The 123,766-nt window shown below is 41.3% G+C and overlaps 2 protein-coding genes and 1 long non-coding RNA gene across 3 annotated transcripts; 2 read left to right on the forward strand and 1 right to left on the reverse strand.

Annotated features, from left to right (window-relative positions):
• Positions 1 to 12,249: 12,249 nt before the first annotated feature.
• Positions 12,250 to 23,903, forward strand: plagl2 (pleiomorphic adenoma gene-like 2). Its single transcript, XM_034172106.1, has 2 exons — positions 12,250 to 12,530; positions 19,678 to 23,903. Exon 2 carries the CDS (start codon positions 19,682 to 19,684, stop codon positions 21,149 to 21,151), a length of 1,470 nt encoding a protein of 489 aa, XP_034027997.1. The 5' UTR covers positions 12,250 to 12,530; positions 19,678 to 19,681; the 3' UTR covers positions 21,152 to 23,903.
• An 8,244-nt stretch (positions 23,904 to 32,147) lies between these two features.
• Positions 32,148 to 120,946, reverse strand: tm9sf4 (transmembrane 9 superfamily protein member 4). The gene is given in 20 exon segments (XM_034172107.1): positions 32,148 to 34,897; positions 40,778 to 40,819; positions 40,822 to 40,861; positions 41,231 to 41,353; positions 41,544 to 41,572; positions 41,575 to 41,606; positions 41,734 to 41,909; positions 45,715 to 45,798; positions 47,448 to 47,523; positions 47,632 to 47,713; positions 49,692 to 49,824; positions 50,007 to 50,077; positions 50,371 to 50,482; positions 60,709 to 60,830; positions 66,195 to 66,318; positions 81,041 to 81,185; positions 81,405 to 81,561; positions 82,119 to 82,218; positions 99,424 to 99,534; positions 120,904 to 120,946. Coding segments are annotated over 20 exon segments (1,947 nt in total). The 5' UTR covers positions 120,940 to 120,946; the 3' UTR covers positions 32,148 to 34,745.
• LOC117512131 lies at positions 51,167 to 73,876 on the forward strand. Its single transcript, XR_004561218.1, has 3 exons — positions 51,167 to 51,245; positions 67,928 to 67,931; positions 73,864 to 73,876. It is a non-coding gene; the product is annotated as an uncharacterized LOC117512131 (long non-coding RNA).
• Positions 120,947 to 123,766: the final 2,820 nt, after the last annotated feature.

Below are 123,766 nucleotides of genomic sequence, written 5' to 3' on the forward strand. Positions count from 1 at the left end.
TTTCAAGCTGAAAACCTCCACATTTCAGGCTCTATTGATCCAGGACGTCGTGAGAGAACAGAGAAGTTTCAGAAGAAGTCGGTTTCAGCATTTTATCCGAATATTCCACTGTTAAAGGAGATTTTTTAATGAAAGACGTGCGGGCGGATTGCAGCGTCGGCTCGCAGCCGCCGCGACGCTCCGCCACAGGAAAAACACCTCCGTTGGAAGCCTTAAGGACAAGTTGGAACATGTCCAGCTGTTAAACAATTTCTCATATGCTCACTCCACTGAAAGCCATCAAAAGCCGCCTGGATTTTACAAATGGTTATGAACACGGAGGTGTTTTTCCTGTGCCGCCGCACCGCGCCGGCTGCGTCCCGACGCGCGGACCCGTCCGCACGGACCCGTCCGCTCGTCTTTCATTAAAAAAATCTCCTTTAACAGTGGAATATCCGGATAAAATGCTGAAACCGACTTCTTCTGAAACTTCTCTGTTCTCTCACGACGTCCTGGATCAATAGAGCCTGAAATGTGGAGGTTTTCAGCTTGAAACAGGCTGACGACAGCGCCTGAGAGCGCTGCGTGACGTCTCGCACCGTGGGAAGTCCTTAAAGCAACAGTATCACCTCAAAATCTCTCATCAGCCGTTAAAATTTTCACCGAAAACCAGCTTAATTTTTCGAACCGTGTCCACTTCGATGTGCCTTACAGGTTTAGAAAAAATTTTGATCAAACAAAACGCCAGTCTCTCAGCAACTTCTCAGACAAAGGAATTCCGACGAGGGGCTGGACGACTCCTCCCACAATGAGTGCTCACAGGCGAATGACGTCACTGACAGGCGTGGAAAAACTCACGCATGCGCACGAGGGTTCAAGCATGTCTGACGTAAAAACATATGAATGAAATCCATATAGTTTTTGAAAAAAATGAAAAGGACCTATACTTTATGGACAGCCCTCGTATATATGTAGAAGCAGAAAAATAATGAAATGACCAGAACAGGCTTGATAGCCATCACACTTAAAATTATTGAATTTGTTGTTAATTTTGGCAGTTGTTCTCTTGATATTAAATGTTCTTATGCTGAGATAATGTCTGGAACTCTTTGTATTAGTTACTTGTAGCTGCTGACTGTTGTTGATGGATTTTATTGTCCAGATGACAGTGTGGTAGAGCAGTGAGCCGGGTGGTTTTGTACATGTGGAGTAAAACCATATGAGAGAAACTTCAGCCAGAGTTTGATTGGATGATTGATAGATATAAAATGTCATCAGCAGGATGTGAAATGCTCGATATAGACACACGAGGAAGGCCCACATGCTTTGACAAGGTCTGTACACCTAGTTGAGCAGTCAAAAGAAGGTTTTTCTTGTAGTGGCACATAGAAAACAAATAAGAGATGGTGCCTTTCAGGTGGTTTATACACCAGGGCAATCGGGAGACATGAGTAATGTGTTACTTTGTGGTATGTGAATGCTGTCTGATTACTCCCCTGGCTGCTGGCTCCATGCGTAAAAGCGCAGCATTGCGCATTATCCCAGACCGATCGACAGTGACACTTGTCTGATTATCAAAGCCAGATCTACAGTAACACTTGTCCCATTATCCCAGACAGATAGACAGTAACACTTGTCCGATTATCTCAGACCGATTGACAGTAACACTTGTCCGATTATCAAAGACAGATCGACAGTAACACTTGTCTGATTATCTCAGACAGACAGTAACACTTGTCTGATTATCCCAGACAGATCAACAGTAACACTTGTCTGATTATCCGAGACAGATCGACAGTAACACTTGTCTGATTATCGAAGACAGATAGACAGTAACACTTGTTTGATTATCCCAGACAGATAGACAGTAACACTTGTTTGATTATCCCAGACAGATAGACATTGACACTTGTCTGATTATCCAAGACAGATCGACAGTAACATTTGTCTGATTATCCAAGGCAGATCAACAGTAACACTTGTCCGATTATCCCAGACAGATAGACAGTAACACTTGTCCAATTATCCCAGACAGATCGACAGTAACTCTTTTCCGATTATCCCAGACCGATCGACAGTAACACTTGTCAGATTATCCCAGACAGATCGACAGTATCACTTGTCTGATTATCCCAGACAGATTGACATTAACACTTGCCTGATTATCCAAGACAGATCGACGGTAACACTTGTCTGATTATCCAAGACAGATAGACAGTAACACTTGTAATTATGACCGATGATGGCTGTAATTACTACGTGTCAAAAATTTCATCCTGGTTCACCAGATCTGCATCATTATGCGGGCACTTGTGGGTGTTCATAGTCCTTAACAGCTTCAGTCATATTCAGATATCCTTAAACGGGGTATTCTTACTGAGTGTGCTCCATCGGGGTAAAAAGTTGAAGCAAAAGCAACATTTGCATCGGTTCTGAGAACACAGCCAGGTGCAGCATTACTTTAGTTTTTGAGCGAGTTGCCAGGTCAGCACTTTATAAGCCAGCCTGATAGGAGGCATGCCGAGTAAGCTGATTCATCCTGTTTCTGCACTTTTTCTGGATCATGGGGTATCGTAATAGAATGGTGTCAGTGGAATAGGGGTGTAAGGGTAGCATACAGAGAGATTCTCTGTGATGGAGTTTGCTTTGCACCCATGTCAGTGCATGAAGACTGGACACTTCCAGGATGGACTGTTGACCAAACAAAACAATGACTTCAACATTTTACCCCCCCTCCCAAAAAAAAATTCTAATTTAAATTTCCTGTGGTATAAATGAAGTATTTATACCAAATTCAGTGCTTGTATCATCAGCTGAGCGATTCTTAAAATGCCTTGATACTTGTACGAATTTGATAACGGCACTGCCACATAATTCATCGTGCCAATGCGACCCGCTTTGTCCCGCTTGACACCACGTTATATAAAATAATCATTTCATAGCCGATGATGCATTTGGCTGATGAAACCATTCTCTCATTGCTCCCAGAATCAGAGAAATTAGCTGCAAGTTGACTCGTGCATCAGTCTTGACTCAGAGGTAATTAGTTACAATATTTTAATTGTAATTGAGTGGTAAAACAGTTGCATTTTCATTCCTTCTTATGAGTTAGATAATGTATCTGTAAAATGATGTTTATTATAGATGTAACATCTCGTCATAATCGTTCAGATGCCCTCTGCGAAATGAAACGCATTGATACGCAGTGTTTTCGAACAGGTTGCGTAACGTTCACGATTAGTTCATGTGAAATTAATGCGTGCCAAAAGTTTTGAACATTTCAAAATTTTTATTGTGCACTGGCACGCGTACAGTTCACACGCAGACTTCATGCTCAGTTTACAATGAGTTTACTCACTGGCACGCAAGATTGCATGCAAGTGCGGGGATCAAATTCATGCACGTGTCAAGGCACCTTATTTGCTGCAATATGTGACAAAGGTGAGCACCTTACAGTAATGATTCATAATGGATTTAATTGTTCACAATGTGTTCTTTTGCATAGCAATGCTAGCGGTTAACATTAGCATGTCTGAATGGGTCCTCTGTGAGCATTTTTTTACAATTATCTGTATATGGCTTGTTGTGTGGTTAATTGACCTAACAGATCGTCTCTAAGAAGCATGTACTGCAATTTTTCCATCAAGTGAGGTGGCGGCTTTAACGTGAACCGCTATGGACACACACAGAGTTAAATAACCACACATTACTTTGTATATAGAACGCATGTGCTTCACACTGAATATAAGCCTCATTTATATTCATTGTGAAGTACATGCACATAAATGTGCAATCTCACACATGCACATGATATGGTATTCATCAATATCACTTCATTTGGCCTTTGCCATGTATTGCAAAGCATTGATTGGTTTTCAGGAACTTCTGCTGATAATCGTGACTTGCAGTCTCATAATGATGATAACATTTTAATTCTTCCCCAACCCTCTTGCATAGATAATCACAAAACATCTTGAAAATAAGCACATAATTTGAGATAAAAGCTTGTTGCTTGCAGAGACCATCTTTGATATAATCAATTAAATATGTTTGTGCACATTCCACATTAGTGGCTCATTTAAAGCTGACGTGGACACTAAACTACATTCCTTGATAATATTTGGACAGCTTCATTAAAAGAATTGGACAGGTAACTCACCAATGCTAGTCTTCCATGTGCCTTCTGTCAAATTCCTCTGTTCCACTCGGCTATGAAGCTGTACAACTGGAGAAATGTAGACATTTATATGGTAAAATGATGATATTTTAAATGTGTGTTCATTTCACTTTTGGTGTGCATGGACCCCAAATTCTCCGCAATTCCTTTGTGTTAGACATCTGTTTCTATAACTTTGTGGTGTGGGTCGGCTTCATTGCGTTGTATCTGCCTCTCTGTGCAGTCACCTTTGTGAGTGTGTTTGAGCCGTCGGCTTTGGGGGAGGGTATGTACACGATGGGCTCTGTGCCTCGTATGCGCTGTTGTGCTGGGAGGAGAGAGGCAGGACGACACGGCATGGTTCAGGCCAGGAATGTGCGATGTGGGTAGGCTGTACAAAAGAGCTGGGCTCCCTGAGGGTGGTCAATGGGACGGGTGTCACCCCCCGGCACCCTCCCCGCTGGGTGATGACCACCATATGACGCCGCAGCTGTCAGGTCTTCTTAACCGCCACTGTAAACACACATACATTATGAGAACAAGCACACGTGTAGGTACTGACACGTACCCGAGCACACAGGCATGCATGTGCTGAAGCATATCTTATGGATGGACAGTCAATCAACAGCGCGCACACACAAGCATGCATTGGCTGCACTCACAAACATACTCGTGTCTGCACGTACACGCTGCAAAAACACTCACGCCAGATTTTTCTCGACCTGCTGACCTGTCCCACCGAAACACTGCATACTATTATTTGGAATTAGTGGTGTGCATGTATGTGCATATCGCTGTGTGTTCATTCTGTCATACATATGTTTACAGAACATCCATGCACTCTTCTTTCACGTGACTTGACACTCGGGGAGCACTGTAGTCAGCATTGTACGTCCTTGGACGTAGCTGCTGTGCTAGCTTGTTGGGGTCACAGAGGTCAGCGATGGTAAATAAAGGAATACAGAGATGAAAGGGAGAGTTCAGTCAGTTTCTCTAGAACACAGATTCATGTGGTTTGTTTTCATGAAGAACGGTAAAAACCTGCACATCAGTGTATTGATTGTTTATCGCTGTTGTTTTGGGCGCTAAAGTCAGGGGATCAATTAATCATCAACATAAAGATAGTCAACATAAAGATAGGCATTAACTGCCGTGATAATAAATAAAACATTTCAAGCTTTTATCAAAAACAGTCAATCAATACAGATGCACACATTTTGACACAATTTCAGCTTCTAAAATGGGAGAATCTGGTATTTTCCTCATTTATTTGATATAAATTAGTTTGAGATATTTTTAAATATTACATGTTTTAACATGCTCCAAACCAGATATGTGCTCAGTTTAAACCTCTAAACAATGATAAAATCTTGTTATTGGGGTTCTATTGACCTAACAGAAGTTATATGGTTAACTGATTCCTAAACAACCCCCAGACCGGAATATTGCTCATGGCCCTTGTTGCAAGGTCCTTATCCCAGAGTTGCTCCCGGTGGGTAGTGAGCTCCTTGCATGGCAACACGCTGATATCGGTGTGTGAATGTGTCTGTGTGAATGGGTGAATGGTGGAGGTATAAGTTATAAGCCCTTTGAGCTTCTGATGCAGAGGAAAAGCGCTATGTAAGTGCAGTCCATTTACCATTTTAACTAATTGTAAACTGGGTCTATGCCAACAACATATTGGGTTAAAGTACTTTATATACCCGTTTACGGTGCATTCCGAGAAAGTATTCACAGCACATCAGTTTTTCCCGCATTTTCTTATGTTACAGCCTTTTTCCAAAATGGATGAAATTTGTTCAAGTTTTCTGGTCTGATGAGACAAAGATTGAACTCTTTGGCATGATGCCAGACTTCATGTTTGTAGAATCCAGGGCAACCATCCCGACAGTGAAGCATGATGGGGGCAGCACATGCTGTGGGGATTATTTTTCAGCAGCAGGAACTGGGAGACTAGTCAGGATTGAGGGAAAGGTGAATGCAGCAATGTACAGAGACATCCTGGATGAAAACCTGCTCCAGAGCACTCTTGACCTCAGACTGGTGCGATGGTTCATCTTTCAGCAGGGCGTGACCCGCGCAGCCAGATATCAAAGAAGTGACTTCAGGACAACTCTGTGAATGTCCTTGAATGGCCCAGCCAGACCCCAGACCTTATCAGAATGAACATCTCTGGAACACTTGGGCTCTAATTGCTGCCAAGTGCATCAACAAAGTATTGAACAAAGGGTGTGAATACTTTCTTCTTAGTGTTTTTTTTTTTTTATTTTATTTTATTAATTTGCAAAACTTTCAAAAAAAGTAGGAATTTTTTTAGGGAAAATGAGTTTACACCATTTTGAAATAAGGCTGTAACATAAATGTGGAAAAAGTGAAGCGCTGTGTATACTTGTGGATACACTGTATATTATCTTTATTTTTCACTGGCTTTAAATTAAGTAAAAATCTTTTCAAATGGTTAATAAGGTTAAAGATCTAATTTGTTACTAGTTTAAACAGTTCTACAACAATGATGTACAACTCTTTTAACTGACTTCAAGCCATTCATACGGATTTAAATACAGTAAATTTGACTGCATTTCTTTCGCATTTGGGATTATGTTTGGTCATACAATAATTTGAGACAACTTATGTATTCTGTGAAACTGTCCATATCTCATTTACTACTATTAGTATTATTATTATATTAGCATTTTAATTGTGTGAACAGTTTTGATGACCCATGAAAATAATTACAGATTAATGGGTCCAGTGCAGTCTTTACCTGTAGTTTCCATGAAGTTGTCTTTTTGTCTCTTAACCTTTAAGGCTAAGTCATTATTTGATTAACTGCACAAGTTGACACAGTTGACAAAAATTTAGCATAATCATCAACATAATCAGTGTTTTGTTCAATTCAGGGCAATGGGTTTATTCTAGCAAAACATTGTGGCGTAAACACTGCACATCCACTCCCCCACCACCCTTCCCTCTACCCCAAAGGTTGTGGGTATTTCTGTGTTTTCCTAAGGATTACATGAGTTTCATAACAAGTTTATACATGTAGGTACACACATACACACACACACAACACACACACACACCTGACGTGCACCATATTGTCACCTGAAACATAACACAAGATGAAGATGAAAAGAATCAATAATCACTGTCATTTGTTAAAACCCCTGGTTTTGTGGACTGCACACAATGACAAAGAAACATTTTTTGTAAATTCTGTGCAGGTCCAGTCCTACTGGTCAACCTGTTGTTTAACACCCCCAGTGGGCCCAAGAGAAACATGCTTCTGCAACAGAAATTGTAAACAACATATTTATACACGGCTGTATGGTGTCTTAGTGGTTAGCACTGTTGTCTCACAGTGAGAATTTCCAGGTTCACTTTGGACCTGGTCCTTTCTGTGTGGAGTTATCCATGTTCCTCCTGTGTTTGTGTGGGTTCCTCCACAGCAGATTATGGTGAATTGGTGACTCTGTTGACGATTGGTGTAAGTGAGAGTGTTATAGTTTTGTCTCTATATGCGACGGACGGGCAACCTGTCCAGGATGTACCCTGCCTCTCACCATGACCCTCTGCAGCCGCCCCCCCCCCCCCCCCCCCCCCCGCCATTCCCCATGACCCCGACCTGTAATAAGTGGGTTTAGAAATGGATAGATGGATATTCACAGAGGTGGGGCGACGTCACTGTGAAGTCATTCTCAAGTCATGTATTGGCAAGTCTCAAATCAAGTCTCAAGCCAGCTTGCGAAAAATTGGTAGTCATTATGACTTAAGACTTGACTTTGGACTTGACTTGAGACTTGCCGATTCATGGACTTGAGAGTGACTTTGCTGGTGACTTTGTCCCACCTCTGGATATTCATGCACTGAAGACCGTCACTTAATTAGGGGAAAACAAAAGTTTCCCAATAAAGCGCCAGTGGCTGGATCTTATGGGCTGTTAATAAAAGACATGGGTCATCCTCACAGCCCTGCGGTTATCTCTTTTCTATCACTTTGAACCAGTCCTGGTATTTACCCTCCACCACAAAAGTTGAAGGAGGTTATCTTTTCATCCCTGTTTTGTTTGTTTTTCATCTGTTTTTTTTTTTTTTTTTGTGAACAGCCTTGAGGCCAGATTTTCATATATCGTTATGAAATTTTTAATGAAGATTCCTGATATCCTGATAGGCAAGAACTGATTACATTTCAAGGTCAAAGTCAAGAAAAATATTGGCAAATTGGGAAAATCCCTGTCTTTAACAATGATGAATTTTCAAAAATTCATCACTCTCCCAAGAAAGGTCAAATTTATTTCATATTTGGAAGCATTAGATAGGATGGCATGTTTTATCAACTGACAAAGTTTGATCCAGATCTGATCGAGATTACAGATTTTGTGGCCATTTAAATTTAACATTGAAAACCCATTTAATGTATATTTTATATTATATCTTGCACAAATGTGCCCCAGTCATCTCATAATTGAAAGTGAGGTGCAGACTGACACTCACTATCGCCTGACAAAGTTTGATTTGCATCTGAGCCAGATTGTGGAGTTTGTGGACATTTGAACTTAATATTGCAAAAGCCAGTGACGTGCATCGCAATCAAAAATGGCCTCATTCACTCTCAGTTTTCTGTTATGGATTGACCTACACTACCAAAATTGGATGGGATTCCAATTTTACACCTGTTTGTGTATCCTTCCAGTTATCGGTCAGAAACCAGTGCCAAAACCATGACATATTGTGCACAGCAGAGATAACCAATGTTCTGTGAAAATTTTCTGAAAAGAATTCAAAAATGGAATATCTTGAAAAAAAAAAAACCCTGACAACACCACAAAATAATCTTTGATTCAAGTGCATGAACTATTACATACTCCTGACATTTGATCACATTTATTTAGCTTATGAACAGCCCTTCTAACAGGACTTTGACCTGAAATTTTTTTCCAGTGTAAAAATTTGTGGAATTGGAAACTAGTGTTGGTGAGCGCGGTGCTCTTGTTTTCTTTCTGCATTTATCTTATTAATATTAAATGTAAGGCTCTCCTGAAATGAGATGATCATCCCTCTAAAACTTATATTACAGGTTTTTTAATGCAATGCCACTTCTGGGTAGTTGCTCTGTTCCCATTTCAGAAGGTATGGAAATCATCAGTTTATTTTTTTCTTATATACGAGGTCTATTAGATAATAAACCGACCCTTTTATTTATTTTTTTAACTATATGGATTTGAATGACATGCGATTACACCAATCATGCTTGAACCCTCGTGCGCATGCGTGAGTTTTTTCACGCGTGTCGGTGACGTCATTTCCCTGTGGGCAGGCCTTGAGTGAGATGTGGTCCCGCCCTCCTCGGCTGAATTCCTTTGTTTCACACGCTGCTCGAGACGGCGCGCGTTGCTTTATCAAAATTTTTTCTGGACCTGTGAGGAATATCCGAGTGGACACTATTCGAGAAATGAAGCTGGTTTTCGGTGAAAAGTTTTGACGGCTGATGAGAGATTATGGGGTGTTTCTGTTGCTGTAAGGACTTCCCACAGAGCGGGAACGTCGTGCAGCGCTTCCAGGCGCCGTCGTCGCCTGTTTCGACCTGAACACTCCTAATTTAAGGCTTAATTCACCCGGACGTCGTGAGAGAACAGAGAAGATTCAGAAGAGGCCGCATGAGGACTTTATGCGGACATTCCACTGTTTAAGGACATTTTTAATGAAGACTTGCATGCAATTCACCGAGGTCGTTTCCGTGACGACTCTGCAAATCTGTGTGCGCCGTGACAGGAAAAACAACACATGTTGAAAACCATTGTAAAATTCATTCGGCTTTTGATGGCTTTCAACAAGGTGAGTAACTGAGAAATTGGTTTAACAGCTTGGGCATGTTCTAACTTGCCCGTTAAGGTTTCCAACGGAGGTGTTTTTCCTGTCGCGACCCCCCCGCGGTCGGTCCGGCCCGACATGCGACTCTTCCCGCACGTTCTTTTCATTACAAAATGTCCGTTAACAATGGAATGTCCGAATAAACTCCTCATGCCGACTTCTTCTGAAAGTTCTCTGACTACTTACTGGGGTCAACAGAGCCTGAAATGTGAAGTTTTCAACTTGAAATGGCGAGACGCTGCCGCCTCGAAGTGCAGATCGCCGTCAGCACCGTGGGGCCGTCCTTACGGCGACACGACCAGACCAAAATCTCTCATCAGCCGTTAAAATTTTTACCGAAAAGCTGAATTTATCGAATGGTGTCTACTCAGTTGTGCCTTACAGTTTTGAAAAATTTTGATCAAAACAAAGCAGCAGTCTCTGAGCCATTCCTACACATGAAAAAAGATCAACGGAGGGTTGGCGACTCCTCACTCAAAAACTGCCCACAGGTGAATGACGTAAACGACAGAGCATGAAAAAACTCTCGCAGTACCCACAGGGTTCAAGCATGTCTGATGTAATCACACGTGATTCAAATCCATATGGTTTTTGAAAAAAATAATAAGTCGGATACTTTCTAATAGACCTCGTAAGCCACGAAAGAGAGATATCCATATGTATGTGTGATATACCTGCGCCCGTATCCGCAAAGCAACTCAAAGCCCTCTCAAAGAGCTCCTAACTTAGCCTAAGATTTCCTGGCAAGGCAAGAGCGATCCAGCAGGTTCTGAGAGCAGACTCTGAGCAAGGGAGGGAACAGAAAACGCCTATCTTTGTGAGGAGGCGGGGTTGACCCCATCGCTAGGCATGGCACAGCCTCTTTGAGCAGTGAGTGGTTGTCACGGAAAAGGGGAGGACAAATAAAAAAATAAATGCGCTCCGCCCACCTGGTCCATGAATGTACCGTGAAATCAACTGTCATATAACCTGAACTGCATTAAGAACGTGTAATCATGAGGATAGACTTAATGTCATGATGATGAAACCCGCAAAAATTAAATGAATTGTTACACAGCTTGATTAGCTATATATAAAAGTGGTGCGTGTGTGCATACATTCATGGATGTGTGAGTTTATTTAGTACATTCATTGTGAATAGATATAATTGGTAAATATGGAAAAAAAAAAATCCATGCATGACACAAGAAAGTGAAAACACTTATTTCCATTGTGGTCCATTTAAAATCAAATGACAAAATAGATGTAAAATAAAAGAAAATAACAATAATAGCAATAATAATAATAATAATAATAATATAATAATTCCTTCTGGAGACTAGGACGAGGAGTATCACTTGAAATGTGATGGAGTGTCAGCTATGACGTTTTTTGCCATGAGGCACATTTCTCTGGTAATGATCTAGCAGCAGGTGCTTCAGTATTCAAGACCCCAGTGACTGGTGAAGACCATGGGAACAACCATATTTCACTTGGCTTAGGCAGGTAGGTGCTTACTTTCAGAGATAGGGTCTGAATGACAACCATCCAGGACTCAAGGAGATTCCATGCTTGGTGAGTGCGGCACCAGCACATGCTCCCAGACCTGACCTGGCTTGATACGTGGGTTTGTGCACGTGTCAAAGGGGCTGTCAGAAAAGATTGGGGCTGACCAAGGATTGATACCCCTCAGTGCTCTCGACATTGTCTCACAGTAGACTGACACATTTTTGGTATTTTGGATCCCTTAATCATATTTACTCTCTCCTTACAGGACAGTAACCATGCAGAGCAGTATTTCCCACTCACCACCAACCATAGCTGTTGGCACTGGGTGGGGAGGAGAGACGACGGCAGCAAAGGACGGGAGCCACTGAGCAGAGTGACAAGAGTGCCGCACATGAAAAAACAAACAAATAACAAAAAAAAACAGAAACAAGGGACAACAGGTAATGTGGCAGAGAGGTAAGAAACAGGATTTATAAGAAACAGTTTTAACTTTCAAGAAAATCACAGGTTGAAAGCACTTAAATTGTTTCCCAACAGATTTTGACCATTGTCGTATCTCGATGGTTCAGCTGGGTCGCTGTCCCTCCCTGTGAGCCTGTCAGCCGCCTTGTTTTTCATCAAACTTTCCCTCAACTTCACCACGTTGAGCCTGCAAGGCAGGGAGCCAGTCGCGGCTTTCATGGCAGCGGTCCTCTAGGGCTGCCATGGCAGCTGCTGCCACTGATGCCTCACACCATATTACCACACTGACGCCGGGGGAAGAGGGACGACAGACCACCGCTAAGCTGTTTGGGAGCACCGCCACGTGCCACGGACAGAAAGGGAAAGAGAGTGGGGACAGGGGGGAAAGAGAGAGAAAGGGAGAGGGGAGAAGAGGAGGAGGTAGGCAGAGCTCACGAGTGCTTGGTGTGCAGGGCCCTGTTCCCTTCGCAGGAGAAGCTCCGGTTCCACGCTTTAAGCCACACAGGAGAAAAACCTTTTTACTGCTCACAACCACACTGTCCCAAGGCCTTCAGCTCCAAATATAAACTCTTCAGGTACTACGCATTAACCACAATGACCCTTTTACTTATTTTACATCCAATATATGACATGGTTTTCTCTCAGATGTTTTCCAGTAATCAAACCATTTTTAGAACCCAAATTTACAGGACTTGACAGTGTAGCCATTTGAACACCAAAAGCAATATGGCAAGCCATTTTAACATTTACTGGGTAGCCAAGGTTCATGTTATAAATTGCTAGAATTAATTTATCACTTGTTATTAGTCTAAAGCTTATATCTAGTAGCTCGGTGACTGGACCAGTCTGGCTTCACATCCAAAAAGCCTGAGTGCCGAGTCTTCCATCAATTATGGAATTTCCATAAAATAAGTTTCTGCCTTGTGGAATTTCCACTAAAAAAACAAATAGGGATTTACGGTGCCCTTCCAAAAGCACCCGCATTATCTTAAGACTAGGGATGTCCCGATCCGATCATGTGTTCGGAAATCAGGCCCGATCACGTGGTCTCAGACTTGATCGAAATCGGACATTGCATCCCGATCAGGAATCCGATATAGATTTTATCCTCATTATTTTGATCAGCGCTATTTCAAGCTCATTGTTGCAGCTTAATGGGCCTTTCACGCATCAGAAGCATCAGAGGCGTCAAGAATCGGTCTAAAAAGCATTATTTTCAATGAGACGCGTTGATTTTTTAGAGGCTTTAGCTCTGTTTTTGACGCGACGCTTCTGACGGGAGCGCACATTGCCGCTTGTCGGCAGGCTGACGTGGTCAAAGTTCAACCAAATCTTTCTTTTTTTTTATTGAACAAAAGAAAAAACATAAGTTCAACCCAATCCAACGTTCGACGCTCTGAGCTGTGACGTAGCTTCACACTGTCCAATAGGAACGATGCGTCGGGCCAAAACACAGAAGACTAGTGGGAGAAACCACTGAGCTGTACAAAACAGAAACGTGTCACAGGACTGCTCATTTGTAGAGCAGTTTTCTGAAGAAAAATCCTTGGAAACGTTTTTTGTTGTTGTTGTTTGTTACCTCGAAATTTCTGATTACTGTTTAAACTAGTAATTAAATTAGCTAAATCAATAAATGGTTCTTTAGAAACCTTTCATCTGTAAATGGAAACCACTTGTTATTTCAGATTAGATAATTTCTTGTTTAACATAAGGAACCTTGGAGATTTATTTTTAGACAAATAAAACAACATGGAAATTTTGTACATTTTTTCAAGTCTGGTAGATTATTACTTGATTGTTCAAGCTACCTCAAGGAGAAGTGCACTGTTTAAGTGAGAAATAATAAAATAAGGTGATTAAAATGAAAATATTATATATTTAGCATTTGTTCATTGTTCATTCAGTTTTTTAAAGTATCGGATCGGGACTCGGTATCGGCAGATACTCAAAATCAATGACTCTGAATTGGATCAGGGCCAAAAAAACCTGATCGGGACATCCCTACTTAAGACCGTGCAGGATCAAAGCATCTATTGGCATATTTGAGTGGAGCAGAAGGATTTTGGCCAAATGGTATAAAAGCATGTTTGAAATAAACTGGAGCATTATCTCTTGCTCCATCTTGCTGTACTTTCACATACCAAAGCGAAGCTGATGACACCGTGTTTCTGACAGTGTAATGGCTCATTTGCCCTATTGAGATATCCCATAATTCCTTGCATGCCAGAAAGTCGCTGCAGTCTAATCAACATAGAGAATCCACATGACAACAACCCAGATAATATATTCACCAGAGTTTTAGGCACAATATACAAAGAGCTTTATGTTTCAGTGTTAATGATGTTGTCCGTGTGCAGCGGTTCAAGTGCAGCTTTAACAAACCCACTCAATGCAGTTTCAGTGTTAATCCATCTCGCAGAGCGGAGAACTGTCTGAAATTTTGCGGGATTTGAAACCTCAATAGGGCAAATAGCATATGCATACAGACTGCCCCTACAGTTTGGCCCAAATGTGAACCACAGGTTAATTGCAAAGTTTACCTAAGTGTGATTTCATTGTTTTTAAACATGATATCTGCTTTAATTTTGATGTAGTTGCAGTGAGATTTCAGTGAGTTGAGGGAATGCAGCTGCACATTCACAAATTGTGAACACATCCTATTAAAAGGGTTAAAAACAGCCTTGTGCTCTTCTAGAGACAACTTGCTACAGGCTCAGCATACTTCTGGATCTAAAGACTGAAAGAATCTCTGAACCTTCAGAGGTTTATGACGAAGTATCCGCCATTTCTTCCCGGTGTAGCCCTGAACCCACTGCTGAACCGAGTGCTGACCGTGAAGCGCGGGTGCAGCCAGCAGTGCTACACACAGCTGATGGTTCCCAGGCCAAAACATTCAAAAACCACTTCAGCAGATTACAGCAGCCTGAGTGGCTAAGTTTTGTATGTGGACTGTTATGAGTTCATACACTCTGGTTTTGTTTCATCCTAGCTTTAAAATGTATTTCAAAAATGCAAACTGATCCCACACCAGCTCTTACTTTGCTCACTGCAAAATAAAATTCAAAGCCATCGAATTGGGCATGAAACCACTTAATGTGGTAACACTGGTTGAGCTGGCTGAAACGCCACACTTCTGAAAAAATAACAAGTGTTCCCTACTTTTTCTGAGCTACTGCTTGGTAGTGGGTAAGACTCATGCTTTGTAAAACATTGGACACCTTGTTTTCTTTCAGGAACACAGGCAGAAGTTTCTTGTTTTCATTGCTCATTAAGTTAAAAATGGAAAGTGAAGGGATGTTGAAAGAGAAGGGGGAGGCAGTGTGTGGCATTTTATCAAGAGTTGAGCAAGGGAATGGAGAAAAATAATGAAAGCTTAGTTTTGCAAATATTAGATTTGATTAGATAGAACTTTATTAATCACTTGGGAAGACTCCCTCAGGGAAACTGAGGTTCCGGCAGCATTGGACAGTAGCACACAGGGTAAGAAGCACACAGAGTATCAAAAGTAGAAGTAAGAAACAATTTGCAAAAAATACAAATATAAATACCAGAACTAATGTCTTACTGGCTACAACTGCTCCTCTCCTTCCCATCCTCTGTCTTCCTGTTACTGTACTGTTGTACAGTTTCATGGCTTGAGGGACAAAGGAGCTTTTCAGTCTGTTGCTCCTGCACTTGGGAAGGAGCAGTCTGTGGCTGAACAGTTTCCTCTGGTTGCTGATGATGGTGTGCAGTGGGTGACTGGCATCGTCCATAATGTCCAGCAGTTTGTCCAGTGTTCTCTTCTCTGCCACCGTCACCAGAGAGTTCAGCTTCATGCCAACCACAGAGCCAGTCCACCTGATCAGTTTAGCCAGCCTGGATGTGTCCTTCTTGGATGTGCTGCCCCCCCAGCACACCACGTTGTAAAAGAGGATGCTGGCTACTGCGGACAGGAGTTTCCTGCAGATGTTAAACGACCGCAGCCTCCACAGGAAGTTCAGCCTGCTCTGTCCCTTCCTGTACAGGTGGTTGGTGTGGGTTGTCCAGTCCAGTTTGCTGTCCAGGTACTTGTAGGAATCCACAGACTCCACCGCAACTCACTTGTCACCTGAACTAAAAACAAAGGAAATTATTCCTGCTTTGACCTGATTGAAAATACACCAAAATTCACCAAATGAACCAAAACGTAATAGAAATTCTGGGGGAGCATTTCTCCAGACACCCCCCCCCCCGAGCCTGATAGTGCCATGAAAAATTTAAGCCTACAAAATTTTGAATATTTTCCGTTATAAATGTTCGGTAAAAAAATGAAAATAAAATTCTAATGAGCATCCATGAAGATGTCAGCCATCAACCACATGCTATCACTGCGAGTACTTAATTGAATGCTAGCACCAATATTGGCAATGGTTTTTTGTAGGTGATGTTATTACAACCCCTGGCAAAAATTATGGAATCACCGGCCTCGGAGGATGTTTATTCAGTTGTTTAATTTTGTACGAAAAAAGCAGATCACAGACATGACACAAAACTAAAGTCATTTCAAATGGCAACTTTCTGGCTTTAAGAAACACTATAAGAAATCAGGAAAAAAAATTGTGGCAGTCAGTAACGGTTACTTTTTAGACCAAGCAGAGGGAAAAAAATATGGAATCACTCAATTCTGAGGAAAAAATTATGGAATCATGAAAAACAAAAGAACGCTCCAACACATCACTAGTATTTTGTTGCACCACCTCTGGCTTTTATAACAGCTTGCAGTCTCTGAGGCATGGACTTAATGAGTGACAAACAGTACTCTTCATCAGTCTGGCTCCAACTTTCTCTGATTGCTGTTGCCAGATCAGGTTTGCAGGTTGGAGCCTTGTCATGGACCATTTTCTTCAACTTCCACCAAAGATTTTCAATTGGATTAAGATCCGGACTATTTGCAGGCCATGACATTGACCCTATGTGTCTTTTTGCAAGGAATGCTTTCAGTTTTTGCTCTATGGCAAGATGCATTATCATCTTGAAAAATGATTTCATCATCCCCAAACATCCTTTCAATTGATGGGATAAGAAAAGTGTCCAAAATATCAACGTAAACTTGTGCATTTATTGATGATGTAATGACAGCCATCTCCCCAGTGCCTTTTACCTGACATGCAGCCCCATATCATCAATGACTGTGGAAATTTACATGTTCTCTTCAGGCAGTCATCTTTATAAATCTCATTGGAACGGCACCAAACAAAAGTTCCAGCATCATCACCTTGCCCAATGCAGATTCGAGATTCATCACTGAATATGACTTTCATCCAGTCATCCACGGTCCATGATTGCTTTTCCTTAGCCCATTGTAACCTTGTTTTTTTCTGTTTAGGTGTTAATGATGGCTTTCGTTTAGCTTTTCTGTATGTAAATCCCATTTCCTTTAGGCAGTTTCTTACAGTTCGGTCACAGACGTTGACTCCAGTTTCCTCCCATTTGTTCCTCATTTGTTTTGTTGTGCATTTTCGATTTTTGAGACATATTGCTTTAGTTTTCTGTCTTGACGCTTTGATGTCTTCCTTGGTCTACCAGTATATTTGCCTTTAACAACCTTCCCATGTTGTTTGTATTTGGTCCAGAGTTTAGACACAGCTGACTGTGAACAACCAACATCTTTTGCAACATTGCGTGATGATTTACCCTCTTTTAAGAGTTTGATAATCCTCTCCTTTGTTTCAGTTGACATCTCGTGTTGGAGCCATGATTCATGTCAGTCCACTTGGTGCAACAGCTCTCCAAGGTGTGATCACTCCTTTTTAGATGCAGACTAACGAGCAGATCTGATTTGATGTAGGTGTTAGTTTGGGGATGAAAATTTACAGGGTGATTCCATAATTTATTCCTCAGAATTGAGTGAGTCCATATTTTTTTCCCTCTGCTTGGTCTAAAAAAGTAACTGTTACTGACTGCCACAATTTTTTTTCCTGATTTCTTATAGTGTTTCTTAAAGCCAGAAAGTTGCCATTTGAAATGACTTTAGTTTTGTGTCATGTCTGTGATCTGCTTTTTTTCTACAAAATTAAACAACTGAATGAATATCCTCCGAGGCCGGTGATTCCATAATTATTGCCAGGGGTTGTATTTGCACAGGATTTGACTCTGTTGACTAGCCTGTTTAAAAAAAAAATGTTTTTCTTTTAATAAGTTGCTGGATATCATAGCCATCTTATACACAATTACTGAGACTGCTGTCACTGGGGGAAGAATCTGCTGACACTTTCCTGACCTTGTTCTTACTTTGTGAAACATAGGGGATCTATTAGTGTGTCCCTGGTCAACAAAGATATTCTGCCATGGTCTTGCTTTAACCACAGCTAAGTTTTCAAGATGTTGGAAAAATAATTTTTTCCATGACCACCTTTGACATATGGTGATGACCTGGCCAAGAAAGGCAGCGACACACATCATAATGGACAGGTTAACATCGACATGAGAATGTTGGTGATAAATAGCATGTCTTTTTCCTGGTTCTCTCCCTCAGCCCCAACCAGTCCCAGCAGAAGACTGCCCCTCCCTGAGCCTGGTTCTGCTGGAGGTTTCTTCCTGTTAAAAGGGAGTTTTTCCTTCCCACTGTCGCCAAGTGCTTGCTCACAGGGGGTCGTTTTGACCGTTGGGGTTTTTACGTAATTATTGTATGGCCTTGCCTTACAATATAAAGTGCCTTTGGGCAACTGTTTATTGTGATTTGGGGCTATATAAATAAAATTGATTGATTGATTGATTGAAATAAAATACAATCACCTTGGTCATAATGACATTGCACATGATGGCAAGGCTCAAGCAGATTTAGATTTAGAAACACAGGCATTACGCAAAAGAATCCCATTCGCAATCTCATAAAATAGACCGGAACATGTTCAAGGAAGTCACTCTGGGCGGTTTCAGTTGGGATTGGAGAATGTTCCAATCAGAGGGAGCTGAAAAACTAAAGACATTCTTTCCCGCTTCAGTGCAAACACAAGGTACACAAAAACATAACATGTCATTTGAGCGCAGAGCATAACGGCTTTTGGATCTCCGAAGTAAACTGGATAAATAGGTCGGACCAATAAAAGTTGTGTAAACCAGAATCATCCAATGTGTGTAACGCCTGACAGGCAAAGAGGGCATGCCCACTTTGGCAACTCACAGTGGTGGGTGAGGCGGCAACAACCAGTGATGAATCTCAGCGTGCAGTGGTACAGCGGGGTCAAGGACTGTAGACAACTGGATGAAGCACACCTATACATAACATCGCCATAGTCCAATAAGGGCAGGAAGATGTTGCAAGTAACATCATCGAGAGGTAATTCGGAAGAACCACAGCTTTGCTAAATTTATACTATGGGCTTGTTGCAGTGTCTGTGGTTGTGCTACAATTGTTTTTGCACACATCGTATGGCACAAGTCTGACACATTATCATATCATCATACCATGTCAACTTTGAACTTCACAGACATGCTGCTTTGTCATGGTTAGAGACCGTGTCCTTCTGGGATGCAGATCCATAAAATTAAAAATTCCAGTGACAAAACCATTCATTATAATAATAGAAATGTAAATCTTGATGAAATAGCTTGTCATAAAAAAATAAAATAACTGAAACATTTGTGTCTCAAAGTCAATATGACATCAGGAAAGTCACAGGGAAGCATCTCCAATCTCCAGTGTAAACTGCTGACTCATGGAATGTGTAGCTATTCTTTTTTTTTTTTGTCTAATTGCAGGCATATGGCCACACACTCTCCACAGAAGACCCATCAGTGCTCGTTCTGTGAGAAAATGTTCCACCGCAAGGATCATCTGAAGAATCACCTGCAGACTCATGATCCCAACAAGGAGGCCTTCAAGTGTGAAGAGTGTGGGAAGCACTACAATACCAAGCTGGGATATAAGCGCCATGTGGCCATGCACTCAGCCACAGCAGGAGATCTCACCTGCAAAGTGTGTATGCAGAGCTATGAGAGCACACCAGTGCTCCTAGAGCACCTGAAGAGCCACTCGGGGAAATCCTCAGGTGGTGCCAAGGAGAAAAAACACCCGTGTGATCACTGTGATCGCCGTTTTTACACACGAAAGGATGTGAGACGACACATGGTGGTGCATACGGGCCGGAAGGACTTCCTGTGCCAGTACTGTGCTCAGCGCTTTGGAAGGAAGGACCATCTGACACGTCACGTAAAAAAAAGTCACTCGCAAGAGCTGCTGAAGATCAAGACAGAGCCACCTGATATGTTAGGTCTTTTAGCTTCTGGCTCACCACCTTGCTCAGTGAAAGAGGAGCTTAGCCCCATGATGTGCGGCATGGGTGCCAACAAAGACCCCATGATGGGCAAACCATTCCCCAGCGGTGCACCTTTTCCCATGAGCATGTACAACCCTCATCATCTCCAGGCCATGTCTAATTCTGGGGTTGGTCATCCACATCCCTCTTTGATGCCCAGTTCGCTGTCTGCAGCTATTGGCATAGGCTGTCACATAGATTCGCCTGGACCTATTCACCCACACTCCCATCATCACCACCATCACCACCACCACCACCACCATTCCCCTCCACTGCCCCCACATCACCAGCCTCCGGCTCCCCAGCAGCAGCACCAACCCCAGCCGGCACCCAAATACCAGCTGGGATCTACCTCATACCTGCTGGACAAGCCCTTGAAAGTGGAGATGGAGAGTTTCCTCATGGATCTGCAGAGTGGCTTGCCAGGCCCAGTGCCCTCTACAGAGCCCCATGCTGCTGCCTCGCCCCCAAAGGATGGTCTGGAGCCCACTTCCAGCCTGGCGGATGAGCTCTGCGGGGATCCCCTCCTGTCCAAGAGCCCTGCAGTGATCGCCGAGTCTCTGTGTGCTGCTAATATGGACTTCTCCCACCTGCTGGGTTTCTTACCCCTCAACTTGCCTCCCTACAGTGCCCCTGTGAGCACAGGAGGGCTGGTGATGGGTTACACCTCATCTGCAACCTCCTCCACTTCCTCCTCTTCCACCTCCTCGTCTCTGCATGCTGCTGAGCCCCATGCTGCAGCAGTGGCTGCAGCAGCCGTTGCCACAGCACCTCTTACCTCTTTGCAACCGCAACCTCAGGAGCAGCAGAGCTCCGGTGGGGGTCTAGGACTTGGATCTCTGCACCCCCTCCCACCAGTGTTCAGCTCCAGCCTTAGTACTACAACACTGCCTCGCTTCCACCAGGCCTTCCAATGAGAGAGTCCGCTTTCAGCCCAGCCCCGCCCAGCCAAGATGGCCTCCACTGCAGCCTCTCTCCCCAGCATAATTATAAAAGACGGAGGAATGGAATCGATACACAGTTGAACACTTGGAAGCCTTGAGTGAATGCACAAAAGCTTTGAATGCCTTACAGGAAGTTAGACCCCTTTGATCAAAAAGGTAAAGGCGAGCAAAGAAGCAGCTTTTATTTGGGCTTTCTTTTTCTTATAGTTATAACAACGTATTAACCCATCTTAAAAAAACAATAAAAAATGAAAAAAAAAATCAGTTTTCCACCCCTTTAAACCTCTATTTAGTCATATAGAGGCCAGGCTCAGTAGGCCAAAAGTGTGGTACTGCATACCTTCAAAAGTAATAATATGAAAAAAAGGAGACAGTTTTTAGTGAAGATTATCTGTCTTGTTGTGACCCATACCAATATAGTTTGAAGTGGATAGCTTGTTTACTTTTTTTCTTTTCCAAATGTAAGAATGTGTCGCATCTTGAGTTTTGAGCCACCCTTTCATGAATAGTATAGAGAGATCAGTGAAGGAATAAAGAGATATTTCACTTTAAAGTCTAGACGGCTAGTCTAGAGCTGCAAAAACAAAAACAACAACAAAAAAAGAGATTAAAAAGAAGCTACCCCTACTTGCCAGAAAGTGCTTTTCGAACAAATCAGACAGTTGTCATTATTTTAACTGTAACTGTTGTGCAGCGACTCCTAGAGCCGCGCCAGTTTGAATGAAAGTTGCTCACGAAATGAGTCAACCTGTTTGCCAAACACAAAGAGCAGTCGCACACATGGCTACACGCTGGCAAAGCGAAAAAGAAAGAAATACGAGAGTGTGCCAGCTGGTGGAAAGTTTGATAATGTTGTGCTGCATGTTACATTTCCTCAATAGAAGCACTTTTTGTTTTTTAATATATTTTAGCAGAAGGCACTTCAAGTTTAGGGAAACCCTAAAGACTGACTCCTTCCTCGTGACCTCTTTCACTGCAGGCCACTTCTTGTCATTTTTAATTCTAATCATTTTTATTTTTTCAGCCCAATATTAGAAGTGATCTGCCTCAGAACCAGATTCCAACTGGTTTCCTTCCTTCAACTGTCTTCCTTCTAACAGTATCCTGTACTGATGATATACGCTGCAGCTTTTTCCTGGCTGCCTTATACATATAATGCATTGGCAGTGTATAAAATCTATTTTTGAATACAATACAAACAGATCTTTTAGGCATTTTTTAAAGCATCATCATGCTAACAATGAACCCTGACATATGTGAATGGCAAAAACAAGAATTACAGTGACAGATGAGGAAAATGTGCTAAAGAATGTTATTGCAGTGTACGAATATCTCAAAAATGAATATTATAATTGCTTTTATCTCAGTAAAGGTGTATTTTAGGTAGACTTATTGAAACCAAGTGCTGAAGTTTTTAATGTCTGGGAGGTTTACATTTGTGTGTATCTTGCATTTTGACCGAAACAACAGATGAAGTATTAGCTTTCCTTTTCCTGTCATAGCTGATCTTTACTTGTATTTCAGTTACCAGAATCAGGACTGTGGATGGAAAGTGTCTGTAAATGGCATCATGATCAATAAGGATCTACTGCGTTTGGGTTGTCAGGATGCCAACATGGTTGACCTATGAATTGGTGTGCACATGGCCTTAATCCAGTTGACCATTTCACCTCTGTGGAATGAAGTCCTGAGGGATTTTCAGTCCTTTTGTATCAATTCACCAACAGCCTTTTGAAACCCAAAGTTACTCCCAGCCTCTAGAAAAAAATGGGTTCTGTTATCTGTGCCATTTCAGTGATCCAACCTCTTTACTGTGGCATGACATATGGAAAATCACAACTCCTATTCCACACATTAGCCTTTATTTACTTAATTATTAGCATCATTATTCAAATATGTACTCATCAGCATTTATGAAATGTTATGGGGATATCATCTGTCATTAGAGGAAGATGTCATCAATTTTGTTGATGAGCTTTAAGCACATCACTGGTGTTCTGTTTCATAGAAGGGTGATTAAATTTGTCGCAAATATGCATTCAAGTCTCAGTATGTGTACTACATACAGTACACATCTGTTAATTCATGCATATAATATACACTCCTCACGCTTACCAATAGTAAATGTTTAAAAATATAATTGCATTTCAGACAGGGGTCAAGTGCAAATGGGGAAGGTTTCACAGGCCGAAAACCTCTATTACAAACAAGTAGCACTGTACTATGTAATTAAGCAACATTTAAAGATAGCTTTTAACAAATAGGGTGTTCCTATAGTAGCCACTGGATCACAGCTTTTAGGGTGGTCATTTTGGGAGACACACAGGCAACAAGAAAATTATTCACATACCAGGACTGTTTTCATCTGTAAATTGATGTAGATGAAATTCTGTATCATTTAAAAAAAGTGTGGCAATAGATGATCTTAATGCCTATTTGACAGGAGGCACAATTAAGCTCAAGCAAGGAGAAATTGCCTGATATTAGGGGTAGCTGATATTAGCAGTTAGCTAGCTAGCAGGCTTGGTAGCCGGTGTCAAGCAGCAGTATTATAGGAATGTGTGTCATTGTCTCTGAACGCTACAATAACAAAAACTACAACAACGGGTACTAACTGGTTTTGATTATTGTTTGCTGTGTGTTGTGTTGGTCTCCCAAATGATAGCCATTTAAGAACACACTATTATGAGACAGCCTGATAAAAACAGGCTATTTTTAAGTAAAAAATAAAATATAAAACAAAAAGAGCCCTCTGAGTATTGACTAGTACAGTTTACTGCAGATGGTTAGCAAATGACTTTGCTAACCATCTAAGCTAACAGTGCTTGTCAATCATAGCTGTGCGAGGTCTGTAAGTATTAGCAAATGTTTCCAAAGCACATGCCTGCAACTATCACCTGACTAATTTTTGTTTTGAATCTCATTGATTTTCATAGGGAAGGTGGAGTTAAGGACTTCAGCTACCAGTGGCCAGTAGGGGGCGATAGACACATTTTGATGTTACTTTTGAGTAGCTAGCCTCCCAACCATTTATTTTAAAATCTGTATGGCCCCGGCTTTAGAATAATCTGCAACAACCAAATGATTTTATATCTGTTGTAGTTCCAGTCATTAGATGGGACCCATTCTGCCTTTAAATGTTGTCATGCCACAGTCAAGCCCTGCCAACAATACAAATTAAATCTCTCTCTCTCTCTTACACACACACACACACACACACACCACATGTACCTTAAAAATAAATAAATAAATAAAAGCAAAAAATAAATTAACATAGCTGCTTTTCGCTACGGTTGCTGATGGACGACAACTGTAGACCACTAGAACATTTCACGTTCATTTGACAGGATGTACAGTGAGTTTGAAAGCAACAGTGTTGATCCCATCTGTTCTCTCTCAGCTGCTCATTTTGGAAAAGGGTCTGAAAAGAAGGCAATGTCTCGAAAAACAGTCCCCTTCCTGCGCTTTGACATTCAAAGCACAGGTGACACACGACTGACTGCGGTTTTGCTTATAGTCATATATTTGTTTTGTTTATTGTCATATGATATATTATTTTCTGTTTGTATAAAACAGGACCTCGAAACAACACAACACATCACCTCAATTTTATTTTATTTTTTTTGTTGTTTTTCTTACCAAAACCCAGGGAGAAGAAACTACAGGTTTGCACAATTGCTTGTTAGAAAATGCTATGCTACACATTCTTATTTTTAATATTGCAGGATATTAAAGCAGATAATATTAAACGCAATGCTCATGAGTCATGTTGGAGCAGCTGATTATTCACAATCAGTACACACTGATGTAGAAGAACCGCTCCACAGTGGGACTGTTTAATTTTACCTTTTTTCTTCGTTCTGAACTAAATGGACACTTGTTTTATTCATCTTAACTTCATCTATAAGTCATTTTCCGAAAGGACTCATAAATCGATAACTATTAACTGATCAAAATTTCAATTGATCCTAAACAAATTTGCTGTTGTCACCTTCAGGAGTATTCACATTTAATTTTGGAATAAGAGTCAGCATTATTGTGAATTTTAAAAAGGTAGTTTTTGACAAAAACCCTTTTGGCTTCAGCCAAATTTATAGCGACTTTTTTCTTTTTCTAACCAATGAGCACACTCATTGAGTCATAAAAGCTTTTGGCATGTTTTAAGTTTGTCCTCCCTGGGTTTCTGTGAGCTAATCTGAATTCTAGCACTTTCAACCTTTTAAAAAAAAAAAAAAAAGAGTATTTTGTTTTTCTTTTAAAATTTCAGCTTATATGTTCATATGTTTTTAATTTTGTATTGATCCTGAATATGTATGTGCCTTTAGTTTGATGTGTAGACTTTATCAGCTTTGGTGTATTTCTCTCTTCCAAAAGAATAACAGTATTTTTGATAGCTGTTTCACTAATATCCTTCAAAATAAGAGTTCCCCTGCTCTCAACCTTTAACTCATGTACTTTTGGGGGGGTAACCAGCTTTGTCCTTTTCTTAAAAAAATAAGATTTATTCAATTAAATCCTATTGCCAGACTGTCACAGGGAACTGCAACAAGTTGCTCAGAGGCGGCGACACACAAAACCAGCGTCACATGAAATTGTCAGAATTTTCTTGCAGTTGCACCTTTTTTTTAACTTCGTGGATTGTTTTCTTTAACAGATGATTACTGAAAAACTGATTTTCATTCAAGTTAAAGGACAATTGGACTTTTTTCAACAAATTTTAAGTCATAGACAGCAATCAAGCCTCTGAGTCTCTAAATTACCTCTGACAACAGCGTCATTTGAAAAAAATCTTCAGGGCGCAAATCAATACAAGACTCCACAAAATACTCAAAATAGTAATGAAAGGAGATAAAGTTTTTTATTTTATGGTTAGTGTGGTAGTGCTATAAAACATGTAAGACATATGGTCAGCTTGGTGCACTTCTTTTCTGATATAATGGTTTATATCAAGGATGGACCACGTTAGAAGATTGTTCCCATTAATTTGCTTTGTGTGTTTGTAGTCCACACTCAATAGTTATATTAATTTAATGTTGCCAAAAATATATACTATATTGTAATAGTAGAGAAGCTTGAATCTTCGACTGGACTGTGTTGCTTGTATATATTGTAAGTAATAATAAATTGCAGACACTCATAACGACACTATAAAATTTTTAGACTCAAAATGTGAATCTTTTTGGGTTAACTTCAGGTTCTACTACTGTGTCCATTTGAAATTAATTCATTTCTTTTCAGCAGTTTTTTTTCCTTCAAAAATGTGATTTCTCTCATGTAATGTAATTGTCACATGCGAGTAGAGCACTCAACTTGTTTGCTAACAATTTTTTAATATGACAGAGGTCGTAAAACATTTTTGTCCTTTGAGAAAAAACTAGGTTGAGTGTAGACTAGAATGGCTAACATTAAAGTGCGGTGTGGATTCTGATAAAGCAGCAGAGCCAGGAAATATTAAAATACATATTTAAAGATATGACAGGTGGACGTTGTTGCCTGAGGGCCTGACAACATTGATCACATGAAGCAGAATGTACTGCTTCATGTGATGTACAGTACTGCAAAAAACAGAACAACAAAACAAACAAACAAAAAAAAAACTGGCATTGCTTCACAAAAAGAGTAAATCAATGTAAAGCTTTCTGAATGGTAACTTTAAAAAAAAGACGTGCACAACACAGCACGTGTCATTCTAGTTTCCAAGTAATGTGTGTGTGAAAATGTTTTTCTCAATGCTTTTCATTTTCACACTTTAAATTACAATTAGAATTTAACTATTCTGGGTAGCTGTAATGTTTTCCCTCGTCTGTATTTGTGTGTATAAAATAACAGAATCAGATGAGCAGATTTTGTCCAAACTTGGTATAAATATTCCATGTTTAACTTTGTCAGAAGATCAGATTTTTAGTGATGAGATGGTTAGCACTATTGTCTCACAGTAAGAAGGTCGTGGGATCGATTCCCACCTGTGGCCTTTCTGTGTGGAGTTTGCATGTTCTCCCCATGTTTGCGTGGGTTCTCTCCAAGTGCTCCAGCTTCCTCCCACCTCCAAAGACATGCAGGTTAGGTGAATTGAAAACCTTAAATTGTCCATAGGTGCGCTTGCAGGAGTGAATGTGTTTATTTGTGTATATGTGGCCCTGTGACAGACTGGCACCCTGTCCAGGGTGTACACCGCCTCACACCCTATGACTGCTGGGATAGGCTCCAGCCCCCCGTGACCCTTAATTGGAGTAAGTGTGTATAGAAAATGCATACAAAGACACCGAAAATGTCATCAGAAAAATGTATTTTCCAGGATATCTCTGCAACCAATAATAATAATAATAATTATAATAATCAGCTAATTATTTGTAATCAAAAGGTGTGAGTGATATTGTAGTAACATCACAAAGATTCAGGAAAATAATTCACAACTGTCCTAGGAACACATTTCTGGGTGATTCTTAGACTACGGGCAGTTATGTCCTTTGATCATATTGTATGAAAAACAGAAAAAAGGGGAAATTTCACACTTTTATAGTTATCTTTACAATGAAAGTGTGTTAAGAAATTTGTTCTAGTAGTCTATGATGACTTTTTCACCTTTTTTTCAGCATCAATATATGCAAATATTGCCGTTTTGTGCTTGTCCCACACCCAGACTTTTGATCTTCAATGATAAAAATGAATGGTAAAGAAACATTTTTTCTAATGTTTTAAAATATCTCTGAATAAAATATCAGTAAAATAATCAAAACATAATTGGGGTATTCAATGTCATACAACTGTTGTGATTTTTTTTAAACAAAATGTAGTTGTCCCACACTATTGCTGTAATTTCCACCACAACACTGTAATGTCCCTAAACAGTTTGTATGAAAGATTGTTTGGGTAGTTTCTATGGAGATAAACAGTGACATCAGAGCACCTGTATATAGTGCCAAATCACAACAAACAGTTGCCCCAAGGCGCTTTATATTGTAAGGCAATGCTGTGGTGGAAATTACATTTACAAGGCCAATAGTGCCCGTAGTTAAAGAATCACCCTTCTCAGCATATCTCAACAACCAATCGGGTTAAAGAGGTCAACGTTTACATTGGTCAGCTAATCATCATTTGTTATGTTGTACAAGTGATGTCATGATGATGCCACTATACAGAAGTCTGATAAGCATATGCACATGCAGGGTATACATCCCTCAGATGCCTCCATTCATCTTTTAAGCAATACTTTTAGGTGAACTATTCGCTGCTGAAATGTTTGTAATGACCCCTTTAATGTAAACTCACATTTTAGGATCATTGGAGTTGCGCCAACCTCTGACCTTGTTGCTGTTCTATTTTTGTCTTGGCTCAAACCGTGACCTCTACTGCACCTACTAGGGATGCACTTATCCTTAATTTTTCCTTTTTACTAGTAGGTGCAGAATACACATTTTCAGGAATTTGTTCGCCAATTTAAGCCTGAGATTTTTTTAAAGCTCTTCTTTTTTTCTTTTTTTTTTGCTTTTAGTAAGAAACTGGGTACTGTCTGTTCAGACAACATCCACACATAGTTTTGTTTCTAGCTTATTGCAAGTTGTGCATTCCAACCTCTTTGTGTATCTTATTTAGAGACATAGCCCAGTTTATTTTTATCACTTCCTATTACAGCACCTCTGGATAAAAGAAGGTGAAAAAAAGATACGTAGAACATTTGCGTTCACTTAGACTATTTTATATAGTGCGGAGTTTATCAACTACAGGGAGAAAAATGTAAATGTGTGCTTCAGAGAAAGGAAATGACAAGTCGTACTTTTTGTTACATATCTCACATGCAAAATGTAGAAGTGACAGATTTGTATATTGGTTGATCCAAAGAGATGATGAACACAACAAGAAGAACTATTGACTTATTGTACAGTGTATCTTTGAGCTGTCATGTGTTATGTTGAAATGATTAAAAGACAAACCAGTGGTTTCATACCTTCTTTGCATTTTTATTTTTCAAGTTGAATTTCTTCCAGTTTTTCACCAACATTTTGTAGGTCAAAGGTCACCAGCAACAGTGAAAGAAAAAGAAAAAAAATTTTTTTCTTGATAATCTGTTTCTCCATCTATAGCCGTATTAGCACACTGGAGCTCAAGGTGATATTTACCTTCTTTGATACTTTACTGTAAATGACAGTAACTGTAACACATGAACAACATTAAAAAATACTTTGTTCACAATGAGAAAACGTTAACAATGTGGTAATATGGCAGTGTGGTATTTTAATGTGGGCTAAATAAAGATCAAATGATAAAAAGGGAACAAAGGCTCACACACCCGTTGGTATTCGCTTTGAGTAACAGCCAACTAAACCAATAGGAGAGACCAGAATTAACCAAGTCTCGTTTGTCTGGTCTGGACAACGGTAGCTCAAAGGCTACATCTCCATAGTGACTTAATATGGCTAAATTTACCCTGCTTTCATGCAGCTGAGTCGACTAAATTCAGCCTAGATAACTAGAAAATCCCGGCTGAATCCCTTGGTTTTGTGCAATACCCCTCAGGGGCTGTGTTCAAACTAGAGTTGCTTCGCAAAGGGCGTCCTCCTTTAAAAAACAAAAACTATTTTGCTGCAGACATGATGAACATAAAGCCCCCCCCCCAATAATAAGCCATGAATAATGAGTCACGCATGGGTGTGTCAGCAGTTATTTGAAGAATGACCCGTTTTCATCTATCACGTATCCGCTATGAAGGTGCTTCTATGTACCTCTCTGTATCCCGCATGTGCCACATAGCAGCCTCTAGTGAGCCACGACTGAATGGCTCGTGGCGCTACATATGATCCATGTAGCACCATGTAACATGGATGTTGGTGCACGTTTAGGTATGGGTTTGGTCCAAACCTCCAGCCCTCCCACACTTGGTCCCTTTTAAGTGTAGGTTTTCAATTCACAGCATCCATTCAAGATGTCACATTTTTAAACGCAGCACCCACCCCCCCAAAAAAACCCTCCTGCACAGTCTGGCCGGTGTGCGCCAGGCTGCTGTTCACCTGTTTTGCAGAGTCATTAAATGCACCAGACCAGCTAGAACCGAACCACAGCTTCCTGGATAGTTGCCTCATTTTGACACCATGATCCAACTTTTAACTTAGTGTTCCTCTGTTGTCTGCAAAATCACTCTCTTGCGCACGGCATTCTGCATTCCTGGACAGCAGCCTCTGGGCTCCTTGCTGGCTTCCTTTCCATCCACGGCTTCGCTGGCTTTATTTCTTCCGTGGCTTTAAATAGTCATTTCGACACTGTGATCCAACGTAAATTATTGACTGCAAAATAACTCTTTTGCGAGCTGCCGTTCTGCCTAAATGCTTGTTTGGAGTCGTTGCGTCAGTGTACACACAGCGGAGGTCATCTGATCCATTATAACAAGATGTTAAATCTATCATAAACATACTTTTACAGCTGATTATATATAAAGAATGAACATGCAACTGTTTTGCCGAGCTATTACAATAAAAACATTAAAATAAAGGAACAAAGCTCTAAACGTCCTCTACGATTCCAGAAGCGTTTAGAGGTGTTTTCAACATTCAAGCTGACAGAAAATGATTAATCGGCTACAAAATAATTATTTTATATACAGCATCCAGCACACAAAGCAGGTGGGATTGTAGTGTGCAAGAGGGCTGAGCCTGTCAAAAATAGCCTCTCTGGTCCTTCTGCCAGGTGCTCAGATAATGGGCTTTTAACAGCCTCGTCCTTACCACACACATGCCTCTAAAATCCTTGTTTGTCATCGTAGTACCTCGTACACAAACTGCCCCACACTGTTGTTGCTAAAATTTGAACTTCTTGAAATTAACGCCACGCCCAGAGAGGAGCCTTGTTAGCCGAATAAGAGCCTCTCAGAGGCACTGTAAGTCCCTTCGGCTGCTCCCTTGTTTGCACTCAGGGTCGCCACAGCAAATCCAAGTTGGATCTGCATGTTGAATTGGCACAGGTTTTACGCCGGATGCCCTTCCTGACGCAACTCCACATTACATGGAGAAATGTGGCAGGGGTGGGATTTGAACCCGGAGCCTTCTGAACTGAAACCAAGCGCATTAACCACTTGGCCACCACCCCTTCTCCCACAATTGTTGAATACTTCCTCTTGCACCAAAAAAAAAAAAAAAACCAACACGCTGCGCGTCACTGTTCATTATTTGGTGGGACCAGGGCTTAACACATTTCATTTTTGGTGTGGTCAACCTCATCTGCATTTCAGGCCAAAAACACATTCCAAAAAGTTGGGATAGGGCCATTTAGGGCTAGTTGTTTTCTTTCAGCTCCCCCTGTCCATTCAGGGTCACCACAGCAGATACAGCACAGATCATTCATTCAGTCAACAGCCATTCATCAATAGCTGATATAATCGCTTGGGCAAGGAATTACAATGTTCCCAATGCATTTGCTTGTATGGGAAAAAAGTATTAAGGATTTTGAGCTTTAGTCACCGTTTTAAAACTACTGCTATTATTTTGAACTTAACTGTAAGGCCATGGTGCGTTTCACATAATTTTCATACTCAAACCATTCAGTGACCCCTCATGCCCTTGGGTCGTCCTTTTTTATGTACTATATTACTGGCATTATTTCTATTTTCTTTTGAATGACACAAAAACTGAAGTGTTCCAGTGCTGAGTCCATACAATCAGGACCGTATCCACCTCACAGTGGACCTCAAATCTGGATTACATCTTAACTGCTGTATGTGGGGCTAATTATAGCATCATGGAGCTATCCTATACTTAAAACTGAGCTCACTCACACATACACTTAACTGGTCGGCAACTGAACCATAACTCCAGAATAGAAACTCTTCTGGTTTTGTAGAGATTTCTTAGAAGGAAGCTGATCTTGTCAGAAGGATTTAAGGACTGTTGAACATAATCTTTGTGATGTGACTAACAACACAAAGCACAAGTTGACACCTTCACAGCCACAGATCTTAAAAGACAACAAAAACTGTTTCTAATTCACCTGGTCATCACTTTGTTTTATTGTACATTTTTTTTAAGTGGACATTCTGTAAAAGAAAAAAAAGGAATAGAAAGGAGTTACCAAAGTCATGGTGAGCGTCATGCTTCTGGCGAAAACAACGATAGGATCGTTACAGGGAGTGCCACGAACAGCAGAACGCAACACAAAGCTGTCGTATTATATTTACACAGCTGACCCCACATTCATACACACACAGTCGCATGACTTGGGCCTTTTAAAAGTCGGTCTATTAAGAAATTAAAAAAAAAAAAAAAATCTCCCCTGGCACGTGCACTTCAACAGCCGGAGAGGAAATCTGTCTTTACATAAGGCAGCAGCCAGGTTTCAGAGCTCAGAGTCTAATTCCAGACAATCATAAAGCGCGCCTGATGGAATGGGAAAATAAACATGGTTGGTATCATTAAGTCCCGCCAAATGCAAGCACATCTGTACAGTAGACAGTGACAGAAGCGGTTTATATATTTTGACTTTAACATCACAAAAACTTAAAGGGACACATTCAAAAAATTTCAAACAAATCGTGCTTTTACACCCCAACGGCATCAACATCCATTGCGCTCCTGAACATAATCATGTGGATGATATATTAGAACCATTTGCATGCCAGTCCATCTGGAGCTAGATCTCAGTGAATAATTCACAGATAGCCTTCATATCGAGTATTTAAACCTGCTGCTATAAGCTACACAGTAGAAACTTTTTCAAAGTAGACACTGCTAGGTTGTCTACAAAATGTTACAAGTTGTAAATTTTGATAACACTTACTGCCACCTAGTGGTTGAACAAATACACTAACATTTAGCAGGTGACAGTAATCAGGGTAGGTGGGACACAAAACCAAGTTTCCTTCAAAACCAAGTTTGCTGGTTTTGAAACTATGAACGAGAGGCCCTTAAATTATGAGAAAAGTCACAGTAAAGTGAGAAGTTCAAGCCCTGTAAAATCATGGTCCACAGAGGAATCCATAACCCTAGTCTGTGCAGTGCTGTCCTGACAAATCCCCTATTGAGATGTGCAAAAAGGCCTACTGCTAAAAACGGATCAAGCTGATCATGAAAAAATAAAACTTGACGACATTATGAAATGCATACAGGACTGTGCATTTTCCTGCAGCCTTCTTTGGAGCCAAAGAGTCACCTTATGTGTGATTTGGCACAATTTGTTGTTTTATTATTGATAGAACTTGCACAAATATTCATTGTACTGTGTTGTACATTTCAAACGAGTTGAAGTTCTCTTGTCAGTGTTCACATTGAGTGATGTGATATACTGCTAGTTTTTGTGGGGATGAGCTTTTGGCTCCCATCTGCATCCTCAACCCGAGATGTTTCTCCAGCCAACATTCTAATCAGCATCCAGAAACACATTCTAAAATTGCTGGTCTTGTACAGTCTCTGCTGTACAGCTGTACTGAGTTCACACCTACATTTGCTGCATTCTGGACAACCCAAACACAATCAAACTGACGTCTGCTGCAACTGCTGCTCCTGCAGTCATTCAAAAAATTTTTTTACACAGACATAAAATTTAAATAGGATTCAAACTTAAATTTCTCTCTGAAATGAGGCATCAGCCGGTAGTGCAACTCTTTCCATAACTGCATAGTTCTGCAGCTGGCAGCACTGCTAAGACTACACTGACGGCACGGTGAGAGAATAAAAAAAAAAAAAAACATTTACACTTTCAAAAGTGACTCCTGGAAACGCTCCGTCCATGTGCGCGTGGCAGCAGCAGAGCAAAATCACCACCGTCTTGATTGTGTTGTGCACTCTTCTCCCCTCAACCAGGTGGCAGACGGGCTCCGGTCTACACATTTACATTTTAATTACATCTCTGTGCTGCTCTCTGTGGACCAATATTTTGCATTAAGTGAGACAATGTTTGTGGAAGGAAGTTTATATTTTGTTTGGAACCATGGCTACTATGGGCAAATGGGAGGGAGGGGGGCAGTTGTCTTTAGTGCAGAATTTCTCTGAGTCATTTTCATACAGGGGTCTAACTTTCACATGACACACACACACACACACACACACACACACACACACACACACACACACACACACACAGTATAACCATCTGAATCAGACAACCCCGAGCTCTCCACACCTATAAATTCCCAAACAGCAAATGATAAATCCTGCGATGACAAAAACCCGGATAAATTAGCCTAGCTCTTCTCAGAACATAAATGTAAAGACAAAAGGAAAAAAAAGTGCAGATCCCATCATTTGACAAGCTTTGGCCCACCGTGCTGTGAAGAGAAACACCAGGAACACATAAAATGTCCCATCAGACAAGATTCATTCTGTGTCTCAGTCCTGTAAAAAGAACGGGAGAGAGAAAAATCCAACAGCAAAAGGCATCACGGCACCTTGCTGCTCTTCCCCATGAGGCCTGTAGGTGGTGCTGGTGCACCATTAAAAAAAGCCCACCTCTCTTCTACACAAAAGTCAGTGCTTGCTGGACATAAAGAATCAATATATATATTTTAAAAAAAAAAGGAAGCAAAAACAAAACAAGGATGTGGCCCAAAAACAACAACAACAAAAAAACCCAGCAGCATCAGCGGGGCTCAGTCAATCTTGACTGCAGCATAGATTTTCCTGATGAACATGTATGCTGCATAGAATCCAATCGTGCCGGTTAGCAGCCAAAAGGACAGGACCATCAGCATCGTGTAGCCAAAGTACAAGAGAGAAGGAATGAACTCCACTATGTCCAACTGAGGAGAAATCAGGAGAACAGATATTAGTTTCAAACACTCTGACGAAGACGATTGTTTGCTGGTTTGTTTGTGAACATTACGAGGTCTATTAGAAAAGTATCCGACCATATTATTTTTTTCAAAAACCATATGGATTTGAATCACGTGTGATTACATCAGACATGCTCGAACCCTCGTGGGCATGCGAGAGTTTTTTCACGCCTGTCGGTTACGTCATTCGCCTGTGGGCAGTCTTTGAGTGAGGAGTCGCCCACCCTCTCGTCGATTTTTTCATTGTTTAGGAATGGCTCAGAAACTGCTGCTTTGTTTGATAAAAATTTTTTCAAAACTGTAAGGCACAACTGAGTGGACACCATTCGATAAACTCAGCTGGTTTTCGGTAAAAAGTTAACGGCTGATGAGAGATTTTGGTCTGGTAGTGTCGCCGTAAGGACGGCCCACGGCGCCTGACGGCAATCTGCGCTTCGAGGCGGTAGCGTCTCGCCGTTTCAAGTTGAAAACTTCCACATTTCAGGCTCTGTTGACCCAGTAAGTCATCAGAGAACAGAGAACTTTCGGAAGAAGTCGGCATGAGGAGTTTATTCGGACATTCCATTGTTAACGGACATTTTGTAATGAAAGAACGTGCGGGCAGAGTCGCATGTCGGCCCGGACCCGACCGCGGGGGTCGTGACAGGAAAAACACCTCCGTGTTGGAAACCTTAACAGGCAAGTTGGAACATGCCCAAGCTGTTAAACAATTTCTCAGTTACTCACTTGTTGAAAGCCATCAAAAGCCGTCTGAATTTTACAAATGGTTTTCAACACGGAGGTGTTTTTCCTGTCGCGACCCCCCGCGGTGGGTCGCCGAGTCGTCACGGAAACGACTTGGCGAATTTGCACGCACGTCTTTCATTAAAAAACGTCCTTAAACAGTGGAATGTCCGCATAAAGTCCTCATGCCGGCCTCTTCTGAATCTTCTCTGTTCTCTCACGACGTCCTGGGTGAATTAAGCCTTAAATTAGGATGTTTTCAGCTCGAAACAGGCCGACGACGGTGCCTGGAAGTGCTGCATGACATCCTGCTCCGTGGGAAGTCCTTACACCGACAGAAACACCCCATAATCTCTCATCAGCCGTTAAACTTTTCACCGAAAACCAGCTTAATTTCTCAAATAGTGTCCACTCGGATATTCCTCACAGGTCCAGAAAAAATTTTGATAAAGCAACACGCGCCGTCTCGAGCAGCATGTGAAACAAAGGAATTCAGCCGAGAGGGCGGGACCACATCTCACTCAAGGCCTGCCCACAGGGAAATGACGTCACCGACACGCGTGAAAAAAACTCATGCATGCGCACGAGGGTTCAAGCATGATTGGTGTAATCGCACGCCATTCAAATCCATATAGTTAAAAAAAAAAAGTGTCGGTTTTTTATCTAATAGACCTCGTATTTATCAAAGTCTCATCAATTAGGAGTGAAGAAAAGAAAGGTTGGTACTATCATCCAGCAGACAGGCCTTGGACTAAAATCCTGAAAGTGGGTGTGTCACCACCACCTAGGGTGGCAAAGCATATCCATAATTTATTAAGTATATATCGCAAGTTAAAATTTATGTATAATGGCCATCCTAGCGTAGTCACTACAGCCAGGTAGAGGTCAATAAAGGTTAACATAGGGCTCAATATTTAAAAATGCTACAATCATCTTTTAGAAAGATTCCAAAAAGGTATAGCTTGGACTATCTATGAATGAACATTATGGAGTTACAGGCTAAGAACAGTAAAAAACAGTGAGAGTGGTCAATTTCCATTTGTCCAGCGGTCAAAAGTTATAGCTTGTGGCAAATATAAGGACATAAAGCTGAGGAATTTACTTTTATAATACAAAGAAAACAAATGGTCGAGGCTAAAAGTCACAATTCATTTAATGCCACTGCAGTTGAATGCACTCTTAGAAGTGCCTCTCCAGTTTTTAAGAAGCTGCTGTAATGGACCCTGGAGCCAGGCCTGGGGTTGAGGCTCGGGCGCGAGCGCCTGGTGGTCGGGCCTTAGCCCACGGGGCCCGGCTGGGCTCAGCTCGAAAGAGCGACATGGGCCCGCCCTGCTGTGGGTTCACCACCTGCAGAGGGGGCCATGAGAGTTGGGTGCAGAGAGGATTGGGTGGCAGTCGAGGGTGGGTGGCCCGGCTCGCGCTCACAGCCCCTGGCTGTTGGGACGTGGAATGTCACCTCGCTGGGGGGAAGGAGCCTGAATTTGTGTGGGAGGTTGAGAGATAAAGGCTAGAGATAGTCGGGCTCACCTCCACGCACAGTTTGGGCTCTGGTACGCAACTCCTGGAGAGGGGCTGGACGCTCCACTTTTCCGGTGTTGCACATGGGGAGAGGCGGAGAGCTGGGGTAGCATTGTTTATTGCTCCCCAGCTCAGTCGCCATGTGTTGGAGTTCACTCCGTTGAACGAGAGGGTCGCGTCCCTATGCCTTCGGGTCGGGGACAGGTCTCTCACTGTTGTCTCGGCCTACGGGCCGAGCGGCAGTGCAGAGTACCCCTCCCAGGGACTCCATTGTTCTCCTGGGGGATTTCAACGCCCACGTGGGCAGCGACAGTGAGACCTGGAGGAGGGTGATTGGAAAGATCGGCCTCCCAGATCTGAACCCGAGTGGTGTTCAGTTGTTGGACTTTTGTGCTAGTCACAGTTTGTCCATCACGAACACCATGTCCGAGCACAAGGGTGTCCATAAGTGCATGTGGCACCAGGACACCCTGAGCCGGAGGTCGATAATCGACTTTGTAGTCATATCATCTGACCTTCGGCCACGTGTCTCGGACACTCAGGTGAAGAGAGGGGCTGAGCTGTTGACCGATCACCACCTGGTGGTGAGTTGGCTCCGCTGGGAGGGGAGGAAGCCAGTCAGACCTGGCAGGCCCAAACGTATTGTGAGGGTCTGCTGGGAACGACTGGTGGAACCCTGTGTCAGCGAGGTCTTCAACTCCTACCTTTGGGAGAGCTTCTCCCAGATCCTGGGGGAGGGTGGAGACATGGAGTCCGAGTGGCCCATGTTCTCCATCTCCACTGTCGATGCGGCCACTCGTAGCTGTGGTCACAAGGTCTCTGGTGCCTGTCGCGGCGGCAATCTCCGAACCCGTTGGTGGACGCTGGAAGTAAGGGATGCTGTCAAGCTGAAGGAGTCCTACTTGTCTTTGTTGGTAAGTGGGACCCTGGACGCAGCTGACAGGTACCGGGAGGCCAAGTGTGCTGCAGCCTGTGCGGTTGCAGAGGCAAAAACTCGGGTCTGGGAGGAGTTCCGGGAGGCCATGAAGGAGGACTATCGGTCGGCCTCGAAGAAATTCTGGCAAACCGTACGACGCCTCAGGAGGCAGAAGCACCTGTCCACTGGCACTGTCTACGGTGCGGTGGGGAGCTGTTGACCCTGACTGGGGATGCTGTCGGGCGGGTGAAGTTATACTTCAAGGATCTCCTCAATCCCATCGTCAAGTCTTCTGAAGAGGAAGCAGAGACTGGGGACTCAGAGGCGGACTCATCCATTACCCAGGCCGAAGTCACCAAGGTGGTTAGAAAGCTCCTTGGCAGCAAGGCTCCTGGGGTGGATGAAATCCGTCCTGAGTACCTTAAGTCTCTGGATGATGTGGGACTGTCTTGGTTGACATGCCTCTGCAACATTGCATGGCGGTGGGGCCAGTGCCTCTGGATTGGCAGACCGGGATGGTGGTCCCTCTGTTTAAGAAGGGGACCGGGGGGTGTGTTTGCAACTACAGGGGGATCACACTCCTCAGCCTTCTCCGGTAAGGTCTATTCCAGAGTACTGGAGAGGAGAATTCAACCGATAGTTGAACCTCGGATTCAGGAGGAGCAGTGTGGTTTTCGTCCTGGTCGCAGCACACTGGAACAGCTCTACACACTCCATCGGGTGCTCGAGGGTTCATGGGAGTTCGCCCAACCTGTCCACATGTGCTTTGTGGATCTGGAGAAGGCGTTCGACCGTGTCCCTCAGGGCACCCTGTGGGGGGTGCGCCGGGAGTACGGGGTCCGGGGTCCTTTGCTAAGGGCTGTCCAGACCCTGTACGACCGCAGCAGGAGCTTGGTTTGCATTGCAGGTAGTAAGTCAAACCTGTTTCCAGTGCACGTTGGCCTCCGCCAGGGCTGCCCTTTGTCACTGGTTCTGTTAATTATCTTTATGGACAGAATTTCTAGGCACAGCCAGGGTGTAGAGGGGGTCCGGTCTGGGAACCACAGAATCTTATCTCTGCTGTTTGCGGATGATGTGGTTCTGTTGTTTTTGTCAATCAGGACCTTCAGGTTGCACTGGAGCGGTTTGCAGCGAGTGTGAAGTCTCCGGGATGAAAATCAGCACCTCCAATCCGAGGCCATGGTTCTCGACTGGAAAAAGGTGCCTTGCACTCTTCAGGTCGGCTGGAGTGTCCTTGCCTCAAGTGAAGGAGTTTAAGTATCTCAGGGTCTTGTTCACGAATGAGGGACAGATGGAGTGTGAGATCTACAGACGGATTGATGCAGCGGTTTGCAGTGATGCGGTCGCTGTATCGGACCGTCGTGGTGAAGAGAGAGCTGAGTAGGGGGGCAAAGCTCTTGATTTACCGATTGATCTACGTTCCGAACCTCTCCTATGGTCATGAGATTTGGCTCATGACCGAAAGAACGAAGATCGCGAGTACAAGCGGCCGAGATGAGTTTCCTCCGCAGGGTGGCTGGGCGCTCCCTTAGAGATAGGGTGAGGAGCTCAGTCACTCGGGAGGAGCTCGGAGTTGAGCCGCTGCTCCTCCACGTTGAAAGGAGGCCCAGTTGAGGTGGCTCGGGCATCTTTTCTGGATGCCCTGGACGCCTCGCTGGAGAGGTGGTCCGGGCAAGTCCCATCGGGAGGAGGCCCGGGAAAGACCCAGGGCACGCTGGAGGGACTACAATCTCTTGGCTGGCTTGGGACGCCCGGGGTTCCCGGAGGAGCTGGGGGAGGTGTGTGTGGATCGGGAGGTTCTGAGCGGCTTTGCTTGAGCTGCTGCCCCCGCAACCCGACTCTGGATAAGCAGAAGGAAATGGATGGATGGATGGATGGCTGTAATGTAAAATATCTATATTATCATAGCCAAGTGGACTCTGTGTGCGTGTCTGTGTATGGATTCAATCACAGAGAAACTGGTGGACAGCTAACATTTGCTGTTTGGTATACGTGTGTATTTTGGGTCAAAGCATGAACGCTGCAAAAATGGAAAGTTGATAGAACTAATATTTTAGGAGAAATTAGTGATATTAGCTAACACAAGTGAACAATGTAGGTTGTGCTGCAATGCACCATGGAAGTTTGGGGTTTTAAATATTATTGTGGTTCATGTTAGTTAACAGTGTTGTTAGTGTTATTGACTTATTGTGTTTCTGTAGTCCAATTGGTTTGTCAGTTTTAGTTAAGTGTCATGTTTGCCATTACAGTGACAACTGTAGTGCATTTGATGTCTTCCGCCAAGCCTCCATTTGTTGGTATGTAAAGATAAAAGTACCTACTTGCGGCAGAATGCAGAAAAGACAAATACGGGTGCGTATGGTGCAACTTCAATTACGGACATATTGGGGGAGAGCTGACATTTGCTGTTGGTATGCTTATGTATTTTAGGTCAAGGGTTGAACGCCACCAAACGGAACGTTGATAAGACTAATATTTTTGGAGAAACTACGAATAACAACACTGAACGATGGACGTTGATATATTCTGGACTCACACGCCATTCCAACTCATTATAGAAACTTTGCATAAATTATTACCACCCTTGAAAAATGTCAACAGCTGCCACTAGTGACTATGTTGAAAAATGAAAAGCCTTCACAGTGCAAGTGTTTCCTGAGCATATGTGAACTGACGAGCTTCCGTGCTCACCTGTTGACAAAGTAGAAGACGGCATAAACAAGAACATAGAAGCTGAGCCTCCAGACACCAGGAAGGTTCTCCACCACCACCGGTAGTCCCTGTGAGTAAGGACACACACACATGATGTGGCAATTATTAGACGATGAGACGTTATTGCGCAGGGCATGGGCAACTTGTTCCAGAAAGGGCCAAGAGGGTGCAGGTTTTCTTTGCAGCTACTGACCTCCATCAGGTGATTTCACTGATTAACATCACTTTGAGCAGATGGAATCATTTAATCAGTGAGAATCACCTAGTGGAGTCAGTGGCTGCAAAGACAACCTGCACCCTCTTGGCCCTTTCTGGAACAAGCTGCCCACCCCTGTATTACAGCATTAACAAAACAGCTGTGTGCCTGTTTTAAAATCAAAGTCAAACCTGGTGGTATAATTCTGCTGATGTGTCATATCTGCAGTACTGTTATACCTTCTGCACAGAGCTGGAAATACACCATGACAATACTGATCTGCGAGCAGGAGACCACCAAAATGATAAAAACCAGAAACAGGAACCCAAAGAGGTAATAAAATTGATTCTCCCAGATGGCCTGTAAGAAGGAAGACATGTGGGTAGTGGTATACTGTATGTGTGAAGGCTGTACCTAATCATGGTTCTACCTACAGACAATTTATGTTAAAATTTAAATACACACCAGAATAAAGAAATGTTTGCTGTAACAAGATGTGACCCGATTTGAAATCCATCACTGGAGAGCATAGCAGGTAAGTTGTACTCACACTAAAAATGAAGAACAGCTCTATGAACAGGCACCAAACGGCAGATCTCCGGCCATTAGGATTCTGTTAGAAAGAGACATGAACCCACGAATACTTGATTACAGCAGTCCAGCATCCTGTAATAGCCCTCGGGTCTCCAAGAATGTACTTGAAAATAAAAAGCAGCTTGGAATTTAACTTTGATACTCACCCAACAAACTTATTCATGTACCACCGCTGCTCTGGGACCTGCCGAGGGATCTGATTGGTGCGTACTGGGTTGTCATATGGCTGTTTTCGGAACCCAAAGTAATAGCCCAGATAGACCAAGGGCATAGAGATACCGAACCACATACACAACAGGGCCAGCATTGTGGTGAAAGGAACCTAAAGTGGTCATAGTATAAAACAAAAAAGATGAGCTCATTGCAAGATGTTTTACACTCCGTGTGGTTGCACTGATGGCGCTGGACAATGAAGAATGTGGGTCCTGAACACTGCAGGGTGTAGCTTTGCTGATTTTAGAAAATCGCCATTTTGGGAGAGAGAAGTAATTTGTGTGATTCCCTGTCATATTAGTTCTGCCAGTATACTGCCTACAAACAATGGTTTTGGTCATTTCAAGCATGCACTCTGTGTTGTGCGAAGCAATTGTTGATTTAAGCTAGCCATGCGCTATATGATAATATGACATGCAGTGTGGGTTTATACCAAGATCACAGAGGAACAGTGTTTCAACCTGTATGGCGTCATTGCATTATGATGAGGCCTTTTGGTGATATCGGGCTGCAAAACAGCAGTTTTAGCACATCCAAAAATCCCGTGATGCTTAGACTTAGACAACTTTATTCATCCCACCAGGGGCAATTAATTTCAGCAGCCTGCATACCGGCACATCACAAAAAAAAAAAAAAAAACATACTACATCCACATAAAATGTACAACATACTACATCCACATACCCATACATCCACACCTTACAAGGAATTTAAAAGACGGATAGCAGAAGGAATAAAAGTTTTAACAACCGATTCGTCCTGCAGACAGGTGAAACATAACGACGGCCCGAAGGCAACAAAGAAATTCACCTGCCAGCACATGTCCGGGAGAAGACAAAAATACAATTTGCCTTCCTCACCATTTGCTGTTCACAAAACTAGCTAGGTCTCTGGTTTCCACTCCAATGACTCTTTGAACATGTCTTTGTGCATACTATGCAAGCTACTTTTATCTTTCAGTGCCAGGCTAGGAAACCAGCAGATGAAAGAAAAACATAAAAGACTTTCAATCAAGGACTGATAAAAACGACCCATAATAACAGAACTGACAGAGAAGGACTTCAATTTGCGAAGGAGGTACACTCTCTGTTGCCCTCGCTTCACAATGTCTGCCGTGATGCAACCGTTGCTGTATTATAGCTGTGTCCAAAATAATAGCAATGTGTTTAAAAAAGTAAGTAAAACTCAAAATCCTTAAAATAGCTTTTATTTCCTTACACATCAATGCATTAGGAACACTGCACCTTCTATTCCATATCAAAACATGAAGAAAATCTTATCAAATTTGTTTATTACTTACAGAAAGTGAGAAAACGGGAATATTACACTGTTCAAAAAAGCAGTGGAAAATTTGTAGGGTGACACCAAGAAATGGCCGAGGAATTGTGGAATGTAGTCCAATCGTCCAGAATACCTGTTCATAGGTGCCAGATGTGGTCAACTCCATGCAACACAGATGTGAAGCAGTTCTCAAGAAACAGCGATCTATACAACTAATATTAGTCCAGTGATTCACCAGAAAGATAAATCTTCAAGCATTTTTCAGTTTATTAAAGAAAAATGCAGACACTGCTATTTTTTTTTTAAACAGCCATAATATTTTTTTCTTCACTTTCTGTAAAGTAATGACAAATATGATCAATTTTTCTTCAAGTTTTATTTGGAATAGAGTGCGTTCCCAAGGCATCTGCATGCATGGACTAAAAACCAGCATAAGGATTTTGAGCTGCACTCACGTTTTTTTTATATATACACTGATATTATTTTTGAACACAACTGTATCTACATTGATATATCTCCCCAAGCAAACAAAATCTAGTCTGTACTTAAATATATTTAGGTGTTTACAGTCATCTGCATTGTGGAACAGGTAGCTCAGTGGATTTGGAGCTGTCCTGCCAAATTGTTGATGTGGTTTTGAATCCTGCTCATACTACCTGCATGTCCTTGGAAAGACACTTCATCTGCATTGTCTCAGTCCACCCAGCTGTAAATGGTTACCAGCTTTGTCTGAAGAAGTGACCTGCGCTGGACTGGTGTCCCATCTAGGGGGAGTCGCAGACTCTAATCCTCTTCATGTTATGGAATCCGGACTTAAGTACCAACAAGAACAAGCATCAGAGCCTATACAGGACTTACTGTTATCAACATCAACACCCAATCACAACACCTTTCACCCAGGGTGTTATTTTCTATCTGTTCTGTGTCTGTGGTCACCTTGGTAGAGTGCACACTATGTTCTACTGACCTAATCAAACTAATTATACCTCAGTGCCCGCAGTACTTTTTTGAGTGGTCAATGACACATGGCTCTACATCCTGCACAGACAGGACAACCTCTGCAGTGTTTTGGACACACCCATCTCAACCTTTGTCCTCTAACACCTGTTAATGATGACACGGCATGCATACATACATGGAATCATACATCTTCAACTGCTTAGCTGGGATCGGATCGCGGGGGCAACAGCTTCCCGGCCATATTAGTCACCACTAACTGGGGGATACTGAGGCGTTCCCAGACCAGTGTGGAGATGTAATCTTTTCAACTAGTCCTGAGTCTTCCCCAGGGTCTCCTCCCAGCTGTATGTGCCTGGAACACCTCCCTAGAGAGGCACCCCGGAGACATCCTTACCAGATGCCTGAACCACCTCAGCTGGCTTCTTTCAGCAGAAAGGAGCGGTAGCTCTACTCTGAACTCCTCACGAATGACCAACTCCTTATCCATATCTCTGAGGGAGCCATCAGCCACCCTCCTGAGGAAACCCATTTTGGCTGCTTGTACCTGCGATCAAGTCTTTTGGTTATGACCCAACCCCAGACCATCTATGAAAGTAGGAATGAGGATTGACCAGCAAATTATGAGATTCACCTGATGATGTAGTACTTTCACAATGTTAAGAGTTCTTTTTTTTTTGTACTGATCTGAAGCTGTCAACAGCTGAAGACTGCTGGGGCTCTCACAAGAAGGTCTTTTTCTGTTTTAGTGTCAAAAAGTGAAGTATAAAGATACCTGTGATAACTCATTTATCTGAATGTGACCAACAACACTTAAGACTGACTTAAGACACACTTATTTTCCTGTTCGTATGTCTAGCATACTGGCATAGTATGTTACTATACTTTTTACTCTTTTTAAATTAATTGTATTAGTTACCAGAGCGGGCGCAGCCTCACTTTATCTAAATTCTGGGTCTTTTAGTGAAGCTTAGGGCTAGTGGCTGGCGATCACCTTAGTATTTCCCTTGTTTTTCTTGTTGCTTAATGCTGACAAATTACATTGTACTTGTCTTTCTGATGCTTGATTCTACGTTTTTTCTTTTCTCTCTATTTGAGGTGCGGCTCCATCCAGAGATGGGTGTGGCATCTGTCCTGGAAACCGTCCTGTGCGCCGGAAACATTTCCTGTATGTTCATTTTGTGAACTGTTTTGTAAGTTGTGTCTGTAGCATGGCCCAGCAGAGGGTCACCCCTTTGAGTCTGGTCTGCTTGAAGTTTCTTCCTCAGAGGGAGTTTTTCCTTACCTCTGTTACTCTGGGGGATAGTAAGGTTAGACCTTACTTGTGTGAAGCGCCTTGAGGCAGCCTTGTTGTGATTTGGTGCTATATAAATGAAATAAATTGAATGTGCTTCACACAAAGGTTTACTGTGTAAAATTAATGTTTTGTAGCAAAGTCACTATCAAACACTGTGTCCGCTTTCAACAAAGACAAGTTGTTGCTTCATGTGCAAACATTAAATGTGAAATAATCAGGAAAATATGATTCATGATAATCTGACTGAAAAAAATACATATTTCTATAACAGTAATTGCTACACAATAACAGGTTCGAACTGAGGAAGATTTGGGTCCTGACTGTTCTTGTTCACACGGAGGTCACAAGTTAGAGTCAAAATGATGACTCCTGTACTCACTGCACCAGAGGAATGTTCTCCCCAGATGAAACAGTTGAGGATGAAGCAGATTCCAAAAACCATTGCAGGATACAAGGTTGCTGTCTGCAAGAGGAAGTGAATCAAATTTAAACAACATGTTTTAAACTAACAGAGACAAATTTGCCATCCCCCCAAATGGTTTATCATCTGTTGCATTCCCCCTAAAAAAAAAAAGTATCAGGGTCTGTCTGTCTGAACATATACCACATGTGCCATAGCTTAAACACAACACAAAACAGTGCAAAGCCCAGCACAAGCATCACCGCTAACTTCACTCGATGCAGTTGTCATTTCCCCCTTGTGGCCAGATCCTCAAAATGAGGTGTGGTTGGGTGCAGAACTGATGGATTGATATCATCTGTCAACAGAACATGTTTGTACCTTTGACCACCAAAACCTGGTGTAAGACCAGCACTGTATAAAGAGTGAAACATTAGCAGGTTCATAATGCACAGAAACTCTGTCACCAGGCACCTGCAACTGTGTCATTTTAATATGGCAACATGGTATGGCCACTGAAGGAATGGAGAGGGAGTGGAGTGGAAGAAGGGGGGGGGGGGGGGGGGGAAATCCCCTAATTTTAAAAGAGCTCTCACTCTCTCCCAGAGACAGGTGACATTATAGGCACAAAACTATAATGGAAATGGATTTAAAACAAGCATGAAATCAAATCAGTAAATAGTTGGGGGAAGGGGGGAGCTCAAACCTCCATACTGTAGACTTCACTTCAGGTAGCTTTGGTGGCCACTATTGATTGTGCACACTGACAGGTTGCTGGTAACTAGCCAGAAATCCTTTCATTTGCATCCTCTTCGTCGATACCAGAGCATTATGCACCTGGCAAGCTCCAGTTTAAAGGGAAGATGATTGATTGAAATAATGCTTGGTTTACAATTTGCACATACCCAATGAACATGGTAAATCCAGCTCTCAGGTTTGCGCCAAACTTCCTGACACTTGAAAAGCACTCAGCCAAAGTGCATTCAGGCACACTGCTAATGGACTTGCACCTCTGTGCAACACTTTTGTGCATCTGCCATCACAATTGGGTCTCACATCCTCATGGCCCTTGGGCCAGAGCTAACCAAGAGTCCTTGTGGGGGTAAATAAACACAACAGCAACAGTGACCTGGTTTACCTGTTAACTTGACCACAGAGTCAGGGAGAGCAAAATCATATTTTGGCTGGTACACACTGCATGATGTAAGCAATACACTCAAAATTGACAATCTACAACCAAATCCAAGGCACCTGCAACATACCAGATGGCTATCTGTGGCGACGAGGAGGGTCAAGAGAAAAATTTCACCTTCTTAGGCCAAAGCTATCCCAATTCACAGATTCTTTTTTATACTTTATCTGAAGTACTCTCCAGTACTTAAATATTAAGTGCCTTTGGCTGCTCCCTTTTTCCCCCCACTTGGGGTCACCAGAGCAGATCCAGGGTGGATCTCTGTGTTAATTTGGCACAAGTTTTACACCGGGTGCCCTTCCTGATGCAACTCCACATTGCACAGGGTGGGGTTTGAACCAGGATCCACACTGAAACCAAGGGCACTAACCACTTGGCCGCCACCACCCCTGCGCTCTCCAGTATATTTAAATATATATATTTTTATTTACATACACAAAAAGCTTTTTTGAAAACCTCAAATAATGCATGCAAACAGTAAAAAAAACAAAAACATTGTATGTTGTTCATACTGACTCACACAAAATGCTCCTTTCCTCCACCGATGTCCTTTTAATGTGCGGTACAATCTACCAGCAAAGAAGCCACCGAATACACTAGAGGAGAAACATAATAATAAAAATAAGGACACATTAATGTTATCTGTAAAATCCTATGTTCTATGCAATTTACTAATGAGAATCAGAAACTAACATAATTTTTACCCCATAAACATGAAGAGGAAACAAGCAGTGGTCATCAAGGCTCCTCTGCTGGATGGAGACAACATCCCCAACATGGCAACAACTACAAAAAAATCAAACACCAGGCACAAAAAAAAAAAAAAAAAAAAAAAAAAAAAAAGCAATTCAGTGATGAAATTTCAGTCACAGAAGCCTCTGTGTAGACCCCATGTATCTGATGTCATGAGATCATGTAACTGCCATGTTTATAGAAAGGCTTACTGCTACGACTAGCAAACAATTTAATTCTTCTTATTTTCAACCTTCTGGCTCAAAGGACATATGGCAGTTTTATGTTCGGCATATGGCTGCACCAATCAGCATGGACAAAATAAGGATATTTATCCCCCACCACCTGTAAGGCCAGGAAGATACAAAAATACACTCAGTCGGTACTTCAGTCACACGTTGTTGTTTGTTGCAGAGAAGCAGGAGATGACAGGAGCTATCCTCAACATTTTCAGGACATTTACTGAATATTTCTCAAATGGAATGTTATCAATTTTAAGTGATGAGCATCAGATGCTGTAACAGAAATAAGGTGGGGGGGATTTTTATTTTTACTGTGTGAGTTTGTGTATACAGAGGAAGAAATGAGCACTCTGTCTTTCTGCACAACAGTTGCTATGGTTGATTAGAATCGATGTAATGTCAGACTGTAGCTCACAGACCAACTTGTTAAGGAGAGAACAAAGTTGTTCACCAATGAACAACACCCTCTGGCCTCAGGGTGTATGGTTTTCTGAAGGGTGTAAAAAGCCATATTCATTGATAAAACAACTTGATAATGATTTTATCATATACAGTGGTCCCTCGTTTATCGCGGGAGTTACGTTCTAAAAATAACCCGTGATAGGCGAAATCCGCGAAGTAGTCAGTGTTATTTTTTACAATTATTATAGATGTTTTAAAACCCCTCACTACACACTTTATACACTTTCCTCAAACAGGCATTAACATTTTCTCACTTTTCTCTCCTGTGTAAACAAAGTTCAAACCTTAGTAGAAAAAAAAAAAAAGAACGTTTTCCTATAAATAATTATGATGGCTTTTAGAACTAACGAATTTGATTTTAACGATCAACCTACAAGGTTGGACACGTAACAAATTATTAATAGCGACTCACCAGTATTTCAGTTCCTCTGACCGTGCCTCTTCGTCGTGGCGCTGCTCCGCTGTCCGGATTTTCATACCACTCGGGTGGTATGAAAAATATTACCCGTCTGCGAAAAGGGTGTACTGCTATTTATTCTTTAGTGTTTTATCCAATCATATTGGCATATCATTTATAGATATATGATGTCAACATACGCTGCATTACGCATCAGTCTCTGGTTTAGTTGCTGTTTTGGTTCAGTGCACTTAGAAAGGGGAAGAGTTGTGCTTGTGCTTAGCTTTCAGATCAAAATTGGCCTATTTGTGCGCTGAGCAAGTGAACACAGCATCTCTTCCACCTTTGAAAATAAGGACTATAGCACTGAAGGTCACATGAGTGCAGCTTACAGTATGGGTCTCCATCCCTGTTCCTGGAGAGGCCCATCCGTGCCTGTTTCCACAATTATTCAGGTACAGTGCTGCACTTTATTGCATATATAAATTTGTGCCATTTAATAAATAAGGGTAATTATTGAAGTCGAACTAACCTATAAATAATATTACAGATCTGACAGTAAACAACCTGCTTCTGTTAATGTTCATAATGGCAACAGACAGACAGCCCCCCCCACCAGGACAAACAACATAGAAAGGTTTGTTTTTGTTTTTAAAATATAAGCTGCAAATAAAATTCTCAATACAAAGAAAAGACAGCTGTATGTGGTCCCTGTTCTTCACATAAGCTTCAGTTCCTCTACACCATAAAGAAGGTGGACAAACTTAACACACACACACACACACACACACACACACACACACACACACACACACACACACACACACACACACACACACACACACACACACACACACACACACACACACACACACACACACACACACACACACACACACACACACACACACGTGATGACAGAGAAACTCACAGATAACAATAAGGACCATGCAAAAGAGTTGGATCCCTGAACCCAGGAGAGAGCTGAGGATCATGGGATACTGAGGTGGCCTAAAGACATCCCCATGAACATTCTTCCATCCTGATTCCTCCATGGTGTCCTCCTGTTTTTAACAGAGAAATGTGGTAAAGTCCCAGGAATATACTGATATAAGAAATGTAAAAAAAAAAAAAGCCCTCAGATTTTATTAAAATAAAAATCAAGATCAGATTAATTCAAAATTATGGAATTTACTGTGATCTTTCAAAAGAAAACTTGTTGAAAATAACTAGACTGTTTCCTTACTATGTCATCTTCTCTGTTGTAGTTGGCAATGTCCTTTCTCAAAGTCCTGATAATGATCATACTCAGTATACCTAAGAAAGAAAGACATTAGCCACCTAGAAACATGCATCAAAGTACAGGTTTAAATTACACTTATAAACATGAAGTATGCATAACTCATGTAAAATCTTGTGAATAATGCACAAGACCAAAGCTACCTTCTACAACAATCACAAAGTCTAAGTAGTCAGGTTTAGGCTTATAATAATGAACGGTGCCATGACAATGAATCACATGTTGGTGGATAATGTCGATCTCTTTCATTGTTATAAGCGATGACCATTAACACAATGGATTTGTTGGTGAATAAATAAATTTGAGATACCAGAGAGAAAGAAGACGACCACCACAGAGTTGACAATGGAGAACCAGTGAATCTGGACATCACTCATGGTTAGGTATGTGTCCCATCGAGAGGCCCACTTCACCTCACTTTCCTGTAGAAAAAAACAGCAGTTATTTAGCTAATCTGAAACAGCTGAGAATAATTAAGTGCTGGCTTGCTTAATTAAGAAGTAGAATTGGGTGATCCATCCTTATTTCCAGTGAGTCACTATCTGCTACAGCCAGATTCCACTACAGTGACACAAAAGTATTTGATCCACTGTCAATTTTGCAAGCTTTTCCACCTACAAAGAATGGAGAGGTTTGAAATTTTTATCATTGGTACATTTCAACTGTGAGAGACAGACAAAAAAAAAAAAAAAAAAAAAAAAAAAATCAGAAAATCACAATGTATGATTTTAAATAATGAATTTGCATTCTATTGCATGAAATACCTATTTGATACAACAGAAAAACAGACCTTAATATTTGGTTCAGAAACCTTTGCAATTACAGAGGTCAGATGTTTCCTGTAGTTCTTGAGCAGGTTTGCACACTACAGCAGGGATTTTGGTCCACTCCTCCATACAGATCTTCTCCAGATCTTTCAGGTTTAGAGTTTCAGCTCCCTCCAAAGATTTTCTATTGAGTTCAGGTCTGGAGAATGGCTCGCCCAGTCCAGGACCTTGAAATGCTTCTTACAGTGCCACTCCTTAGTTGCCTGGCTGTGTGTTTCACTGGTATACAAATTTTAAGTTGTCTGCTTCAGAAATATAATGTGCTATTTCTGATGGATTGGCATGCTGAATTCAAATATGACAATAAAAATGACTGGTTGGCTACTGTTTCTAAGATATTTAAGTTTTTACATTTTAGGTCTACTGTGTTGTTAGTAGTGTTTTCATGATAAATGGTACACATAGGTCTTTTCATGTTTCTCTGACTGTTCATATAAATTATAATATTTGAACCTGTTTTTGCAACACTTTAAAAATCATCAAAAGGTAATCCTTAGTAGCATAGTAGTAACATATCTTAAATCTAGAACCAATCAACCATTTCAAACATCATTTTCATTCTCAGTGGCACAAAATTAGTATTATAGTAACTTTGACTACATTTATTTCAGTAGCATTTCGACTGTAGAGCAGTGTTTTGGGTCATTGTCATGCTGGAAGACCCAGCCGCAACCCATCTTCAATGCTCTTACTGAGAGAAGGTTGTTGTTTGCCAAAATCTCCTGATACATGACCCCATCCAGCCTCCTTTCGATACGGTGCAGTCATCCTGTCCCCTTTGCAGAAAAGCACCCCCAAAAATGATGTTTCCACTCTATGCTTCACAGTTGGGATGGTGTTCTTCTCATCCCCCAAACACGGCAAGTGGACTTGATACCAAAAAGCTCTACTTTGGTCTCATCTGACCACATGACCTTCTCCCATGCCTCCTCTGGATCATCCAGATGGTCACTGGTGAACTTCAAACAGGCCTGGACATGTGCTAGCTTGAGCAGGGGGACCTTGCTGTCCTGCAGGATTTTAAACCATGGCGGCATAGTGTGTTACTAATGCAATCTTTGAGACTGTGGTCCCAGCTCTCTTCAGGTCATTGACCGGGTCCCGTGTAGTTCTGGGCTTTCTCAGAATCATCTTTTCCCCACAAGGTGAGATCTTGCATGGAACCTCAGACTGAGGAAGACTGACAGGCATGTTGTGTTTCTTCCATTTTCTAATAATTATGCCAACCGTTGTTGCCTTCTCACCAAGCTGCTTGCCTGTTGTCCTGTAGTCCATCCCAGCCTTGTGCAGGTCTACAGTTTTGTCCGTGGTGTCCTTAGACAGCTCTCTGGTCTTGGCCATGGTGGATAGGTTGGAGTGTGATTGATTGAGTGTGTGGACAGGTGTCTTTTACACAGGTAACGAGTTCAAACAGGTGCAATTAATACAGGTAAAAAATGCAGAATAGGAGGGCTTCTTAAAGAAAAACTAACAGGTCTGTGAGAGCCAGAATTCTTGCTGGTTGGTAGGTGGTCAAATACTTATTTCATGCAATAAAATGCAAATTATTTAAAAATCAAAATGTCATAAAAAAAAAATAATAATCATCATCATCATCAAAAAAAAAAAAAAATCATAAAAAAAAATCATACAATATGATTTTCTGGATTTTATTTTTTTTTCTGTCTCTCACAGCTGAAATGTACCTACGATAAAAATTACAGACCTCTCCATTCTTTTTAGGTGGAAAACCTGCAAACTCGACAGTGGATCAAATACTTGTTTGCCTCACTGTATATGGTGGTGGTGGTAAGGGTGGTATCTCATTGGGCTGTGACAGCATGCAAATGTCATTTGCGAGGGATTTTGCGCAACATTCGCTGGGTGGCATCATCCCTTCGCATGAGTTGCAGGGTGTCACTCACGGGTCACTTTAATTTTTAATAGTAGTTTGAAGTTGGTGAGGTGACAAAGCTCCTCACCACATACTCAGAGCCGTCGTGAGCATCAGGAAGCCCTCTGATTGTACTCTCTGTGACTCATAACTTGAGAGGATCGTGAGGGAACTTTGGGAGGGGTTGATGACAGATGAAACTAAATTTTAAATGATTGGAGATAAAACTGAGCATTTGACATTACTTGTGGGAGTTGTGCAGAAGCTGCCCTGGGAGCACGGCTGAATAGCGGAGATTATCGGAGTGAGAACACGCTTCTGGAAGCGGCCGAGGGAGTCAACTAGTGATTCATGTGCAGGCATGGTCAATGGGCTGGACACACATGTCCACAGTAGCTGGGATTATCTTTTTTCTTCTTCTAAATCAGAACCACAACGGGAAAAAGTCTCGTGCTGGTGCCCAAGAGATGCGTGCCAGCGGTCAGCCCATGAGCACAGAGATGGGATTCAGTCGAGGAAGACATCTGTCCCACAGGAGGATGTCACTCACCATCCATGCATGACAGTGGCAGCCAGGACCTGTATGATCATGTTGACCACTGGACATTATATATTTCATCATGTGGGATATCATGCAACAAGTGGATAAGTGCCCTGTTCACACTTTTCTTCCTGTTGAATATTTTTTCTCCTCAGTGGAGAACAAAAAGGCTTTGTTATTAATTATTTCATAATTTTTTATTTTATTATTATTTACAGGGCCATCACTGGATACTGTTGAGGGAATGTCCAAAAAGTCTATAATAGCAGGATAACATCAGGTTAATACCAGCTGAGCTCTTTGTGTGCAACGTGTCATTTGTACCATTTCAGTGTGATACCAATTGTGAATCTGTCGCTCATTCGCATGTTTGGCCGCTAATTCACATCTCCAACAGTTTCAGGCCAGTGAGACTAACAAACTTAACCTGGAGAGCTTGACCTAATTTACAATAGCTTTACACAGACCCCGGTCTGCAAGTGTTTTGTTGACAACCTTTGAAAACTATGACTGACAATGTTTAGAGCAGTGGTTCCCAAGCCTGGTCATCAGGGACCAGTAACATGCACATGTTCCATTCATCCCTGCTCTACCAAAAGCTAATTAGCTCATTCAGGTGTCTGCAAGCTCTGCATTCACACCTGAATAAAACAAAAAGCTTTTGGTAGAGCAATGAAAGATGAAAACTGTGCAGGTTAGGCCGTCCCAGAGGACTAGTCCTTTGGGGAAATCATATCACTGTTTTGAGTCAACACATCAATTAACTGCAATGCATAAATTTGTAAATACTTCTTTAAACAGTATTTCCCCAACATATCTGTTGTGCATTACTGGGTAGTTTTCGGTGGTGGGCACAGATAACCAAAAAATAACTTCGATAACAGATAATCAGATAACTGAAACGTTATCTTTGATAAAGATAAAACGATAAACCACCCAAAAATGTATCTGAAGTTACAGATAACCGATAACAGATAAATTCCAATATTGTCTCTGGTACATTTACAACTACGTACTAATAAACTGAATTTGAGTTTTAACGCCACAATAGCTTCTAGTAATATTAAAAGTGACAACAGACCCAAACAATGAGGCCACACTTTTGTCATTGAACATCCTGCCCCCTGCTGGAAGCTCTTGTTTACTGCACAGCTTCCAGCACAGAAGCACCCTGAGAGCAGCCATAAATCCAGCTCTCTATCAATCACAATGCTCTGGTCAGGCGGAGGTCTTGGAAAATAAAGTCATGTTGAGTTATGGTTTTGATTTATAAATAACATTAATTCCGATAGAATAACTCCATTAATGTCAATTCTGTCATTTGTACAAAGTTAAAATATAACATATCTTTTAATGTTGAATAATACACTAATTCTGAGGCTTTGTAACAAACACAGACAGATCGCAAAGGATTTTGGGTAAAAGTGCCTCTGCTAAACACTGATTGGTTCAGTCATTCATTATGTAAACCAACACGTTAATGTGACGTGTGTCGATGTTTACAGATAAATGTGCTTTTGTAAAATATTCCATTTTTTATTTGTAAAAACAGGCATTTTTATGGAGCCCTGGAAGTGTCATCGCAAAATGTTTTGCATGTGGAGAGAATGTGTGCTCATTTTATTAGTGCCATGCTCACGTTTGATGATGTTGTAAAACGTGCACTCAATATTGTCTTGACACATAAATGTTGGCTTTACACTGTGTGAGTTCTGGCCCTTTTTCAGATGATTTTTCATTCGTGCGAGAATTTTTTGGACCGAGCTTCAGGTTAATCGCGCGTCCTGCATCGTGTAGTGTACATGGAGTAACAAGCTGCGTTTAACATCTCACGACCACCTCCTGATCGCCGATCATATGGTCAAATGAAAATCAAACCTGTTTGATATTATTCTGGTCGGCCGGCGTGAGGTTATCCTGCTGCTGAAGAGCTACAAGCGTCTAACCGCTCGCACTGTGCATGTGCAAACACCGCAGAGCTGTCTTGTAATGTTAGTTTTTGTTGTTTTGTTTTTAAACTTAATTTGTATTAAAAAAAAAAAAAAAGCCATTTGCAAAGCCAAAAAGTTGATTTGACAACCATGATATAACAGGGGTCAAAATAAATAGAACACTGCCATCTACTGGTGCCCAGACGCTTAGTACTTAGGGCAAATACTGCCATGAACACTACTGGCCAGGAGATGGCAGTAGAGGCCTGAAAAACTTGCCAAAACAAAATCCCAGATAATCCGTGTCCAGTGTTGTGGAAAGTAACTTTGACAAGTTACTTTTTAGTTACTTTTTTAGTTGCTTTATACAGGTGCTTTATGCAGTTACTTCATTAGCAGCTTTATGCAATTACTTCATTAGAATCTGCAGAAAACGTGCAACTAATAAGTAATGTAACTAATAAGGTAACGAGTAATCTAACTTGGTTACTCGTAAGATTGAGCAATCAGAAAAGTAACTAATCAGCAAAGTAACTAATAGTTACTTTTCTGAGTACTAAATCTTAAAAATAACCAAATTAGATTATGAGTAACTTTATTACATTCAGCAGCTGCCGACAAGGTGTCCGCAGCTGCTAATGAAGTAAATGTAAGAAGTAACTGTAAAATATAACTGTATAGATTAACTAATGAAGTAACTTTCCAAAGTTACTTTCCCCAACACTATCCGTGTCTGCTACATTTAAGATGCGTGGAATTTAACAAATGCAAATACAACAACGTCTATAAACCCAGAGAATATATTCACGAGAGTTTTAAGAATTAGAGTTTAATGCTGTTGTCTGTTTAGCCTGAACAGTGTGTCTGAAATGCATTTGTCCTGTCGTGAACATACTGAGATTACCCTATCCTACCCATAATGCACTGCTGGGCACAGCATGTGCTCACTAAAACCTTAAAATTAGCACATTACTTTAAAACTAAAACATATATCTGATATTTTCACTTTTTTTGTGAGACCAGTTCTCTTTTGCCTGCAGAGGATAGAGTGGTTTCTTCTGGAAACAGCTTTCTTCTGTTTGCAGAGGGTAGAACTATGCATCTGTTAGGAAACTTTTAACAGGTAGGTGCTCAACTGATTTTAAATTTTAAAAATGTTTGTCACTGTTCATCTTTGTTTACTATGTTATCGGTCTAAAAGTTATCGGAAAAAATGTATCGGAAGATAATTAGTCCGATAATGGGATTATCGGAACTGTGCACACCACTGGTAGTTTTGAACATTATGTTACTGCCATTGAGAACATTTTAAAAGCCTATTTAAAAAGGATGTTAAAGTGGCAATGCTCTTCCACTAATTTTTTTTTTATATTTTTTCCTCTACAACAAATTGTAGTATTTTAAAAGTTCTATTCTACCCATTTTTAGAACAAAAGAGAAAGCATGAAGAATCATCCCCTCTCTGTTGTTTGACCTTTATACTTATGAAGTGCAAGGTCTTTGGTGATGCTGCCTCAGACCCATCTACCGAAGTGACAAGTGGAGTTGGTCATCTACTTAATAAGGTTCTCTATCACTCTAGCAATTTGTTCACGGAGTTCTTCTCTACGGTGGAAAACACCGAGGATATAGGTAGAAATTCTAAACAATGTGAAGTCCAATATGTGATTTACAGCAATATTTTTTATAAATATACAAATAAAAAAAAATAAAATTCCTAACAGATTACTAAAGGTTGCATAGGATGGAATAATTTTGTAACATTGTTCCCACAATATCACAGGACTACAGCAGGATATTTACAAAGCTGCAATTCTGTATTGTACAAACAAAATAGGTGCAAATATGTCAGCATTTTACCTCCACATTATTGTTTCATTTCAGAGGCAATTTACTGGAGAAGAGAACTGACACTTGGTAGTACATCCTAGTAATATTGTCATATGAGCAACAGGGCTTTTTCAAGCAAAATTTTTTGTCAATTGGTTCTTCGGAGCAGGGGTTTTAACGTTCACAGTTTTGGGTTCTAATTTGAAAGGAGACTGTTCCTGAACTGGTTACAACCAAATGAAATATCAGTTAATAGCATTCCCTGTAAGGGTGTGTGACACAGCAACATGTATCTTTTGGATGTGGGGAAAATGTCTATTGATATACTGTAAGCTGTATTTTATGCTACACTGTAGTGTATCCCTAATACTACAGGTAACAAATTAGGCCATGCTGGGCACACGCATTAACCTAATGGGGGCTACCTAACATTTCCATCACTATTTCTATTTACACTAGCTTGTCAAAGAAATACTGATGAAGTAGATGTTTTGAAAACTAAAATTTATAAATGTACTTAGTCACAATATTTAGCCCTTATGATATGAAACAGGGAAACCACATTTTAATTTTATCACCAGCCGCTGACAAATTTCTCAATTCAATAATGTGCATGACATTCAGAGAAAAGACAGGAAGGGAAATCAGCAAGTTATTGAAAGCATAAAATATTTTAATTCTTTAATAAAACAGTGTAAAATAATGTTATTAATTGGTTACCTTTATGTCAAAAGAAAGTTTCAATTGCAAACTGCAACTGCAACCTTAACAAAATTTAAAGATTCTGGTTTGGTCTCGTTTTTAGCTTTTGTTCCTGTGCAACAATTATTTCTGGTTTTCATTTGTGTTCTTTGAAAAAGTTCAAGCCTCAATAAGATCACGAGCACACACATATGTACGCAAACATTAAAAGAAAGAGATCGAGGGCTGATGCCAACCCTGTGTACTCTGTACACTGAGTTACAAGTTTATATTACAAAAAAATATAGTCTGTAAAACATACAGAGTTTCAACAGACCACACACAGCTGGGTAATATATATAGTGCATCCACGAAGTATTCCCAGTACACATTTTGTTAGGTTACAACCTTATTCCAAAATGAAGTCATTTCATTTTTCCCCCTCAAAATTCTACTCACAACACCCTGTAATGACAACATGAAAAAAAGTTGTTTTGTTGCAAATTTAAAAAAAAAAAAAAAAAAAAAACACCTTAAAAAAATGGCATGTACGTAAGTATTCACACCCTTTGCTCAATACTTTACAGCCTCAAGTTTTCTGCCTCAATAATTTCAGGCTCAAGTCTTCTTGAATATGATGCCACAAGCCTGGTGCAGCTATCTTTGGACAGTTTTGCCTATTTGCAGTTTTGTCCATTCCTCTTTGCAGCACCTCTTTATCAAGTTTATCAGGTTGGATGGGGAGCTCAGGACACAGCCATTTTCAGATCTCTCCAGAGATGTTCAATCGGATTCAGGTCTGGGCTCTGGCTGGACCACTCAAGGACATTCACAGAGTTGTCCAAAAGCCATTCCTTAAATATCATGGCTGTGTTCTGCTGAAAGATGAACAGCCGCTCCAGTCTGAGGTCAAGAGTGCTCTGGAGCAGGTTTTCATCCAGGATGTCTCTGTACATTGCTACATTCATCTTTTCCTAAATCCTGACTAGTCTCCCAGTTCCTGCTGCTGAAAAAACATCCCCACAGCATGATGCTGTCACCACCATGCTTCACTGTATTGATGGTGACTGGTTTCCTCCAAACATGACACCTGGCATTCACATGAAAGAGTTCAATGTTTGTCTCACCAGACCAGAGAATTTTGTTTCTCATGGACTGAGAGTCTTTCAGGTGCCTTTTGGCAAACTCCAGGGGGGCTGCCATGTGCTTTTTACTAAAGAGTGGTTTCTGTCTGGCCACTCTACCATACAAGCCTGACTGGTAGATTGCTGCAGAGATTGTTGTCCTTCTGGAAGGTTCTCCTCTCTCCACAGACGAATACTGGAGCTCTGACAGAATGACTGACACCCGGTTCTTGGTCACCTCCCTGACTAAGACTCTTCTCCCACAGTCGCTCAGTTTGGATGTGCAGCCAGCTCTAGGAAGAGTCCTGGTGGATTCAAACTTCTTCTATTTATGGACGATGGAGGCCACTCTGCTCACTGGGACTGTCAAAGCAGCAGAAATGTTTCTGTACCCTTCCCCAGAATTGTGCCTCGAGACAATCCTGTCTCTGAGATCTACAGACAATTCCTTTGACTTCATGCTTGGTTTGTGCAATGACATACACTGACAACTGTGAGACCTTTTATGCAGACAGGTGTGTGCCTTTCCAAATCATGTCCAATCAATTGAATTTACCCCAGGTGGACTCCAGGTAAGTCGTAGAAACATCTCAAGGATGATCAGTGGAAACAGGAGGCACCTGAGCTCAATTTTGAGCTTTATGACAAAGGCTGTTAATACTTATGTACATTTGGTTTCTTAGTTTTTAATTTGTAATAAATTTGCAAAAATCTAAAAAAAAAAAAAAAAATTCACAGTTATTATGGGGTATTGTGTGCAGAATTTTGAGGAAAAAATAATTTCATCCATTTTGTAATGAGACTGTAACATAAAAAATGTGGACAAAGTGCAGCACTGTGAATACTTTCTGGATGCACTGTATGACTCGATATTGTGATTGTCATGAAATCACCAGTCAATCACAAATATTTTTCTGATCAATGAGCAATTTTGATCCAATCTCTCGCCATTACCTTTTGGAAGATAACCATCTGAAGAAACTATCCCAAGTAATACTCCCACCAAGTTTGGTGAAAAATCCATTCAGGTTTTCTGTTTTTGCCTTTTTGTTCTTTCTCGCTCACTCCCACAGACACACACACGCATAATGCATTGCTCAAACGGAGACGCGCAGGGTAATAACTACAGCATGAACATGCTCCTATGGTCAGTGAATTTTGTAAATAAACCACGTTAAAATGGGTGAAAAGATTTGACGAATGCATAGATTAAAACTTTTTCTTAAACACACATGAAGGGAACCAGCTATTCAAGTGAGTTATACTTTTGAAATTTGGGGCATATCTCCTATTTGTAAAAGGTAATCTCAGGACCTCAGCAAACTGAATCAGGACTGCACACTGACCCTTCGTAGGGAGACAATGATCTCATATTTTTGTCTCCTGATGTTCATTCAAGTCATGACTTTGGATGGCGAGTTAAAATCTAACACATAGCTGCCCCCTCCCGCACCCCATTAAAGACAAAATCTGATTAACTGACTGGATGTACAGTTTTCACAGTCTCACATGTTCACACATTTCACAAAAATAGATATGTTCATTTTTATCATATTTTGGTCATTGGTGTGCAAATTGTTATACTGAATACAACATAATAACAATTTTACACACAATCATCAAATTGAGAATAGATCCTAATTTATTTGTAAAAGACTGTTATTACTGTGGATATGGACATTTAGTTGATAGCTGAGCTATTTAATATAGTCTATATAGGGCCCAAAATTGTGCAATTGCATTAAATGTTTGCAGCCTTAATCTACTTTGAATCAGACAAATTATATTTAGAGTCACAATACATGTTTACAGTACTGAGAATCTGTTCAGAAGTCACTGACCTCCCAGCGGACAGAATATGTAAGGAGAACTTCATTCTCCTTGGTTGGGTCAATCTCCTGTGCAGCAGAGCCACTGGCGTCAGGCAACGTGCAAGTCTTATCCTTTTCATTAGGCTTCAGATCTGAAAAATAATTGACAACAAAAAAGTTAGTAACTTCCTTCAGCTGCTCCCTTGTGTTCACTCAGAGTCACTACAACGTGATGACCACCCCCTAATTGACAACATGAAGAGAAAAGTGAATGCAAGCTGATCCCTTTCTTGTTGAATTGACAACAAAAAAGTTGTTGGGGGGGGGGGGGGATATCAGCTTGCACTCACTCACTTCTGACACACTGAAAAAAAAATTAAGCAATTATATCAAGGGAAGACTGGAAGGAAATGTGCACTGAGGCACACTTGGTTACTAGTGCTAACAGTTAGACAACACCTGACAATCACTTTCAATTTGATTTTTTTCTAACACCAGAGATTGGGATTCTAGTGATACACTAACTCCAAAATACGATTCATACCAAGATACACTTGCCGTGATTCGATAAATATCACGATGCATGATTACATCACGTTTCATACTAATTATGTATAAAATAATCAGTGGTGAATGTTTAACTTTATACAAACAAATTACTCTCAAGTACAAATTGTTGATATTATCCATTTCCTATTTGTATATTTTACAAAACATTTATGGCTGTTCTGCAAAAGGTCATTATTTCTTCTGGCAGCAGTTGACTTTTCATGGTATCACAATACTCACTTCAAAAAGCAATACAATTTGATACAGGGTCCATGATATGATTATCATAATTCACAATGTATAATTGTGAATTATGCTTGGGACTCTGCGGGGGCGGCGTGGTTTTAGCTGCAGCTGGTCCCCTTTCCCCCCCAAGCTGACGGTGGCACAACTCAGGGTTGCTGTGTGGCCTTCACCCACTTGCCTCAATTCGGATAACGGACTTCTTCAAATTTAGTGCACGTAAACAATGCCAAATGTGCATGTGCTATCTTTAATTCTGATGTGTGCCATTATTACGGTAAACAAGTAATAATTGTGGACTAATTGCTGTCTGAGGTAACTGGAGTGTAAACGTAATTTCTCCACTGTGAGAGCAATAAAGTATCTCATCTCATCTCACCTATACCACAATCACAGATAACAGCATAGACTGGCTCAACACACACCAAGAAATGCTGGAAAAACTGTGGAGCAAATATCGGTAATCACCTCCACATATTCTCTAGTGATGTTTTAAACTTGAACAGTTTTGGAAGGAGTGCTTAAAGCTGTGTTTCACATAAACAGCTCTCAGAACCCACAAACAGCATTTATGAGGCTAATGGCCCAGTCACACGGCACATGACGATTCCTGAACGAAGGGAAAAAGTAAAAAACGTCACATTCATTGAGAAAAGGTGGACGAAAGAGGTTTTATCATCGAACAGTCTGCAAAGCAAGAGCACAAAAGGGACGAAAGAGGAAATGAATAAAACCGAAGCTCACGATCTCAACGAAACGCGCCTGGAGCCACAGCTGGAGCAGTGTGTGTCTGCATCTCTTCGTTCCAGGACTCAGCGCTGGGACGGAGCTCATAGCATCTGAGTCCTGGAGAAACTGCAAACAGAATCTGTGGAGATCTGTGTGCACATCAGTGGACCACCTGCTCTGGTTCCTTGTCCAGAACAAAAGAGGGATCATCTCCATCATTATCAGAATCCACACTGTCTGTCAACACGCTGCGTGTTCCGTCTTCCTCCAATTAAAAAAAAAAAAAAAGTGTGCTGTAGTCACTGCTGTGTCACTGTATTATGTTCTAAGCCATATATATTTATTTATAACAGAAAACTGTCAAAAGGGAGAATAAATATAAATATAAAGATGATTGAATATATCAGAGCAGTAAATTAACAGTGCGTGTGAACGCGCGCATTGACTCACGTGCGGTTATTCCACCAGCTGATCACTGATCCACAACGTGAATTGTGTCTTCCAGAACAGCTCTTTATATAATCATTTTGATTCAACTACCCTTTGCCACATGTACAGAAGGACTGGATTATCATTCCTACACTCATATTGTTATATTTAATACAAAATAATAAGCGCACACAGCAGCTGCTGCTGCCGCTGATGCTGCATTCAAGTACCGTCGGAAATTACACAACTTTTTTGTTGTTTCAAATTCAACAGTTGCTTGTGGCAAAATAATTAATTATATCCACACAAAAGATTAATTCTGGCCTATGTAAGGTGCCTGAGCCCATTGAAGCTGTCCCCCACACAGATAAAAAAAAAATCCAAGCAAGCAGGCCGAGTTTGCCCTGTAATTTCCAACGGTACATGAATGCAGCAGCAGCCTCCGCGCTCACAAACCGGCTTCTGCGCTGTGTGAAAACGTTCAGCTGCTCCAATGAAGTCAAATTAAACAATAACGTGAGAAAAACTAAACAAATTATTAAAAAAAACGTCAAGAACGACAGCAAAACGAGACACAGACGAACTGAAGTTTTCGTTGCCCTTTGTTCAAATTTTTCAAGTTTAAAAATCCTGACGTAGCGCCAGCTGCAGGAACGAGGCTGCGCGAAGGTTAAACAATGTCAACGACAGTCAACAAAAGTCCAGATTTCTTGTTTCGTCAGGGCTTCATCACCCATCGTTAAGTGCCGTGTGACTGGGCCTTAAAACCTGAAGACATACAGTGAGGCAATTTGATCCACTGTCAATTTTGCAAGTTTTCCCACCTACAAAGAATGGAGAGGTTTGTAAGTTTTATTGTAGGTACACTTCAACTGTGAGAGACAAAATATTAAAAAAAGAAAAAAAAAAAAAAAAAAAACAGAAAATCATATTGTATGATTTTTTTTAAATAATCAATTTGCATTTTATTGCATGAAATAAAATGATGTTTCGACCTCCATGCTTCACGGTTGGGACGGTGTTCTTGGGGTTGTTCTCATCCTCCAAACACGGCGAGTGGAGTTGATACCAAAAAGCTCTATTTTGGGCTCAGCTGACCACATGACCTTCTCTCATGCCTCCTCTGGATCATCCAGATGGTCAATGGCAAACTTCAAACAGGCCTGGACATGTGCTAGTTTGAGCAGGGGACCTTGCTGCCCTGCAGGATTGTAAACCATTACAGCGTAGTGTGTTACTAATGCAATCTTTGAGACTGTGGTCCTAGCTCTCTTCAATGCATTGACCAGGTCCTCCTGTGTAGGTCTGGGCTTTCTCAGAATCATCCTTACCCCATGAGGTGAGACCTTGCATGGAGCCCCAGACCAAGGAAGATTGACAGTCATCTTGTGTTTCTTCCATTTTCTAATAATTATGCCAACAGTTGCTGCCTTCTCACCAAGCTGCTTCCCTGTTGTCCTGTAGTCCATCCCAGCCTTGTGCATGTCTACAGTTTTGTCCCTGGTGTCCTTAGACAGCTCTTTGGTCTTGGCCATGGCGGATAGGTTGGAGTGTGATTGATTGAGTGTATGGACAGGTGTCTTTTATGGAGGTAACGAGTTCAAACAGGTGCAATTAATACAGGTAAAGAGTGCACAATAGGAGGGCTTCTTAAAGAAGAACTAACAGGTCTGTGAGAGCCAGAATTCTTGCTGGTTGGTAGGTGATCAAATACTTATTTCATGTAATAAAATGCAAATTATTTAAAAATCAAAATGTGATTTTCTGAATTTGTTTTTACATTCCGTCTCTCACAGTTTAAGTGTACCCATGGTAAAAATTACAGATCTCTCCATTCGTTGTAGGTGCGACAACTCGCAAAATCGACAGTGAATCAAAAACTCATTTGTCTCACTGTATAAACTTTACATCTGAACTAAAATTACATTCTAAGGCCACGTCGATATCGAAATGGATATGTTCTTTGAATTTGTAGTTTTCAAAAATGTTCTGTAAACATGGCACCATTTCCAATGAAAATGGTGTAGTACATGCACAAGACCCGTTAGTGGCACTGTAAAGGTCTCACAAGAAACAGCAAACATAAGCTCCACAACCAAACCGTTGGTGGCGGTAATGCACCATGTCAGTTTGCAAACCGCCAACAAATTTGGAAGGAGAAGGAGGAGGAGGAAGAGCATAGCTGGTGTAAAGTCATTCCAGGTGTACACAAGGATCCCCCAAAGAGACCTAGCATCACAGACATCCAGTCGCCCGTTGGGTCAGTGACTCAAAGTCTCTCAACCATGCAGTGACAGGAAATGCTACAACACCCAAGACTTGGTCTTTTGTTCTGTGTTGGCATATGTATCACAAAACGCCTCTGTGCAGCGACTTCATGACTGCATAACCACTTCCAGGTGTCTCTTGATCAAACAGAAGACCAAGGCCTCAGAAGGACCCAGGTACATGAACACGACTGCCTAGAGATGCGAATCTCTCAAGTTCACAATTTCATGGCATACTAGGCATGCACGATTATGTTGCTGAAGCACCATGCAAAAGATCCACAATTGATCAAGTTACAGCCACAGAAAGGTGTGTTCTTGGTAACTTCTCTCACTAGTCACTAGTCTCCTTGTAGAGTCACTCAGTTTTTGAGAACAGCATACTCCAGACAGATTTTCCATAAAGTTCTCTTTGGAGTTAAACAACTGTTAGCCACTGCGATTAAATGGTGGCAATTTTAATTAGCCACATGGGAAGTTAATTAGCCAGATATTGGTTTAAAACAATAAAAATGCAAATATGCAGAAGTGAACATTCAAAACATTCAAGACAGCTCATGAACTTTTATATGAGCCGCCATTTAAAAAAAACAAAAAACAGGTTTTTATAGAAACTAGAGAGTGGGTGGTTTGACGCGGTCCACCGAAATGTGATCGGCTGCACGTGTCAACCACAAAGGTTTTTTTACTGTCTCCATTCCACTTTCATTATGAAACAATGTCTTATTTAGGAAATAACTCTGTTGTGTCTGATGATTTGCAGATGTTCATGCTGCATTTTATGGTCGCAAATTTTGTTTTAGGATATTTGCGACTGTAATCCAGCATTAACAACGTCTTCATGCCAAACTGGAAATTATGTGAGCAGATCCACAGAGTTCTCCGTCTTGTCAACAGCATTGAGTAATTCCGCATCAGAATCCACATCAATACTTTCGTATGGTAGCGTATAGCCACACATTTCGGCATCATCGTCACTCCGCCAGTTTCTCTTTCTCTCATCCAACAGCGCCATTATTGACACCTACGTAGTAATGCGGCTAGGGAGCGGAGTTATACATCAAATGTGAAACGGTCGAATATTTTGTCACGGTCTACTCAATATTTTATGGTCTGAAATCTCACGATTATCCAATCAGATTTGCGGAACAAATGTAACTGGATTAGAATTAAGACTTCACCTGACTCCTGTGTAATCTGGGCTACATTCTTCTATCTGGATCCAATGTTACAAACAAGCCAGCAGCTTATAATGCATTTCCATAATCCATAGTTCATGAACGAAGTACTGACACTTACCATCAACTTTTACACTTTGAGGTGTGACCTCAAATCGGACCACCCTGTAGTCATGCTCGTCACTCTCCTCCATCTTCTCTCTGTGGAAGTACAGGATGAAGGACAGGTGGTTGTGCAGATAAAACTAAGAGAAAAGAGACACAGCAAGATGAATATGAGCACATTTCAGATAAATATTTTCATCATTCTGTTCAGTATTTAAAAAAAATACACAGAGTACTTCAAATTGAGGTGTCACATTGCTTTATAATGCAAAAGATAAAAAAAATTAAACTGAATAATAAATATTCAATCAAAAGGATGCATCCAGAGAACAAGAAAAATTTTACACACACACACACACACACACACACACACACACACACATAAATATGTGTGTGTGTGTGTGTGTGTGTGTGTGTTTGTGTGTGTGTGTATAAATATGTATGTGTGTTTGTGTGTGACGTGCAAGTGAGGCACCGCCTCACCTGTCATCATGGAAAAAAATGTAAAATGAAAAAATAAATTAAATTGTCATATTTATCTAGTGATTTGTACTCCATTATTTTCTTTTTAACTTCACCAGTTTAAGATTTTTTTCTTATTCAAAATCTCTCAATTTTCAAATTTACCATTCAAATACTGAGACGAGACGTGCGGTGAGGCAGCAGCCAGTGGATTGCGCAATCACTGGGATAACTGCTGGAATGCTGTGCAGTGAGACTGTCTCACTGTCTCTCTGTATCAATCAATCAATTCAATCAATTTTATTTATATAGGGCCAAATCACAACAAACAGTTGCCCCAAGGCGCCTTATATTGTAAGGCAAGGCCATACAATAATTACGTAAAAACCCCAACGGTCAAAACGACCCACTGTGAGCAAGCACTTGGCCACAGTGGGAAGGAAAAACTCCCTTTTAACAGGAAGAAACCTCCAGCAGAACCAGGCTCAGGGAGGGGCAGTCTTCGTCTTCTGCTGGGACTGGTTGGGGCTGAGGGAGAGAACCAGGAAAAAGACATGCTGTGGAGGGGAGCAGAGATCAATCACTAATGATTAAATGCAGAGTGGTGTATACAGAGCAAAAAGAGAAACACTCAGTGCACCATGGGAACCCCCCAGCAGTCTAAGTCTATAGCAGCATAACTAAGGGATGGTTCAGGGTCACCTGATCCAGCCCTAACTATAAGCTTTAGCAAAAAGGAAAGTTTTAAGCATAATCTTAAAAGTAGAGAGGGTGTCTGAGAGTCTGAGAGCAAAGCGCTCTATTGGGGTGATATGGTACTATGAGGACCCTAAGATAAGATGGGACCTGATTATTCAAAACATTATAAGTAAGAAGAAGAATTTTAAATTATATTCTAGAATTAACAGGAAGCCAATGAAGAGAGGCCAATATGGGTGAGATATGCTCTCTCCTTCTAGTCCCCGTTAGTACTCTAGCTGCAGCAATTTGAATCAACTGAAGGCTTTTCAGGGAACTTTTAGGACAACCTGATAATAATGAATTACAATAGTCCAGCCTAGAGGAAATAAATGCATGAATTAGTTTTTCAGCATCACTCTGAGACAAGACCTTTCTAATTTTAGAGATATTGCGTAAATGCAAAAAAGCAGTCCTACATATTTGTTTAATATGTGCTTTGAATGACATATCCTGATCAAAAATGACTCCAAGATTTCTCACAGTATTATTAGAGGTCAGGGTAATGCCATCCAGAGTAAGGATCTGGTTAGACACCATGTTTCTAAGATTTGTGGGGCCAAGTACAATAACTTCAGTTTTATCTGAGTTTAAAAGCAGGAAATTAGAGGTCATCCATGTCTTTATGTCTGTAAGACAATCCTGCAGTTTAACTAATTGGTGTGTGTCCTCTGGCTTCATGGATAGATAAAGCTGGGTATCATCTGTGTAACAATGAAAATTTAAGCAATGCCGTCTAATAATACTGCCTAAGGGAAGCATGTATAAAGTGAATAAAATTGGTCCTAGCACAGAACCTTGTGGAACTCCATAATTAACCTTAGTCTGTGAAGAAGATTCCCCATTTACATGAACAAATTGTAATCTATTAGACAAATATGATTCAAACCACCGCAGCGCAGTGCCTTTAATACCTATGGCATGCTCTAATCTCTGTAATAAAATTTTATGGTCAACAGTATCAAAAGCAGCACTGAGGTCTAACAGAACAAGCACAGAGATGAGTCCACTGTCTGAGGCCATAAGAAGATCATTTGTAACCTTCACTAATGCTGTTTCTGTACTATGATGAATTCTAAAACCTGACTGAAACTCTTCAAATAGACCATTCCTCTGCAGATGATCAGTTAGTTGTTTTACAACTACCCTTTCAAGAATTTTTGAGAGAAAAGGAAGGTTGGAGATTGGTCTATAATTAGCTAAGATAGCTGGGTCAAGTGATGGGTTTTTAAGTAATGGTTTAATTACTGCCAGCTTAAAAGCCTGTGGTACATAGCCAACTAATAAAGATAGATTGATCATATTTAAGATCGAAGCATTAAATAATGGTAGGGCTTCCTTGAGCAGCCTGGTAGGAATGGGGTCTAATAGACATGTTGATGGTTTGGATGAAGTAACTAATGAAAATAACTCAGACAGAACTATCTGAGAGAAAGAGTCTAACCGAATACCGGCATCACTGAAAGCAGCCAAAGACGATACGTCTTTGGGATGGTTATGAGTAATTTTTTCTCTAATAGTTAAAATTTTATTAGCAAAGAAAGTCATGAAGTCATTACTAGTTAAAGTTAAAGGAATACTCGGCTCAATAGAGCTCTGACTCTTTGTCAGCCTGGCTACAGTGCTGAAAAGACACCTGGGGTTGTTCTTATTTTCTTCAATTAGTGATGAGTAGTAAGATGTCCTAGCTTTACGGAGGGCTTTTTTATAGAGCAACAGACTCTTTTTCCAGGCTAAGTGAAGATCTTCTAAATTAGTGAGACGCCATTTCCTCTCCAACTTACGGGTTATCTGCTTTAAGCTGCGAGTTTGAGAGTTATACCACGGAGTCAGGCACTTCTGATTTAAAGCTCTCTTTTTCAGAGGAGCTACAGCATCCAAAGTTGTCTTCAATGAGGATGTAAAACTATTGACGAGATACTCTATCTCACTTACAGAGTTTAGGTAGCTACTCCGCACTGTATTGGTATATGGCATTAGAGAACATAAAGAAGGAATCATATCCTTAAACCTAGTTACAGCGCTTTCTGAAAGACTTCTAGTGTAATGAAACTTAATCCCCACTGCTGGGTAGTCCATTAGAGTAAATGTAAATGTTATTAAGAAATGATCAGACAGAAGGGAGTTTTCAAGGAATACTGTTAAGTCTTCAATTTCCATACCATAAGTCAGAACAAGATCTAAGATATGATTAAAGTGGTGGGTGGACTCATTTACATTTTGAGCAAAGCCAATTGAGTCTAATAATAGATTAAATGCAGTGTTGAGGCTGTCATTCTCAGCATCTGTGTGGATGTTAAAATCGCCCACTATAATTATCTTATCTGAGCTAAGCACTAAGTCAGACAAAAGGTCTGAAAATTCACAGAGAAACTCACAGTAACGACCAGGTGGACGATAGATAATAACAAATAAAACTGGTTTTTGGGACTTCCAATTTGGATGGACAAGTCTAAGAGTCAAGCTTTCAAATGAATTAAAGCTCTGTCTGAGTTTTTGATTAATTAATAAGCTGGAATGGAAGATTGCTGCTAATCCTCCGCCTCGGCCCGTGCTACGAGCATTCTGGCCGTTAGTGTGACTCGGGGGTGTTGACTCATTTAAACTAACATATTCATCCTGCTGTAACCAGGTTTCTGTAAGGCAGAATAAATCAATATGTTGATCAATTATTATATCATTTACTAACAGGGACTTAGAAGAGAGAGACCTAATGTTTAATAGACCACATTTAACTGTTTTAGTCTGTGGTGCAGTTGAAGGTGCTATATTATTTTTTCTTTTTGAATTTTTATGCTTAAATTGATTTTTGCTGGTTATTGGTGGTCTGGGAGCAGGCACCGTCTCTACGGGGATGGGGTAATGAGGGGATGGCAGGGGGAGAGAAGCTGCAGAGAGGTGTGTAAGACTACAACTCTGCTTCCTGGTCCCAACCCTGGATAGTCACAGTTTGGAGGATTTAAGAAAACTGGCCAGATTACTAGAAATGAGAGCTGCTCCATCCAAAGTGGGATGGATGCCGTCTCTCGTAACAAGACCAGGTTTTCCCCAGAAGCTTTGCCAATTATCTATGAAGCCCACCTCATTTTCTGGACACCACTCAGACAGCCAGCAATTCAAGGAGAACATGCGGCTAAACATGTCACTCCCGGTCCGATTGGGGAGGGGCCCAGAGAAAACTACAGAGTCCGACATTGTTTTTGCAAAGTTACACACCGATTCAATGTTAATTTTAGTGACCTCCAATTGGCGTAACCGGGTGTCATTACTGCCGACGTGAATTACAATCTTACCAAATTTACGCTTAGCCTTAGCCAGCAGTTTCAAATTTCCTTCAATGTCGCCTGCTCTGGCCCCCGGAAGACAATTGACTATGGTTGCTGGTGTCGCTAACTTCACATTTCTCAAAACAGAGTCGCCAATAACCAGAGTTTGATCCTCGGCGGGTGTGTCGTCGAGTGGGGAAAAACGGTTAGAAATGTGAACGGGTTGGCGGTGTACACGGGGCTTCTGTTTAGGGCTACGCTTCCTCCTCACAGTCACCCAGTCGGCCTGCTTTCCCGGCTGCTCGGGATCTGCCAGAGGGAAACTAACGGCGGCTAAGCTACTTTGGTCCGCACCGACTACAGGGGCCTGGCTAGCTGTAGAATTTTCCACGGTGCGGACCCGAGTCTCCAATTCGCCCAGCCTGGCCTCCAAAGCTACGAATAAGCTACACTTATTACAAGTACCATTACTGCTAAAGGAGGCCGAGGAATAACTAAACATTTCACACCCAGAGCAGAAAAGTGCGGGAGAGACAGGAGAAGCCGCCATGCTAAACCGGCTAAGAGCTAGTAGCTGCGCTAAGCTAGCGGATTCCTACAAACACACAAAGTGAATAATGTGTAAATAATTTAGAGGTGATTCAGCAGAGGGAGTGCTTTAGTTAAGGCACGTGAAGATTACACTGTGAAACAAATCGTTATCTAGGTAACTACATCAGTCTAACTGTGCAGATTAAACAGCTAACAGGTACAACAAAACACAGCTGTGCTCCGGAACAGGAAGTGATACAATACCACAGTGAGAGCCAACCACCAGTAGAGGAAAGCAAGAGTCAAAACCACAAGGCTCAAGAACACAAAGAACACAAGGCTCATATGGCCCTGTATAAGGCTCTGTATGTCGCTATTAAAATTGTCCAACTCTATATGAACGTAATTTCCATAGTTTAGGCGATGTATGTAACGTACAGGGTTGTTTCAACAACTGTATGTGTGTGTAACGTGTTTTGTGTGCTGAGCGATCATAAAACGGCTGCAAAAAAGCAGCATGTGAGGCACGCAGTTCTCCTGCCTCATATTAGGGGGCACTAGTAATCCCAGGGAGTCTTTTGCAGCAACTCCTCAGCTGCAGAATAAGTGACAGCAAGCTACAATAGACCATATCAGAGTTCCGAGTGCGCATGTCAGGAATCCACTTCCGGTCGCCGCTATCGTTACAAACAAACCCACGTACGAGCACGTCAGGCACTGCTTACTGTTGCATCAAGCTTTGTTTTCATCAGCAATTCATGCTTATTTCTCTCTCAACACTTGGACTTCAGTGATACACAACTCCCAGACCAGCAGCAGATGTTCAACTGGTAGTAGAGGCAAGATGGGCAGGATATGTGCAGTGAAAGACTGTGGGAATAGCACATAATCTATTGAGAGATGGAAGCAGAGTGTGGGGTACACAACTACAGGTTTGCATCTGGGGATTGTGACTGCCCAAGGCCATTTCAGCTATTCCCATTCCCAAATGAGCCAGCCAGGAGAGCAAAATGGACAAAGTTAGTGAACAGAAAGCAGCTGGGTTTTGGCTATGTAAAGAACTGGACACCCAACAAGAATTCTCGTGTATGCAGTGTACACTTCACTGATGGGAAGCCCACAGAACTGCACCCAAACCCAACACTTCAACTTGGCTATGAGCTAAAGCTGGTATGTGATAATAAAGCTTATTTCTTAATGATTTTTCTACCTGTTTTAGTGCTTGTTGATCCCTCCTCCACTACAGTGACATTAAGCTTTTTCATGCGCCTGTTTTCGTGCAGGCTGGTGACCAGTTTTACTTGCCTGAAGAACTTTTTCACTTGCACACTTTTTCATTTCCTACCAGAAAAGCTTCTGAATATCGTTTTGTTGTCAAATTGGTGTGATTTAGATGCAAAACGTCCTTGAAGAGCATGCGCTCATGAGCGATACTGAACTGTTTTGCTGAAGTGAGTGAAGCACAGGGTTTGTTTGTAACACTGGTATCCCATCAACTCCGATAAGGTCCGATGGAACTCTGATAAGGTCTATTTACAGTTAGCAAGTTAAGAGCAGTGGCCCGTTTACAACCCCAATTCCACTGAAGTTGGGACGTTGTGTAGAATGTAAATAAAAACAGAGTACAATGATTTGAAAATCCTCTTCAACCTATATTCAATTGAATACACCACAAAGACAAGATATTTAATGTTCAAACTGATAGATTTTGTTGTTTTGGTGCAAATATTTGCTCATTTTATTTGCCCCACAACACCTTACTCAGTAACATCCTATTTGGCCTTTTCCCATTTCATGTAATTCCCATTTGGTCTACTTTTATACGGTAGACCAGTGCCATTTCACCCACTCTGGTCTGCTTTGTTTTACTTTGGTACAAATGGCCTGTGCTTGGTTTCAGTTCGGAAGGTTCTGGGTTCAAATCCCACCTCTGCCACATTTCTCCATGTAATGTGGAGTTGCGTCAGGAAGGGCATCCGGCGTAAAACCTGTGCCAAATCAACATGCAGATCCACCTTGAATTTGCTGTGGCGACCCCGAGTGCAAACAAGGGAGAAGCCGAAGGGACTTACTACAAAAGGCCTGTTATTTATAGAGTCTGCTATACATGAAGAACAATGAATTGGAATTGCTGCTGATAACACAGCTAAAATATTATACATATACAACCCCAGTTCCAATGAAGTTGGGATGTTGTGTAAAATGTAAATAAAAACAGAATACAATGATTTGCAAATCCTCTTCAACCTATATTCAATTGAATACACCACAAAGACAAGATATTTAATGTTCAAACTGATAAACTTGATTGTTTTTGTGCAAATATTTGCTCATTTTGAAATGGATGCCTGCAACACATTTCAAAAAAGTTGGAACGGGGCAACAAAAGACTGGGAAAGTTGATGAATGCTCAAAGAACACTTAATTGGAAATAGGCGAGTGTCATGATTGGGTATTAAAGGAGCATCCCCAAAAGGCTCAGCCATTCACAAGCAAAGATGGGGTGAGGATCACCACTTTGTGAACAACTGCGTGAAAAAAATAGTCCAACAGTTTGAGAACAATGTTTCTCAATGTTCAATTACAAGGAATTTAAGGATTCCATCATCAACAGTCCATAATATAATGAGAAATTCAGAGAATCTGGAGAACTTTCTACAATCAATCAATGCTGAAAGGTACATTCAGGTTTTGGAACAACACATGCTACCATCCAAGCAATGGCTATTTCAGGGACGTCCCTGCTTATTTCAGCAAGACAATGACAAGCCACATTCTGCATGTGTTACAACAGCGTGGCTTCGTAGTAAAAGAGTGCGGGTACTAGACTGGCCTGCATGCAGCACAAACCTGTCGCCCACTGAAAATGTGTGGCGCATTATGAAGTGCAAAATACGACAATGTTGACCCTGGAGTGTTGAACAACCAAAGTCGTACATCAAGCAAGAATGGGAAAGAATTCCACCTACAAAGCTTCAACAATTAGTGTCCTCAGTTCCCAAAAGCTTACTGAGTGTTGTTAGAAGGAAAGGTGATGTAACACGGTGGTAAACATACCACTGTACCAACTTTTTTTTTTAAACGTGCTGCAGGCATCCATTTCAAAATGAGCAAATATTTGCACAAAAACAATAAAGTTTATCAGTTTGAACATTAAATATCTTGTCTTTGTGGTGTATTCAATTGAATAGGTTGAAGAGGATTTGCAAATTATTGTCTTCTGTTTTTATTTACATTTTACACAACGTCCCAACTTCATTGGAATTGGGGTTGTATGTTACTTTCAGAATGGAAGATTACATTTCCAAACTGAAGCAATTTTCTAAACTGGACTTTCAATCGAAGCAGGTCGTAATAACTAAAGGACGACCAACACCGGTGCTAAAAGGTCTGTTTCAGACTGCAGGACAGAAGACCCGCTCTTTTCAAATGGAGTGGGACACACGAAAAGTCTGGCTGTGTGGATGTCCAGCAAGAAACCGCCTTTTCCTGCATTATTTTCTCAACTTGTGACAACATCTGGACTCAAATGGAATATTGCGATCTGAAGAATTTTCACACACAAGCGGTCAACACTCACATTCAAAGCCAGAAAAGGCTCAAAACAGAGTTGCAGAGGACTAATGAAGGATGACTTTCTTCCTTGGCAGTAATCGCAGGCTGATGGAAAATTATAGAATGAGCAGGAATCACAGACAGCAACAAATGGATTATTTAACTGCAGAGTCACCTGGGTTTAAACACATAGGAGCTTTTTTGAAGCTTCCACAAGAGCCACAGTGTTCCGTTTTGATATAACATTTTAACATAATGCTGTGAAAATGTTTCAGGAAAGTAACTTATTGTCTCCGTGGTTAACACTGAAAACTTTTTTTCTGCAGCGATGAAATAGCACAAGACAGAAAGTTGGTTAAATGCCCACCTAAAATAAATTAATTCCGTGACCCCCAGTATATTGTAAAAACCAAAAAACAATGAGTTTTCACAATGTTTTTCTCATAATTCGTTTGTCCTGTTCTCTTATTATGAAAGACCACTGTGCAAGAAACAGGCAGACATCTTTCCTGCTGCCTGGACATGCGTTTGTTGTTTTGAGGGTGACAGAGTGAGACACAGAGAGCAACACGCAGCAGTGCATGTCAGAGCACAAACAAAGCATAAAGTCAAAGGAATTGTGTGTAGACCTCTAAGACAGGACTGTCTTGAGGCACAGATGTGCGGAAGGGCGCAAAAACATTTCTGCTGCTTTGAAGTTCCCAATGAGCACAGTGGCCTCCATCTTCTGTAAATGGAAGAAGTTCAGATACACCAGAGGTCTTCCAAGAGCTGGCTGCGCGTCTAAACTAAGTGATCAAGGGAGAAGGGCCTTAGTCAGGGAGGTGACCAAGAACCAGATGGTCACTCTGTCAGAGCTCCAGCATTCTTCTGTGGAGAGAGGAGAACCTTTCAAAAGGACAACCATCTCTGCAGCAATCCACCAATCAGACCTGTATGGTAGAGTGGCCAGATGGAAGCCACTTCTTAATAAAAGTCAAAGACCAGCCCACCTGGAGTTTGCCAAAAGGCACCCGAAGGACTCTCAGACCATGACAAACAAAATTCTCTGGTCTGATGAGACAAAGTTTGATCTTTATGGCATGAATGCCAGGCATCATGTTTGGCGGAAACCAGGCACCATCCTACAGTGAAGCATGTTGGCGGCAGCATCGTGCTATGGGGATGTTTTTCAGCAGCACGACCTGGGAGACTGGTCAGGATTGAGGGAAAGATGATTGCAGAAATGTACAGCAATATCCTGGATGAAAACCTGCTCCAGAGCGCTCTTGACCTCAAACTGGGGGTGATGGTTCATCTTTCAGCAGGACAATGACCCTAAGCACACAGCCAAGATATTAGTGGCTTCAGGACAACTCTGTGAATGTCCTTGAGTGGCCCAGCCAGATCCAATACCTGAATCTGACTGAACATCTCTGGAGACATCTGAAAATGGCTTGAAATGTGTCACAAAGAGGAATGGGTAAAACTCGTTGTTTGCTGTGGGTTGCCCCCATGTGCCATTGATTCTTCCGTTCCATGTCATGTTAACTGGTATGTAATACAGCAGCGTTTTGTTTGTTTGAAATGTAGGATCGCAGTTGAGAGTAGTGGCGCAGCAGACTGATTTGCTGCAGAAAACCACTGCTGCTTTGCTTCGTTTTGCCTTGCTTGCCCTGCGTAGGACTGTGTGGTGCTGTGGTGCCTTCCTTTTTGTGCCACGCCGGCTTGGTTTATAGTCAGGGGAAACCCCCACTTGAGCTATGACTCTGTTATCATCGACTGAATGGGTCACTACTGTAAATAGTTCAAGGCCATCTGTTCATTTGAAATTTTCCCCTTCAAGAAAACTACTTATTTTTTTCCCCCAGAAATCACAAATTTTGATCATTTTGGTAATGTCATATTATGAATCTTCTATTTAAAGGCTAATGAATAAAATGGCACTAGAACAGCGGAGCCAAAGAAAATTCTTTTTGTCTTAAATCTTAATCTGAAAGTCTGTATATCTTTCAAGTTCAACTGACATGGTTTGTTATGCTTGACATAACAAGGCTGTACATAATGTACTAAATCCCAAATAATATACCTAATATGCCACAAATGGATAATTTGATGATAAGATTTAAAATTTCCTGCATGAATAAGTCAGCCTTCAGACAGCCCTGGAAGTCTTTGCTTTGCTCCCGCTTGAAAGCATGGACACTGAATTTCTAAGATTAGTAAGAACACATGTTGTTCGGCATGGAAATATGTCTCATAGGTGTGTTCTGGTTGAGTGCTCAAACAAAACAGATAACAGGCAGAATGACAGCATTCCTAAGTCTCTAAACAACCCAAGAAGAAGGTCGGAAAATGGGTGCAGACAAACAGAACTATATTTGAAGTATGCATTTTTCAGGAAAATGCAAGTCACTTCCACTTCTCGCTTGTTTCACTTTGAGCCGCCACAGCAGATCAGAAGTGGATCAGCATGTTGATTTGGTACTAGGTTTATGTCGGGTGCCCTTCCTGACACAGCTCCACATTACATGGACAACAGGCAGGGGTGGCCTTGAACGAGGAAGCTTCCTCACTAACCGCTTGGCCTCCACTTCTCTCACACACACACACACACACACACACACACACACACACACACACACACACACACACACACACACACACACACACACACACACACACACACGCTCTGACATGCACAAAGAAGAATGGTCCAAAATACCTTCAACCAGAACTCAGACTCTCATTGGAAGCGTTTACTGGTTGTTATTTCTACAAAAACTACATTATTGATGTATTTTTTCTGTTGGGGTGCCCAAATGTATGCACCTGCCTAATTTTGTTTTTGCACACTTTGTGAATCCTATAAACTTCACTTCAATTCTCAAATATCACTGTGTTTGTCTGCTATATGATATATTTAACTGAAATTGCTTGATCTAAACAACCAATGATTTCTAAAGGAAAATCATGGAAATCATCAGGGGTGCCCAAATGTTTACATACAACTGTATGTGCCTTCCGTTGAGAGACAGAAGAACAATAAAACCAGGGCACACCTTAGACACACGCAAACACACCCTACACTACAGACATATGCTGGGCTGTGACTGTTTAACAAAGACAGAACAACCAGCCAACCTCAGACACTTCCTGACTTACACACTGATAAAGATCACATCAACCATCCCTCACCAGCCTATGGTATATATGCCATTTAATAGAAATGACCAATTAATTAGGGCATTGTAAATTCATAATTGTAAATTCAGTTCATGTCAACCGCATCCCCATCATAGTCTGTTATATTTGGATGGAGATAAGCGTAAATGGGCTAACCCATATTAGATAGGTTTAAGTAATGGAGCAAAACATTTGTGGATGCTGTTATTAAATATGCAAGATCATGACTGTTGGTCAAACTTATCAGGCTGATCACAAGATATAACAGCCACGTTATCTTCTCTGTTCATGTTTGAAGTGTCTGTCTCATATGAGCTTTCAGATTGACAAAACATTTTCCTCGGAGCTGCTTGTGGAAATCAACGTTCTTTTCAGTGCAGTGAGTCTGCTGAAGCTCTCTCATGTGATACTGTGACTGCTGCATTTCAGCCAGTTTTGGCATCGCAATACCAAGCAGTGTTGTTGCAGGGGAAATATTCTGCATAAATAATGTCTGTTAGGATCACAATCTAATGCTTAAAGATTTTTTTCTCAACAGAATAAACACATACTATCACAAAATAATGTAAATCAGTGACCCCCCCCCCAAAAGGGTCAGTTGCACTTTAAAAATCACTCAAGAGGATGAATGCGATGGCAACTGACCAACAACATTGCTCAAATCATGCAGGTCACAGACACATCAGGTGGTATGCAGATGGAAAACAAAGTTATGTTATCAGGGATGAGAATGGACAAAGAAAAAAAATCTCTGAAAATCAGCAGGGGCCCAGGAGTTGCCATAGGCCCCACAGCAGGGTCCGGGGGGGGGGGGGGGGGGGGGGGGGGGGGGGGGCACAGGTTTTCTATGTTGTATATTTTTTGTATGTTGGGGTATGTGGAAACCTGACTGTAATAACAGAATCTGTCTATGTCACACGTTGGCATTCTACAGCCCGCTGGCTGTATCCGGCCCTTTGGCTGACTCGGACCTGCCCACAAATACCTGGGAATTAAAAAACAAAATCAGGGTTCTCCCCAGACAATGGAACAATGGCACCACGCTGTTATATTGCCATCTAGAGCCGCTATAGTGTAGTGTCATCTCATGATGCTTTAGTGGGAGACTTTGCGGGAATTGGCACGCAAACCAGCTTTTGCGGGAAATTTCACATAAACAAGTTCAGCTCTTTATTTTATCTTGTTTACATCCAGATGACACAAACTATGACAAAACGCAAGCGTTACACAAAGCCAGATGATCAGAGGACGATCTCTGCATTTTTGTTTCATCTTGGCAGGACCACAGTCCGTGCAGGGTACTGCAATCGCCGGGCCGTCCAGGGAGGAGACACACCAGCGCCAAGCATCACAGAGGCAGTTGCACAGCCAACTCGATCAATGCTATCTTCTGTGGGACTGATCAGAGGCTGAGAATGATGCTGCAGCCTCTGTGACAGCGAACAGGGAGGCTTTTATAAAGAAAATGGCAGAACGGAATTTGAACTTATTCAGGTAGAGACACACTGAGATTTTGGGGCTGGATAGGGGCGTGCATTATTTCCATTCTATGTTTTAAACGACATGTTGCATGGAGTGCTTCCCTCAGCGTTTCTTGGAGGAAAACATCTCACCTCTTGAATGCTGGTAACGTTAAACACGGAAACACAGATTAATTCTAAAGTTTACATAAGTCTGATATTGTGTTATGATGACTCGTTTTTTTTAAGTGATAACTGTTCATTTTGATGCAGTCACGGTAAAGCAGCCACTTTCCACTGTTCAAAAACTTAGTGCGCGTGCGTTGCATGCTGCTCTGTTACAGAACAGTCTCAAGTCAAGGCAGACACTCAAAGTAAAATAAAAATAAATCCTACCAGCTCTACTGAGAAGAAGAAGAAAAAACTCAACTGTCATCCACTTGCAATTTCCAAAGTCTGTTCCACCAAAAAAAAAAAAAAAACAGCATCCGCGTGCATGCTCATGGCGGGGCTAAAATAGCGTCCAGCAGTGTCAACGCAAGTTAGAGTCCAAAATCTGAAAAATTCTGAAAAGTTTGTCAACCACTGGATGTTTCTGCTTTTCCTAAAATGTACATCACACGCTGCGAATTGCAGACAAATGCAGAGTAATAAGACGTTTTCCAAAAACGCACCTGCTGACTCGGGGAGGAAACCTGGACCTTTTGTTTTTCTATTTTTATTTTATTTTTTGACAATATAGAGGGGTGTCAAAATCTGAATCAGAGTGAGATTTTCACACTCTGAAGTGAAAAAGTAACCAATGATGTTGTGCGTTTTAGCTTGCAATTTCAACAGCGCTATTATGATTCCCATGCATATAAGGAAAGATTTAACTCGCACGGATAGCCCGTGCTGCACCACCCACCTAATATTTTTCTCAACAGATTTACACTGATCTCAGAAATGGCCCAGAAACCCAATAAAACTGAAATCTGCGGAAAATTCTCATCCCTGTGTTATGAAGAGCAAGAAGAACTGCAACTGCTTATAAATTGAAAGTTAATATAGACAGGCTGTGAATTATGTGCTCCTTACCAAAACAGCTAATCCACAGAATGGACATGATGCGTTCGGGCCATATGCACATTACACTGTATAATTTTTCAAAAACAAAAGACTGTTAGGAAGAGGGGAGTCTGCTGAATGCAGAAAGCAAGAGGGTTAAAAAAAACAATCAAACCTGCCATATTTCTGTCAACTTTGCTTTGAAACTACAGCAATTCCACTGAATTATCTGACTAGCAGGCATCAATAAACGGGCATACGGCCTTTGGTCTGGCCTTTGGTCTTGCCTTTGGCACAGAGGCTTTGACTGCGTCAGGCCACAGCTTCCGACATTTAAATGTTAATTTCAAAAATATTTCATGTTCTTTTTATGTATGATGTTTTTGTATGATCAGTGATTACAATGCTTGATGTGTTGTGTAAACTCCTCTGGGATATGATTATAAACTGAATAAACCAACACTGAAATATTCTGATGACAGGAAATTGCAGATTCACCCATTTCCAAAATCTTCAAGTTTCCCAAAACCTGAAAGTCAACTCAATGAGTTTACAGCTGTTGCAACAAACTGTTCCATTCAGGTTCTGTCCAAAAGTAGGCAACATCTGTAGTCACAACAGGTGCATTTAATACTAACCTTGTTGTTGTCTACAAAGCCAAGTCTGTAGCCATGTTCAAACTGGATCTCTTTCTCCAAGTCTTTCTTCTGGTCCTCCTCTCCTCCTGCCTCTCTGTTGGAGAGAATCTCTAACCTCGAGGCAACTGGCAAGTTATCTGCAATACTGAGAGCAACACAAGGAAGTGTTCATTTAGTTTTTCTTTGCTTAATGACAAAGAAAAGAAAAAAGTAAAAAAAAAAATCCCTCTCTGTAATTTGACTCTCAGGACCAATGGATTTACTTAAAAAAAAAAAAAAAAGAACGCATGATTTTCTGCATGGAAACAAACCATGAATAACAACTGTTCCTGAGGCAAAACAATGATGACAAAGGGATGCTTACAGGTGAACATAATACTCCTCCTGGATCCGCTCAGCAATCAGCTTACTTTCTTTAATGCTGAGCATTCTCCTGTCGCACACCATCTCACATTTTTTATTCTGGTTCATTGCTACATTGTAGAGTGTGTTCACAATACGGTCCCCGCGTAACACCTCACCTACAGTGAAAAATAAGAAGTTAGTAACGGAATAAACATCAATAAGAACATCCATCCACCCATTTTCTATACCCACTTACTCCAATTAAGCATGACAGGGGGCTGGAGCCTATCCCAGCAGTCATAGGGTGTGAGGCGGGGTGCACCCTGGACAGGACACCAGTCTGTCGCAGGGCCACATATAGACAAACACATCCACACTCGCACACACACCTACGGTTTCCAATTCACCTAACCTGCATGTCTTTGGTAGTGGGAGAAAGCTGGAACACCCAGAGGGAACCCACGCAGACTCGGGGAGAACATGCAAACTCCAAACAAAAAGGGTGGGACGCTATTCCACATCTTTCTGGTTGTGAAGCATCAGTGCTAAACACAAAGCCACCGTCCCACCCTCAGTAACACCATGTTAAAAATATTCAATGCTTTCTTGTTTAGCATGAGGACAAATAAAAATAGTAACATTGACTGAAATGGGAAGTAATTTAAAACTTATGCAGCACCCAACAAAACTGCTACATGCACAAGAAGCAGAATGGCTGTGACCTTCCACTTACCCAAGTTTTCTGCTTTGTAGTTAACAGCAGCTGGTTTACAGAAAGGCAATGAGTAGTACTCATAAGGGAGCTGTGTGCGAGAGCTGGTCAGCTTCACTGCCTGGAAAAAAAACAAGAAATTACTGGAATGGAGAAATGACATGACAATACTGCATTGCTGGTTAACTGTTTCAAGGTCACATTAGTTGTGTGATCAATAGATGAGCTAATAATTATTAATTATTATGAGTAAAAAGTACACAAATACACAAAAATGGGCTGCAAATCAAATACTACAAACCAAACCACTGATGTAGAAAATTCTGTGTGTGTGTGAGAGAGAGTGCGTATACACACACACACACACACACGAGGTTTATTAGAAAACTAACCGGCAGTTTTATAAAAAAAAAAAAAAAAAAACTGTATGGATTTGAATCACGTGCGATTACACCAGACATGCTTGAACCCCCGTGCGCATGCGTGAGTTTTTTCACGCGTCGGTGACGTCATCCGCCTGTGGGCAGGCTTTGAGTGAGCACTGGTCCAGCCCTCTCGGCTGAAATCCTTTGTCTGAGACGCTGCTGGAGACGGCGCGCGTTGCTTTATCAAAACTTTTTCAGGACCCGTGAGGGATATCCGAGTGGACACTATTCGAGAAATTCAGCTGGTTCTCGGTGAAAAGTTTAACGGCTGATGAGAGGTTGTGGAGTTTCTTTCGCTTTAAGGATAGCTCACAAAGCGGATCTGCGCGGCGCGGTCGGAGGTGGTGTCCGTCTGGCTGTTTCGAGCTGAAAACATCCTAATTTAAGGCTCTGTTTACCCAGGTCATTGTCAGAGAACAGAGAAGTTTCAGAAGAAGTCGGCATGAGGAGTTTATGCGGACATTCCACTGTTAAAGGAGATTTTGTAATGAAAGAACGTGCGGGCAAATTCGCCGAGTCGGTTCCGTGACGACGACGCAAATCCGTCTGCGCCGCGACAGGAAAAACACCTCCGTGTTGAAAACCATTTGTAAAATTCAGGCGGCTTTTGATGGCTTTCAACAAGTGAGTATCTGAGAAATTGTTTAACAGCTTGGGCATGTTCCGACTTGCCCACTTAAGGTTTCCAATGGAGGTGTTTTTCCTGTCGCGACCCCCCTCGGTCGGGTCCGGCCCGACATGCGAATCTGCCCGCACGTTCTTTCATTACAAAATCTCCTTTAACAGTGGAATGTCCGCATAAACTCCTCATGCCGACCTCTTCTGAAACTTCTCTGTTCTCTGACGACGACCTGGGTAAACAGAGCCTGAAATGTGGAAGTTTTCAGCTTGAAACAGCGAGACGACGACGCCTCGGAGCGCAGATCACTGTCAGGCGCCGTGGGCCGTCCTTAAAGCGACACTTACACACCGAAATCTCTCATCAGCCGTTAAAACTTTTACCGAAAACCAACTGAATTTATCGAATGGTGTCCACTCAGTTGTGCCTTACAGTTTTTGAAAAAATTTTGATCAAACAAAGCAGCAGTCTCTGAGCCATTCCTACACAATGAAAAAAAATCGATGAGAGGGTGGGCCGCCACTCACTCAAAGACTGCCCACAGGCGAATGACGTAACCGACAGGCGTGAAAAAACTCACGCATGCGCACGAGGGTTCAAGCATGTCTGATGTAATCACACGTGATTCAAATCCATACGGTTTTTGAAAAAAATAATAAGGTCGGATACTTTTCTAATAGACCTCGTATATATATATAAAAAAAAGTGCACCGGAGGGTACCTGCCTCTGAGCGTGCGTAATGAATTGGGTGCGCTCCTAGAAAGCCCGTGTATTTAGGCTACACCGTTGTAAGAGACTGACTGAGTAAGAGTAAAGAGTGATGACAGTATTTTTGTAATTATTATTTGAACGTATCGACCCTCGGTCAAGTGATCTCCTGCATACCACAAAACCAAACCAACAACTGATCTGAGAAACGACACGAGACAGTAAATTAATCCCACATACAGCCCTCCATCACAAGTGCAAACACAGCGCAATTGGGCATGACAGTCACACAACAGGTCAAAGAAAAACCTTTCATGTAGATGTACAGTGGTCCCTCGTTTATCGCGGGAGTTACATTCTAAAAACAGCCCGCAATAGGCAAAATCCGCGAAGTAGACAGCGTTATTTTTTACAATTATTATAGACGTTTTAAGGCTGTAAAACCCCTCACTACACACTTTATACACTTTTCTCAAACAGGCATTAACATTTTCTCACTTTTCTCTCGTGTGTAAACACACTCTCAAAGTTCAAACCTTAGTAGAAAAATAAGATCAACCTGTTTTCAGGCCCAAACATTTGTTTGAGAAATAAAAATAGAACGTTTTCCTATAAATAATTATGATGGCTTTTAGAACTAACGAATTTAACTTTAACGATCAACCTACGAGGTTGGGCACATAAAAAATGATTAATAGTGACTGACCAGTATTTCACAGTTCCTCTGATTGCGCCTCTTCGTCTTGGCGCCGCTGCACTGTCGCACCTTTTTCCTCTCACACCTCGCTGCAGGTGTTTTTTTCCGAGTGAAGAACATAGTTATGGGTAGTTGTTGGCACTCTTTTTTTCTTCTGGGCGAGAAGATTCTTATAAACAGACACACACAACACAATGCGCATACTCTCCCTTCGCAGTGCCGCAACAGGTGTCCTGTCATCTCGACAGAACACCAGCCTGCTCGATGAGGACGCAGAGCACAATGCGCTGTTAAAAAAAAAAAAAAAAAAGCATGCAAAATTGGACTAAAAAATCCGCGAAACTGCAAGGCGCTATATTTTCCAGTATTTCCTTCTTTTTATTTTTGATAACTCACATCTGAGGGGGCGAGGTTGATGACGTGAGGGGGCGTTGCCCCCAAAAACCCCCTCGTGGCACCGGGTCCGGTTTAGTGCCTTTTTTTTTGCACTGCATGACGCTGCACTTCCCTCCCTCGGCTAGCGTGATGCTAAGCTACTCTGCAGCTGAGCTACGGAGCCTAAACAACAATAATGTCCCTCGTGATATCCTTGCTATCAGAGAGCTTGGTTTGCTCCGCCGGCCTCACTGCATCCACAGAGGCTCCCGGAGAAAGTTTGTATTCCATCAGACTGGGTCGTCTGTGCCACTTATCTGGTCAGTTGAGCACATCGGCGCGCACGTCATCAGAGCGCTGTGGCTTCTGGGACTTGTAGTCCTAATATGATGACACTCTCTCAGCACTGGATGGAAAGCGTAGCTATTTAGGCCTGTTCAAAGATATCAGTCTGTAAACCTCACAGAATTATTTAGTTTGGGTCTCATGAACATCAGATCCCTGTCCTCGAAATCCCTGTTGATTAATAATCTAATTATGGATCGTCACTTGGACATGATTGGGTTACGTAAAACCTGGCTCAAACCCACAGCTGTTCTTCCTTTGAATAAGGCCTGCCCAACGGTGTATGCATTTATTCACGTGTCTCGTGGAGCGAAGCAAGGTGGGGGTGTTGCTTTTATTTATAAATCTAGGTTTACCTTATTAGCTGTTGGGGGGGTCATAAATATAATTCATCTGATTCTCTGCTCTGCCATGATCCGATTGTCAGGGTCAGAAGCATGGAAATCAGTCATGTTATTTTGTCACTGTTTATAGGTCTCCTGGCCCATATTCTGAATTCTTAGATGAATTTGGTGCATTCATCTCTAGCCTGTCAGCTAGTGCAGACAACATTTTGAATATTGGTGACTAACATTCATATAAATAAGCCCTCTGATCACCTTTGCAAATCATTTATGGAACTTGTGGATGCTTTAGGATACCAGCAATGCATTCAGGATTTGACACACATTAGTAGAAATACCCTGGATTTGGTTCTCGCACATGGCCTTGCTGTCACGAACATCAACATCTTGCCTCTTGCCTTGATGGTCTCTGACCACTCATTTATTAGGTTTACATTTACGTTGCCGCGTTTAGTGGAGCGAAAGCCTTGTATACTACTGCGGCGATGCATTAAATCCTCAACTATGACTGAACTCGAAGGTAGACTGACTGAAATTTTGGCTTCAGGTTTAGAGAATGTTCAATCAGTGGATAGTCTTACGGATGGCTTGAATTCAGCATTCAAGGCTACACCTGATAAGGCTGGACCTCTTCTTTTAAGGCCACGCCTTCCCAAGTCACAGTCACCTTGGTTCAATGGTTACTTTCATGATCTTAGGCAGAAGGCTAGAGGTTTGGAACGGAAATGGCGTAGTTGCAAATTAGAGATGGTCCACCTTGCGTGGTGTGATGCCATCTTAGATTATAAGCATGCACTACTTGCTACAAAGCGCGCCTATTATTCTGATTTTGAGCAATAAAAACATGCATAACTCAAGGTTTTTGTTTGACACGGTAGCATTTCTCATTCATGGACAGCCACCTGTTATTCACTCTCCCTTTTCAGCACAGGACTTCTTGGACTATTTCAAGAAGCAAATTGAGGATATTAGGTTGAGCACATCTCAGCATGCCTTGGTCCAACCACCGCATCGCTGCTATGGAGGTGGATGTTAACACTGAGGTGTTACCTACATTTACACATTTTGATGGTATCTCGCTAGGCGCAGTGACAAAGCTCGTGATGCCTACAAAAAGCACAACCTGCTTATTTGATCCCACACCAACAAAACTGTTTAAGGATCTCTCGCCCATTCTTTGACCAACTGTGCTGGAAATTAGAGCCCGACCGAAATATCGGCTGGCCGATATAAGCCCTTTTCAAAGTACTCACTATTGGCCAATATTTTGCCGATAGAATGCCGATAATTTCTCATAAACAGAACAGTTACTGAAATAATGTTTGTGTCGGCAATGTAAAATGTCCTTGCACCATTTGTTCCATGGCCATTGCACCATAGTAGATGGAGCTCTGACTCCATTCAACTGAGAGCTGCTTACACCCCTGCTTAAATGTGTTTATCACCGGCCCCCGTAGTTCGCCGTCATACTGCACTGATCGGCTGACAAAAGCATACAAGTAAGTTTATAAGGATGTTGGGGCAATATTAAGAGTGCCTGAAACTAAAGGGGGCTTGTGAAAAAGTTAACTTATGTTTACATAATGAAAAATATCCTGCCAGTCCTATCGTCTGTTTGATTTGCACCCAAAAGGACCAAGAATGAAGGGCGATTGTTTTAAGGTTTGTTTAATAACTTTTGTAGAGTTGAGGTTTTTTTGTAATGTTATTTATCTTTTCCTTAGAGATTAATGCAACTTAGCACAGATTTTTTTTTTGTACTAGACAGTTCTTTGTTACTGTTCTTGAAAATTGCACAAACATACTACAGGGTCTTGTGAAAATCTTATTTTACTGTTACAGTTTCCTCACATATTATATCAGGGTCCATGTTTTCTTGTTAAAATGTTCTACCAGCACTAAAACCAACCTCTGCTTGCACTAAGGTTGTTTGAAAGTTTTTTGTTCTTGAAAGTTGCAGAATAGAAAAATAAAGGAGTGTTGTGAAAATAATGTTTCCTTAGTGTTTGTGTTTCTTTCCTCTCACAGTTAATTGTCTGCAACTGAAAAAGTTTTTCTACCTGTAATATAACCTATATCTAAGTTGCAGCAACAAGAGGTACAAGATCAGATGTATTTCACAACTCTTTTTAAGGCTATGTATTTGCTAATTTCAAAAAGGTTTAATTCTTGATTGCATTTTTTGAACTTGAAAATTCTTCTCTGTTATAAAGTTAATCAATATGAGCACAAAGCTTTAGCTTTTAGCTCATACCTTTTTTGTTAAGGGTCCAAAAAAGAACATTTTATTAATTTAAAAACATAATAATAATATCGGGCAAATCAGCCAATTTATCGATTATCTGAATTTTTTCATCCAAATATTGTTATCGGCATCGGCCTAAAAAAAAAAAAGATCCATATTGGTCGGCTCTACTGGAAATTATAAATCTCTCACTAACTTCTGGCTCTGTTCCTAAATGTTTCAAGTCTGCAAAGATTAAACCATTACTTAAGAAATACAATCTTGACCCTAGTGTATTGAAAAATTATAGGCTGATATCAAGTCTATCATTTTGTTCTAAAATCCTGGAAAAAGTGATTTCGCAGAAGCTCGTTGCCCACCTTACCGAGAATAATCTTTTTGAGACATTGCAGTCTGCTTTTAGCAAATATCACTCCACAGAGACAGGGCTCACTAAAGTAGCGAATGACCGTCTGTGAGCAATGGACTTTGACACCACTATGCTTTGGTAGTGTTGGATCTTAGTGTTGCGTTTGATACTGTGGATCATCATATTTTACTCGATAGGCTGGAGAATCACTTTGGGATTACTGGAACTGCCCTTGCGTGATTGATGTCATATCTGTCCAGTCGTTCTCATAGTGTTTTGTACAATAACACTAACTCTGATCTTAGGGACATGAGGTTTGCGGTCCCGCAGGGATCCATTTTAGGCCCCCTGCTTTTTTCCCTTTATGTTGCATCCCTTGGGAATATACTGTGGCATTTTAGGATTGCCTTTCATTGCTATTTTTAAATGTTTAGATTTTTAAATCTAAACTGAACACATCTTTTTCCCCTGTTTCATTGCTAGTATGTTATTGTGTGTCTTCTTTTATTCTTTTTACTTATTTCTGTTTTTATTCTTTTACTTTGTTAAAATCTTTTAATTTAATTTGTGTTGTGTGAAGCGCCTTGAGGTGACCCCGTCATGAATTGGCGCTATATAAATTAATACATTTAAATTATGAATTTGAATTTGATAGAGTATGAAGAAGATGATGCAGAGTCTCTTTAGAGAGTTGACTGTTGATACAGTGTAAGTCCCTTCGGCTGCTCACTTGTTTGCACTCGGGGTCGCCACAGCAAATCCAAGGTGGATCTGCATGTTGAATTGGCACAGGTTTTACGCCGGATGCCCTTCCTGACGCAACTCTACATTACATGGAGAAATGTGGCAGGGGTGGGATTTGAACCCGGAACCCTTCTGAACTGAAACCAAGCGCATTAACCACTAAGCCACTTGTGTAAATTTGTGTGATCATAGTCATGGTTGCACACAAAGAAACAGCCATCCAACATTAAAAGATAAGAAAAGTCAAATCTTGCTGTAATCACTCTTGTCTGTATTGCTCTTCATGTGCAGGCACAGAGGAAGTGATGCATTCACGTACACAGGGACATGTCGGACATCAGAGAATCAAACATACAGTGCACAGCAGCACAGTCAATTATACAGCCGCCCCGAAACTTTTGTGTGCAAATTTGACACTTATACCTCGGTGGCATCTTCGGGTAGAACAGGCAGTCTGATGAGCTGTACCACTGGCCGAGTATAGGTTTCAATTCAATTCAATTTTCAATTTATTTTCATTTATATAGCGCCAAATCACAACAGAGTTGCCTCAAAGTGCTTCACACAGTTAAGGTCTAACCTTACCAACCCCCAGAGCAACAGTGGTAAGCAAAAACTCCCTTTGAGGAAGAAACCTCAAGCAGACCAGACTCAAACGGGTGACCCTCTGCTTGGGCCATGCTACAAACATAAATTACAGAACAATTCACAGACGAATATACAAGAAATGCTATTGGAGCACAGGACAGGAGGATCGCCAACACGAATACAACTCCCATCTCTGGATGGAGCTGCACCTTAAACAGAGAGAAAAAAACAGAATCAGGCATCAGAAAGACAAAAAAAAAAAATAAAAATAAATAAAATACTGTATCATTTGACAGCATTAAACAACAAGAAAAATAGAGAAATACGAGGTCTGTTAGAATCAAAAATGACTCCAAGGTTCCTCACTTTGTCAGTGTGACTGATGTATGACACACGAGCCGAGGCTGAGCGTTAACTGGTCAAATTGATGCCGATGTCTCACTGGACCAAGAACCATCATTTCAGTCTTATCAGAGTTTAAAAGTAGGAAGTTTCTAGACATCAAACTTCTCACTGCTGCAAGGCAATCTTCAAAGGATTTTATGTGAACGAGATTACCAGCAGTTATCGACATGTATAACTGAGTGTCATCTGCATAGCAATGAAAGGTAATCCCAAAACGCCGCAATATGTGCCCAAGGGGTGCTATATAAAGGGAGAAAAGCAGGGGGCCTAAGACAGACCCCTGTGGAACCCCAAATTTCATGTCACTAAGGTTAGAGGTAGTGTTACTGTACAAAACACAGTGAGAAGGACTGGTCAAGTATGACGTCAGCCATGCAAGGGCACTCCCAGTAATCCCAAAATGATTTTCCAGCCTATCAAGTAGAATATGATGATCCACTGTATCAAATGCAGCAAATTCTGTAAATCTAGGTAATACCTCAGTAGTGGCGCCCACCTCAATAGCAGGGTGTAGTGGCTGGGTTAAGGCATGCTGGGATATGGTTAACCTGATGTCTTCTATTTTCTTCCCAAAGTAATCCAGGAAATCTTGTGCTGTAAAAGGAGAGTGAACTACAGGTGGTTGTCCATGCATAAGTGTTGCCACTGTGTCCAACAAGAACTTTGAGTTATGCTTGTTTTTGTTGATCAAATCAGAGTAGTAAGTCCGCTTTGTAGCCAATAATGCATGCTTATCGTCTAAGATAGCATCACACCACGCAAGGTGAAATACTTCTAATTTTGAACTACGCCATTTCCATTCTAGATCTCTTGCTTTTACCAAGGTGACTGTGATTTGGGGGAGCGCGGTTTTAACACAGGTGGTTCAATCATGTCGAGTGTAGTTTTGAGCACTGAGTTTAAACTATCCACAAGTCTGTCTACTTACTGGGTACGAGGTCTGTCAATAAAGTAATGGTCCTTTTTATTTTTTTCAAAAACTAAAGACCGATGCGCTTTGGAAGCGAGACAAAGGAACACCTCCGTTTCGGCGTGTCAGAGGACAAGTTTGGACATGTCCAGCTCTCCACAATTTCTCTGATACTTACTGGACTGGTAAGCATTGAAAGCCGAGATAGGCATGTCCAAACTTGTCCTCTGACACGCCGAAACGGAGGTGTTCCTTTGTCTCGCTTCCAAAGCGAATCGGTCTTTATGCGCTAAGCCTCCGTGCAGCTTTCCATGACAAAATCTCTTGTTAAAAGTGAAATCTGCCGGAAAATGGCTGATGTCCAGCTCTTGTGATAACCAGAGAAAGAGCACACGACGGTCTCGTATCCACAGAGCCATCCGTTTAGAAATGGTCCGGTGGCTTGTGTCACGTCGTCGCAGCTCGCAGCTCGGAGCTCGGAGCGTGGCGCGCCGAGCGTCCTTAAAGGGGTCCTTAAAGCTGTAGTAACAGTCCTTATTCTCTGTGAAGCCCGTAAACTTTTCAACGAAAGCCAGATAAATTTTTCGAATGGTTTCCAGGTGCCTGTCTCTAACAGCTTCTGAAAAAAATTCTGATGGAAAAAGTCCTTTTCATTCCGCCATTTCCAGACAATGAAAATCCGACGAGGGGGTGGGACCACTCCTTCCCAAGGCGTGCTCACAGGCGAATGACGTCACCGACAGGCGTGGAAAAACTCACGCATGCACACAAGGGTTCAAGCATGTCTGACGTAAAAACATATGAATGAAATCCATATAGTTTTTGAAAAAAATAAAAAGGACCGTTACTTTACTGACAGACCTCGTATTTGTCAACTGTGAAGCTAAGACATCAGGCAGTTTAGCTTCGAGTTCAGTCTTAGCTTAGGAGTTGATGCATCGCCGTAATGATATATAAGGTTGTTGTTCCACTAAACATGGCAGTGAAACTGTAAACTTAATAAGAGAGTGATCAGACACCACTGATGTAAGAGGCATGATATCAATATTCGTGACAGCAATACCACGTGCGAGAACCAGATCCAGGGTATTTCCACTAATGTGCGTCGAATCCTGAATGCATCCACAATTTCCATAAATTATTTGCAGAGGGGATCAGAAGTCTTATTTATAAGAATGTTAAAGTCACCAATGATCAAAATGTTATCTACACTAGTTGACAAGTTAGAGATGAACGCACCAAATTCATCTAAGAATTCAGAATATGGGCCAGAAGGCCTATATACAGTGACAACGTAATACGACTGATTTTTATTCTTCTGACCTTGGCAATGTGTAATATCCTGAGCAGAGCGGAGAATCAGATGCTCAAACGAGTGATATTTGTAACCCCCAACAGCTAAAAAGCTAAACCTAGATTTATAAATAAGAGCAACACCCCCACCTTGCTTTGCATCATGAGGGACATGACTACATGTATAAACTGGTGGGCAGGCCTCATTTAAGGGGAGGACAGCTGTAGGTTTAAACCAGGTTTCACATAGCCCAATCATATCTAAGTGATGATCAATAATTAGATCATTGATCAACAATGATTTTGAGGACAGTGATCTTATGTTAATGAGACCCAGTCTAAGGACCTCAGTGGGGTTGACAGTTGAACTGTTTGGGTTTAGGGGTGGTTCCAGAGTAGCATATATAAGATGCCTAGAAGTAGGTTTAGGTTTAAGACATTCCACATGCGTTGTAGGTAGAAGACACAAAATCTTTGCTACTGCTGGAACAACCACTGGGCCATCCTCAATTTCAACATCATCCAATATAGTAATGTGTATTAAGTTTGGAAAGCAAATCCCTCTATGATTTTTATGGACACGACTACGGAAGCAGGCCACAGTCTAAACTTGTTGAAATTCCCTCCCTGGCAAATAAATTGCACTATCACCATAGTGGATTTTCTGCACTAAATTCCCCACTAAGCTAATGGATTTCACACCCACATTTGTCATAAGCCTTGCAGGGTCTCTAATCACCTGCTCCGCGGCCTGCTGTAGATTCCCAATGTTACCCTCCCTGTAGAGCTCTATCTACAAACCCTGGCAAAAATTATGGAATCACCGGCCTCGGAGGATGTTCATTCAGTTGTTTAATTTTGTAGAAAAAAAGCAGATCACAGACATGACACAAAACTAAAGTCATTTCAAATGGCAACTTTCAGGCTTTAAGAAACATTATAAGAAATCAGGGAAAAAAATTTGTGGCAGTCAGTAACAGTTACTTTTTTAGACCAAGCAGAGGGAAAAAAAAATATGGAATCACTCAATTCTGAGGAAAAAAATTATGGAATCATGAAAAACAAAAGAACGCTCCAACACATCACTAGTATTTTGTTGCACCACCTCTGGCTTTTATAACAGCTTGCAGTCTCTGAGGCATGGACTTAATGAGTGACAAACAGTACTCTTCATCAATCTGGCTCCACCTTTCTCTGATTGCTGTTGCCAGATCAGCTTTGCAGGTTGGAGCCTTGTCATGGACCATTTTCTTCAACTTCCACCAAAGATTTTTAATTGGATTAAGATCCGGACTGTTTGCAGGTCATGACATTGACCCTGTGTGTCTTTTTGCAAGGAATGTTTTCACAGTTTTTGCTCTATGGCAAGATGCATTATCATCTTGAAAAATGATTTCATCATCCCCAAACATCCTTTCAATTGATGGGATAAGAAAAGTGTCCAAAATATCAATGTAAACTTGTGCATTTATTGATGATGTAATGACAGTCATCTCCCCAGTGCCTTTACCTGACATGCAGCCCCATATCATCAATGACTGTGGAAATTTACATGTTCTCTTCAGGCAGTCATCTTTATAAATCTCATTGGAACAGCACCAAGCAAAAGTTCCAGCATCATCACCTTGCACAATGCAGATTCGAGATTCATCACTGAATATGACTTTCATCCAGCCATCCACAGTCCACGATTGCTTTTCCTTAGCCCATTGTAACCTTGTTTTTTTCTGTTTAGGTGTTAATGATGGCTTTCGTTTAGCTTTTCTGTATGTAAATCCCATTTCCTTTAGGCAGTTTCTTACAGTTCGGTCACAGACATTGACTCCAGTTTCCTCCCATTCGTTCCTCATTTGTTTTGTTGTGCATTTTCGATTTTTGAGACATATTGCTTTAAGTTTTCTGTCTTGACGCTTTGATGTCTTCCTTGGTCTACCAGTATGTTTGCCTTTAACAACCTTCCCATGTTGTTTGTATTTGGTCCAGAGTTTAGACACAGCTGACTGTGAACAACCAAGTTAGTTTTGGGGATGAAAATTTACAGGGTGATTCCATAATTTATTCCTCAGAATTGAGTGAGTCCATATTTTTTTCCCTCTGCTTGGTCTAAAAAAGTAACCGTTACTGACTGACACAATTTTTTTCCTTGATTTCTTATAATGTTTCTTAAAGCCAGAAAGTTGACATTTGAAATGACTTTAGTTTTGTGTCATGTCTGTGATCTGATTTTTTTCTACAAAATTAAACAACTGAATGAACATCCTCCGAGGCCGGTGATTCCATAATTATTGCCAGGGGTTGTATGTTCGCAGACAAGATGGCGGCGCCTTCCCCAGTAGGGTGGAGGCTGTCCAGCATCAGCAAGCCACTGCGGCCCCAGAACGAAGGCCAGTAATCAATAAAGCTAAAGCCTTGCTGTCTACAAAACTGCGCCAGCCACCTATTTAACGATGACAGCCTGCTAAATGCCTCATCAGTACCCCAGGAGGGGAGGGGACCAGAGACTATTAATCGATGCCGACACATCTTTCTGGCAAGGTCACAAGTCCTCTCTATGTCCATTTTTGTGACCTCTGAGTGCTTCATCCTGATATCATTGGTGCCAATGTGAATAACTATGTGACTATATCTCATGTCATGTTCCTTCGTCTGTCTTCCCTTCTGCAGCGTCAGCACCCTAAGATGAGATGCAATGTCGGGAGCTCTGGCCCCAGGAATACATTTAGCGTCAGCCGGCGTCTGTAACCTGACTTTGTGGGTGATAGAATCCCCTATCACTAAAGTCTGGTGTTTCGGCCTGGAGACAGGAGTGGAAGTCACTTGTGGGCTCAGAGAATTCACATCTGGCAAATCCAAGGGGGAGAACCGATTCACAGTTCGCACTGGCGAGTGTGATCAAGGTGCCACAACCGGGCACCAAGTCCTACAGGGCTTCCTCCGCCTAGCCACAGTCCAAAAGCCGTCCTCCACAGCCAGTGTTTCTAAGCTGATGCTAATGGGCTCGCTAGCCGGCCCAACACTAACCTCATCTGGAGTGCCTGTAACATCCAACTCCACTGCGCTAAGAAGCTGCTCTAACTTACGGACACGGCTCTCTAAGAGAGCCACCCTATCTTCCAACATCACGCAGGATTTACGGAGGGTGTAAAGTAGAATTAGTAGTGTACTTTGTGCACTAAGAAATTCAAAAATGTAGCGAAGCAAACACAAGCTAACCAATAATGGATTATAAGCTAACCACTCCTAAGGCTCACACAGACGCAAATAAATTTATTAAAATTCACAGCAGTTACACTGAAAAACTAACAGAAGTATTAAACAGGTAAAAAAGCAGCAGCTATAGAATACACTAAACAGTTAATTAACTAACAGGAGTGTAAAAAAATGAAATGAAAAAATGATGACGGGGGTCCGAAATAGCTAACGCAAGGTAACCGCTGTTGTAATGACAATGACAATAAATGTCATCTCATCTCTGCAGCGTTATATGGGATAGCTGGGGAAGCTCAATTTCCCACAACTGCCAAGCTTGAATCAGGTCTTCGGGTAGGTGGGAGTCATCCCAACCACTTTTCTTGTCCCAGAGGTGTTGCACAATAATCTTGGCTCTGGTCATGTACGGGATAATGAACCTAAGAGGTTCATACTGTTGGGCAAGCAGTCAATAGATATTGCATGGTAGGCTGTGAACCTCCACTCTGTTGGTGTTTGTATTGCAGCGTATCAGATTTACAATGCCACATGAGTCCAAGCGTGCAATCTTGGAGGTCAGCTGAATCCTGTGTGAACCAGAGTACACTGCTCTCTGACTGTGACTCTCTTACTAAGTGGTTAATGACTGTGGGAACATTGCTGGCCCATTGCCACAATTCAAATCCACCCTCCATGAGAAGGGACTGCCATCTGTCAATCAACTTCTTGGCTCGTGATTCAGAGGACAGGCTCTCCAGACAGTTGTCTATACAGAAACACCGTGCTATTGACAAACAAGCATCCTCTTCTGGCTCTGTGTGGTTCCTGACGTGGGTTTGAAGTGCAAAGGTGGCATAACATGGACTACATGTTGTCCCAAAAGATAGCACCTGCCACTTGTAAACTGTGGGCTCCTTGGCTACTTTCATATCTCGCCACAGGAAACAGCAACAGGGTTTGTCTTCTTCCAGCAGTCGAACCTGGTGAAACATCCCCTTTACATCACTGCTGATGGTGACATGATGTTCCCTAAATCAAAGGAGGACTCCCAACAGGCTAGGTCCCAGTGTTGGCCCAGGTAAGAGGTGATCATTCAGGCTCTTACCCTTGAATGTAAAAGAACAGTTGACTCGATTCAACTTAAGTAGAACTTGGCTGCTACCTGTTGACCGATCTAGGTACAGTGTCTGAGATCAAACTCACCAGGCATGTGCTTTCTACATGTCCTTTGGATTTACCGGATGCTGCAGCATTTTGATTGGCATTGACCTCATGAAGTACCTCAAGGTGCCTTATTTCACACTGCTACCTTTGAGGGTACACTTGACCACTTGATGCTCTCGACTGCATTTCCAGCACCTCCTGTTTGTTTCTATCCAATTTGCCTTCTGCTCCTTTGTCAAGAGATTGGACTGCTGCACTGATTCAGGTAGTGTTGCACAGAGTCACAGAAGGGAGATTATTTCTTTGGCTTCTCAGGTGCCACCTCCCATGGTGTCATGACCTTTGTTGACCTTCCATTCTGTTCGCTACCACGGAGAATGGTTGTGATCTTCTGAGGCTTGTACTCAGGGAGGCAGTCTGTACGTGGAGTTGGTTTCCCTTTATCTGAGTAGTACTGGCCTCCATCTACCTGTACACAAACCTCATACTCAAGCCACTCTGCTAGGTCAAGCAGTGTTGGGATAGGAGTACGGATGGCATTCACAAATCTCTGAAAGTTGGCTCTTACGTCATGTGGCAACTAAGCTAAGAGGCGAGATACATGTGAACCATATCTCAACTCCGTCCAACCCTGATTTCCCAACTGACGCAACATGCCCACGAATGCACAGAGTTAGAGTGCAAATGACTTGAAGGCCCTAAGATCACTAGTCTTGACGTTGGGTCCATCCATCAGATCAGAGATCCGCTTCAAGGCTACCTGTTGAGGTTGACCATACATCTCAGTGAGCGCTCTCATTGTGTCACTGTATGGAAATATACTGTTGCTGTATGAATCAGCAATGAGCAGTGCTTCTTCACATTTCAGGTGATCCATCAATATCTGAAACTTCAGGCACTCTGGACTGTCAGGGGAGAGCATGTTAACCAATGCATGCTTCAAGCTTGTGAACTCACCTGGATCCTCATGCACAAAATCCTGGATTGTTGGCTTAGGTCCAATATAATCAGCCTGTGGGTGTCTGCTAAACGTGGGTGGAGCTCGATACCGATCAGTACGAAGGTGGCGATCATATGGATGATGACGGGGATCATCTTGGTAACGGTCATCAAGATGCCTGTACTGTTCATCATGCTCATAGTAGTAGTCAAAGCCATGAACAGGGTGCGAGTGATCATCATGGCAACCTATACGGTCAGAATAATGTCTGTCTTCTTGCCGATGGTAGCAGTCATCATGATGGGCTCCCCGACCAGGCTGAAGATAAGATGCAGTAGCTCAACTGCGGCTGTGATGATAATGCTCATCGGGTAGAGAGCAAGTCTTGACATCAGGTTGATGGTATGAAGCGCTGTGTAGAGATGAGGGCCTATTATCATGCTGGCTGTAGGCAGCTCCATACTGAGTGTGGTATTTGTCATCATGTGGGTGGAAGCTGTCAGCATGGCAATGAAAGGAATCATCAAGGTGAAGCCGGTGCTTCACATTGGGCAGATTGAATTTAACACCATGAGAAGGTCTGTATATGTCAAAAGGCTGACCATGAACAGCTCCAGATGTAGGGCAGCTACCATGTTGATAATGTAGTGGTGACGGTGACCTAGGCTTTGAGCCTTGTAACTGAGAGGACTTGCCATCTTCTGGTATTTCTGGAGTGCAGTCTGTGTACTGAGGAGAGGATCCACCTGTATTGGGTGGTGAGAGTGAAACATGCTGATTGTACAGCTCTGCTCTCTGTAGACTGTCACAAAGCTCAACAATAGCACCTGTGAGGCACTGTCACACTGACGTGGGTCCTGTTGGCCACTGAATGGTGTCAACTTACTAGTGTGTGCAGGTGTGGGTGGTGTCTTCTCCTCAATGCATCTGGGCCATGACTTAGCATATGGTGAAGTTAGTGCAGGAGAGCTAAGCATTGCACATCAGGTTCAGTTGCTCAGCAGTGGTAGTAGTCTGTCTGGCATGCTCATCAACTAGGCTGTGGTGCCTCCTAGGGTAATTGACCACATAGTGCTGGAGGTAGGGTGGTGTGTGGCTACATCTGCGTGGATGATCCACATCTCCTTCCGGGTCTCTCTGTTTTGACCTGAACATCTTGGACCGAAGTGGTTGCTTATATCCGGCTCGAAGGACCAAAACTGTTTGGAAAAATGTGATGAATCACTAGGTGTGGCAGCAAACACTTCGGGGTATTGGGTCAGGACACTAACTGCGATGGTTCAGGTGAGAGTATGAAGAAGAAGATGCAGTATATATTTAGAGAGTTGACTGTTTATATAGTTATATGTGTAAATTTGTGTGATTACAGTCATGGACGCACACAACAAAGAAACATCCGTCCACCATCACCAAATAAGAAAAGTCAAACCTTGCCATAATCATTCTTGTCTGTATTTCTCTACATGTACAGGCACAGAGGGAGTGATGGCTTCATGTACACAGGGAAGAGAATCAAGCGAACAATGCACAGCTCTGAACTCTGCCTTCCTCCTGCATACTGGTAGTGTGTGTTCTTGCGAGTATGGGCATACACACATAACGCACACATGTGCAGATAAAAAAAATAATAATCACTTTAGTGTGATGTGAAACCGTTGTTTTGTTCCTCCATAACATATGCTGGTGAGGAGCCAAGAGAATGATGACTGATTGTTGTAATCTCCGAATGGCTCAGTTATTTAAGGCACAAATTTGAAAAAAAAATCGTCGACCTTGTCGAAGACTTTTAATCACAAGACCGACAAGATTTTTAACTAGAGATCGATCTAGCAGGAGAAAATATCTGGTAGACATAGTCCAAAAATTACTGGTCCATGACCTCGGACTAGTGGATTTCTCTATCCCTGTATGTGCATCAATAACATGTTTTGGTGTCGGTTAACATTTAGTCAGGGCAAAGATGATCAAATATATTTTAGTCTTACCTTAATATCGACTGGCTCACCATTACGGAAGTCACGAGGAGCAACCCCAGGTACATAAAATGGCAGGACAACAGGCAACATGGACAACAGCAGCAAGGCCACGCACATCTCCTGCAACACAGAGACCACAGAATACCTTACTACACAGGTGTAACACACCAGCACTGTATAATATCTGAACTGCATATCGCAAGAACAGGCAAACATCCTTTCTAAATGAGAAAGTCTGGGAAATTTTTGATGTGTTTGGAACATTAACTTTATATCTATGCAAAATATGCATTGGAAATGCAAATTTGTTTTCTTCACACAGTAACAAGTGATTTCCATTTGCTGCAGTAGGTACAACAATACAGTGCCATAATTAACCCATAATCAGTGTTTCCACTAGAATTATTTTCAGACCCAGTGGTACTCACTGACCCTTGCCCTGAATTGCAAGTTGCAATGCACAGAAAAATGTGAGGTGCCCAGAAAAGCAAAAGCTGAAGTGATGGGCTCACTAGTCATGTAATCTTGCCACAGTGATTAAGAAAGAAAAAAAAAAAAAAAAAAAACTTCACAAATACACAAAGCTTTTTTTTCATAATAAAGAATACCCAAAGACTAGGATAACTCAGTTTCAGTTTCATCAAGGATACCACTAACTGCATGGGTGCAAACAATATATTTGGGTATAAGCAAAATTTCATGTGCATATTCATTATCAGAATCCCAACAGTTGTGACCGAAAGATACCAGAGAGCATGTGCACTCACTTTTTTCTTCAAAGTTTAAGTCCAGACACCCTGGGAAAGTGTGTCCACACAAAGAAGACTGGGCTTTAAGTGGCCCACATGGTGCCAGTTAATACCCTTCTTTCTGATATAATAAAAGTCCAAGACACAATCAGTGTCGTGGAAATATTTATGTAAGAAGATTGGATGTAAAAGTGATGGATTATATGTGTTATACTAAAGGGTGCACTTACTTATGCATACCATCATTTTGACTTTTACATTATTTCTTTTAATTCATTATGTACACTCAACACTTTTGGTTTTGCTCCCATTTTGTATGAGATGAACTCAAAGATCTAAAACTTTTTCCACATACACAATATCACCATTTCCCTCAAATATTGTTCACAAACCAGTCTAAATCTGTGATAGTGAGCACTTCTCCTTTGCTGAGATAATCCATCCCACCTCACAGGTGTGCCATATCAAGATGCTGATTAGACACCATGATTAGTGCACAGGTGTGCCTTAGACTGCCCACAATAAAAGGCCACTCTGAAAGGTGCAGTTTTATCACACAGCACAATGCCAAAGATGTCGCAAGATTTGAGGGAGCGTGCAATTGGCATGCTGACAGCAGGAATGTCAACCAGAGTTGTTGCTCGTGTACTGAATGTTCATTTCTCTACCATAAGCCGTCTACAAAGGCGTTTCAGAGAATTTGGCAGTACATCCAACCAGCCTCACAACCGCAGACCACGTGTAACCACACCAGCCCAGGACCTCCACATCCAGCATGTTCACCTCCAAGATCGTCTGAGACCAGCCACTCGGACAGCTGCTGAAACAATCGGTTTGCATAACCAAAGAATTTCTGCACAAACTGTCAGAAACCGTCTCAGGGAAGCTCATCTGCATGCTCGTCGTCCTCATCGGGGTCTCGACCTGACTCCAGTTCATCGTCGTAACCGACTTGAGTGGGCAAATGCTCACATTCGCTGGCATTTGGCACGCTGGAGAGGTGTTCTCTTCACGGATGAATCCCGGTTCACACTGTCCAGGGCAGATGGCAGACAGCGTGTGTGGCGTTGTGTGGGTGAACGGTTTTCTGATGTCAATGTTGTGGATCGAGTGGCCCATGGTGGGGGTGGGGTTATGGTATGGGCAGGCGTCTGATATGGACGAAGAACACAGGTGCATTTTATTGATGGCATTTTGAATGCACAGAGATACCGTGACGAGATCCTGAGGCCCATTGTTGTGCCATGCATCCAAGAACATCACCTCATGTTGCAGCAGGATAATGCACGGCCCCATGTTGCAAGGATCTGTACACATTTCTTGGAAGCTGAAAATGTCCCAGTTCTTGCATAGCCGGCATACTCACCGGACATGTCACCCATTGAGCATGTTTGGGATGCTCTGGACCGGTGTATATGACAGCGTGTACCAGTTCCTGCCAATATCCAGCAACTTCGCACAGCCATTGAAGAGGAGTGGACCAACATTCCACAGGCCACAATTGACAACCTGATCAACTCTATGCGAAGGAGATGTGTTGCACTGCATGAGGCAAATGGTGGTCACACCAGATACTGACTGGTATCCCCCCCAATAAAACAAAACTGCACCTTTCAGAGTGGCCTTTTATTGTGGGCAGTCTAAGGCACACCTGTGCACTAATCAAGGTGTCTAATCAGCATCTTGGTATGGCACACCTGTGAGGTGGAATGGATTATCTCAGCAAAGGAGAAGTGCTCACTATCACAGATTTAGACTGGTTTGTGAACAATATTTGAGGGAAATGGTGATATTGTGTATGTGGAAAAAGTTTTAGATCTTTGAGTTCATCTCATACAAAAAGGGAGCAAAACCAAAAGTGTTGCGTTTATATTTTTGTTGAGTGTATAATTTTAGACATTTTATATATATAAAGCCTGAGTTTTTGTTTGATGTCCTAAAATTTCAAACATGTGAAAGCTCAAGAGTGTTGACAAATTTTCAAGCAGCACTGTATATGGTAACAATACTGTTATTTTTTCACTTCAGGTACTTTTTGCTATCTATCCTTACATCACAGCACAGAATGTGAGCTTGTCAAACTGAGATTCTCAAATTGATGTTTAAAGTTGAACAAATCAGGTATTATTATTTTAATTGTTGTTGTTTCTAAGTTTTACATGGTGGTTAAAAAATCTAATTTCCATCTTAGATTAGATTAGCATTATTGTAAATCTTGCAAAACTTAAGTCCCTTCGGCTGCTCCCATGTTTTGCACTCGGGGTCGCCACAGCAAATCCAAGGTGGGTCTGCATGTTGAATTGGCACAAGTTATACACCAGATGCACTTCCTGACGCAACTCCACATTTCATGGACAAAAGTGGCAGGGGTGGGGTTTGAACTGGGAACCTTACGTACTGAAACCAAGTGAAATAACCACTTGGCCACCATCCCTGCCACAATATTATTAATCTTGTACAACAATAAATATTTACTTTGAGTTGAAAAAATTCACAGTCATCTCTACGGTGTATTAGTGGGCCGTGGCAAAGCGGTTGAGAAACAGGAACCTATAGTGAATAAACAGCACTTGCAATCTTACACTTACAACTGCCTCAGTATACTATGGCCCACACAAAAAATACATGATATACATTCTGGGGTGGTTTCTACAGCCGGGTAGGAGTCAACAAAGGAACACACAGGAGTCAAAATTTCAAAATGTTACATCCATCCATTTTCTTCCGCTTTATCCGGAGTCGGGTCGCGGGGGCAGCAGCTCAAGCAAAGCCGCCCAGACCTCCCAATCCACACACACATCCCCCAGCTCCTCCGGGGGAACCCCAAGGCGTTCCCAAGCCAGCCGAGAGATGTAGACCCTCCAGCGTGTCTTCCCCGGGGCCTCCTCCCAAAATGTTACAATCATGCTAAAATATATAGAGTTGTATGTAAAGGTTTGGGCACCATTGATGATTTCCATGATATTCCTTTATAAATCATTGGTTGTTTGGATCAGCAATTTCAGTTAAATATATCATATAGCAGACAAACACTGATATTTGAGAAGTGAAATGAAGGATTTATTATAGGATTCACAGAAAGTGTGCAATAATTCTTTAAACAAAACTAGGCAGATGCATAAATTTGGGCACCCCAACAGAAAAAAACATATTTAGTAGCTCGTCCTTTTGCAGAAATAACAGCCTCTAAGTAGGGCTGTCACGATTAGTAATTTTTGGAGACGATTAATTGTCAGGCAAATAATTGCGATTGACGAATATATTGTCTATTTTTTTTCTCTTTTTTTCCTTCTTTATATTCTACTATCGTAGTATAATTTGCTTTAATGATACACATTCTGTGCTGCACTGTACACTTTAATGAATAAAAGCAATTTAATGATGTTTGGAACATCACGAAAAACGGTTAGAAAGTATTGTACAGATCAGACAAAATGTTTCTTTGACTTCTTAGTCAATGAACAAAGTGCACAGGTCAATGGTCAGATAAAAAGTCTCTGACTTTCTTAATAAACAAATTCCCATCCACACAGTGGCACAGGAAACCACGCAAGGAACCCCCAACAAACGAACCTTCAAATTACACAGTACAAAAGTAAACAAATTGAACAGTACAATGAAGACAACATGTCTTTTGCCTTTTAGGTTTTGAAAAACAAGATGTCCCCCAGAGCAAGTAAACATACAGTCGTTTTCTGCTGTTTTCAAAAACTGCACAGGGAAAACAATATCTTTTTGCCTTTTAGGCTCTGTAAAGTGTAAACAGCACTGGTCTCTCAGACTCTGGCTTTCACAGTATTAAATGACAAAAAATAAATAAATAAATAAAAAACAAGTTAACTTAAATGTTTTGATGCTACAGTATGAATAGCTGTGTGCTATACAAAGAAATTAAAGTGACCGTCATGTGCCTGCCCCCCCCCCAAAAAAGAAAATAAAAATATGATGGCCTGCCCTAAACCATATCCGTCATTAATCACGTCTGCAGCCCATCAAGGTTTTCACTCCCACTGGCAAGGTAGGTTTCTGGCAAGGAACACTAACATATTGACCTTATTTGGCTTAAGACAGCATTTCTCTCGGGACACAATGTTTCCAGCTGTACTAAACATCCTTTCGGAAGCAGTGGAAGTCGCACAAATGCACATGTACTTTTTTGCTAACTTGGTCATCAAAGGGAACTTTTTTTGGTTGTCACGCCACCATATCAGAGGATCAGATGAGGGAAGCTCTAACTCTTCTTGCAGGTACCGTTTTAGTTCAGTTTCAGCCCGAAGTCTATTTGGTACAGCCAGGGTAGCCATTTGGACTCTTCTGTTCTGCAGCAGGTCACACAGCCGCCTCTTTTTGGCAGGAAGAGATGAAGGTAGCACATCATCATCCTTGTTTTCATCTTTACCTCCATCACTGTTGCTGTTGTTGCCTCCTTCCTCTGGCTCTCTGATGTTCATGAACTCCTGTAGAATCTGGTCCCTTGTACCATCATCCCCAGTGCTGCTCTCCTTGTACCTAGGGTCGAGGAATGTGGCCTTTTTCGGAAGCTCTTGAAGTGGAGGTGTGCTGTACTTTTCATCAAGAACACTACACATTTTTTTCTTGATGTTTGTTGTGTGTGCTCTCATCTGGGTCTGGGGCTAACAGTTCTTCTTTTAGAAGTTCCAGCACAGGCTTCACAGAGGACATGGTCACATACTTTTCCCTTGATAAGACATTAGTAAATTCAGCCACCGGCTTCAGTGCTGCATTGATGGATTCCAAGACAGCAACATCCTGCCAGGTCGTGTTGAGGTGTCCATGTTTTCTGTCATCGATCAGCACACATCTTATGGCAGGGAGCTGCTGCAGCACCCTCTCTACCATTTTTTTTGCATGGTACCCCATCGTGTAGCGACGTCCTTTTAGGAAAGTTAAGAATGTTTAGACATTTGCTCATATCAACATTACATGTTAACAATAACCAAACATTTATTCAAAAGATTATATGTACAGCACTTAGAGATAAATCACAGCTCATGTCCAGATTTCAAGTGAAAATACAAAATAATTTAAATACTGTTTACAGTTACAAATAGTTTATGTAGAAACATTACTTTTCTCTGTCTAGACTCTATAATTTATTATCAGTTCCCAGCATAAATGAGTACACCCCCTATTAAAATCAATCAATCAATCAATCAATTTTTTTATATAGCGCCAAATCACAACAAACAGTTGCCCCAAGGCGTTTTATATTGTAAGGCAAGGCCATACAATAATTATGTAAAACCCCAACGGTCAAAACGACCCCCTGTGAGCAAGCACATGGCTACAGTGGGAAGGAAAAACTCCCTTTTAACAGGAAGAAACCTCCAGCAGAACCAGGCTCAGGGAGGGGCAGTCTTCTGCTGGGACTGGTTGGGGCTGAGGGAGAGAACCAGGAAAAAGACATGCTGTGGAGGGGAGCAGAGATCGATCACTAATGATTAAATGCAGAGTGGTGCATACAGAGCAAAAAGAGAAAGAAACAGTGCATCATGGGAACCCCCCAGCAGTCTACGTCTATAGCAGCATAACTAAGGGATGGTTCAGGGTCACCTGATCCAGCCCTAACTATAAGCTTTAGCAAAAAGGAAAGTTTTAAGCCTAATCTTAAAAGTAGAGAGGGTGCAATGATTAATCAATGCATTAATCATTATATGAAAAAAAGAAAAATTTACAAGTTTAACTTTTTTTTTTAATTATAAAATAAAAATAAGGGTTATATGACTAAAATTTAGCTTTGCTCCCACCCCTTTTCTTAGGGTGTACTCATTTTTGCATCATGATTTTAAATTGAGAAAAATACTCTTTTATGTGCAACTTAAAAAAAAAAAAAAAAAAAAATCTTGTTTGCAATCAATGGCCCATATTTGGGGGGAGTACTTTGTGGTATAGTATGCCATAGAAAATGTTGATTTTGAAAGGAAACTAAAGGTTTTCTGACAAATCTGAAGAGGTGCTCATTTATGCTGAGCACTGTACATTAATAGAGAGAAAAGTAATGTTTCTAAACTTTCTAAAAATATAAACACTATAAATGTATTTATGTATTTATAGGGTGTGTGCATCATGTTTGTAACAAAATATTTATTTTATGTCTTTAATTCTGGTGAGCTAATATATTAGACTGCATTCAGGGAGATTGGTGTCATGCTGTGCCTTCTTCAGGTCTCCCCTCTTTATCCAGCTCAGGTTGAAAGTGTTGACCAGACTCCTGCACAGTCCCAGGCACGACTTGTTTTCTCCTTTTCACTTGCTATAGCATTTTGGACAGCCAAATGGAGGTTGTGGCCAAAGCCATCCGAGTTTCCTCACTGCAGCTTTAATATTAGAGCCATTATCAGTGGTAATGCAGGATATTTTCTTCTCATCTAGTGCTCAGTCTGCCAAAGCAGCCTGAAGGGATTCTGCAAGAACATCTGCCGTGTGGTTGTCTGGAGTATATCTTGTCTCCAAACACCTGGACTGCAGAGTCCAATCAGCTGGGAGGTAGTGGATTGTAAGGCTTGTGTATGGGTCATATTAGAGCTTGACCACATATCGGTAGTGAGTGAGTAAAAAATCAACTTTGCTTAACTCCTTGAGAACGTCATCCTTCACGCTGTTGTACAGTCTTGGTACTGCAGTCTTGGAGATGTATGTTTTGCCTGGTGGATCATACTGCTTATCAAACTTGTGCAGCATTTCTTTAAATGCTGGTTTTTCTACCGTACTGAACGGCTGCATTTCCTTAGCGATGAACCGCGTTACACTGTCTGTCAACGTGCGCCATTTTACACTGTCCTGTTTATACTTCGAGTGTCGTCCAAAAGATTCGCCCAGAGCCAGTTGACAGGATGCACCAGGTGCTGGTGCACCAGCAGGCGATTGTGCTGGTGTGGTCTTTCCAAGTTAGGCGTATTGCTGTGGGTGGTGGGTCTGCAGATGCTGTTTCAGATTTGTTGTGTTAGCGCTTTTGACCGGTACTTTTTTACAGCAAAGTTTACATATCGCTTCCTCCACATTACTGGGCTCTCCCTTATCGTTAGGCTTAAAACCGAAATGCATCCAGAGCAGTGCCGTGGTACGTGACTTTGGAACCAGAACCTCCTCACCTTCCATGCCATTATCCTAGCCTCGCTAACCATCCGACCAGACCAGACGAGAGGGAAACAGACTGAGTGAGGCTGCGACGCTGCATGCGGCTGCTGGCGCAGCACAATGACGTCAGATTCTTTGTCATTTTATGCAACTTTGTGGATAAAATAAATAATTCACAGTAATCGCGAATATGAAAAATAATCGCGACTGACAAATATTGTAATAATTGTGACTGCCCTACCTCTAAGCGCTTCCTATAGCTTCCAATGAGAGCCTGGATTCTGGTTGAAGGTATTTTGGACCATTCTTCTTTACAAAACATCTCCAGTTCAGTCAGGTTTGTTGGTTTCTGAGCATGGACAGCATGCTTAAATCACACCACAGATTTTCAATAATATTCAGGTCTGGGTACTGAGATGGCTATTCTACAGGGGTCGAAATACATTTTTAACCTACTTGCACTGGTGCTAGTAACAAAAAAATTACTTGCACCAAAAAAAAAAAAAAAAGTTACTTGCATAACCAAAAGTCAGTCTTATATCAACCTTAAAACTCCTCCTCTGATGTGTCAGACTCTTCCTCTCTGGGAAGAGTTTGAGGGAAGAGCAGCAGCAGCAGCGGCAGACAGTTTTTTTCACGTAGGCGTGCGAACGAATAGTTCCGTGAGGATTATTTTATTTATTAACTACAAGATGATTAATAAACAAATGGTGACTGGTTTATAACACAATTATGACAGAGTTTGAGGGGAGAGAGCGAGGAACTGCAGCGGCAGCCAGTTTTTTTCTTTTCTTTGTTTACGTGTGCACGCGCCAATGGGATAGGAGGTCCTCAAACTGGAGCTCCTGCAGCTCCAGTTATTTGCTGCAGCTCCTGCAGCAAATAATGAAACTCTCCGAATTGGGAACATCTCATGAGGATGTTGTGAACCCAGGGACGGCGCCGCTGGCGACATTTGTCAGCTTTCCACAACAAACAGAGCACAGCAACTCGCTCCGTGTGTGAGAGTCATAAAATGCAGGGAAGACGACACTGGAAATTGTTTTTTTCCTTATTTATTCCTTTATTGGTTTATTCTACTGGTGCTTATAGTTGATAAAACTTGGATAAAGTTACTTGCACCAGTGCTAGTGCAGTATAAAATTACGTGCACCGCTCGAATAATACGTGCACAAACTTGCACATGCACATACTAATTCGACCCCGTTCCAGAATGTTGTACTTGTTCCTCTCCATGAATGCCTTGGCAGATTTTGAGCAGTGTTTACGGTCGTTGTCTTGTTGAAAGATCCAGCCCCAGCGCAACTTCAACTTTGTCACTGATTCATGAACATTGTTCTCAAGAATCTGCTGACACTGACTGGAATCCATGTGGACCTCAACTTTAACAAGATTTCCAGTACCGGCACTGGCCACACAGCCACACAGCATGATGGAACCACCTCCAAATTTTACTGTAGGTAGCAAGTGTTTTTCTTGGAATGATGTGTTCTTTTTCCACCATGTATACCGCCCCTTATGTCCACACAGCAAACTATAATAAACAACTATTTTGACACTTTATAAAGGCAGTTTGGGGTCTTGTAGAACAGAATGTACAAAATAAATGTTCTAACAATAAACACAAATGCACATTTTGAACAATATATAGAAAATGGTCTATGCGTTTTGTTTATCTTCATGCTACATCTCATGCAACTTCTGTCTGCTATTACACAAAGGCTTAATCAAAATTTTCTTTCCTGGAGTTTGACACTCTCTTGGAATGTGTTCCTGCACTGTAAACAGCCTCTATTCACAGTTTGAGGCCCTGTTAACACCCCCCCTTTCATTCATATGCGTAAATGGCACTTTACAAGTGAGAGCGAGAGAGGCTTATTCAACAATATTCCTGGCCGAGTGGTGAATCATTTCTCCTAGAGACATTCTTTGGTTGACCACGTGAGGTTGTATGAGGCCTTCTTACGCTGATCACCTTCATTCATATGCGCAACGCTGTGCTTTTACGCATGGAGCCAGCAGCCAGGGGGCTCTTCAAACAGCATTCACATGCCAGAGAGTAACACATTACTTCTACAAACAATCTTTGGGATACCATGTGAGACTACTCTGCCCTATGACTGGATACTGGAAAACAATGTGGTGAACCAATTCCGACTGGACACTCACACTGCGCACATCATGACACAGCTTCTATGAAGAGTACAAAGATGGTGGTCGGCTGGCTCGAAAGTCAGCGGAGTTAACTTTTCGGCAAAAAAAGTAAGTTTCTATCTCATATCATTAAAAAGTTAATAATATAGTAAAACTTGGTCTCAGCTGTCATATACGACGGTGTCGGCCCCAGAGGGTTAAATACCCTCTCTCATGATTGGAGTCACCTGTGTAAGGAGGCCAAGGGTCAATGAGCTTACCAAAACAATTCAGTATTCCAATAATTAGTGCTAAATGTATTCAAATCAATAAAAAGACAAGGTTGCCCAAATCTATACACCTGCCCAATTTTGTTTCAATAATTATTGCACTCTTTCTGTAAATACTAGACACTTCATTCACTTGTCAAATATCAGTGTGTGCGTCTGCTATGATATATTTAACTGAAATTTCCGATCCAGACAACCAATGATTTATAAAGGAAAATCCTTAAAATTATCAGGGGTGCCCAAACGTTTGCATACAACTGTACCACTGCATTATCTTGTCTGCTCATAAGGACAACAAAAGGGTGTAATTTGGGCTATCTAGAACAAAGCTATGAAATTATGGGGCAAAAATGGGAAAAATAGTGACAAAGACATTTTGTACAGGGTCATAAAATAAAGCTACTTCAATTTTGGCAATGTGATGCAAATTATTGGATGAGCCAATAGCATTAAAACCTGTATAGTTTTGACTGTTTTGAAAGCTTAGTCTCCAACGTCTACTGGATTCTATGACAGGTTACCCTGTAATGTAGCTAATAACTAGAAGCATAACACGATGGTGCAAACTATTCCTGTGTGAAATTCCATTAGCTCAACCAATAATTTGCATCAGCTTTATATAAAAAACAGAATTATAGCCAATTTAAAGTGATCATCCACAGCATAGGCTAGGAGTGGGCAGTATCAATGATATATTCGGTTCACGGTATAAATTTGGCCCAGAGTAGAGATTTAGGCTGAATCTCAGTTCTACCCCTTGGCCCTTCCTCTTACCCCTTCCCCTCCATTTTGCGCGGGCACGAGAGACAGAGGGGTGTCTCAAGTCTCTTTTTGGAGCGAGGCGGAGGGGAAGGCGGAGGGCTTCAAACCCCTCCATTTGGAGTGAATCTGGATGCACACTCCGTTTGGAGGGGTAGGAGGAGCTTACTGCTGTCTCAGAAAAAACAAACATGGCGCAGAAAGAGCTGCACAAATGAAACGGCTTTCATTACAAATTACACTGTTTAGAAAGTTATAACTTGCCGAAAAACTTTACAGGCAGTTGTCTATGACAGCAACGTGTATGCTGCTGGATGCATGTTGCGTATATTGTCGTTCTGAAGAATATCGTAACTTCGCTAGTGTGCTGAGGCGTTATAATGCGCATACACACGAACGCTACAATAAGACACTTATATCTCACAATGGAGAAAATCACGATAAAGGATAAGCACGTTAATCTGTATGTTCATAAATCTTTGGACAATAATGATCCCTGCTGTTGGACTTCAAGGTCTGGAACACGCGTGCGTATTTTGTAAACAAACAGGGAGCCCTGAGCACACTCATCTCCTAATAAGTTTTCAGGCAGAAAATGAGGAGAAGTTTCACCAATGGGAATAAGTTGGAAAATATATACACACACATGTATGTGTGTAACATTGTGATGGTGTAGTTTAAGGTGTTGGGCTTGAGACCAGAAGATCCTCAGTTCAAATCCCCGCCTGACTGGAAAATCACTAAGGGCACTTGGGGAAGGTCTTTAATCCCCTACTGCTCCCGGTGTGTAGTGAGCGCCATGTATGGCAGCACCCTGACATCGGGGTGAATGTGAGGCATAATTGTAAAGCGCTTTGAGCGTCTGATGCAGATGGAAAAGCACTATATACAACCCCTGGCAAAAATTATGGAATCACCGGCCTCGGAGGATGTTCATTCAGTTTAATTTTGTAGAAAAAAAGCAGATCACAGACATGACACAAAACTAAAGTAATTTCAAATGGCAACTTTCTGGCTTTAAGAAAAACTATAAGAAATCAGGAAAAAAAATTGTGGCAGTCAGTAACAGTTACTTTTTTAGACCAAGCAGAGGGAAAAAAATATGTAATCACTCAATTCTGAGGAAAAAATTATGGAATCATGAAAAACAAAAGAATGCTCCAACACATCACTAGTATTTTGTTGCACCACCTCTGGCTTTTATAACAGCTTGCAGTCTCTGAGGCATGGACTTAATGAGTGACAAACAGTACTCTTCATCAATCTGGCTCCAACTTTCTCTGATTGCTGTTGCCAGATCAGCTTTGCAGGTTGGAGCCTTGTCATGGACCATTTTCTTCAACTTCCACCAAAGATTTTCAATTGGACTATTTGCAGGTCATGACATTGACCCTATGTGTCTTTTTGCAAGGAATGTTTTCACAGTTTTTGCTCTATGGCAAGATGCATTATCATCTTGAAAAATAATTTCATCGTCCCCAAACATCCTTTCAATTGATGGGATAATAAAAGTGTCCAAAATATCAACGTAAACTTGTGCATTTATTGATGATGTAATGACAGCCATCTCCCCAGTGCCTTTACCTGACATGCAGCCCCATATCATCAATGACTGTGGAAATTTACATGTTCTCTTCAGGCAGTCATCTTTATAAATCTCATTGGAACGGCACCAAACAAAAGTTCCAGCATCATCACCTTGCCCAATGCAGATTCGAGATTCATCACTGAATACGACTTTCATCCAGTCATCCACGGTCTACGATTGCTTTTCCTTAGCCCATTGTAACCTTGTTTTTTTCTGTTTAGGTGTTAATGATGGCTTTCGTTTAGCTTTTCTGTATGTAAATCCCATTTCCTTTAGGCAGTTTCTTACAGTTCGGTCACAGACATTGACTCCAGTTTCCTCCCATTCATTCCTCATTTGTTTTGTTGTGCATTTTCGATTTTTCAGACATATTGCTTTTAAGTTTTCTATCTTGACGCTTTGATGTCTTCCTTGGTCTACCAGTATGTTTGCCTTTAACAACCTTCCCATGTTGTTCGTATTTGGTCCAGAGTTTAGACACAGCTGACTGTGAACAACCAACATCTTTTGCAACACTGCGTGATGATTTACCCTCTTAAGAGTTTGATAATCCTCTCCTTTGTTTCAATTGACATCTCTCGTGTTGGAGCCATGATTCATGTCAGTCCATTTGGTGCAACAGCTCTCCAAGGTGTGATCGCTCCTTTTTAGATGCAGACTAATGAGCAGATCTGATTTGATGCAGGTGTTAGTTTTGGGGATGAAAATTTACAGGGTGATTCCATAATTTATTTCTCAGAATTGAGTGAGTCCATATTTTTTTCCCTCTGCTTGGTCTAAAAAAGTAACCGTTACTGACTGCCACAATTTTTTTTCTTGATTTCTTATAGTGTTTCTTAAAGCCAGAAAGTTGCCATTTGAAATGACTTTAGTTTTGTGTCATGTCTGTGATCTGCTTTTTTTCTACAAAATTAAACAACTGAATGAACATCCTCCAAGGCTGGTGATTCCATAATTTTTGCCAGGGGTTGTAAATGCAGTCCATTTACCATATTATTATTATTATTATTATAAATTACAAATTAATTAAATCAATTAACATGACATGACTGCGATGCGTCAAAGAAATCTGCAACTTCTATTTCTTTGCATTTATGCAGAAAGGCGAGAAAATAAAAAATGCAAACAGGCTACTGCAACAAGTTGCATTTCGGTTGCCATGTTAACAAACAGTGAAGACGGCAGTTTGACACAGGCAGTATTTTTTTTTCTCCTAAGGCTGAGGGGCGTCTCAATTCATAGGGCGAGAGACATACCCCTTTGCCTTACACCTTGTTTTAAAGGGGTAGGCGTATGGGGTATGGGTAGGGCCAAGGGGAAGGGGAAGGGGTACAAAAGAGAATTGAGATTGGGGGTTAGACTCCACCGACCAGTTGCGGTAATGCTTGTTGATGATGTCATCGTATCTTCCTCAGAGACTCTGAACGACTAGAAAGGCTCCAGTCAGTGCTTCGGTCACAGGCTCCATCTTCACCTCGGCAGATTAAAACTTCTCCTTGTAAGAGTGTAAAGTTCTAAGTTATTTTAACCCTCTGGAGTCGCCTGACTGAATTCTGCCATGTACAACCCCAATTCCAATAAAGTTGTGAGGTTGTGTAAAATGTAAATAAAAACAGAATACAATGATGTGCAAATCCTCTTCAACCTATATTCAATTGAATACCCCACAAAGACATGATATTTAATGTTCAAAGTGATAAACTTTATTGTTTTTGTGCAAATATTTGCTCATTTTGAAATGGATGCCTGCAAGACGTTTCAAAAAAGCTGGGACAGTGTGTTACATCACCTTTCCTTCTAACAACACTCAATAAGCATTTGGGAACTGAGGACACTAACTGTTGAAACTTTGTAGGTGGAATTCTTTCCCATTCTTTCTTAATGTACGACTTCAGTTGTTCAAGAGTGTCTCCGTTGTCGTATTTTGTGCTTCATAATGCGCCACACATTTTCAATGGGCGACAGGTCTGGACTGCAGGCAGGCCAGTCTAGTACCCGCACTCTTTAACTTCGAAGCCACACTGTTGTAACACGTGCAGAATGTGGCTTGGCATTGTCTTGCTGAAATAAGCAGGGACATCCCTGAAAAAGACGTTGCCTGGATGGCAGCATGTGTTGCTCCAAAACCTGGATGTACCTTTCAGCATTGATGGTGCAATCACAGATGTGTAAGTTACCCATGCCGTGAGCACTAACACACCCCCATACCATCACAGATGCTGGCTTTTTAACTTTGCGCTGGTAACAATCTGGATGATTTTTTCCTCTTTTGTCCAGAGGACACGACGTCCATGATTTCCCAAAACAATTTGAAATGTGGACTCATCAGACCACAGCACACTTTTCCACTTTGCGTCTGTCCATTTCAAATGTGCTTGGGCCCAGAGAAGGCGGCAGCGTTTCTGGATGTTGTTGATGTATGGCTTTCGCTTTGCATGGTAGAATTTAAATTGCACTTGTTGATGTAGCGACGAATTGTGTTAACTGACAATGGTTTTCTGAAGTGTTCCTGAGCCCACGCAGTAAGATCCTTTACACAATGATGTCGGTTTTTAATGCAGTACCGCCTGAGGGATCAAAGGTCACGGGCATTCAATGTTGGTTTCAGGCCTTGCCAAAAGTTGTCCGGATTCTCTGAAACTTCTGATTATATTACGGACTGTAGACAATGGAATCCCTAAATTCCTTGCAATTGAATATTGAGAAACATTGTTCTTAAACTGTTGGACTATTTTTTATGCAGTTGTTCACAAAGTGGTGATCCTCGCCCCATCTTTGCTTGTGAACGGCTGAGCATTTTGGGGATGTTCTTTTGATACCCAATCATGGCATTCACCTGTTTCCAATTAACCTGTTCACCTGTGGAATGTTCCAAACAGGTGTTCTTTGAGCATTCATCAACTTTCCCAGTCTTTTGTCACCCCTGTCCCAGCGTAATGACATGTGTTGCAGGCATCCATTTCAAAATGAGCAAATATTTGCACAAAAACAAAAAAATCAGTTTGAACATTAAATATTTTCTCTCTGTGGTGTATTTAACTGAATATAGGTTGAAGAAGATTTGCAAATCATTGTATTCTGTTTTTATTTACATTTCACACAAGTCCCAACTTCAATGGAATTGGGGTTGTAAAACTCACATGACAGCATTAAGCAAATGTCCCATTAAATTCATCAGACTCAGTCTCTGTTTCAACGCATTTTAAAAGTGCATGCTTCAATCTTTATGCGAGTTTTTAAATTATGTTAATAGGCCTACTATAACCTGAATTATGATGAACAATTTCCGCAATTTTTTTGTGAATTTTATGGTCATATTTGGTGCCCGTATTTGCAGAAAGCCGCAGTAAACAGTCTCACATTTCCTCATTCAACTGAGCTGAGAGCTCTGTCTCGGGGCAGGGAAAAACACGCCTTCTGCTTTATCATTGGTGGAACCCCATGACATAAGCCAATCAGGATCATCAACCCACATGGCTGATGAGGTCTTTCTGGACAAAACGCCAATAAAGCAGACAAACTATCACTGCATCCTGCTGGACAGAAGCAGGAATGGTGAAATGAGATTATTCCAATGCACAAAAATCTATGTCTATCAAGTCAGAGAATCAGGCACTCAAAATTAATTATATCTATTTATGTTTTTTGTTGTGTTTTTTTTATTTGTTTATTTTAAATCAATTTAGCTTTGCAAAGGGAGTATATGACCCATTCAGAAACACTTCCATTATAAATTTTATTGTGATGTATATACCGTTACCGTGAAGGGATTCAATTTACATCATGATATGAATTTTAAGTCATATCGCCCAACCCTAGCATAGGCTGACAACAGCATACAAGAGTAGGCTACAGAAAGCAGGAGACCGAATGAGAAAAAGAAGGCAACTTGCTGAAATGATGACTGATTCTTTTCGACACTCCTACCCACCACGTTCTTCTATATTTGTTGAATGGTCACGGCACAGCACATATCTGGAAGTCAGAGATATGTGCATAACAATGTGTGATCAAATCTGACTCCAATCATTTGTTTTTCTCCCCCACTCTCCCACTATCTGTCTATCAACAGCCCACACATACTTGATCAGAAATGTTAAGGACTTACCAGTAAGTTTTTACCACTGAGACATTATTTTATTATAATCCGCAGGATGCATTTGCATTGGCTTTAACACATATTTTGGGTCTTGTTTATTCTGATTTCAGAGAAAAGCACGGGTCCTTCTTTGAAGTGATCCTAAGAAAATGCACGCACAAAATATAGCTCCATTTTGTAGCTTTCCCAAATATTTAACAACAACACACCTATGGCATATTTCCAGAACCTGATTTTCAACGTCAAGGGGTGAATATGTTCGTGTCACATGTGCGTTGTGACTTCACAGTAAGTCAAAAAGTGAAATTTGCTCTATAAATTTTAAATCAAATTGTGCATTTACAGCATTTTTAGTGCATTACTTGGGACTTAGTACATTATATACTATTTTGACATGTAAAGCATAACAAACAATGTCAATCGCACTTAACTTTTGGCCACTGTACAATGTGAAATAGTGCTTTGGTGCATTTTGGTTATTTTTAATACCATAACTAGGGATGGTTATTGATAAGGTTTTATCGATAGATGCATTATCGATTCTGCTTATCGATCCGATTCCTTATCGATACCTCGTGAATTTTGTACTAAAAGTAGGCTTTACAGGTTTTCTATGTATTTCCTTGAGTCTTAAAATAAATAAATATGAGGTTAGTCACTGTATCCTTGATCTCTGGACATAAATAAAAATTAACAAAACTGTGTTTCGCTTTGAAGTTATTAATTCAGACTGAATTCTATCGTTCTATCTTGACTTGTCAGAGAGCCGCGCAACGTTTGGAGTTGTGTGAACAGAACGGAGGATGATTCTCGTTTCTTTCTTGCAACGAGACAGGAGTCCCAGTTAGTAACGTTAATCCGCACAAAAGTGAATCACAACTCATATTCAGGGATGAAAGTGGTGAAAAACAAAAAAAGCTGAAACCCAAAATTACCCCCCAACACCACCTGCACGAAAATGTTTGAATTCTAGAAGCTCTGAAATGCAATCTGGGACTATTCCAGACAATAAACTGGAGTGAGTGCAGCATCCATTTAGGTGAGAAAAAAATACAACTTTCCTTATTCGGATTCATTCCAGTAGTATTCTGCTCTTACTAGGATGCAGCAGTTTTCTAGTTTGGCAGATAGTTCTGGAGGAAATCACTGAAGAAATTAACAAATTGAAAATATGGTTTGACCAAAACAAACTGTCATTAAACTTAAATAAGACAGGGATGAAATGGAGGTGTGAGAGTCACTAGGTGTTCACAGGAAACACTTATTTCTGTATGTATGTATTTATTTATGTATGTTCATTGTTAATTGCTATTATATATTTTCTGTTGTGTTTCTATTCAGGTTCTTTTTGTCGCTTTCTCTAAAATTGTATATAATAAACATTAGATTATTAATATATAAGCAAAAATAAATTTAAGGAATATTACAATTTGAAAACAAATGCACCCGAACGTGATGACGGCTGCAATTGCTAAATGCTAACTTTGAACATTGAAAATGCCATAGACATGCTAACGCATTAGCATCGCTCCCGTTTTTAAGTTATAAAATGCATCAACTGTTTCAGAAGACCATAACAGGTCGGTTTAACATAGAAAAGGTCAATAATACTCACAGACGTATGCTCTTTAGGGTTTTAGCGGGGGAAAATTAAGCGAAAGAAAGAAATAAACGAAGCAATCGACCGAAGCATTGCTTCAATCTGCGAACCACGCTTCGATTGGTTCAAGGTTCAAAGCAAAGCCGCGCTGCAGAAAAGCTGATTAAGGACCCGCTGCAGGGTCTGTAATCAATGTAGAGAAATGATCATTTTCCTGACAAACACCCGCCAAAACAACGGCCACTCTGAAGGACCGATAACAGAATCGTTAAGCACAAAGCTTATTGATGTCGGTGGATCAAATCATTTCTTAACGTTACCCGAAAGGAACCAGTTCTCGATACCCATCCCTAACCATAACGATGTAGCTTTAAGTTATGAGATTGTCCAAACTACTGTTTGTTTGTTTTGTTTTTTTAAATCATGATCAGACAAATAATGTGGTATAGTTTGCAATAGGATTGGAGCATTTTTAAATTTTGTCTCCAGTTTAATCCTTCAATGACTCCCTACCTGGGCATAGGTACCAATCTGGACTGGCTATCATACACTTCTGTGTAGGCCATAATACAACCCCTGGCAATAATTATGGAATCACCGGCCTCAGAGGATGTTGTTTAATTTTGTAGAAAAAAAGCAGATCACAGACATGACACAAAACTAAAGTCATTTCAAATGGCAACTTCCTGGCTTTAAGAAACACTATAAGAAATCAGGAAAAATAATTGTGGCAGTCAGTAACGGTTACTTTTTTAGACCAAGCAGAGGGAAAAAATATGGACTCACTCAATTCTGAGGAATAAATTATGGAATCACCCTGTAAATTTTCATCCCCAAAACTAACACCTGCATCAAATCAGATCTGCTCGTTAGTCTGCATCTAAAAAGGAGCGACCACACCTTGGAGAGCTGTTGCACCAAGTGGACTGACATGAATCATGGCTTCAACATGAGAGATCTCAATTGAAACAAAGGAGAGGATTATCAAACTCTTAAAAGAAGGTAAATCATCACGCAATGTTGCAAAAAATGTTGGTTCTTCACAGTCAGCTGTGTCTAAACTCTGGACCAAATACAAACAACATGGGAAGGTTGTTAAAGGCAAACATACTGGTAGACCAAGGAAGACATCAAAGCGTCAAGACAGAAAACTTAAAGCAATACGTCTCAAAAATCAAAAATGCACAACAAACCAAATGAGGAACGAATGGGAGGAAACTGGAGTCAATGTCTGTGACCGAACTGTAAGAAACCGCCTAAAGGAAATGGGATTTACATACAGAAAAGCTAAACGAAAGCCATCATTAACACCTTCCATGCTGGAACTTTTGTTTGGTGCCGTTCCAATGAGATTTATAAAGATGACTGCCTGAAGAGAACATGTAAATTTCCACAGTCATTGATGATATGGGGCTGCATGTCAGGTAAAGGCACTGGGGAGATGGCTGTCATTACATCATCAATAAATGCACACGTTTACGTTGATATTTTGGACACTTTTCTTATCCTATCAATTGAAAGGATGTTTGGGGATGATGAAATCATTTTTCAAGATGATAATGCATCTTGCCATAGAGCAAAAACTGTGAAAACATTCCTTGCAAAAAGACACATAGGGTCAATGTCATGGCCTGCAAATAGTCCGGCTCCAACCTGCAAAGCTGATCTGGCAACAGCAATCAGAGAAAGTTGGAGCCAGATTGATGAAGAGTACTGTTAATCACTTTTTAAGTCCATGCCTCAGAGACTGCAAGCTGTTATAAAAGGCAGAGGTGGTGCAACAAAATACCAGTAATGTGTTGGAGCATTCTTTTGTTTTTCATGATTCCATAATTTTTTCCTCGGAACTGAGTGATTCCAGATTTTTTTTCCCTCTGCTTGGTCTAAAAAAGTAACCGTTACTGACTGCCACAATTTTTTTTCCTGATTTCTTATAGTGTTTCTTAAAGCCAGAAAGCTGCCATTTGAAATGACCATTTGTCTTCACAAAAAAAAAAAAAAGAAAGTGGGTGGGGGTATAGACTACTTCAGAGTCCCATGGTCCTTTGCATGTGTGAAGTGGACCGCACTGCATGCTAACATAGCATCACATGGAGATTCGCTGTGTTCTTGCAGTTATCGGGAAATTAGGACCTTCTAGAATGGGAATGTCAATGTAATGTAAGCTGGGTGTGATTCGTCCTAGGATTTGAAAAAAACAAAAACAAATATATATATATATATATATATATACACACACACACACACACATACATATATGTGTGTATATACACATACACACACACATTAACTTTCTGTTTGAATGCCTTCGGTGATTACATTTCATGCTGATTTGCATTTCATTCCTCATGCATCACGAGGGGTGACACCATTTTCATTATTTACAACCGGAAAGTCTAATCAGAACCACTCCAACCACACGGGGTGATGGGACCCTGAAAGACTTTATATACAGACACAATAAGATTTGTCAACGTTAACTGTAAATGAGGGCAATTTTGAAAAGTATCAAGGAATCGTATTAGAATCGAGGTAAAAGTTTGAAGTAACTGTTATATTTGTTCCCCGTACCTATTTTATAGACCAAACTCTAACATCAGAACTTTTTTAAACAGTCAAAGAACGCTAAAAGGAAAAGGAAACATTAAAATGATGGGGTTAAGTACCATATCGAACCTAATACGCAAATACGACAGTTAACTCAGTTATCTTTAGTAGTACATGCAGCAGTCACAGTGACAGGAAAAGTCAGATTTTTTTTTTAGCAGGCTGACATCCTTCAACAAATAAAACGTTAATGACAACAGCCTCAAAAAGACGAGGAGCTAACATCAAGCTCGTTTCTCTTGACAGTACAGTAAATGACAGCATTACACTGAAGTACGTAGACACATTTACCAACGAAAGCATTATTTAAAACATAGAACAAATTTAAAACAAATACTCATGAGCCGCAGCACACAGACTGGATAGCCGCGTTAGCTAACTCCAGTAGGCTAATTTAGCAACACTGTCAATACTGAAAGAAGCAGCCAAGTCATTGAAATTCATTTATGTGTGCCATTTTCCAACTACAACAGACACCCGTTGAATCATAACATCGTACTCTGCTTTGATTTTATACAGCCGACAAAAATATAAACAAATAAAAATCAACTCGCTTCTTCACTTACCATAGTAGCAGCAGCCATCTTGAAGACACGTGTCATTGTGATGTCACAAGAAAATCTTCTTCTGCTTAATTCTCCGTTGGAAAAACCTTACGAAGCATTAGCGCCACCCATTTGGTAGGAGTATGTACCAGAAGATTGACAAAAACAAAATTGACATCATATAAAAGAAAAAAAAACGAAAAAAGAAGATTACTGTAATCGAGAATGTACAGTATCGTGCTACAAAATTAATACCTGGACTTACACTCATTTATTAATTCTCGATTGGGAAACCTGACAGAGCATTAGCACCACCACTTTGGTAGGAGTATGTACAGTCAGTTGCCCAGTTCTGGATCACCTTTTTTAAAGTCCCGCTATATGGAGCCATAATGCAACTGAATATCCTTAATTGGGTATTGCTGTATTGGGTATTTGGATGTTATATAGCTGAAAAAGTCAGGATGGGTAGCCCTTCTACTTAAAGTGTGAAGCACCACATTATGTGTGGTGCAAATATTTGCCGGAAATGGATCACTAGTTTGCCCGGTTCTGGATCACGACACTCTGTGTCACTTTGGGGGCGGCGGCGCGACTCCAGTTGCAGCGGCGACCACACACTCACATCGCCTCAATTTGGATAACTGACTGTTTCAACTTTAGTGCACATAACCAATGTCAAATGTATATGTGTTGTCTTAATTCAGATGTGTGCCATTATTACGGTAAGCAAGTAATAACTGTGGATTAATTGCTGTTTGTCTGTGGTAGGTGAGTGTGGACGTAATCTCGTTGTTGTTGCACTTGTAATGACAATGACGACATATCTCATCCATCCATCCATCCATCCATCCATTCATTCCTGGCATCTGGCTGGAGCCCTTCTAATGCAGAATGATGCACACTGTGTTTTGAACACAAAATGATATAAATTCTAGTTATTAAATGAGAATTTACTTAGTTTCGAAAGTCACTGTTATACGTTTTTACGAGCAAAAAATGAAGTGTGGAGGTGAGATTTCTCCCGAATTAAAAAGTAAAAGCCCCCACATTCATGCTGCTTCAGTGATCCACAACCGGCAAATTTTCATGTCAGAGATAAATGCGTGCAGCAATTAAACAGCAAGACATAGCACACTGACATTTTTGACCCATGTAAGTAAGTATTTTCCCACTCTAGAACCATTGACACTGAATGGCTAACTCACCTTTGCTACTTCTTAGAGATCGTCACTTTCACACTTGCACAAATAAGTGAGTCGGAAAACGCGTGCACACCATGGAGACCAGATGTTTTGATTCCTCTGCTGATCACAGAGATGACTGGATCCAGTCGAGCTTGTGGTTGTTTGTAGACAAAACATCAGTCTTTCCATTGGTACCAAGTATTAGCTTATTCGTGCTGATTACGAGAAACAGCGGCGCAAATACTACAGCAGTGATCCGGAACGGCAATGATCGAGAACTGGGCAAGTGACTGTACCAGAAAACACAATGTGTTTGCATAAAAGGTAGCAAGTCACCATTATTGAGGGTAACAAGTTGAGTCCCTCAGGGATCGGTCCTAGGACCTGTTTTGTTCCTAGTCTTTGTAAATGATTTGTCAGGTGTTTTTTCAGCAAAGAGTAAAATTTTTGCAGACGACACAAAATTGTTTCACCCTATGCAGTCATTAGTGGATTACAGTTGTATTAAGGATGACTTAGATAAGCTATCAGATTGGTGAAAAGAATGATTACTTAGGTTTAATAGTGCAAAAAATCCTTGTTATGAGTATTACATGAATGGAGATAAAATAGATACTGTTATGGAAGAAAAGGATTTAGGTATTTTGTTTACTAATAATTTAACATTTTCCAAATACTCATATATAAGTAATGCGGCTGCAAAAGCTAATAGAGTGCTTAGTCTTATCAAGAAGTCATTCAATTATACCAATAAGGAATCTTTCCTGGTATTGTATAAGAGTTATGTTAGACCTCATCTAGAATGTTGTGTGCAAGTGTGGTCCCCCTTTTTGCAGAGGGGCAAAGATACATTCAGAAAAGTTTAACGCAGGGCAACAAAAATTGTACCTGGTTTAGAACATTTATCTTATGAAAATAGGTTGAAGGACTTGCGACACTAGAAAACAAAAGAACCTCTGGGGACCTTATTGAAGCTTATAAAATATTAAACTGCCACTAAAATGTTGATTGCAACCAATTTTTCCAATTTACAGATTATACTGGTCTGAGAGGCCACTTGGCTATGTTAAAGGTTATTAGATAAAGACCCAACATCAGAAAAAATTATTTTAGCAACAGAATTGTCACCTTGTGGAACAATTTACCTAACCACGTTGTTAACTCACCAAGTGTCAATGTTTTCAAAGATAGGCATGATTGGTACTATTATGGATTTTAGGTATTGTTACAGTTTTTAGGTATTGCTATTTTTTTTAGCGTAGGTGGTGTGTTTTATGTGATATTGTGTTATGTGTCGACGCGGGTTGAGGAGCGGACCTGCGTCTGATGGAACCCAGCGCTAAAATAACCAGAAAGCGGTTCCAATAACAAAAACAATTTATTGTGTCACCCTCTGGTGCTAAACAAAGTGTAGAAACTAAAACAGCGTCATTCTGGTGGAGTGAAGGCTGGCACGCTCTCCAGCGCCCAAAAGGATCGAAGCCCGGCGCTTCTGGACTCACTGTTACCGCCAAACACCCCCCAGGTGGACACGACAAACCGACTCCCTGTGAATGATAGAAGAGGTGAGGTAAGTCAGCAGTTACAACCAATATCCTTCAAAAGACACACACCATCAGCAACACATTCAGGTCTGTATTTTAAGCTTTATGCAAATGAGCAGCCTCTCACAACAGGTGGAGGATCACTTGTCCGCA

Source organism: Thalassophryne amazonica, chromosome 6 (assembly GCF_902500255.1).
Source record: "Thalassophryne amazonica chromosome 6, fThaAma1.1, whole genome shotgun sequence".
NCBI classification, from domain to species: Eukaryota; Metazoa; Chordata; class Actinopteri; order Batrachoidiformes; family Batrachoididae; genus Thalassophryne; species Thalassophryne amazonica.

Excerpts from the sequence above, each read along its gene's own strand:
- plagl2 (XM_034172106.1), top strand. The coding sequence starts at position 19,682 with ATGGCCACACACTCTCCACAGAAGACCCATCAGTGCTCGTTCTGTGAG.